Genomic DNA, 129,381 nt, shown 5'->3' on the forward strand with positions numbered 1-129,381 from the left:
CTGTGGCATCCTGTCATGTATCCGGTGCAAGATAGTGTGTTTAAATTGTGTTTTTATATGTCAGATACTTTTTAACACAAACAAATGTGTCCTTCTTCATGCATTTGCCACCCTAAACACACGTTTTCCATCATTTCCATCCATGAATAAAACACTTGCTGCATGTTTTTTTTTCTACTCCTCAAGTCACGAGTGAATGACACGTTAATATTTTTGGGTTTTTTCCACAAGGTATTCTTCAAGCTGCTCCGTGTCTGCTGTTAGATATCTCTGGCTCTCTGATAATTTTTTTAGAGCGCAATGGCAGTGCTGTTGGCAAAAGCGGCATCCTCCTGACCAATCACAAGCTTGCGTACTCCGTATCGTTCGACGTGTGTTTAAAAAAGTGGTCTTGACTCAGTCTGTCCTTGCAAGCCTGATTGAGAGCCCTCGCAAGGACGGCTAAGGGTGTTGCTTGTCCATGTAGAAGCATAAACTATGCTGGCGCTCGTAGGCTTTCTACACACTATCGGGGTGTACGATAGCCTGTGAGCTTGGATTTTGTTGTGAAGGGATGACTCACCCCTATTTCACACCGGAGGCATCAGTGGCGTGGGACAGTTTAGTTGCGAGCTTTGCTGCGTGTCAGTACACACCGGGAGAATCTCAGGCATGAAGCGGCTTCTCTGCCGTGCTACTCACTGGACTTGCAAGATCATAAAATCCCCTGAGACTTCAAAGGTCACAGTTTGGTTATGCCATCAGCCATTAAACCAAAAAGAAGGAGATCATGTTTGATATCCCTGTTTGATGTCATATGTGATGTTGTTCCTCTCCATTGCCAAGATATGAGCCATGAAAACACACTGGTGTACATCTCGAATGACGCTAGGAGTAAATAAGCCAATAGGTCACAGGGTTTGACGTAATCTGCATAGATATTAAATCGCATTGCTGCAGTAGTGTTTTATTTTGAAAATCGCCAAAGGTTTTAGACTGAAAATGTGTGTGATTTCTGTGGAAATTGACGCGTCCCAGAAGCGCCTCGTAGCAAAAATAGAACCTGATGCTATCTTCGTGGCACAGCTGAAGAGCTTTTGTTGGGAAACTTCTGGAAATGTCTGCATCGTGGCTGGTTTGAAACGCCCCCTTAGACTATAATGGATTCTAGTTGAGGCAGAGGCGCTCTGCTGCCGCCCCGCGCTGCTGATGCTTCCAGTGTGAAGTTAGGGCTAGGCAGCAATAAGCCTCCAGAGCATCCAGCCTGCCCGTATAAAGATGCCTACAGTGAATCAGTGACATAAACTGACTTTTGCACCAAAATCTTATTTTTCCCGTTTCACCTGTATTATCGCTGGCAGTGACTCAACGCACCACACCATGCCTGGTAGCCATCTTGAACTGTGTTAACTCCTAAACTCATTCGTACATGAACATCCAACAATTGCCTTTTGAGACTTTCACAAAAGTCTATCCAGCTGTTGGTGAGATATTTATTTGAGACTATAGAAAACGGTCATCACGACTAAACCCCCAATGAGAGGAAGACTGTTTCATAAACTCAAATCGAACTCCTCTGATGTGATGCTCTGAATTTAATTTATATTTCAAATAGTGTATCTTCATATAAATGAGCTGAAGAAAGATCAGACAACCTATAATCGATACTGCGTGTTTCACTAAATCATCCTATTCAGGAGTTTGAGTTAGCGTGAAGCGGGTTTTGGCGCTTTTGCATCTGTGTGAGAAGAAAACTTGGCTCTACTGAAAATAGTCGTGATAGAAATAGTGCTGGTCTTGCTGCAGCTCTCTGTGTATTAATACACTTGGGAAAAAGCTGCTGTACATGTCATCAGTTTTGCTCGGGCAGCTGTGATTAAGACGGACCAGTGGAGGTGTTGGCCACAGCATGCCTGGTTTTAACAGCTCCTTGGACTGAGACTCTGAACACACGGCCCTCCCAGCTGAGCAGCAACTGCACAGCGCATAAGAAACAGATTGGCACACACCAAAGGGGAAGAGTTCAGATAATCAGTACCTGTGGGTTTGTACAGTATAAGAATATGTGCGTTAAAGGAAGAGATGACACCTCTGGCCCTTACCGACCCAAGTTACAAGATCAAGATAAAGTCTGTATTTTTTTTCAACAGCAACTAATCCAGTCAGTGCACTGCCTTATCACAAAGCTGCATTCTTCCTCTTGACCAAGCTCATCTAATAATATACATTCAGATTTGTGCTGCACAACTTTTTTATTCAGCTGTTATTTCAACGTGGCTTTTATTTTTAGCCATCCCCTCAGTGTGCTCAGAGACCTCAGCAACGAATCTAACTGTAACGTCGAACTAATAGTTCGCTATCTTTCACACCAGCGCTCTGTAAATGAAAACAAACGGTCCTCTTTTCTCTTCTGGGTCTAGTTTACCAGCAGACGTGTCGAGTTCCTCTGTGGCCCAACAGGGTCATCTCCTGCATTTATCTCAGAGTGATTACAGCACAAATACCCTACCTACATCTTATCTACCAGCTGTGTGTGTGTGTGTGTGTGTGTGTGTGTGTGTGTGTGTGTGTGTGTGTGTGTGTGTGTGTGTGTGGGTGGGTGGGTGGGTGGGGGGGGTGGGGGGGATGTGTTTAGTTGAATTTTGCTTGTAACTAATGGAAAAAAGAAACTATAATGTGTTTAATTCTTTTCTAGATATAGTTCGGAGTGTGTTTCCATTGTCCGTATTTACTTCTTGTTACCAATTAAAAACACGCGTGTTTCAGTATTTTTGCAATAAATTTCAATGATTTTTGCTCCAAAGTATTCAGGCCAGCAGTCGGAACCTGAACAGACGATTGCTTGAAATTATAACAAATGCAGCACTGTTGGATTTCACTGAAATGTCACATTTTATTAAAGTTTTAATGAAATAACACTCCATTGAAGTTTTTTTGCCATTTGTGGTACAAAATCAAACTCAAAGCTAAAGGAGAGTAATCTGCCACACTGACATATTAGATTAATCTAAATAATCTGGCTTTCAAATTAAAATAAATTTACAAACATGCGATCTTAGTCTTCAGAATTTAGCTTTCACATAGAAATTGTTTGGATTAATTGCTTACTCACTCTCATAAGTCTACTTTCAGTTATAATAAAACTGCCTCTTTAAAACCGCAATATATTATTGGATTAATTTTCTCGATGCATGCCCCATTGCGTGCAATAAACCCTTCAAGATAATCTTTGGTGTGGTACTGTGTTATGATATGATGCAAAGAGCAACAAACACGTGTAATTTATACAATTACAGTTGGGTTTTTTTACCCGTAAGATGCATGTATGAGAGGAGCAAAGTGTGGGTGATGTGAGCCCTTCTTGTGATTGGCTGCTGGAGGAGGGGGCAGCATATCAAGCCTGATAAATACGAAGTTTCATGGTCTCCTCTGACAAATCACCAATGGCCAGGAACTTGTAGCAGGCACACTCCGCTGCCCCCACCCACACAACGTTTTACAGAAGTTAAAAGTTCCTTTTTCATTTCACCATCAAACAGCAGGACCTTGATTAGCCTTTATTTTGTCTGGGAGAGCTAAAGGGCCTGTGAGCGTAGCTAAGGTCACAAGCCATACAATAAAAAAGAGAGGGGGACATTTTCTTTCTTTTTTTTTTCTTGGTTTTCGTTGAGTGAGAGGAAATTTTGAAACATTGTGCAATGGTGCCACAAAAGTTTTGAAAGGTTGTGAGAGCGTTTGGCCATCAAAGCGTCCTGAGAGTCGGCTTGTTGGTGAAGAGGTCTCCATGTTGCATCCATACAGAATGGAGAGCTACCTCATCCCTCCTGTAAGTAGATTTTATTTTTGATTATTTTCCATCTAAACTCCAAGAGACTTTTAGGAAAGCAATATTTTTTGTCCTTTCTAGAACTTTTAGCTTTTATTTAAAATAAAACTTTCATTGTGTAAAGGATACATGATAAATGTGTTTTTTTTTCAGAATTAGATGACTTAATGTGGTCTCTGTTTCAAGATGAGTGCAGTTTTTTATTCTACAGCCGACATGAAAATGAAACTTTAAAGTTTCAGAACTGTAGAAGCAAAAAAAAAAAAAAAGAAAGAAAGAAATAACCATAGTTGCAGCACAAAAACTGTCTTCATTTGAATGTAAAACATCTAGAGATGATGTGGATTTTACACAAGTTTAAATCTCAATGTGTTTACTTTACTGGTTTTTCACAAGCACAGCTGTCATGTGGCTGCACTGTAAACAGCACAGAATAAAAAAAAAGTTTTGTTTAAGAAAATGTTTTTGGAAAAATGTGTGTTTTTGCTTGATTTTGCAGCACGCAGAAGAAATGTACGAGTCTGAGATCTACAGACATCCAGAATATTATAATCCTTATGTATTAGATGCTGAAATCCAGGCAGGTGAGTGTTACCTTAATGGACATTTTAATTTGTTTCATTGCTTTTTAAATGCAACCAGTAGGCAATTTTTATTTAAAACACTGTAAACATCTGAAGCAAACCATTATCACTCTGTTGAAACACGTCAGAGTCCAGAACCATTTTTTAACAGCTCTCTGGATTTTCTGTAAACTTGTTTATAATTTTCAACACTTATTCAGTTATTTATTCGAAATCCAAAGTCAAATGTGGTAAAACAGCCTCTTTTTTATGGTTTATGGTACTCAAAAAGAAAGTGGCGTGTGCAGCTGGATCGCGCCACACTAGGGTGTATGGAACACAGGAAACAGATGCCTTTTCTTTCGGCCGCCGCGACTACAGACATAGAACAACTTTCTCCCCAAGGGGTTTTGTTAATGTGCGAGAGGTGCTTTACTTTCTCTTGAAATCTTCTGTTTTGAATATTGCACCAAAACAACTGGTTTAGAGGATGTGTGTGTGTGTGTGTGTGTGTGATAAAAATATCCAGAATCAACTTCCTGAAGCTTTAAGATCAATAAAGAAATGATAAAATTTTCTAATGAACTAATAGAATGTGCGGGTGGAGGATAAATAATGGTGTGATGTTAGGATGGTCGAGTTGCAAGAATTTAGGTTTTGGTATGATGAGTTTTTTGGAGGACGTGGTGCTTTTTTTTTCATATCGTGTTCAGTTTTTAGAATTGAAACTTTCTGAGTTGTCTCGTAAAATTTTCTTTGTATATTTTTTGTCATATAATTTTATCTGGATAGAAAAGTTTTCAAAGGTGAGTTCTGCAGTAACAGGTTTGATTCTCAGATAACATGGCTGCTGTGACATATTTCAAACTGAGTGGAGGTGCGTCTGAACTAGCATCAGGAGCTGACAGATGTAAGAATAAACCTGCTTGTGTAGAGATGGCGTGAAGCAGCAAAAGACCCCATGCATCAGCATGTTTCTCCCCTTTGTTCAGATCACTGGGACTACCATGCACACCCTCACATGCACCCGGTAGAGTTTGAAAGCCTCCAGGAGTCCAGCTTCACGGAGCTGCAGAGCGTGCAGGCTCTCCACCCGCCTGGCCTCATACGATGCGACACAGAAAGCCTGTTCGAGCCGAATCTTGGTGCTCATACACACGTGTTGCAGCAACCGGTAAGTCCTTGCACCATCTGACTGATTACCAACACGTGAGCTACAACTCACACGTTCCAAAAACATCCTCCAGTACTTTCAAACTCTTAACTTTTATCTCAAAGTTGGGAATTACATCATAAAGAAGAGTCAAGGAGCCAGAGGCCTTTCAAGGACTTTTATACAAAAATCAGGAAGTGAATCTTTGTGTTACAAGAAACTGCAATTTTAGGGTTTTTACATTTTTTTTTTATTTTCTGTTTAAAAACAGCATTTTCTTTGACTAGGCTCTGTCGACTCAGCTAAGCTCAGTCTAAGTCACATCTGTATGTTTCAACCTCCATTTCTGAACCAGTGAACTAGAACAGACTCTCTGGTTTGGGTGGAAGACTTAAGTTCAGCGTCCGTGTCAACGTTTTCGGTCTGAAACCTTCTCCCTCCCACGTTGTGTGGGTTCAGCATCACAAACTCATGTGATGCAGATAAACAGAAGCTACACACACGTTTAACACTTATACTGTGGATTCAGTTAGAGACAAAAGCACAATGACACCATCTGAGCCCCTAAAACATGACTTCTGTGCTTATTTTCTAGTTATTTTCAAACTCATGATTTTGGGTCGTGTGTTCAATTTCACTCTTAACCCAACTTTTTTCTCTATATTTTCTGAGTGTTAGTTTCCATACATGCTGACCCAGTCAGACATAAAAGAGCGAAAATGAGATTAGGTGTTAAAATAAAATATGAAGGTCTGATGAAAAATAATTGTGAAAACAAGCTGTCCACCGCTGATTGCTACTTTAAAAGCGTGTTAACAATAGAAAAAGGAGTTCAGTATATCCACACATCACTGTTCATGCAAATACTGTGTGCCACCATCTCACACTCACAGCAAGAACTGTTTAATAGAAACCAACACACTGTATCGTCTGTGCCAACAGCATTTTAAGCATTTCTAAAGCTTGAAACACTCAGTCTTTAAATAGATCACAGATGGTGGAAAATGAAATATAAACATTACGTAAAGTAAAATCAAAAGAATCTCATTGGAAAAGCAAAGCAGGGAAAATTAATGCAGGACAGTAGAATAATAAATAAATAAAGGGATCTTCAGCTGCTTTTTCAAAGTGTCCAGACTGTCAATACTATGCAAGGATAAAGGAAGCTCATTCCAAAGTCAGGGTGCAATAGTATGGAAGCAGCAATCCCCTCAACTTTTGTATCTGGTCTTTGGAACTTCTAGAAGGTTCTGGTTTGAGGACCTGAGGGCTCGGGTTGGAGCTTAAGGCTTTAACAATTCAATAACATAGGGAGGAGCTTGACCATGTAGAGCATTGAAAGTTATAGTCAGGATTCTAAAATGAACTCTAAAGTTAACAGGTAACCAGTGCAGAGACATTAGAACAGGAGTGATGTGTGCTCTTCTGTTTGCTCCAGTTAGGAGCCTCGCTGCAGAGTTCTGGACCATCTGAAGCCAGTCAAGGGCTTTTTGTTGAAACATGTGAAAAGTGTGTTACAGTAATCTAGACGGGAGGAGATAAAAGCATGGATAACCATTTCAAGTTTATGTTTTAACACCAACCTTCACAGTTTCGAGATCTTTCTTCAGTGATAAAAACAGTTTCAGACCAGCATTTTTGAATGGTCATCAAAAAACATTGACTGGTCAAAAACAACACCCTAATTCCTCACGCTTGACTTGATGGCAGAAGATAAATGACCAAGTTGTTGACTGATCAGCGGAACCATGCTCTCAGGGCCAATGACTGGTCATTCAGTTTTTTCAGAGTTTAACTGAAGGAAGTCATCTTCTAGCCAGCTGGTGAAAGCAGATAGATTAGTAGTTCAGACAGTTTATAGAACTCAGAACACTTCAAGAGGGTGTAAAAATAGTAGAAACAAGAGTGGACCTAAGACAGAGACTTGGGGTACCTCACAGAACAGGTTGTTAGAGTGACATGATTTGGTTTGTACAGATACTGTAACTTCTGTCAGAAAAATTACCATCTAAACCAGTCTAGAACAGTTCCAGAGATCCTCACCAAGTCATGAAGTCTGTTAATTGAGATTCTGTGAACAACAGGAGGCAGATGCCCGAGCCACCTGAACTGGCTCCTCTGGATGTGAAGGAGCAGCCGGTCTCCTTCAAGCCCCTCCCAGATGATTCTGCTTCTCACCCGAACTCACCTTAAACCCACTGAATTCCCTCTTTCCTATTCATTTTCTTTCTCCCTTTCCTTACATTTTCTTCTTTTCTCCTTTTAAACATATTTGAATCGTTTTTGAAATCTTGAAGTTAAAACGTTTAAGTCCCATTAGTTGTCACCAGAGGTGTGATCAAGTCACTGCTTTGCAAGTCACAAGTAAGTCACAAGTCTTTCCAATCAAGTCTCGAGTCAAGTCCAAGTCAAAGACCATCAATTCCAAGTCGAGTCCAAAGTCAGTGATATGGAAGTCTAAGTCCTTAACTTTGAATTTGTACCCTGATCTCCCAGTCTCAGCGTGGACACTCTACCGCTAGGCCACTGAGCTGGTCTAGTTTTTTGTTTTTGTGAAGCGCCTTGTGTTTTTTATCTTGAGAGGTGTTATATAAAAGATTATTTTCTTTCTTTCTTTCTTTCTTTCTTTCTTTCTTTCTTTCTTTCTTTCTTTCTTTCTTTTTCTCCACTCTGTGGAGAAAACTCATTTTGGCTGCTTGTATCCATGATCTCATTCGTTTGGACACAAATCAAAAATTGGGACCATGAGCGAGGTTAGAATTGTAGATCGACCTGTAAATCGAGAGCTTCACCTTCTGGTTCAGCTCTCTCTTCACCATGATAGATCGGTACAACGCCCGCATCACTGTAGATGCAGCATCAATCCGCTTTATGCGGATGATGTGGTCCTCCTAGATTCATCAGGCTCTGACCTACAGCTGTTGCTGGGGAGGTTCACAGACAAGTGTGAAGCGGCTGGGATGAGGATCAGCGCCTCCAAGTTTGTGGCCATGGTTCTCGACTGGAAAAGGGTGGCTTGCCAACTCCAGGTCGGGAGAGAGGTCCTGCCTCAAGTGGAGAAGTTCAAGTATCTCAGAATCTTGTTCACAAGTGAGAGAAGGAGGAAGTGGGAGATCGACAGGCGGATTGGGGCAGCATGTGCAGTGATGTGGACGCTGAACCGGTCTGTTGGGGTGAAGAAGGAGCTGAGCTGGAAAGCAAGGCTCTTGATTTACTAGTCCATCTATCGCCCAGTCCTCACCTATGGTCATGAGCTTTTGGTAATGACTGAAAGAACAAGATTGCGGATACAAGCGGCTGAAATGAGTTTTTTCCACAGGGTGGCTGGGCTCAGCCTTAGGGATAGGGTGAGGAGCTCGGACATTTGGGGAAGACTCCTAAATTCCTAAAGAGGTAGTTGGGAGAATATCAACAGGGCATTAAGTTGGTTACATGTTTTCCTAAATGAGACAAATGTCCTGGAAATTTACAGGAGTAAAGAAAGACCGCGATTGGAAGGATGCTGGTTGGATGGGATAAAAGGATGGGCGTGAAAAACATCCCCGTTATTTCTGATTTTATTCTGAAAGAATGCAAGAAAGTTGTTGGTCAGACCTTGAGAATACAGGCATGTGAGGGATATGAGGTGAAACAATCTGGTTTATGGTGTCAAACAAAACTTTAGTGTATAAAAACATGACTAGGACGTTTTTAAGCCTTTGAGTAATCAGAATTATTGAGGCCGTTGGGTAGTTTATACACTGTTTATTGTTACAGGAATAATAAGGGAGAGAGCGTGATGTTTGTGTAAAAATTTGATATAAAGATAGCTGAGGAGCAGATTATGTTCCTGGGATAGGAGATATTATAACAGCAAAGATGTTGAATGAATGAATATGCTTCCATTATTGTCCAAAATTCAGAACTAGAATGCCAAATGTATAGTATACAAAAAGTGTACAGTGAATTTGTTTATAGTAATTCCATCGAGTCGACTGATTCTCCCATATTCGTTTACAGCAGGTGTTCTTCTCCCGAAGCATGTTCCAACCTCACGCATCTCAGCCCAGTTCTGATGATGAAGAACACAGAGGGCGAAGTCCCCCGTTGGAGGTATCCGATGAAGAGAGCGCGAGAGACCGAGTTCCTTACGTCACATCAGGAGATCTGAGTAAGAATCCAGATATTGTACTCTATTTGGGCTCGTTAACTCATCCAATCTCTTTTAGCAAAAATGCCAAGTCGCTGCTTTTTCTTCAGGTTTTTGAAAATAATGAAAATCAGTACGAGTAACATGTCAGCTGCTTTGATACTGATCTATAGATTTGTGGTTTGATTGACAACTTAAAGCTGCTATCACAAATGTACAAACAAGCTAGGTTTTTATGCAAACACGGTCATGGAACGCTCGCCCCTCCTCTCAGGAATTTTCCCTGGTTCTGCATCCACCGGAACAGGAAACCCAGATTACCAAATGAAACGAGATAGTGCTAAACATCAGTCACTGCTTACTAGATCTAAAAGTCTTTTGTTGTCCGTGACTTTAAATGGTGTTCTTCTTTGACTCTGGTAATTTGTCTTCAATTTGAAGTGGCAGCAGTTGGCTGTTTCTCCTTCTCTGATATTACTGAGTGGAGAACCTCTCACACCAGTGGTGTTTTGTTGCTAAGTACACAGGTGCGTAATGAAGGACCCAGGGTAGTGTGGCAATTCGGGCAGACTGACAACCAGATGGTCCAATAGCTGCTTTCCAAGCTGGGTTATTGGTGGAGGTTTTTAGACACTGGGAGAGAACCACTTCATTAAATCTTCTTAGGTTTTTTATCTCAACAATATATTTATAGCTATACTATGTTAGAAGGTTGTTAAAAGGCCGGGGGAAAAAAGTTAGCTAATTTGTTTTCCAAATTTGCTATAGCAGCTTTAAGGAAAAGTTTCAGCATGATCTGGTCAAAAGAAACATTTCTGAGTTTGCATCATTGATTAAAAAAAGGGTCATTTACAGCAGATTAACCATAAATTAACTCAAAGACCCCTAAAGTTGTTTCGTACTGTGCCATAGAACCAGTCTGGTGCATTTTAGAAGTGTTCTCAATGCACAATTCTGTGGAGTGAATTTTTTCTCTGCCATATAAATGCAATAGTCATCAGCGTATGTGAGATGAACAGTGATAAACTCACAGCACTTAATTTTATATTATATTATATTATATTATATTATATTATATTATATTATAATTTATTACATTATAGTATATTACATATGTCATATGTTCAGGTTCAGCACTTCACTGAACTATTTGACTCTAAGAGATGCCATTTTCTCTTAGATAACAGTAGATTTATTCAAGCATATTCATCAGGGAGGGGCCTTTTTTGGTTCAGCCAGCTGAGCCCATGCCTTGTTTGTTTCGTTCATTTGATCTCTTAAGGAGGTGTTTTTGTATTTTGATTAGCAAACATATTGATGTAAAAAGATACAACCATTTTATTATTTTGGATTCTAAAAAGCAACAAAACTTTTTAAGTTCTTGCAAATAACTGAGTTATGAAATTATTTGGTTGAAACAAATGAGATGAACTAGATTTGTTCTAATTGCACTATTATGTTTCCCAAGGTAACAAAAAGAAAATTCGTCTGTACCAGTTTCTGTTGGACCTCTTAAGAAATGGGGATATGAAGGACAGTATCTGGTGGGTGGACAGAGACAAGGGGACATTCCAGTTTTCGTCCAAACACAAAGAGGCCCTTGCTCATCGCTGGGGAATCCAGAAGGGAAACCGCAAAAAAATGACCTACCAAAAGATGGCCCGTGCCTTGCGCAACTACGGCAAAACTGGAGAGGTCAAAAAGATCAAGAAGAAGCTGACGTACCAGTTCAGCGATGAAGTTCTGGGAAAGAATCATCTGGAAAGAAAATCGTACATTTAGGCCAGAGTTCTCATTTCTGGTGTGACTGTAAATATTAAGCCTGCTGATCTGGTAAATAGCATTATACATAGATACTGCCTTACTGTGGGACTAATTGACTCATGAAAATAAGTGCATGGTACTTTTTTTCAGCCTTCCAAAGACGTTCTCAAGCAGGACATTAGAGCAATAATCTAGTTCTTCACTCATAGCTGTATGGTAATGAGATGGGCACTGGTTTAGAACTGTCAAAAATGTGTGAAATAAGTCAAGTTATTGTCCTAATGGGAATTTTTACCCTTATGAAAGCAATTTTTATGTAAATGTAAAGAAACGGTTAGAAAACCTGTCAATTATTTAAGGATTTAACCATTTTAATGCAAATAGTTAAATGTGTAAGTGTAAGTTTGTTAGCTACACTAGGCTACTGCTAATGGCTTGTTACACTGGTGCCATCAGAATAAATAACATCTATATTTATAATATAAACTCATTTTAGTCCTTTTTTTTAAGTATAAAGTTGTTATAAACCTCAGAAAGTCAACAATGTTTTGTTTTGAAGCAAATAGAGGATATTTTTTGAGAATATTTCTTACTGGTTTTTAACAAACTCAGAGAATGAAACCAGGTTAATGATCCTAAGTAGTCCAGCTGTTTAGGTAACAGTAGCTCATTTTATTCTAATAGAAATTTGTTCTAACTTACCTGTCTAAATGTGTAAGGTCATGCATTAAAATGCACACAGATTGTTAAATCATTTATCTAATCGACGTGCAACGTGTCCTTGGGCTCTTTCTCGCACTGCTTGACTTATTTTGATGCTTCTTGTGTTGAACAAGAGTGAGTTCTCTCCATTTGCTGTGTTTGTACTTTTTAGCATTTCATCTTTTTATTTAAAAGACACCAAAGACACAAGTAGGTCACTGATGACACAGACCAACCTTGCTGTGATTGGTCAGGAGTACACAGTTCTATGTACAACCGGTATTTACATTATAGAAAATAAAATACACAAATGAAATCAAATCCGTTTGAATGAGAATTTGTTTGTACTAAAATGAATAAACTGCTTCTATGTAAGCATGTTTACAAACATTATTGACAGGTCCTTTCAGCTAGCAGAAAAAATGCAGAAAGAAGAAGTAACCCGCAGAGCTAAAAGGTGTCAAAGTTAACAGATGAAGTTTGCTGTATTTTGTTACGTCTCAAAGATAACAGCTAATTACTGAGGAACTTTGAGGTTACTAGATGGCCGAGGAGGTGAAGAAACCTAAAGCTCGTATCTGCAGGCTTCAGCTCCCTGCTACTGGGTGTGAGGAGGCCACAATGACACATCTGGTATTTTCACATTAAATCGCACACACACACACATTCACACACACACAAACATGCATGCATAGATGCACACACACACACACACACACACACACACACACACACACACACACACACACACACACACACAATTACACACACTCATACATGCACACACAAACACAATTACACACACTCATACATGCACACACAAACACACACACATACATGTTTATGTATTTAGCAGTCACTTTTGTCCAAAGCGACTTACAAGTCGCATAAATACAAATACATACGAACACACAGATAGACAGGCAAACACACACACATACATACACACACCCACAAGCGCACACACACATATAGACAGAGGCACACACCCGCACACAAACACACACACATACACGCACACACACACACACACACACACACACACACACTCACACACACGCACACACATAGATACACACACATATACATGCAAACACACAGACGGATAGACATACAAACACACACACAAACACACACACTCACACATACACGCACACACACACATACATACACGCACACTCATACACACACACATACACACACACGCACACACACACACACTCACACATACACGCACACACACACATACATACACGCACACATAAAACACACAAACAGACAGACACACACACACACATACATATACACACATAAAACAGACAGACACACACACACACACACACACACAGTGTGTGTTTTTTGTTTTGTTTTGTTCCTTAATTATGAGTTAAAGTGTATTCAAGACACAGACGGTTTTTGTTCTACTGTTTATTTAATGACACACTTGTCTAGTGTCATGTAACAGAAAAATAGGAAGTTACAACTTCACATTTTGCCCAGAGGTAAACAGGTTCATGGAACCAAAACTACAGAAAACAAAGACAAGATAAACATCGACACACAATACGATAAATAAACAGTTCAGCAAAGTCCACAGACAATGAAATTATTTTATTTAAAAACAGATTTCTTGGAATTTTATTTAAATACAACTCATGAAACTAAGTGGCTCTGTAACACAGAGCAGTCTGCTTTCAGACCCTGCCCTTGTTCTTAAGGGCCAACAGCTCCCCACAATGGTCAAGCTGTGACTGATATTTATAACAAACACTCGGTTTACACTGACCCCAAATAACCCAGAGACTCGATCAAGTCCTTTAATCCACTTCAGTATCATTGAAATGACTTTAAAGAATCATCTTTAAATGCGTATAATCAAAAACAGTAGGTAAGGTTTCCAACTGTCCCTTAAACATATAATCATCCCACGTGTTTTTGCAGCCCGTAACCCGTCCATCCACCATCTGTACCGCTTCATCCTCAGCAGGGTCACAAGAAGTTGGTGCCAACTCCAGCAGCCAACTGCCGAGAGGTAGGGGACACCCTGGACAAGTCAATCACAGGGACAAAGACAAACAACCTTTCACAAAAACTCACCCACACCTAGGGGCAATTTAGAGACACCAGTTAGCTTAAAATGCATATTTCTGGTTTGTGGTAAGAAACAGAAGAACATGCTAACAGCACACTGAAAGGCCAGAGCTTAATTAGCATTAAGAGAAAGAAATGTGTAGTTACATATTTGGCAATTTTATTTAGTACTCATTAGTTTTGCTATCTACACACTAGACATTGTAGCCAGCCATTAAATAGTAGGGGAAAGGGTCAGAGACATAAAGTACATCATGTCTAAATTAGAAAATACTGTTGTATGTAGTGTCTTGTCTTGTTTTAATTTTTATTTTTGCATTCTTGGTCAATTTTGTACTCTTTTGCTATCTGTCCTGAGCTGTGGTAACACATGCTTTTCCCCCCTTGGGATCAATAAAGTCTTGTCTTGTCTTGTCTTGTCTTGTCTTGTCTTGTCTTGGTATATGGGAGCTATGTCAAAAAATCCCAATCATATTTCATTTTGTAAAATAACTCTTGTTTTATTGGCAAGTGTTTTATGATTTCTGTTTAAAGGTGTGGATCACAGAAAAAAAACATTTTTTATTATTATTTCTGATTGTTTTCGGTCACTCAGAGTTTTTCATGCAGGCTTAACATGAAAATGGTCTCCTACGCCTATGTCCTGCATTAGCTTCTGTAGAAAACATACGGTGAAACTCTAGGATTTAAAAGGCTGGACAGATCTACGTCACACTGTCACATAACATTCATGGACTCACCCATCTTAGCACACAAGTCACGGCAAAGAAGGCTGCTGTTGGTTTAGCGTCCTGGAAACAGTAGAGAACATCTTGGCTAGGATAAGCTAACCATTAGCATTAGCAACTCCACCACAGCTGAACTCCTTCAGGCTTGTGTTATTTGTGGAGGTAAAACATCAAAATTGCAGAGCAAACAGAGTGAATGGTAGAGTTGTGTTGCTGTTAGCCAGTCAGAGGTAAGATGTTCAAATATCAGGAAATAAGACTCCAAATTTGTCATCTGAAGCTATTTTCTACTTTCTTAGAAAACATCTAAGGAGATTACAGAAACGACCAAAACTGGGTTAAGAACGGTCCAACGCACTATTAAAAACTGGTCTGATGAGTCCAGATGGACCCTGTTCCATAGTGATGGTGCATCAGGGTAAGAAGAGAGGCAGAGGAAGTGATGCACCCATCATGCCTAATGCCTACTGTAAAAGCCTGTGGGGGCAGTGCTATGATCTGGGCTTGCTGCAGTTGGTGAGGTCTAGGTTCAGCAACAGGATGTGCTCCAAGAATGAGGTCAGCTGACTACCTGAATATACTGAATGACCAGGTTATTCCATCTTCCCTGATGGCACGGGCGTATTCCAGGATGGCAATGTCAGGATTCATCGTGCTCAAATAGTGAAAGAGTGGTTCAGGAAGCATGAGACATCATTTTCACACGTGAATTGGCCACCACAGAGTCCAGACCTTAAACCCATTGAGAATCTCTGGGATGTGCTGAAGAAGGCTTTGTGCAGTGGTCAGACTCTACCATCATCAGTGCAAGATCTTGGTAAAACATTAATGCAACACTGGATGGAAATAAATCTCGTGACGCGGCAGAAGCCTTTCGAAACAACGCCACAGCAAATGTGAGCCATAATCAAAGCTAAATGTGGTCCAATTAAATATTAGAGTGTGACCTTTTATTTGGGCCAGGCTGTGTACATGAAGTAGTATAGCCTATGGTTGTCCACATCAAAGTAAGTTACGTCTGTCTGAAAAGCTATCAGGTTCCCAGAATGCACTGCTAGCTCGCTGATGCTGCATCAGTTGGCCTTATCGCCAACAGAGGGACAGACAGACCCTATAAAAGAGAGGAAAACACTTATCCTTCTCTCATTGTAAGGCTGCGTTGGTTTAATTTTAGACATAACACCACAGAAGGAGAGCACAAAAGTTTTTCCCAAATTCTAAATTTAACCGCTGCCCCACATCTCTCCCCTACCCTCTCGAGGCCTTTCATTCAGCCGAGGTGGCGAGGAAAGGATGGTTGAAATATAGCTCAAGGTCGGCCATGACTCTGTGTGGGGTGGGGAGGGGGGTCCAGGTCACTGCTGGGATGGGCGAGAAAAAGTGGGTGTTGTTTCTTTTTTTATGTGCTTTATGGCAGGTCTGAAAAAGTGGGAGAAGAGGCGGGTTGGGTGAAGTAAAGAGGGAAGGCTGTTTGAAACAGGAGCGTTATTACAGACGGGAACAGCAGACTGTTTAGACACAGCTGAAGAACGATTCTTCAGGATGCCAGAACCTCTCAAAAAGCCCGGTGAGCGTCTCCGTTCGTGTAACAACTGTTTTATTACAACAGGCACCTGTATCCCTTAAATGATGCTTTTCTCCTGGTAGGCCTTCATGTTGGTTTGCAGCAAATTCCTCTATTAAAGTCATTTACGCAGCATTTATTACTAATAATATGCTTCCGCTTGTAAATGTTTACCTTGTGTAGTTTCACAATAATGACTATGATCAAGGGTCAGAAGACCTGACTAAAAAGTGATAAATACCACATAGTTTGAGAGAAGTGTTTGTTTATATTTAAACAAAATGTGCATCAAATTTTAGTCTGTGGCCATTTTATTAGTTATAATTAAAAATAGAATTTTTTTTGATGAATTCAGTAAAAATTTTCACTAATTACAATAAAAAAAAACGAGTTGAACTTTGGTAAATCAGGTAAAGTACATTTTGGAAGATGGAAGTGAAGTGTTTTACACACGTTTGTGTCCTGATCAGTAACTACACTAGTTCCTCTCCAGTAAATCGAGTTCTTGCTTCATTTAGAAGCCCCAAGCTGCTTGGTGATGCACCAAAGAGCCAGAATACCGTCTGTAATTGGGTGTCCTCAGTTCAAAGCGTTTCCAGTAGTTTAATCGCGTCAGGAACTCGTGTCAGCCCGGCCCAGGTGGAAAGCGTGGAAACTCGACACCGACACATTTCCAGCATCTCTGCGCTGATAAAACCATCCAGAAATTCCATCCTGGCAAATGACTTTCCGAGGTTTTCCTTTGTCCTGAGTGAACGTGTGTGTGTAAGCCATTTCCCTTTGTTAAATTGGTCCAGCTTAAATAAGTTTTATATTTGTTTATTTTAGGTTTGCATGTTCTGAGTTTGAATGATGAAAGAAACAAGTCTTTATTTTTACTCGTGTGTTCTGTTATAAGGTGATAAAGTAGGAATGACTGACACGATGACACGAAGGGCAAATTATTCTTATTGGTCCACTTTGAAAATCATCAAAATAGCATCAAGGTAATCCTTCCCCATTCATCCTTCCACCTTATATCCTACATAGAAATCCTTGGACCATCTCCATCTGGGCCTCCGTTTCTGTCATGGTCTGCGTCTCCCTCATGTGTCTCCTTGTGTGCTCCATTCCCCTCTAAGAATTCCCCTTGTCTCTTTAGCCCCCTTCAGACAGGCCATGAAAAACGGAAATGTTCCGGTCTCTGTCCGAAAGACCTTTGTGTCTGAATACAAACATCCGGATAACGTTTTCCGTAATTTAACCGGACGACGCCCCTAGTAACAGGTCCGGACTTGTTACAGACAAGGTGGCTGCTTCAGACTGGTGAGGTCGAGTTCCAGACAGGGAGGAGGGGGAGGAAGAGGGGACCGGGGGACGCTGTGCGCACCTAGATAGCCCGCTGCTGTAGCATGCGGCAAACCATGGCAGCTCGCCTCCTACGGTACCGCCTAGACGCGCGACGGAGCGCTTCACACCGCTTCAGTGATTCCTTTAACCATTGAGCTTCATCATCCAGGTCTCTTATGCATCTTCGTGCGCGCAGAATTAGGTTAAAAACCGGATTGAATTGTCCCCACATATTCCAGAATGTCTATCTGAAAAGGGCTTTTGTGTTCCTCGTGTGTCCTCTAGGTTTCCCTCCTCAGATATCCCCCTCCCAGTTCCTGTGCTCCCGTGGCCCCCTTTAGTCACGCCCCTGTAGTTTTTCTTTCTGTAGTGTTTTTCCTTTAGTGTCAGCTCCCCCATTAGAATATTAGTTATGTTTTCTGCCCTTCTGGTCTTTAGGTTTTTCTCTTAGGTCATTTTCCTTTAGCTACAGCTGTTCACATTATTAGTCTCTCTAGTGTGTTTTTCCCATTGGTGTTTGAGGTTTTTCTCCCCCCTTGGATTATTAAGTTATGTTTCCTGCTCTTCTTGTCTTTAGGTTTTATTCTTAGGTCATGTTAGTTTCCTCCCTGATTAGTAACTCAGTTCACCTGGTCTCTCTCCCCACACACCTTGAGGCCATCTCCCTCTCATCCTCCCAAGTGTATAAAACCCTGTCTGTGTCTTAGTATTTTGTCGGTCCATTGTTTGGTGTCAGCGTTGTTTTGTTCCTCATCTCTAGATTTTGTGCTCTAAGTGAGCTTTCGTTCTCCAGGGTTTCAGGACATTGGTTTTTGGCTTCCTGTCCTTTTGGACTTTTTTTGTTCTACTTCCTAATAAAGGAATGTTTTCATTTACATCCACTCCTGCCTCATGTCGTTCTGGGTGTCTGCGTTTTGGGTCCAAACCTCCTCCAAGCTCTCAACGTGAGAGTGTCCTCAAATAGAAACCGAATAACATCGTAAATCAATCAAGAGGTTTTATTGTTTTGTAACAAAGTAAATAAAAACAGGCTTTTCATTGGTTTCTAACGTTGTTTTTAAATAAAATGTTTTTGACAAAGTATAACTGGAGGATGTGAATGAATGAAAGCCGTAAACTCCTGAAAAGTTTCCTCCAGTTGGATTTATTTGAATCAAAAGCTTCTTGCAGATTATTCATTTATTGTTTTACGTTGCACCGCCGTGTTCAACTGTTCGGGAGCTGGCCAGGATCTAAGATGCACCTCAGGATTCCTGGCGCATGGTGAGCGTGTTAAACACGTCCACTATTAGAGCGCTGGGGTAACTATTTTTAGGACTGCATTTTGGGAACAACTGTTTGGGAGCAGCGACGCTGAGCTCGTCTCGGAAACGTTCCCACCAGGAACAAAGCAGGAAGCCCAACAGGTGTTGCGCCACATGAGCACGTGTGAAGAGTTTCACACCAAAACGGCGGCATTTTCTCCGTAGGTCGCTCCACGAGAATCCTTTTCTTACTGACATTCCGGATTTGAGTGCTTTAGCTTTGACAACCGACAGAGTTTTAGTCACTTCATTTCTACATGTGACTCAAAATCCCAAATAAAAATCTGCCTAGAAAAAGGTTTTCTTTTTAACTTTTAAATTTCTTCCAAACTTTTCTTAATCTATGATTGTTTTGTGTGCTTTTTTTACATAATGACAGAGGTGTAAGTGGCCTTAAGGGTGCTGATAAGATCCCCACCGTGACCCTGAGGTCTGGAATTGTTGCTGATAACAGTTTGGACAGTCCTTTTTGTCTTTGCTTGAAAGAACACGGCTTACATTCCTTTAAATACAAAGGTTAAACCATATTTTGGACAAAATCTCATAATTATTTCAACATTTATCAGGTCTAATACCCTGTTTATGAATGCTGCCATGTTGCCGCTTTGGAATCTCCTTCTGGAGCAGAAAGGTTATTGTGCTTAATCAATATAATTGCAGTGGTCTCTAGTAGGAATGAATGCTTGGTAAGTCGTACTCTGGGGAAACAAAGCTCCAGTGCACCAGTTTCGGGAAGTGAAAGTGAGCTAAATCACAGCTGAGCTTCTGCAGGTTTTGGAGTCTTGGACATCTCGCCTCTGATTGGACAACAGCAACAAGACTCTACTGCTGATTTGAAACATTGATGCTTTATCTCTACAAATAACACAAGCCTGGAGGAGCCGTGTGGTGGAGTTGCTAATGCTAACAGTTAGCTTCTACTTCTACTTCTGAATGTTAAGTGACAGTGTGACGTAGAGCTGTCAAATCCTAAAGGTATACAGATAGGTGCAGGAAACTACTTCCATGCCAAGCCTGCATGAAAAACTCAGAGTGACCGATTACAATCAGAAATAAGATGTTTTTCAGTGTTTAATAGAACGTTTAATCTAATAACATTTTATAATATGTACACTAATACATAGGTCGGATCTTCAAGTGTAACTTACCACAATCAACCTGCCACCCTAGGGTTGTTTCCCTGGATGGTTCTGAACTACAACGTGCCAGTTCTTATCTTAAGAATCTGGCTATCAGGCGTGACAGCACACTTTCATTTGACATTCACATTAATCCATTACTTTCTAAAGCCAAGTCAAGAATCGGGGGTTCTATATCGCAGCAGGTCATCCTTTACTCATTCTCCAAACATTGGTCAAAATGACAATCCGTCCCATCTTAGATTACGGTGACATCATTTATAAGACTGCTTCCAAAACACTTCTTCATAAACTTGATGTCATCCCTTGTTTGCTTTAATACTGAATGTTCTCCTGTGACGGGAAAACTTTACGTAAAAAATTTCAAACACAAAGATGCAGAATGAGCAAATTCCCAGGTTTTCTGTCAGCTCGGTCCATGAGCAGCAGACTTTACAGCACAAACATTTTCCCTAATTTCACCAGATGAAACAGCAGAGAACGTCAGCTCTGCGTCAACTAGTAGAAGCTAACCATTAGTATTAGCAACTACACCCCTCGGCAGAACTCCCCCAGGCTTGTGTTATTTGTGGGAATTAAAACACCCACGTTGCAAGTCAGCGGTATAGTCGCGTTTCTGTTACCTAATACGGGGCAAGCTGTCCACATATCAGGAAACAAGACTCCAAAATCCTGCTGTCTGAAGCTATCCTCTCACTTTTACTTCCTGAACACGATGCACTGGAGCTTTGTTTCCCCAGACTTACAAGGCATTAATACCTACTAGAGACCACTGAAAATGTATTAAATAAACAAATGTTTCAAACCTTTAAGATAGCTGTAAGTTTTGAAGCCAAATTTGACGTGGAAACCATGTCGGCGACATCTGCTCTTCCATTTGTGTGAGAATCTACAATTCAGTGGTAATCGCTCGTCAGTGAAGGCTCACGACTATGACAGCGTTCAGCCAAAAAGGACTTTACCAACCCCCCAAAATAAACAAATATTCAAAACGTTTCCAATTATTTTCAACCCACCCTCTTTAGTTTCAGCTTTTGCAAAGAAACCGAAGACCCAGGAGGCCGAAGAAGGGTCCTCCGTGGTTTTTGAAGCGGAGACCGAGAAGCCTGACTGTAAAGTGAAATGGCAGCGCAGCTCGAAGGACATTGCCACTGGCGACAAATATGTGATCACAGCGGATGGAAGAAAGCACTCCCTCACTGTGAGAGGAATCGCCATGGAAGATGCCGACGTCTACGCTGTGATTGCTGGTGGTTCAAAGGTCAAGTTTGAGCTGCGGGTGGTAGTGAAGCCAGGTGGGAGGCTTTGATGCTACGGCTGCATCTGAGGGCTCTGCTAACTCACCTGGAGTCTGTGCACTCATCACCGAGCACGAAGCACATCAAAGCTTCAGAAAACCACCACGGCGGCCGATGCTCAATGCACTGCATGTTTCTAACATTATCTCACGAGTCACGGCATTTCTGATTGTGAAGGTTTCTGACAATTCCCCCAAACTCCAAATGTTCTTTTGAACTGTGAACAGCAAATTTTGACTATTTGTGTGCCACTGGACAACATTTGTGCCATTGGGTTACCACGCCTTGAACATTAGATTTATTAAGCGACGAACAAATCTTGACGATAGCGCTCAGCTCAGTGTGCCGGGAGCTCTGGGAGCTCCCGCCTGCAGCTGTCTCTAAACCTGTGCCGTCTGCTCGGTGACCTTGACCCTCACACTGGCACATTATTTCCCCATGAGTAACCACCACTTGACTATGGGACAGGCATGAGGGGCAGCTGATAGCGCATGGAAAGTTAGCTGGCTGTTTAAAAATGATAAGAAAACTGGGATATTTGAGTGATAAAAGATCACCAAAAGGATTTTAAAACTTCTAATGGAATTAAAAATCACTGAAATGTAGAAAATCTTTTTTCTATAACATCATAGAAACTCCACCTGAGGCCCGTACTGACGGACCTGAAGAGTCCAGCGTGAAACCAGAGCCGGTTGCAGCTCCCCCACAGGAACAAAACTCTGCTCCGACTCAGGACGCTCCTCCGGCTGAGGGTGTGTCAAACGATGTCAACATTCATTCACACTTTATTGCATTCATTCAGTTTGGTTTGAAACTGTGCTAAAATGTAAAAAATAAACTATTTTTAAATGTTTTCCTTTTCGTCTGTTAACTACACACGGCCATTTTCTCCTGGGTTTTTAGACAGGCACCCTGCAGACACCAGACAGGACCTGACAGGACTCTTCACAGAGAAACCTCAGTGTGGAGAAGTCACCGTGGGTGAGTGACTCTAATCTAACGAACACGTGCTTCATCAGGCACAGTTCTTTACCCGGTACAATCATTTCATTAGAGCACAAATGGATGTCGGATTCTGGGAGAAATTTAGACGTGGTTGAACACAAAAGCCTAAAACTGCAGCTATTTTTGACTTTATGTTGGATTGAATGCCTTAGTGATGAAACCGTATAACAACGCGTTCTTTTCAGGCGAAAACATCACATTTGTTGCTAAAGTCAACGCTGAATCGCTGCTGAAGAAACCGAGCATCAAATGGTTCAAAGGAAAGTGGATGGACCTCTCCAGCAAGTGTGGGAAACATCTGCAGCTAAAAGAGACTTTTGATCGCAACACAAAGGTACGCCAACACCAAACAGCTAAATACGGGCAAAAGGCTCAATGCTATCCATCTGCTTGGACTTTACTAAAGTGAGGGCCAAAGTATTATAAATGACAACCATATTTTCGAAGTCTTGAGAGTCTCTCCTACTCACCTGCACACAATCATGGTTCATCATAAGTCGTGTTCCACATAAATATTTTAATGAGTACTTGGACAGGATGCAGCACGGTAAGAGCCACATAGATCAACAACGGTCATCATCGGGCCAAAAAACTGAGTTTGTTTTTTATTTGGGCTGCATGTTGGTGCAGTTGGTAGCACTATTGCCTTGCAGTGAGAAGGTTGCAGGTTCAAAACTGGAGCCTTTCTTTATGTTCTCCTAACGCATGTGTGGGTTTTCTCTGGGTGCCAAAGACATGCATGCTATTGGAAACTCTAAATTGTCCCTCAGTGTACTTGTGATGGACTGGAGACCTGTCCAGAATGTCCCCTGGCTCTCAGCCGAGGACTGCTGCACCAGCTTCCCAAGATCTGAGCAAGGAAAACCAGTTCAGAAATGAAGTTATGAGGTTTTTTTTTTTTTGGTAAGTGGTATGAAAGCCTCAAAACATGTACTGAAACCAGCCACTTGGGGGCTTTTTTTTTGCTTAAACTTCCACAATACCTATCTGTCTCCTGAGTGGAGAGTGCCTCTTTGTCTTTTGTGGCTGCAGGTGTACACCTTTGAGATGCAGATCATTTCTGCTCAAGCCAACTTTGCCGGAGGTTACAGATGTGAGGTTTCGTCCAAGGACAAGTTTGACAGCTGCAATTTTGATTTGACTGTCCACGGTGGGTGTTAGCTATGATGCTAGTGGACCTGTCACCTTGCTGATTGTGTTGCACAAAGACTCACTTGCTGTCTGCTGTGCCTTTCAGAGGCCCGCGCTCCTGAAGGTTTGGACATAAGAGCAGCTTTTAGGCGCACGTAAGTATTTAAAGGGAAATGAAGTTAAATTAATCTACAACTGTTATTGTTATCTTGAAAATACTTGATGGTTAAAACTTTGATTTGAGTATTTTTTTATTGCAAATGTAGCTTTTCTGACTTAATGCATGAAGCAGTTTAGTTATTTTGGGTTAGTCTACTTTTTAATGAGCAATGTCATACAGTACACAGTAACCAAAACACGAACAAACTGTCATGTTATTTGTGTCTAAAATTCCATCCATCCATCCATTTTCATCCGCTTATCCGGAGTCGGGTCGTGGGGGCAGTAGACTAAGGCGAGAGGCCCAGACTTGCCTCTCCCCAGCCACTTGGGCCAGCTCCTCCGGGGAAATCCCAAGGCGTTCCCTGGCCAGGTGAGAGACATAGTCCCTCCACCGTGTCCTGGGTCTACCTTTAGGTCTCCTGCCGGTTGGACGTGCCCGGAAAGCCTCACCACGGAGGCGTCCAGGAGGCATCCTGACCAGATGCCCGAGCCACCTCAACTGGCTTCTCTCGATGTGGAGGAGCAGCGGGTCTACTCAGAGCCCCTCCCGGATGGCTGAGCTTCTCACCTTATCTCTAAGGGAGAGCCCAGCCACTCCTCGGAGAAAACTCATTTCGGCGGCTTGTATCCGCGATCTCGTTCTTTTGGTCACTACCCAAAGCTCATGACCATAAGTGAAGGTGGGAACATAGATCGACCGGTAAATCGAGAGCTTCGCCTTCTGACTCAGCTCTCTTCACCACGACAGACCGGTATAACGCCCGCATCACTGCAGATGCAGCACCAATCCGCCTATCAATCTCACGCTCCAGCTTTCCCTCACTCGTGAACAAGACCCCAAGATACTTAAACTCTTCCACTTGGGGCAGGACCTCATCCCTGACCCGGAGAAGGCATTCTACCCTTTTCTGAATCAAGACCATGGTCTCAGATTTAGAGGAGCTGATTCTCATACCAGCTGCTTCACACTCGGCTGCGAACCGCTCCAGCGAAAGCTGAAGATCACGTTCTGATGAAGCCAACAGGACCACGTCATGTGCAAAAAGCAGAGAGCTAATCCTCAGGCCACCAAAACGGATGCCCTCCACACCTTGGCTGCACCTAGAAATCCTGTCCATAAAGGTCATGAACAGAATCGGTGACAAAGGGCAGCCTTGACGGATTCCAACTCTCACTGGGAATGAGCCCGACATACTGCCAGCAATGTGGACCAAGCTCTGACACCGGTCATACAGGGACCTAACAGCCCATATCAGAGGGCCTGGTACCCCATACTCCCGGAGTACCCCCCACAGGGCCTCCCGATGGACGCGTCAAACGCCTTCTCCAAATCCACAAAACACATGTAGACTGGTTGGGCAAATTCCTACGCACCATCCAGGATCCCCCTAAGGGTACAGAGCTGGTCCAGTGCTCCACGGCCAGGACGAAAACCACATTGCTCTTCCTGAATCTGAGGTTCAACAATCCGATGGACCCTCCTCTCCAGAACCCTTGAATAGCCCTTACCAGGAAGGCTCAGGAGTGTGATCCCCCTTTATTTGGAACACACCCTGCAGTCCCCCTTTTTAAATAAGGGAACCACCACCCCGGTCTGCCAGTCCAGTGGGACTGCCCCCGATGTCCACGATATTGCAGAGCAGCGTCAGCCAACACAGCCCCACAACATCCAGAGCCTTAAGGAACTCCGGTCGGATATCATCCACCCCAGGAGCCTTGCCACAGAGGAGCTTTTTAACCACCTCAGTGACCTCAGTACCATAGATTTGAGAGGCCAATCCAAAGTTCCCAGACTCTGCTTCCTCACTGGAAGATGTGTTGGTGGGATTGAGGAGGTCTTTGAAGTATTCTGCCCACCGATCCACAACATTCTGAGTAGAGGTCAGCAGCACACCGTCCCCACTATAGATAGTCTTGGTAGCGCACTGCTTTCCCCCCCGAAGCGCCGGATGGTGGACCAGAATCTCCTCGAAGCCGTACAGGAGCCTTGCTCCATGGTCTCACCGAACTCCTCCCATGCCCGGGTTTTTGCCTTGGCGACCTTCCGAGCCGCGCTCCGCTTGGACTGCCGGTACCACATTTCTGTGTTTATTCCTTGTATTTGACTCTCAAACCTTTGCTGTTGTTTGTAAAGGTCATCACATGATGCCAAATCACACTAAGTTCACGTTTGCTCGTGATGTGAAGCGAAGCGGCGGCATGTGAAACAATCAGAAAATAACTACCTTCATTCCAGAGGGGAGATCCTTTCAAACCAAGGTGGTTCAATACAGGTCCTTTAAATTGAATTTTAGAGTGGGAACAGAAGCAACGTAGAATGAGATCTACACTTTCACAGGAACGGTTTTAGGTGCAAAATATTATTAAATATTTCACTTTGCTGATAGTTGATAAAAAAAAGTTTGTTTGGAGAAATCTGATATTTAGTAGAGTAAAACGTGCTTATTTATGATTAGTAGTAGTAATAGGTTGTAGTCCTTTTATTATAATTATTATTCTCTCGTGGCCCTTTTTCGTCCCCCTGCACTTGAGCCAAAACAAATCCGGTGTTTTGGGTTTTGCAGCCGAGTCTGGAGACGGATCACATGAGGAGAACTCAAGAAATCTAAACACAATCATTGAAATAGCTGGAACTGTGTTGATCTTTGACTATCTACATGCTAATTAGCACACGCTGGCATGCATTGGCTCTTTCTAATCTCCTGCTGCTTCACAATCAAAACACCAGAGCCAGCTGCACAAACAGGGCCGGTTTGATGGTTTGATCACAATGAAAGTGCAGGATGTGTTAAGACACCCGGGCTTTTCAGTAGTCGCGCTCTTCCAGGAGGGGTGGGGGGTGTTTCCAAACACAGGAAGTGTTACTTCACCACACAGACCAGAGGCTCATCCGTGTGATCAGAGGCACGCGACATCCTCGTCCTTATCGTCCATCCCACTGATAAAAGACGAGCAGTTTAGTGACTGTTTGTCTGAGCTGAGTGTTTTGTGTTGCTTCTGCCTGAATTACAGCTGATGCTTTGTGACTTTGGAGGGATCGTTTTGTAGTTTTCAGGATTTTTTTTATGATTTTCTTTCTTCCTCAGTCCTGAATACAGAAACAGCAAGACTAATGGTGCCGTCAACCACAGAAGAAAACAAAAAAAAGAATTCATAAGAAAATATCAGTCAATACATTTTCTATGTTTAAAGAATTTAAAATAACACGTTTTAATTCATAAAGATTTTTAAACAATGTTCTACATTTTACATTAATTAAAAAACACATAAAAATTCAAAGACACAAAACTTTGGTCAACAAAGATCAACAACATTAAAAGATATTTCCCAAAATAAAAACTTTGGACACATCAGCTTCTGTTTCCATGTTTCTTTTGAGTTTTACAGAATGATCCACTCAGATCTCTTCATTTATTGAATTCACATCTATGGTTTCACCACATGTCCCCATTTCTTTCAGCTCACTCAGACTTATTAACCCGTTTCAAATTTTGGTTAAGACTTTTTTATTTATGTATGAGGGTATATTTGATCAGTCACATCAACATGTACTTTTCTTTTGGACATGGAAGTAACCGGATGAGCTTTATGATTTCTGCAGAAGTATAGATGGAGATTCAGGAGAGCTGGACTTCAGCGGTTTACTGAAGAAGAGGTGAGTCAATTACCAGTAATCTATATAAATGAAGAGTTGATTCAGAATTTTGTAATCCAGATCTTTCTCTCTTTCTTTCTGCACCATCATTTTTATTCAGAGGGTAAGCCATTTTGCTTTTGCACGCTAAATATAATTGTTTATAAACTGACCGTGTCCATCAACTCTGAGCCCGTCTACACTCAAAAACATTAATTCTAAGAAAGTTAAAAAAAAGCCTAATATTTAAAAATAATTTATCCTATTTTTATTTTAAAATGAAAGTTACTTGACGAGAATTCTTAAAACTAGCAAAATAATCTAAATTTGATTTATTTGCTAGTTTTAAGAATTCTAGCCAAGCAACATCTGCTTGACTCGTTGGTAATGTTTTTACTCAAAATAAGAATATTTGGATCCGTTTTTAAGGATGCTTACCTTTTTGTAAGTAATTTTATGTTTCTAGAGAATAATTTATTTTCTGGGCTGCACAGTGGCGCAGTGGTTAGCCCTGTTGCCTTGCAGCAAGAAGGTCCTGGGTTCACATCCCAGCCTGGGGTCTTTCTGCAGGGAGTTTGCATGTTCTCCCTGTGCATGCATTGGTTCCCTCCAGGTACCCCGCCTTCCTCCCACAGTCCACAAACATGACTGTCAGTATAATTGGTCTCTCTAAACTATCATTAGGTGTGGGTGTTTGTGCATGGTTGTTTGTCCTGTGTGTCTGTGTGTTGCCCTGATGGACTGGCAATTTGTCCAGGGTGTACCCTGCCTGTATGCCACTGCTGTAGATAGCCCTCCATGAACTTGCATGGACAAGTGGATACAGAATAATGGATGGATAATAGATTTTCTTTTACACTTAAAATAAGATAAAATATCTAAAAATAATTGTTTTGGGCTTTTTCACTTTCTTACAAATATTTTTTTGCAGTGTAGAGCACGTGGCGTTTGTATGTTTACCATCTTTAAATTCACAATTTCACCGCATTATTCTTTTTTTTTTGTTTTTGTTTTTTACAATTTTGTGTTTCATGTATAAAACTTTTTGTTTCATCTCACTTTTTCTATAACCTCAGGTTTCCTCTCTGCAGCCGTTTTTACAAGACAATGCCGTGGTGGCATCAAAGGGCCTTGTCCTTTATGAGTGGTCAGATCGTGGTGATATTGTGGCGCAATTGTGCCCTTTTTATAAAAGATCAGGCGATGGCGGTATAAAGGGGGATATGAGCGGTCCCTGTCCTGCTGCAGACTTCCATTTTACTTAGACATAACTTGCTTTTCATTGCGATCGAAGCCGCGCTCGTTCAGTTTTTTTGACAAGCTGCTCCTAAACGTATCTGTCCTCCACAGTCCCTGTGCAGTCTTTGGTGATCTGACCTCCAGCTCTAATGGAGAGAAGCTCCTGGAGCTCTGCATAGCTCCAGTTTGTCAACCCAGCCGGTTCTGTTTACAAAAGCAAAACTTACAGCTCATTTGATACTTTCATTTTCAATGTAGTTGCCCGCCGGACCACGGCGGTAACTCCCAACGCCATCATGACAGCTCCCTCTGTTGCACAAAGGCGCAATTGTCATGTATAAGACAGACAATTACCACAATATTACTACCTAATGAGGCCAAACGAATGCTGCAAAATTCATGCATCACAATGCCAGCAAGGCGCGTTTAAAGGACACACCGTTGCGGTAATATTACTTTGATTTGCCAGTGTCTTGTAAAAAGTGTTGCATGAGCAGCATTTGTATATAATCAGAAAAAAACTTTGCATGTTCATGTTAAATTAAAAAGCACTCATAATAGTTTTGAAGTTTTTAGCTATTTGCATTAAAACCTTTACCTGTAGAAAGAACAATGTACACAGAATTTATCAATGTTTGTAAATGAAGTACAGGAATGTTAACGTCCCTTTGTATCTTCTATAGGAGCACATCAGGAAGGTAAGATGTTTTTTTTTCTTTCTTTATAAAATAATAAGCATAACTGTGTCTACCACTGGGGGGCAGTACAGGAGAGGAGAACGTAGGTGTGGGAGAGAAGGAGAAAGAATTAAGATGGATGCCTGATATAGCTCCATGTGACGCAGGTTCAAATAAAGTTTGGAAAAAGAAATCTCGCCTAATCGTGCCACTTTCTGGTGTACAGACGACCATAACAATAACTGGATCTTAGGCCTATTTGGACAATATTCTACTGAAAATGATAAAACTATTTCCCACTTAAGTATTGAATTATTTTAAAATCAATTACGCCTCTCTTAATATAAAAGTATTTTCATCAATAATGAAATCAGTGATAAACAAGTTCTCATCTGGTGAGACAGCCTGTGTGACGGTGGTATTCCACACGGCGCCGGGCCTGGTTTTAATCATCTTCTGGTTTCCATTTGCTTAGCAAACCTGCGCACGTGAACTCTGACCCCGACATCGACGTGTGGAACATTCTCAGCCATGCTCGTCCTTCAGAATATGAGAAGATTGCATTCCAGTACGGCATCACTGACCTGAGAGGGATGCTCAAGAGGCTGAAGAAGATGAAGAAGGAGGAGAAGAAAAGTGAAGGTCGGCACGTCGAACCTGCGACATGCATCACTTCAATCATTTTTCACGTATTTAAGGATTCTTGTGGTATTTTTTATGTTTTCAAACAGCTTTCCTCAAAAAGTTGGACCCTGCCTACCAGGTATCAAAGGGACACAAGATCAAGCTTGCCGTTGAGGTTGCTGACGAAAACATGGAGGTGAAGTGGCTAAAGAACGGACAAGAAATCCAAAAATCTGGAAGGTTTGAACGGTTTCCTAGAGAGGTTTTTATGCTGAATCTGGCTTTTTATGACTTCTCATTTTTCTTTCCTTCTCCTTCTGGTCTTTCTCCAGCAAGTAAGTGCCACAACCTAAAGAGAGAAATAAGGAATATTCAAAGTTTTTCCTAAAATGAAAAAGTGTTTTCCTGATGTGAAAATCACATTTTTAAAGGTACATATTTGAGAGTGTTGGCAACATGCGCTACCTCACAATCAACCATTGCTCCCTAGCGGATGACGCGGCGTACGCGTGCGTGGTGGGAGACGACAAATGCACCACTGAGCTTTTTGTTAAAGGTAAGAGAGATGTTAGAGTAGCTTGCAGAAGATTTTGTTTAATCTTTAATTTTCATCTGTTTCCTGTAGAGCCTCCGGTCATGATAGTGAAAAGTCTGGAGGATCAGATGGTTATGAAAGGCGAACGGGTGGAGTTGATGTGTGAGGTCTCAGAAGAAGGAGCAAATGTTAAATGGTGAGATATTTCAGCGTTTTTGTGAATAAGAGATGCAAAAAATGCATAAATCATAAAAGATTAGAACATATAATTGTATTGCTCTCGTTCAGTAAACAGCTTCTTTTTTTTCAATACAGGGAGAAAGATGGTGTTGAACTGACCAGAGATGAGTCTTTGAAATATCGCTTCAAGAAAGATGGCTGCAAACACTTTCTGATCATTAACGAGGCTACAAAAGAGGACTGTGGTCACTATAAGGTCAAAACGAATGGCGGAGAGTCGATGGCTGAGCTCCTGGTGCAGGGTGAGTGTGCGACATGCTGGGGGTGGCGCTTGTGTAGGCGAGAAATTCTCCAACACATTCTCATAACTTGGCAGTCTCCCTGTTCTTGGCATCCCGTCTATCTTGGTGCTGCTCTCATAATTCTGCCACATTCCAGCAGCAAGGACAGGCAGCTGAAGTTAGAGGATGTAAATTTTACCTGAAGGACACACTGGGTTGTATTAGTGTCCATGGAAGCACGGTGGTGGTTTGTGAATCAGGCCTAGTCCACACGTAGCCGGGGTTTTTTAAAAACGAATATCCGCCCCTCCAAAAACTTGCATCCACACCACCTCGTTTTAAAACAAAACTCTGTCCACACGTACCCGGATAAATACGTTGTTAAGGACATGCCAGACCTGTAGGCGGCAGTACTTCCCCCGTTCTTAACCTCGTCCTTCGTCTGTGGTCTTCCGCAAGGAGCAGTAATTCCGCTTGCAAAAACAAACAAGCAGAAAGCGCTTGGACAATTGATAAAGCGAGCGCAGCTCTGAGGGCATCCATGCTGTCGGCTAGTGTAAACACAGGTCGCACACGTGATGTCAGCATTTTTTTGTCGCGGAAAGTGACGTTGCAGACCTTAAAACTCCGGTTTTGTCTGTCCACACGCAGACACCCAAAACGGAGAAAACGCAGATCTTCACTTTGGCCGGAGTTTTTAAAAAGATCCGTTTTCGTGTGAAAAAACTCCGTTTTCGTGTGGATGACAGGCCAAAACGTAGAAAAATATCTACGTTTTGGCAGATCCCCGGCTACGTGTGGACAGGGCCTCAGGCCTGTGGTAAATTAGAGGATGAAATTAGCTAATCTGAAAACGAGTGGATCCTCCAGCATCTCAACCAGCAGATACTGGAATAGGCACCAGCTCGCTGTGGTCCTGATCAGGGTTCAGTGGACTGGGAGAAGAGGAAAGGGTTTTAGGGGTAACTTGTGATGGTTTTGCACAGAGGACCCAGAAATTCAGCCACGAAGCATGAGTGGGTTTAACTAACAAGAATCAGCGTTGTAGTTCAGGACACGGGGAACCTCGGACCTCTTCAACTGGCTTCAGTTTCTCCCAGACTCAAAAATTTTATCGACAATCCGAAAATGTGCTCCATAAAAAGGCCGCGTTTGTGAGAACGTGTGTGTGAAGCGTTCATCCGGTTACTGAAACCCAAAAAGATCGAGCCATTCAAGAGATTTGATTCGTTACTGATGTCACATCACCACTAGAGATCCACTGTGCAAAAGGCGAAGCAGGAATAATCCAGCAGCATGAACCTGGAGGCAAAAACCGGAGCATGGAAAGAGCACGAGGTGGATCATCTGCCAGGGAGAGTGGCATGACTCAGGCGGGACGTCTCAGGCTGATCAGGGAAAAGGGAGTGCAGAGTGAATGCCTATGAAGAGGAAAACTAAACTGAATGAACTAAAAAATAAACTGGTTGTAGCCGTTAAAGAGGCGCTAATAAACCAGCAAATAGTTATGGAGCGCAGCCACTGCTGCAGCTCACCCCTCCCCACGGGGATGGGTCCAGTGTGGAGATGTCATTTCCCCAGTGTGATGATGACTAACGGGACTTTACAGAAAATAAAAACAAGAACTATTTCAATTACAAACTCCTTGAACATGGACACCAAGAACGGCTGAGCCACCTGTTCTTCACGTGGTTCTGGTTTTCCTGAAATGTTCTCATGATAGGTTGTCTCGCCAGGGTTGGGGTGGGGGCAGCGTGTTTGGGGTTTCATTTAACACCTTTTCCAAGTGTCTTCAATCTTAGGAATGAAATCAGCAATAACACATAAAAAATACTTCTCTGTTGTCATTTTCTAAATGATTTAATTAAAAAAAGGTTTTAAAGAAATTCTGTATTTTTACTTGTAATCATGAGAAAACAAGCTACATTATCTCCAGATTAAAGACTCTCTCTTGGTTCCTGCCTTTGAATATCAAGTTATAATTGAATATTTTTATAAACTCTCATGATTTAAATACTTTAGGTCTCCCTCTGTGTGTGTTTCGTGAGTTTAGTAAAGATTTAAACCTGGATTTTGTGTTCTTTGTCCTGTTAAGTTTTTCTGGTTGGGTAATTGAACTTCAGCCCTGCCGAGAATGATCAGCTGCTTTCATGCAGCAGGGATCAACACTTCAGCCAGCAGCAGAGCTCCCAATTACAATTCCATTCCCACCATTCCCACCTCTCCTCCACTGGTGGTGAAAAACACCAGAAACTCTTCCCCTCCTTCTTTATCCTCCACTATTCGATGAATTCACTTTTCCCCTTGCTTCTGTTGCTAAGCTTCATCCCACCACCGAAAACCTCACACGTCAGCTTTATCTGTTTGATGACGGTGCAGAGAAAGAACTAGAAGTCTACCAGAGCATCGCAGACCTGACGGTGAAGGCGAAGGACCAGGCTGTCTTTAAGTGCGAGGTGTCGGATGAGAACGTGAGGGGAACCTGGTACAAGAATGGTGTGGAAGTCAAAGCTGATGCTAGGATAAATATCTCACATATTGGCAGGTGAGTTTTAAAAATAAAAGCAAATATGTTTAGATTCTCCACTGTGCAGAGACCTAGTTTGGACGTCCTACAGACGTGGTCTGGACCGACAGACTCGATACAGACACGATCTGCACGTCCATACGACGTGACTGTTTGCAGGGGACGACATCTTAAACTAAATCCTTGAACCTATAGGATCCACAAACTGACCATTGATGAGGTGAAACCCGAGGATGAGGGAGACTACACTTTTGTACCGGATGGCTACGCTTTCAGCCTTTCTGCTAAACTCAACTTCTTGGGTAACAATTGTTATTTAGCTTTTAAACTTCAAATATTTCATTTGAGCTCCTCAAAATGTGCTTCTTTGTCTCTTCTCAGAGGTGAAGATTGATTACGTGCCACGCCAAGGTAAATGACAACAGATTTACTCTGTGACTGGCAAGCCAGCCTCGTTTTAAGACCATGGTTGGTTTTACTTCCTAAGATCCTCCCAAGATCCACCTTGACTGCATGGGTCGCACCGCTGAGTCAACCATCGTGGTGGTGGCTGGAAACAAACTGCGTCTGGATGTCCCGATCACGGGGGATCCTGCTCCCACAGTGATCTGGACCAAAGGAGAGAAGGTAAGGATGGCATAAAACCTGTTGTAACCAATCAGCTGACAGGAGGCGTCTGTCTGGAGAGCTTTAGGTAAGGTCTGACATCTGAAGCTTGCTGAGGAAGCAGAACATCACTCATTAACTAATACAAACATCCCTAGCAGATTCAAAAAGGCATGCAACCTTCATCCTAAAACAATGATCTTGGCTGCATGAGAGGTCACATAAGCTCTCTGTTATCACTGGCTTTTACTGCTTTGCTGTAGGGTAGTTCTGTAAAAGAAGGAGGAGAGAAAGAAGGGCAGTCGGCCTCTTGGATCTTAAACGATGGAGAGGTAAGGGACTGTTTGTTTTCTTGCGCATAACTCAGCATGTATTGTCCTTTTGTGCTTCAGTCTTACCTGTTTTTACCTGTCTGACGCTCTAAGCTCAGCACATGCAATTCTAATTATGCCAAACAAGTATGAATATGATATTTATTTGAACACTTATTGTATGTTTTTAATGTAATCCTATTTAAAATGATACCAGAAGAATATCCTTTAAAAATGATACTGCCCCTTACCGTTCCACACTTTGTTTGTTCGAAGTAGGAGAGGCACCTGATCATGCTCATGCTGTTTTGGTTTTCTCTTGAAAACATTCACAGAAATGTGTCCAGCTGTTGGTGAGCATGCACATTTGTTTTTGCACTAAAAGTCCAACAGACTAAAAATTGCACGTAGTATCCTTCTATGTCATTAAGGTAAGAGCATGCAACAGAACATCTTGCATTTGCAGATCTCTGGAGGTCTCGCCAGGAAGTAAATATTCATGATCTTTTGTTTAGATTTTAAAGTACACTCCCACCCTGCACGTTCTGTGTGCTTTTCTTCTATCTGAGAAGGTGATGAAGGACTGAAAAGCAGTATGACTTCAATATGATGCAAGAGATCCTAGTGGCTCCTGGGTGGAGCATACTGTATGTGCTGGACATGTCTAGGATACCACCCCATCACACAGCTGTGATCTTCCAGTGCATTCCAACACCATCTGAGAAATTAATCCCAGCTCAAGGCCCGCAGTGTAGTCCAGGAAACAGCAGAGTACATTTCGACTAGGAGAGGAAGAAGAAGAAGAAGAAAATATATTTTCTGTAACACCTCTCAAGATAAAAGTCATGAGGTGCTTCACAAAAACAAAAAATGTAAAAATAAAAAAAAGAATTTAGAAAATGGTTAAAAATATATTTAAAATAAGAAAAAATATATAGACAATTATGATAAAAAAAATGTTAAAGGGACTTTACGGAGTTTTGAACTTTTATGCTCGCAATTGCCCCCTCTGGCCAAAAGCGTAACGACAGCTTCAATAGGAGGCTCATGCACGAGGCGCGCATGCTGTACGTGCACACTCCTTAATGAAAATAACAGCTGAGACGAAGCTCTGTGGAGCTGACGGGGGTCAGCTCCACAGAGCTCTGAGAGCTGACAGTCCCTTGTGTGTGTGTGTGTGTGTGGGGGGGGGGGGGGGGGGGAGGACAGAGGACAGGAGAACGTGCAGCTAATTAATTAAATAATTTGGTTCTGTACCTTTCTCTTCAGCACAGCCGACAAAGATTTAAGATGGGTCAGTCCTCCTGCATGCTCAGATCATTCCCTTCCCTTGCTTGAAAAATTGTTTCAAAATGAAAGTTGAACCCACATCTTTTTTATCTGTGAATTCAATGCCGTTCGGCGAGTCTCAAATAAAAATTTGGGCATCTTACTGTAAAAAAATATACCATTAATGTAAAAAAGAAACTCTAAAACAATCATGTTCACATCCAGAATCGCACCCGGGTCTTCTGCACGAAAGCCCATAATCTTACAAGGCCAGCTAAACCATCAGTAGCATCTTCTGTATCTGTAACATTTGTATCCTTGATCACTAAATATACCATTAATGTAAAAATGAAACTCTAAAAAAAACTTTTCTCACCCAGAATCAAACACAGGTCTCTTGCATGAGAGTCCGACGTCTAACTAGATGAGCTAAACCACCACTGACATATTTGGTATCTTTAATATTTATATCCTTGTTTACAGCGAAAACAATGCTCAAAGAACGGTTCGGAGCGAAAATGGCTATTTTGCTGCTAATTTGCAGGAAATATCTAGAAGAAAGTTCTATAGAAAGCAGCTAAGGGTCCTCAGAAATGTAGCTAGCTTTGTCACTAGGCGTTAGGAACAGCGACAAAGTGGAACTGCCTCTCTCTCTGCTGCTAAAGCTACGGATAGCAAATGCTACGGGCTATGCCTGAGCGTGAACGCGCATGAAGCAGCCTGCTCGACCCGAGCAGCTCAGCTCAACTCTCTTTTTTCTGTGATTTTACAGAAAAACAGGCAATCACAGTGAAAATGCCAGGGCTCATTCTACAGGACCAGGGCATTGCAGGAGAATGCATGAAGAAGAAATGTATTATTTCTATACATGTTTTGGCTGTCAAACTTCCATAATGCCCCTTTAAGAAAGAGAAAGTGAATAGGAAAGAGGGGAATCAGTGGATCCTGAGGAAGGTGGAATAGGTGGGGAGAGCAGAATAAAGAGAGAGTGGTGAGTCTTCAGCTGCTTTTTAAAGGAGACCACTGAGTCCACTGATCTCAGGCTAGGGGGAGATAGTTCCAGAGTCTGGGGGTCACAGCCAGTGGCGGCTTCAGAATTTTTTTTCTGCAGGTGCTATGAAAGAGCTAGTCTTTTTATTGAGGGTGCTATGAAAGAAGTGGTCATGCGTACCTATTGTTCTCTAAAACACCTTCAACACTAGCAGATTCATATGCGTGCACAAAACATCAACAACACCTGAAACAATCATTAATATACATCATAAACATGTGAACAATCGCTGACTTTTCCATGAAATCATAAACGCATACAGCCACACAGAAAACCATCTATAGTGTTGCAAGGTTAGCTAACGTTAGTGTTAGCATTTCCAGCGGCAAAACCCTCGACTGCTGCAGCGGTTGAGGGTTGACTCTCTTCATCCAGATCCGTAGGTTTTTGTGGGTCTGAGATCACTTCCAAAGACTCATTAGTTTCTGACAGAACTCGTGGACATTTTGGCAACAAAACTGATCCATTTTACGACTAACTACCTTTCACTCGTTCGCAGGTGGAAAATGAGGTCAAAGGTTAACATCAATTTCCTGTTTTGATTAAAGCTTTTACTATCTATATGATAATTTACTGATTATTTTTGTTTATATGTTAAACATTATCACATCCACATGTTAAATTAAAAGTAAATTGTAAAAAAATAAAATCCAATATTTACTTGGGGGTGCTATGGGGTGCAATGACTAATCCAGGGGTAGCTATAGCGCCCCCCTGGCACCACCACTGGCCACAGTAGCAAATGATCTGTCACCTTTGGTCTTTAGCCTGGTGCTGCACAACCAGTAGGCTTTGATCACTGGACCTCAGGGACCTGCTGGGGGTGTAGGGACTGAGAAGATCACCAATGTAAGATGGTGCTTGTCCATGTAAGGCCCTGTAGACCAGAACCAGGATCTTGAAATTAATCCTGAAGTTGACTGGCAGCCAGTGAAGCTGGAGGAGAAGCGGGGTGATGTGGGTGTATTTGGAGGACTTGGTCAGAAGCCGAGTACAGGCGTTCTGAACCACCTGTAGACGGTTCAGGGAGGTTCTGCTCAGACACGTGAAAAGAGAGTTGCAGTAGTCTAAGCGTGAGGAGATGAAGGTGTGGAGAACAGTCTCAAGTTCAGAGCGGGACAGAATGGGACTCAGCTTAGCAATGTTCTTGAGATGGAAGAACGAAGAGCGAACAAGAGAACTGACATGAGAATCCAGGGTGAGGGCTGGGTCAAAGGTCACACCAAGATTCCTGACAGAAGGTTTGGTGTGAGAAGCAAGCTGACCAAGAGAGTCTCTGACTTTGGGAACCAGCTTGTCTTGGGCACAGATGAGGATTTCAGTCTTATCTTCATTCAGCTGTAGAAAGTTCCCAGCCATCCAGGCTTTGATAGAGTCTAAGCAGGTGTGTAGCAGCTGCAGCTTAGACATCTCATGGGGCTTAAAGGAGATGTACAGTTGGATGTCATCTGCAAAAAGATGGTAGGAGATTCCTTTGAAGGAGCTCAGGATGTGCTGAAGAGGAAGCAGATAGAGGAGGAAGAGAAGAGGCCCCAGCACAGAACCTTGTGGTACACCATGGGTAAGAGAGGTGGCGGAGGACCTAAACTTGGAGACGGCCACAGAAAAGGAGCGCTCAGAGAGATAAGAGGAGAACCACTCCAGAGCAGTTCCTGATCGGCCTACCCAGTCTCTCAGCCTCTCCAGTATCAGGTGATGGTCAACAGTGTCAAAGGCTGCAGTCAAGTCCAGCAGGACCAGAACAGAACAGTCCCCTGCATCACTGTGATTCAGAAGGTCATTAGAGACCCTAAGAAGAGCTGTTTCAGTAGAATGAGCTCTACGAAAACCTGACTGGAAGCTATCATAGATGTTATGTTCATCAAGAGCAGCTGTGAGATGTTTAGCCACAACCTTTTCCAAGGTCTTGGAGATGAACAGAAGTTTGGAGATGGGTCTGAAGCTGCTATGGAGAGAGGGACCAAGACTCGGTTTTTTAAGAAGCGGGTGGATTACAGCGTTCTTAAAGTAAGCAGGGACCTGATCAGAAACCAGAGAAGCATTAATTATAGAGAGCACGCTGGGACCGATGGACTGAAAAGCACTTTTAAACAAAGATGAGGGTAAGATGTCGAGGGGGCATGCAGAGGTCTTCATTGAGTTAACTAGTTTGGTTAACTCAGGCAAAGAAACAGGAGCAGAAGCTAACTGTTAGCATTAGCTACTCCACCACACAGCAGTACTCCTTCAGGCTTGTGTTATTTGTGGAGATAAAACATCAAGGTCGCAGAGCAAGCAGTCATTAGTAAAGTTGTGTTGCTGTTAGCCAATCAGAGGCGAGATGTCCAAATATCAGGAAATGAGACTCCAAATCCTGTCGTGTTCTCCCACTTTCTCCTCTAGCGTACGTCTCTGTACTCAAACAGGCACACTGTAGTTTTTTTTTCCCAAAGTACGACTTTTAAGATGTTCATTCCTACTAGAGATCATAGCAGATGTATTAAAATAGGACTAAAGTTGACCTTTAGAAGGTTGGAGGATTAAAAAACCAGGAAATTTTTGATCAAGGATGCCTTTTTGAAATTGTACACAACTAAAACATCCTAGACATGACAAACGTTTTCATCACAAGTGGGAGTGGCAGGACCTGAAAGTCTGACATCACTGTTGCCCTCAGAGAGAGTTAAGCCTGATTTATACTGCTCCGTCTGCACCATCCTGCAAGTCTTTGGGTCGAGGAAACCATAACAGAGTCTTAACCCAGTGTGGGGACCACGCGTGTTCATTGTGTTAACCGATGTTATCATCCTAACTGAGTCTCATTGGATAGGTCATCACAGAGGGAGATGGTAGACTCCACGTGGAATCCACAAAGGGACACTGCATCTTCACCATTGAGGGAGCTGAGAGGCAGGACGAAGGGGCTTACTCTGTTGTGGTGCGAAACCCAGCTGGAGAAGACACGGCTGACATCAGTGTAAAAGTTGTTGGTAAGACAGATCTACTTCACTTGTATTTTTTGTAGACTATCCACATTTTTTTTAATTATAAGACTGTTTTCCCTCCAGATGTTCCAGATCCTCCTCAGGCTCCAAAGATCCTCAGCGTGGGAGAAGATTCCTGCATTGTTCAGTGGGAAGCCCCTGAGTTTGATGGCGGCGAGCCAATTATTGGTAAAGCACGGTAGAAGACATTTGTATTGAACATTTGGATGGTGGGAGCATAATGTGCAGCTGTTTAAACTCTCAGGTTATGTGCTGGAGAGGAAGAAGCTGAAGAGCTACAGGTGGATGAGACTGAACTTTGACCCCTACCCTGAAACTACGTATGAGGCCAAGCGCATGATTGAAGGCATGCCGTATGAGATGAGAGTCTACGCCGTCAACGGGATTGGCATGTCTCGCCACAGTCCCGCCTCGCAGCCATTCATACCAGTCGGTAAGTTCTTACCCACCAGAGTTTACTGGCTGGTCGTCACCTTGTTGCAGTCGTAGAGGGTGTTGCCAGGATGGAGTTATGTCTGTTTGCTGTGTGTTTGTTCTAGCTTAAAGGTGCAACTTGTAAGACAGATATCCTGTGGTTACTGCAGTCCTTTTTTTAGGCTAAAATATCCCTCTCTCACTCTCCTACTGCGAGTTTCATGGCTGTTACGGCTCAGCACCAGGAGACTCTAGATGACATGCAAAGACGAGTCAAGTAGATAAATACATTGTTATATCTGGTGTTAGCACTCTTTGGCGTTTTACGTTAGGGAGCTCCTACGATATTTATTACGGTAGTTTGTCTCCGGCTTTACAAGAAGGGTTATTTGCTCTCTTGCTGTTGTAGTTCTGAACGACTCATTGAAGGAAGTAAAATGCCACGATTGAATCTTTACTCACTTCACACATTTCCCTGTGATGCTGAGTTTTTGGCGATTAAAAAAGTCGCTTGGGATATTTTAAAATCCAACTATTTGCTCCTTCCAGGCTGCTGCACCTCTACTTTCCTTTAGCCTTAGGTAGTTCTGACAGCCTGGTCACTTTTAAAAAAACAGCAGAAGAATTTACTTAAAGATGCTTTTACCAAAATATTTTGTTTTCTTATTTTTATACTCAAATTTGTAATCATCCTTCATTTGTTTTATATTTCATTTATAGTAATTTTTCTGATTTTAGTTTATTTTTTTGAGATCATTATGATTTGATGACTTTATGATTTGTTTGGTTTTCTTTTGATCTATGTGAAGCACTTCGTGATTTTCTGTCTGTGATGAGTGCTATATAAATACAATTTACTTACTTAATTTTAATTCATCGTTAGCATTGTTAGCTCGACGTTAGCCTTTAGCCTGCTTTAGCCGATATTAGAGTAAAACAAAAAGACGTCGTGGCTTTTTGGAGGTACAAGAGATAACTTCTGGTTTGCTGACTTTTGTTTCTTTAAACAACTCCGCAGCATTTAGCCTGCTGGTGTCGCTACAATTCTTGGCAACCTCACAAACTTTGAGTGTAAGCTGTAACTAGGTTCTACTTTTGCTTTTTTTTGTTTTGTTTGTTTGTTTTGTTTTTGAAAGGAGAAAGACAACCCCCAGTCGGCTGAGAATTAAAGAGCAAGTCACCCCCTACCAGAGTCTAACTTCACTCCCACTTCATGTTTGAAAAATGCAACAAATGCTGTTGCCTGGCAGACCGAGAGGGCAGAGCTGCTAACAAATACACACACACAGCATTGTGACATCATAATGTACCAGTTTACATCATAGCATACCTCTTAACCAATAGCGATGGCAGATTTAAATTCAAATACAGTGCAGAGTTTATACCTGACAACGGCACAACACTGCCAGTTTTAGGCAGAATATTTAAATGTTAACTAAGATGCACTGAAGTGCCAAATTATTGACGACACGTGTCTGCAGCACGATTAGACACTCGTTTATTTAGTTTATCAGCAAAAAAAAGTTTATTTGGGGGTGACTTGCTCTTTAAATATTTTTCTGTGTAATCTGCCTTCCAACATTATTGTGACATTTAACTATTTTGTAATTATTTATAAGCAGAATTTTTACAATTTGCACCTTTAAGAATAAGTAAACATGCGATAGTAACATCAGCTAACACTTAGTAATGCAAGGATCATTTCCCACGTGATAATAAAACAGAAAGTTTGAACCTTTTGCTAATGAATCCAAAACATCTGCAAAGGGTTTGTGAGTCTTTAGATCAGGGGTCACCAACCATTGCGAAGCTGAAAGCAACTTCATGGGTACTGAGCCAAACGAGGACCTAACAGGTTAATACAATACTGATCTCTGAACTAGAATAGATCCGAGTAAAACTAAACTTCTTTCTTTTATTTTTTTGTAGACTCGTGCTTGTCACGATACGAGCCAGGAGGAGGTTAGGACCCAAAATGCAGAACCCAGGATGACAGGAGGCAGGAGTGGAGATAAAGTAAAATCCTTTTATTTAGGATGAACAAAACAAAAATAAATCCAAAGGGCTGGAAGCCAAAACCCAAAAATGTCCAAAAACTGAACTGGAGATCCAAGAAAAACACTAGAGACTCAAGAAGCACAGGAAACACTAGAGATCCAAAGCGAGGCGAGACAAGACTGACAGAAAAAACAATGGACCGACTAACATACAGAGACACAGACAGGGTTATATACACTGGGGAGGATGAGAGGGAGATGAACTGCAGGTTTGTGGGGAGAGAGAGAACAGGTGAACTCAATTATTGATCAGGGAGAGGGCAGTGAGTTGAGGAGGAAGAAAAATAACATGATCTAAGACAGAACCTAAAAACAAGAAGAGCAAAATAACTAACAATCTGGGGAAGGAAAGACGCTAAAAGCAAAATAACTAATTAATAAGCTGGGGAAAGAAACACACCAAAAGAGACTAGATGAACAGCTGAAACTAAAGGAAAACACTACAGAAAGAGACACTACAGGGGCGTGACTAAGGAGGACCATGGGGAGCACAGGACCTGGATGGAGATACCTGGGGGGGGGGGGGGGGGGGGACCTACAGGGGCTGCAGCTCTGGGAACACATGAGGAAGACACAGACAAGGACACATGAGGGCGCTAGGAGACACAAAAGGAGAATCTAGAGATGGATGGAGAACACAGAGGAGACACATGAGGGAAGGGGCAGACGCAGATCATGACAGTGCTATTAAGAGAGAAGGTCAGTGGGCACCTTATATAGTTCTTGGTGACCCCTGCTTTAGATGGTCTCTCAGTCTGAGCTGGATTTCTGACATAAATGGACTTTTGCACCATATTCAAAATACAAGGCTCATTCTTCCCTCATTAACATAAACCACACCCTTTTTTTTTGCAGAAGTTGTGACGTTTCTTTTTCTAGAATCAGTTTAAATTTTCACACAGGACATACTGTAGCTTTTGCCACTACAGATATGTACGAAAGCTTAGAGCTACCACCCACACAGTTAAATTAGAACAGTATCACATTTTAATGTAATAATTTTATTGTACTTCCAAAAACATTTTCCCTTTTGCAGATATAAGTTCATATTCTTACTATATAATTAAATTAGTATATTGTCAGGCCAATGAAATTATCACGTGATATCACTTTTTTTTTTATATATTTATTTTTGCGTGAGTGGCATTTCTACGCTTCCGTAGGGCCGAGTGAATCGTGTAGTTTGAATCTAAACCCTCCATACCAGTATTTTAGACAAACTCCTTATATTGAACCGAAACTTCTTCACAGTAAAATCCATGAAGGTTTAACTTCTGACTATGAGAACTGGATTTGTTACAAAACCTAAACCTAAATCTGACCTTTCCTGTTTTAGCTTCATAGAATTAATGTTCTTATCTGGTCATTTAGAGCTAGACAGTGGAAATAAAAAATTACACATTTAAAACACATTTAATTGCAACGGGGCATTAAATAATTCTAGATATTGCATTTTTGTATTATTGATATACTAAATTATATTGTTTTTGTAATTTTTATATTTCACATTTTTTATTAGTGGAGGCTTAAGATATGCCTTACTGGCTTTTTCCTCCTCCTTCACTTTATTTTTAATCCTATTTACTCTGTAGAATTGTATTTTTTTAATGTGCAAAACAAAAGAGCATCTCTGGCATGAAAGATGGTGGATGGCTGTCTTCCAAAGAAAGTCTTTAGTTGTTGGTTTATCTTGTTGCTTTTTTCATTTGTTTGTTCATTTGTTGTGTTTTCAAAGTTATATTTGACCTCTCAAAAAAAAGCTGTTGTTGCAGCATTCCCTCCTGTTCTTGGAAGTGCCCTGAGCTACTTTTGAGCAAATCCCCACAGCAGTAAAATTCTTCACACTTGAGCTTTGACATGCACTCCTGTCATTTGTTTGCACTTCGTTCTTAGCCCGTCTTTGCAGAAGCAGCATGGTGAGGCTACAAAGGGCAGTAAAGCACCTTCACAATATACAAGGGGCTAAAATAATACCTAAATGAAACAATGAGATCACCGTAGGGCTTTTCAATTCTATTCAGTTTATTTAAATGGTACCAGATAACAACAAGGGTCGTCTCAAGGCACGTCACAAAGTAAACATCCCAATTGAACCTATTTATCAGTGAACTGAGTTCAGTTCACTGTGCCAGTTAGTTAGAAAATCTTGTTTTATAATCATAACTGCAACATACAGAAAAAGAAGAGTACATGATTAACTAGTACACACATCTTAGCGTTCCTCTAAGGGAGAATGAGAGTCAGCTCCTGTTGGAGACATAAATTGTAGTATAGCATAGAAAATGTTTAAAATTTAAAAATGATAGGAGGTATGTGATGTTATTAACCTCAAATGTTTTAGTTATTATTTTTTATGAGAGGGAGACAGTATATATTAGTATTGGATATTAGGAATCAGACAATATTGGATATAGTAAAAAAAAAGCCAATATCAAGCATCCATACAATTTATTAATCGTAGATTAATTTTGTAGTAGTATTTGAGGTGAGTTTAACCAGAATACTTTTTTTTGTCTAAAGCATCAAATAGCCCTCTGAATCCATTCTATTCTGTCTTAGTAATACTTTAGCGACCTTCCATTTTGCCAGAAACAAGGCTGTTTTAGTCTGGACTGTTGGAAAATCTGTTCATAACTTTTATGGACAGGATTTCTAGGCAGGATTTATTTTATTTATTATTTTATTCGGGACATTAATGAGCAATCAATTACTTACGCGGCTCTGCAATATCGCGTGGACATCGGTGGCAGTCCCACTGGACTGGCAGACCGGGGTGGTGGTTCCCTTATTTAAAAAGGGGGACCGCAGGGTGTGTTCCAACTACAGGGGGATCACACTCCTGAGCCTTCCTGGTAAGGTCTAATCAGAGGTTCTGGAGAGGAGGGTCTGTCGGATTGTTGAACCTCAGATTCAGGAGGAGCAATGTGGTTTTAGTCCTGGCCTTGGAGCACTGGACCAGTTCTATACCCTTAGGGGGATCCTGGACGGTGCATGGGAATTTGCCCAACCAGTCTACATGTGTTTTGTGGATTTGGAGAAGGCGTTTGACCGCGTCCCTCGGGGGCCCTGTGGGGGGTACTCCGGGAGTATGGGGTACTGTTAGGTCCCTGTGTGACCGGTATCAGAGCTTGGTCCGCAATGGCGACAGTAAGTCGGGCTTGTTCCCAGTGAGAGTTGGACTCCGCCAAGGCTGCCCTTTGTCACCGATTCTGTTCATAACCTTTATGGACAGGATTTCTAGGTGCATCCAAGGTGTGGAGGGCATCCGTTTTGGTGGCCTGAGGATCAGCTCTCTGCTTTTGCAGATGATGTGGTTCTGTTGGCTTCCTCAGAACGTGATCTTCAGCTTTCGCTGGAGTGGTTCGCAGCAGAGTGTGAAGCAGCTGGGATGAGAATTAGCTCCTCTAAATCTGAGACCATGGTCTTGATTCGGAAAAGAGTAGAATGCCTTCTCCGGGTCAGGGATGAGGTCCTGCCCCAAGTGGAGGACTTTAAGTATCTCAGGGTCTTGTTCACCATTGAGGGAAAGATGGAGCGTGAGATCGATAGGCGGATTGGTGCTGCATCTGCAGTGATGCGGGTGTTGTACCGGTCTGTCGTGGTGAAGAGAGAGCTGAATCAGAAGGCAAAGCTCTTGATTTACCAGTCGATCTAAGTTCCTACCCTCACCTATGGTCATGAGCTTTGGGTAGTGACCAAAAGAACAAGATCACGGATACAAGCGACCGAAATTACTTTTCTCCACAGGGTGGCTGGGTTCTCCCTTAGAGATAGGGTGAGAAGCTCCTCCACGTTGAAAGGAGCCAGTTGAGGTGTCTCGGGCATCTAGTTAGGATGTCACCTGGACGCCTCCCTGGTGAGGTTTTCTGGGCACGTCGAACCGGGAGGAGACCTAAAGGAAGACCCAGGACACTCTGGAGGGACAATGTCTCTCAGCTGGTCAGGGAACACTTTAGGATTCCCCAGGAGGAGCTGGCCCAAGTGGCCAAGGAGAGGGAAGTCTGGGCCTGTATGCTTAAGCTTAAAACAAGGCACAAGCTCAGAGGTGACAGGGCTTTCTCTGCAGCAGGCCCTAGGCTCTGGAATGTTCTGCCTTTGATCATTAGATCGGCCTCTTCACTGTCTGGTTTTAAATCTCTTTTGATAAGCTATTTTTATGTTGTGTATTGTTTTTATGTTTTTCATGTCTGTGAAGCACTTTGGTCGGTTCTATACCTTTGTAAGGTGCTCTACAAATAAAGTTGTCTTGCCTTGTCTGCCCAGACAAGTGGCCAAAAATGGATGGATGGATGTTTGAAGATCCTGTATCACTGGTTTTCTTTTGGCACCTCGGTAGTGAGAGCATTACATGGGAGGTAGCCATTGAACCAGAGTTGTTTAGTCCCCATGGGGGCACTCGGCTCAGCCTGGCTGTGAACTCAGGTCAGCTCAGTCACTGTCAGATTTCAATGTCTGAAGGGCAGACGGGCCACAGAGGCTTAGAGACTGATAACCGCTAATCATCCTCCAGCTTAAAACACAAGCTGAGGCTGACTGCCACTCCTTATCAAAGACGAATATTGCTCGTGCCACTGAATGTGTTTGTAATGATCTCGTCACGAACACCAAACTTCACCGTTTTTGTTTTAGACCTAAAGCAGTCGTCTCTGATGCAGTCATTTAACTAAGTTGCATCATTTGTCTAATGAGATCAAAGCTTCCTGGTAGAGGTAAGCATCATACTGACAGTTAACGTACAAAAGGAAGGTGCCTGAACAAAACAGAGTTCAAACACATAAATATAAATGTGTTGTGACACTATTTAATAGTTTTTTTACAGCTTTCTGCTGTAAAAACAAAAGGCAGCACCATTAGTAATATCACAATCACGTTACTTGAGTTATTTCCACTCATGCTCATCCTCTTGTGTAATTCATTCTGAATGGATCATATTATTGCTATAACTGACTGCAACAGTAATTTTCCTGCCTTCTCCCTCTACCTCAGCTCCTACAAGCGAGCCCGTTGGACTGCACGTCGACGACGTCAGCGACACTTCAGTCACGTTGAAGTGGCGAGCTCCAGAGAGGATCGGCGCCGCGGAGCTCGAGGGTTACGGGGTCGAGTATTGCAAGGAGGGCAGTAAGTGCTGGAGCCAGGCTGCCTGCAGGCTTTTGATAAGGAAGGCTTAATATAGCACGCATCATCAAAACCAGTTAATTACAGCAGAACACCGAGTCTGATCTCTACAAATGAATGCCCAGCTTGCACCCAGAAATGTGCATGGATAATTTGTCAGAATGTGTTATGTTTATTTCATTAAATACAACAGATGCAGATATAGTTTGGGCTTTAGCCAGAAAGCTGTCGTTTTAATTTGCTGTGCTTTCTGGTGGCAGCTGATGAATGGATCCCAGCCATCCAGGGTCTGACAGACAGAACATCGTTGACTATTAAAAATCTCACCACTGGAGACAAACTGCTGTTCCGCGTGCGGGCCTACAACATGGCAGGACCCAGTCCTCCAGCCTCTCTGGCTCAGCCAATCACCATCCGAGAAATTATGCGTGAGTAAAATGACATTTGATCCTTTTTCTCAAGTTTTGTTTGTTTGTTTGTTTTAAAACTCAACTAGAAACAAATATTAAAGGTGTGAGACACTGAAAATCCATTTTTGAAATGTTTTTTTTTCTGATTATAATCGGTCACGGTGAGTTTTTTATGCAGGCTGATCATGAAAACAGTCTCCTACACCTGTCTCCCGGAATAGCTTCTGATAGAAAAGAAACAGTGAAACTCTGGGATTTGAAAAGCCTGACAGATCCACGTCACACTGTCATTTAACATTCATGGACTCACTCATCTTGACTTATGTTGGGGAAGGCTGTTGTTTTAGCATCAGGGAAACCGCAGACAACATCTTGACTAGTAGTTGCTAACCATTAACCTTAGCAACTTCACCACACAGCAGAACTCCTCCAGACTTGTTATTTGTGGAGATGAATGATGATCAACGTTGCAAAGCAAACAGAGTCAGTGGTAAAGTTGCGTTGCTCTAATCCAATCAGAGGTGAGATGTCTAAACATCAAGAAAAAGACTCCAAAACCTGCCGTCTGAAGCTCGGCTGTGATGTGGCCCCCAACTGGAGGCTCCCCCTAATGGTAGCTGGCCAATCAGGCAGCAGTCGGCGTGGTGGACCAGTTCGTCTCTAGGTAAGAGATGAAGAGGGCTGAAAAGATGTCCGGTTCCACGAGGAAAAATCCAAGGCTGCCTAAATGAGAACACTCCAAACCCAGTCCAGACGAAGTGGAGCCCATACTAGTGTGTAAATCCACAAGATGGCTTGCCAGGCTAGGTTCTCTTGCATTTGTCTAAAAACTCCGACAATGACACGGCACAGACCAAAAGCAACCACTGGACCATTCGGGTGTCAGCCTTGCCAAACCGCCGTACTTCCCTGGGTCCCCCATTCATTACACACTCACACATTGAGCAACAGAGCACCACCGGTGTGAGAGGATCTCTGCTCATTTATATAAAACACCATTTGACGTCACCATTTGATGTCACGTTCCACAAATGTGGAATGACCTTCCAAGCACTACCAGAACTGCGGCTTCCTTTTCAATTTTCAAGAAGCTCCTGAAGACCCTGCTCTTCAGAGAGCATCTTCTAAACTAGCACCCTCCCTGCACCCATCCCCTCTCTACTGTCCACTCCTTGCTCCCTCCTCTCCATGATTGATGTCAAGTTGTTGTTGTTATTGTTGTTGTTGGCCTCAAAGGCAACATGCAGATTATCACTCGTAAGTCGCTTTGGACAAAAGCGTCTGCTAAATACATAAACATAAAAGATGTTTGGACCTAGAAAACAAAGACTGGTGTTTAGCGCTATCTTGTTTCCTTTGGCAAGGCGGGTGTCCGGTTCTGCCGGACCAGGAACCAGTGAAGAAAGGCGAGAGGAGCGGCAAGCGTTTTGTGACCATCATTGTGTTCAAAGCTTAGCTTGTTTGCAAATTTGCTATAGGAGACTTAAATCATCCAGATAAGTTTTAGGATTAGTACCTTCACATAAACTTGCCATATCCAGTCCTATACATGTCTACTTCTCTATAGAGCATTGGTAGGCAATCCTGGTCCTGGTCGCTATCCAGCATGTTTTAGGCCCTGTCCACACGTAGCCGGGGATCTGCCAAAACGTAGATATTTTTCTACGTTTTGGCCTGTCATCCACACGAAAACGGAGTTTTTTCCACACGAAAATGGATTTTTTTAAAAACTCCGGCCAAAGTGAAGATCTGCGTTTTCTCCGTTTTGGGTGTCTGCGTGTGGACAGACAAAACCGGAGTTTTAAGGTCCGCAACGTCACTTTCCGCGACAAAAAATGCTGACATCACGTGTGCGACCTGTGTTTATACTAGCCGGCATCATGGAAGCCTTCAGAGCTGCGCTCTGTCACTACCCGATCCATCAATTGTCCAAGCGCTTTTTGCTTGTTTGTTTTTGCAAGCGGAATTACTGCTCCTTGCGGAAGACCACAGACGAAGGACGAGGTTAAGAACGGGGGAAGTACTGCCGCCTACAGGTCTGGCATGTCCTTAACAACGTATTTATCTGGGTACGTGTGGACAGAGTTTGTTTTTTAAACGAGGTGGTGTGGATGCAAGTTTTTGGAAGGGCGGATATTTGTTTTCAAAAAACCCCGGCTACGTGTGGACTAGGCCTTAGTGCTATCCCTCTTCCAACTCACCTGATTTAAATCAGTAGATGATTAACAGGCTTCTAGAGCTTACAAAATTGCTGAACAGGTGAATCAACAATTCAATTAGGTGCGTTGGAGCTAAAATATGCTGGCTAGCGGCATTCCAGGACCAGGATTGCCTACCCCTGCTCGAGAGTATCTTCTTTTTACAATCAGTTTGTTCTTTAACAGAACGCCCTAAAATATGGCTTCCAAGATATCTCCGCCAAACTCTCATCAAGAAAGTCGGAGAGACTGTCAACATTGTGATCCCATTCCAGGTGAGGTACATTTCGTTCATCTGGCAGCATTACTAAGTATTTTTTTTTCATCCAAAATTTCAACATGTTCTTCACCTGACACATCTCAGAGCATCAGGAGGCATTTACACGTGGGGTTGTAGAACACATAGACGTAATTTTGGGGGGCGGGGGGGTGGGGGGGGGCATGATGTCCCCTCCCACTTTTCCCAAAGTCAATTTTTTACCCCTACACTTTTTACTGTCCAAAAACAATATTACGCTATATATAAAAGACACTGATTGAGCACTAGGAAAAAGCACAAAAAAAAAATAAAAAATAAATAAAAACTGTGCTGAAGCCTGTTTCTCATTAGAACATTCTTTAAAGTCCCCCCCCCCCCCCCCCAAACCCCCACCCCCGCCTACCCGATCCCCATCCGGTTGTATCCCCCCACTTCTAAAGTCAAAACTACATCCGTGGTGTTGTGTTACTGCACACATGTTTACTCCAGACCAACAAATTGCCATAACTCCAGCATTTATAGAGGATTTGTACCAGACCCCATAGTAGATTGTCCAAAAGGTTTTGGGAGATTTTTGTACTCGGCACTTAAAGGGACTTTACGGAGTTTTGAATTTTTATGCTCGCAATTGCCCCCTCAGGCCAAAAGCGTAACGGCAGCTTCAATAGGAGGCTCGTGCACGAGGCGCGCATGCTGTATGTGCACACTCCTTAACAAAAAAAAACAGCTGAGACTCTGTGAAGCTGACGCGGGTCAGTCCTCCTGCATGCTCAGATCATTCCCTTCCCTTGTTTGAAAAATTGTTCCAAAATGAAAGTTGAACCCACATCTTTTTTATCTGTGAATTCAATGCCGTTCGGCGAGTCTCAAATAAAAATGTGGGCATCTTACTGTAAAAAAATATACCATTAATGTAAAAATTAAACTCCAAATAAACCGTGTTCTCATCCAGAATTGCACCCGGGTCTTCTGCATGAAAGCCCATAATCTTACAAGGCGAGCTAAACCGTCAGTAGCATCCTCTGTATCTGTAACATTTATATCCTTGATGACAGCTGAAACAACTTCAACGAATGGTTCGGAGGGCTATGCCTGAGCGTGAACGCGCATGAAGCAGCCTGCTCGACCCGAGCAGCTCTCTTTTTCTGTGATTTTACAGAAAAACAGGCAATCACAGTAAAAATGCCAGGGCTCATTCTACAGGACCAGGGCATTGCAGGAGAATGTATGAAGAAGAAATTTATTATTTCTATACATGTTTTGGCTGTCTAACTTCCATAATGCCCCTTTAAATTCAGTAACCAGTTAACAAAATAGTAATTCGGTATAATGAATATTAATCAGTTGAATGTTTAAAAGTTACTTTTGTTTAATCTAAAATTCAACATCTTTTCTGCTGAATTTGGTCTTCTCTTGGTGTGCAGGGTAAGCCCAGACCAAAAGTTATCTGGACTAAAGATGGAACACCTCTGGACTCTTCTTTTGCGAGTTTGAGGAACAGCGAGACAGATACGATCCTCTTCATTCGTAAAACGGAGAGAAAACACTCGGGGCAGTATGATCTGCAGGTGCAGATTGAGAACGTGGAAGATACAGCCAGAGTCCTGATTCAGATTGTTGGTAAGTACTGAACACACATCCTCACAATCACTATGGTAACGCCTCAACACCATTTCCTCTCTGTAGATCTCCCAGGGCCCCCTGAGGCTCTGAAGATTGTGGACATTTGGGGTTTTAATGTGGCTCTTGAGTGGAAACCACCAGTTGACGATGGAAACTGTGAGATCAGTGGCTACACCGTTCAGAAAGCTGACAAAAAAACCATGGTGAGTCTGTGCATGTTAGTTCTGCTGCTTTTAAAACAAGTACACTTTTTTATGCAGCAATGTTTTGTTTTGTCTGAAAGCAAATATGTACAAATACAAATAAACAAGGCAACCTTTAAAAATGTCCTAAATAACAAAAATGGCATTTTTTATTCAGATTAAACAGCAGGAGTCCCTTTTTTAATTTTCTAATCAGGCACATTACAGACAAACCGTTGTTCTTGACAACCATCGACATATAAATATTGGACAATGGGTTTATAGGCTCCAATAACATGTTTTTGAAGAAAAATGGGAGGTGGCCACCACCGCCATATTGACCGTGTCACAGGTTTCGTCAAGCCCAGACAATTCCACAAAAGGGAAGAGAGGTGGAGCTGAGGGTGGGGCTGTAAGGCTGGGATCAACTGACGACACCCGGTCGAACTAGCTACAAGCTAAACTGAAGCTAACCCAAAGCTAACGTGGAGGTGGGAGCAAAGCTAACAGAGTTAGCAACCTAGCTACAACCGGAGTTTGTGCACAACACCAGAGCTTCTGAGTCAGAGATGCGCCGGGCTGACTGCTGGTTAAAACCGGGTGGAACACAGAGGTCTCCCGAGACCTCCACAAGCCGGCAGCCGCACAGCAGACAAGCGCCGCTGCGATCTGAGATGTGCAGAGCTGCCGCTGTGGAGAACCGGGTGGAAAGGTTTCCATCGCAGAGCTCTGCAAGCCGGCAGCCCGCGCCGCAGACAGGAGCCGCGATCAGACAGAGATGCACCGAGCTGCGGGGAGGTGAGAACGGGTGGAAAACATCGGTCTCCCGAGAGCTCCACAAGCTGATAGTCGGAACCCAGCTCCACCAACATGTTATATTTAAACCCATTTTCTAAAGTGCAGCATCATGTTAAATGCACTGGGTTTTACCCTATTACATTTAAATTTCATGGTTAAACAGTACATGTTAAAATCTAAGCTCAGCTCGGCAGTGACCTAAAATACATGAATATAATTTTACTTACCGAAAAAAAATGAAGTGGAGACTCCTTGGGCGCTCTATTAGTGCAATTAATGCCACAGCAAGTCATTTTGTCCAACAATTGCACAAATAATATCCAAAATAAAACGCACAAACGCTACAACTAATGGTCTAAGTTGAGAGACTGAAAATGACCGAACAGTTTTCAGGCGAGGCCGAGGCTCTACTGAGGCCTTTCCCCGGAGCGAGCTCTGTGGTCACGTGGGTCTGATGCTCATTAATTATACAGAATTTTAGGCTTTTAATACACTTAAACAGAAGAGTGAGAAAAAAATTCACCCCCCTCAGAGTTGTCATGAGTGTAAACTAGATCATTTAAAGAAAAACATGTTTTGGTACCAGGCTGTAAACATGTTTATTTCTGCTGTGAAATTGGTATTTTTAACATGGGGGTCAATGAGGATTGTCTCGATTCTGACACCGGCCCCCAGTGGATGAGGGTGGAACTGCAATTTATTTCACTTCCGGGATTTCCTCCATTTTTCACCCGCATTGTGGGGGCTTGTTGACAACTAGTATTTATCTCATTTCCTGTAGACTGTGTTGTTTTCAAAAATCTGTGTGTGTGTGTGTGTGTGTGTGTGTGTGTGTGTGTGTGTGTGTGTGTGTGTGTGTGTGATGGCTGCTTATACTGAGCCAGGATCCTCTGGAGGTTTCTTCCTGTTAATAGGAAGTTTTCCTTTCCACTGTCGCTAAATGCTTGCTTGATGCAACCTCCAGGAGTTGTATTTAAACCAAACTCAATAAAAAACTAATATTTTAAATAAGTCAATATAAAACTTAAAGAAAAAAGAACTAGGAAACATTTTATTTTCATCCAAACATGAGAATCTTTTCAGTTTTTGAAGCACTTCAGTTCATTTGGTTTTGGGGACAAAATAAAATCATTTTCTAGATTAGGACGTTTTTCATTGATTTCAGTTTAAATTCTGGTTTCTACTGAGCCTGTGTGAGGTCAAAAGCTGCCATGATATTTTAGTCTGACCTTTGACATGTATTCAGTAAATTACCAGATGCAGAACATGCAGTCTGCTCCTGATGTCAGAGTAGTGATGCATCATGAAGTTGTTGAGCCCTAAAACTGTCACCGTCCTCCACCTCGAGCTGCCAAGAACAACGCCTGCAGAGGAATGTCCCAATGTCCTCTCTGCAGCCGTGACCTGGTCTGGACCGTCTGTGCAGTAATGCATTGTTCCCCAGCCAGCGTGGCTCACAGTTCAGGTTTCACTGGAGTCATTATTACCTCAAATTAATTTGACTTAGTAGTAGGCATTGAGATGCTGATTATCATGTTACCAATAACAGCCTGCCTGTTACGTGTCAGAGATAAAGGTTCTGAGGGTAAACGTACTTTAGCTCTGCATGGATCCTGTTTCGTTCCTGTTCCAGAGATTTGAACTGGGAGCAGAAACAACTCCTTTAGTTTCTTGTTATGAAGGAGGGGAGATGTTGACACGATTTAATTAAAGCTCACAAACAATGGGTTCTATTTAGTCTTGTTTAGGAGGTCATTGTTGGTTTCAAAGCTAGCCTGAGCGAGAGTTAGCAGCCTTGCTAATGCTAGCCTAAGCTGCTAACGTCCTTGTTGGATGAGAGGAATCCAGCAAAGATTATTGTTGGAGTACCACTCACGTTCCAGGATGTTTGAATGTCAAGACTGAATAAATGCTTAACTTTTGGCTCTTTCACAAGTATCTTTTCTTTATAGCACCATTTGTTGTTTCAAAAACCTAAATAAATTTGTCAAAAGTAAGATGTTCAAGCACTTTGGCCCTTTATGACTCTGTTTCTTCATGAAAAGTACCAAACATAACAGTTTGACACATAAAGTAGCACGTCAACACAAACAAGGACATGGATCAGCTGATCAAATTCTGTTTTGGATTTCCTATGGACACATGACCTAATATGGTCATGGTCAGCAAATCAACAGCAAATGCCTGAAAAAGACCAAAGAAAAAGCTTTCAGAAAGCCTACAGATACTTTCTGCCTCGTTGGAAGCGAAAGTACTAAGAAGTAAAAGGAAGAAACTGTTAAACATTCAAGTATTTTCTTTGATGATTTCCAAGGAGTGGTACACGGTCCACGATCACTACCGACGAACACACTGTGTGGTGTCCGACCTCATCATGGGGAATGAGTACATCTTCCGGGTTTTTTCCATCAACCTGGTGGGCCTCAGTCCAGATCCCATCACCACAAAGGACAGTGTGTTCATACAAAAAACAGGTGGGCTCCATCCTGCACATAAAAATATACAAAAGAGTTTCAGAATAAAAATAACTTCTTTAATCAATGATCCTAATCAGGTATCTCCTACAAGTCCCCCACCTACAAGAAGCACAACTTCTCAGAGGCTCCGAAGTTCACTCAGTCTTTGGTGGATCGGTCCATAATAGCAGGGTACAACGCCACCCTCAGCTGTGCCGTGAGAGGAATCCCAAAGGTACCCCCACCCTCCAGCAAACATAATCAAATCTTTCACATCACTAATACTTAGCCCTGCCCTGTTAGCCCAAAGTGACCTGGTACAAGAACAAAATGGACATCTCCAATGAAGCCAAGTACCGGATGCTGAGTAAGCAGGGCGTTCTGACGCTGGAGATCCGTAAGCCCTGTCCGTTCGACGGGGGGGTGTACACATGCAAAGCTGTGAACGACATGGGGGAGGACATGGTGGAGTGTAAACTGGAAGTTCGTCGTAAGTCTCCCTCCCTGTCCCCTCTCCAACTCCATCACACACTGTAGAAAACACCATCATTTGTTTCTGTCACTTCCATTTTTACATTTGCTTTTTGTTTAAACCCAGTGGGGGAAAACACTCACTTTCCTCCAATACTCTAGTCCATTTTTTTCATATTGTATTACTTTGGTGTCTTTTCTTTTCAGCTCAGATTGCAAAGGAAGAAAAGAAAGATGCCCAGAAATAAGAAGTTCTTTGTGTAAACGAAAAGGAAATGGATTGGACTCCGGTTCTTTTGTGGCGTGGGACTCTTTTCAGCTGCATCGCAGACATTAATAAACGATCCTTTCAGAAACTGTCTGAATGTACTGTCCTTTATTGATAAAAACTAACATTTTTTTTAGGTAAGCTTTTTTGTTGTTGCTCTTTTAAATGACGAAATGCATATTAGTGTTTGCTGTTCTGATTCTCAGGTGTGTGCATTAGTTTGTGTGTTAAAACAAGAATAAACCTGCTGGATTTACTGGTGGACTTTATTTTATGCATAACGCTTGAATCCAGACGAGTGAGCAGAAGTGGCTGAAGGCTTATTTTAATGTGTCTAAGCCTCGGTAATGCCTGATGTGTGAGGCATGTTTGTAATCTGCAGGATGCAGCAGGCTGTGTGTGTATGTGTGTGGGGGTGGGGTGGGGGGATGGTGTAGCAACACTCAGGTATTCCTTTGATGCTGCAACAGTAAATGTCTCCAGTCTTCTCTGCGTGCAGCTATCGGTTGTCTTGACAACACAGGTTTATTACTAAACCTTTAGCCTGTGATAAAGTAACAGGGTAACCCTTCACAGTAAGGGCCCCTTTATTAACACTATTTAGCTTATAATTAAGCATTAATAAACTTTTTCATAAATTATTATCAACTGCTTAACCATATTATATAATGCACTAAGCACCCCCCCCCCCCCCCCCCTTACTTTAAGGACACTTAAGTTAAAGAGACAGTGTGTTTGTACCTTTAATCTCTGGAAATATCCAGCGAAACACTGTTGAACATGAATGCAATGATGTCCAGTTATTGAAAAATACTAGCGGCTTCGACCATATAACCATAAAAATCGGGTCTTAAGTACAAAAGGCATGGGTCTGACGTCTTTGGGGGGACGCCATTTAGGCGCCATGTTTTCTTCTGGCTGGATCGGGGTCCTGCGCCTGTCGATGTTGTCACACTAAATGGCTGGATATGACTTTACCACATTCAAAAACATTTAATAACAAAACTGTTGAACTTTTTCCAAAACATATGTGAAAGAACCGAATTGAAAACGAGATGCAATATATTTTGGCCAAGTGGTATTGCCGTATAGTATGACGTCATCGGCAGAAGCATGGTCCCTGAGCAGATCCAGAAATTACAACCAGCATTGTATTGTCTTGCTGGAATTCACCGAAGGACCATAAAGTCTGAGGCTGCATGCTTTCTGCTCCACAGGTAACATTTACTGTAAAGTTTTTTAAACTAGCAGCAGTCACGGCTACCCTGAGACGTACATACTGCCCCCTAGCGCCAGAAAACTACACCCTGCCATTTTAACAATACCAGCAATGTTAATAAAAGGACCATTTGTTTATTAATGCTTAATAATGCACCAAGTAACATTAATAGAGCGTCCATTAAGCTGTACCAAGATCAGCACAATGTTTACATTCTTTCAATTTTATTCATTCACAAATAAAAAGAATAGATTTTCTACTTGAACAGAAAACGATGACATATTTGACACAAAAACTACACAAGACTGAATTCAAACTGAAATTTTCTTTGAAATATTTTATATAATACATATTCTGCAATTCTGTATTTATAAAAGTTACAACAAAAAAAATTCATAGTTTAGGGCTTGGTTAAAAAAATAAATCACAGTATACAGTACATAGATTCCTCCCAGAATTTGAACAGAACCAAAATGATGTCCGGCCTCATATTTCAACATAAAGCCAAGGACCAACAAACAGAAATGCTCTTCTAAAGCACTGCTGGCAGCCGCTACACTCCAGGAGGTAGCTTCCTAAGTTAGCATCCCACTCTCCAGTCCTTGTTTTCTTTTCAAATAATTTACATAAAAAAGAATACTCAATCAAAGCTGTTTGTACATTTTTCACCGATTTGGACACCAGACATTTAGGTTGTACCAAGACACCTTTCAAATGAAGTCAACCTAAAAAGAGAACCTGTCTGTTAAAACGTTTCCTACGTCATCTGAATTCCTGAAGACGTGCACATACATGCTCCGAGGGCAGAACCGCCTCAAAGTGTGCAGTCATGCTCCAGCGCTCCGAACATCCGTCAGTCTGACCCAGGGTCGGCTCTCAGGATGAAAACACAGCTAGCTTTATTTACGTCGCAGATCTAGAATGCTCCTTCACCAAACCAACGTTAGAAAGAAAAATGTACTAAACGGAAAACATTTAGCAAGAGTTGAAAGGAAACGTAGATACTTAGCTAATTAAGTTTGTCTCAGGCCTTTTTCTCCTATTTTGTTACCATCATGCATATAGAACTGCACACAGAAACATGACGAGTCATAAATAAAGAGAGACACGCTCTCTGTGAAAACTTGCGCTGTGATTTGTGGATGTATCATTCAGACACCACCTCTTTCACCTGAAATCATCTCCAACCGAACAATAAATAACAGTTTCCGTTAAACAGTGATGCCAGCTACTTGTATCACATTCTTAGTCTCAGGAACTCTAAATCACAAACATGTTTACTACAGACCACGTCAGCAGCGATTATCACATGTAGGAGAAACGCTGACGTCGGATTATTTTACCCACTGGGTGAAGTCCACCTTAAACTTACATTCATACAAAGTCTAGAGTGACCATTACATTTGCTACATTTATAGATGTAAAAATAAAAATAAATCAAAGTATAAAATCAAGCTTCTGTGATGAAGCTTTCAAATTTGACAGGTAATGCATTTAAAAGGCTTATGAGTACAGACGACAGACTCAAAGAGACGGGTGAGCAGGCGGCACCGATGGCCGGGTTTTCCTTTTCTGGAGCGGTTTCAACCTCTAGTTCATTCCATTTAAATATGATTACTCAGCTCTACAAGCCCACTTCCCTTTAAGTGATCAGCTATTGTGTTTGTTAACAGTAATTAACACGTAAGTGCTTGATGAATTGCAGGACAGTTGGCACATTTTTGACTTGATATATAAAAATATAGTTAATCTTGGAGAATCTAAATTCACATGACGGAGCGGTCTGGCCTCCTTAGTCCTTGGCTTGAGGTAAGTTGTATGAGTAGTGGACCAGAGGAAGTCCTCTGCTCTGGCAGAAGCAGGCTCTGCCGCAGGCTTGGACCTGATCCGAACTGTCCGACACAAAGGAGTCTCCCTCATCGGCGCACTCCGACTGGGCTGAGGGTGTGCCGCTGTCTGCCCAGAACCCCTCGGTGCGCTGGCAAACGGCCGCTCCCGCCAGGAGGGTGGGACAGCTGTGAGACTTAATCAAATGTCTGCAGACTGTGGAAGATGAGGGGGAAGAGCAGGTCTGGGCTCGCAGCGCCGCCTCGCACTGTTCACACACTGTCTCTCCACACAGCTGCGAGTACACGCCACAGTCATAGGTCAGGTAGGCGGAGGAGCCTTCGTCTGTGAGCTCTGAACCGCCGCCGCCATCATCACGATGACTTTCTGCTCCTGGCTTCATCTGCCGGCTTAAACCTCCACGGCCGCGTAGCCTCAACCAGTCCTCTCTAAAAGCCGGGCTGAAAAACACGTACAGCACCGGGTTGAGGCACGCAGGCAGCGGAAAGAAGATCAACGTGACAGACTTAGCGATCTCTGGGCCGCCGGCCGAAGAGCCAGTTAGGAGAGGCGTGAAGGAGAAAGCCGCCACCGGACAGAAGAAGATGCAGTTGGTGAAGATGAGCCAGGCTACATGACGCAGGGCGCCTGTTTGTCCCGGATCTGCCAGCTCCACCCTGCCGAGGCGGCAGTACAGCTGGGTATAGACTGCAGCTGTGAACAGGTAGACCAGAGCGTTGAGCAGAACCAGAATGACAGTGACACTCAAAGCTGGACTCTCCCCTCCGGCAAACGGCAGGCACAAAGGGGACGAGGACTGATCGCTGAAGGACAGCAAAGGAAGGCAGGCTCCAGCAGCAGCCAGCAGCCCCAGCAGCACCGCTGCCAGGCTGAAGCGTCGGTTTCCTCTCAAACATCTGCGATGGTTGCTGCCGCTCCTCCTGGAAGAAATCACCGCTTTACCCAGAATCATCCGCACGGCGATGCTTCGCTCCACGGCCGCCAGCGACAGCAACAAGACTGACCACTCTGAGGAAAACACAGCGAGCGCTCCTGTGATCCGACAGCCGGGGCCCGTCTCCCACCACACCCCGAACTCTGCGAAGGAGCCCCACGTAGCAGCGTCGAGCACGGTCAGCACGCCCACGTATAAGCCTGTGAGCAGGTTGGCCAGGGCTAGAAGGCCCATCAGGAGCCGGGCTGGGGAGAGAGACGGAGACAGGTAGTGCGAACGACCCGCTGCCCGGTGAACAGGAGAGAAGGTGGCCACCAGAACCAGGCTGTTAAAGACCAGCGACACCAGGCAGATGAACCAAACCGTCAGGCGAATCATCCAGTTACCCAGGAGGTGCTCACAAGGCTTAAAAGCTCCTGGGGAGAGAAACAGCAGCTTTAAAATTAGGCGGAAATTCAAATCTCCTGAGACACAGAAACGTGATCAGACCTGTAAATAGCTGTTTACCTGGTGAAGGAGAACAATGCAAAATCATAGAGATTTGTTCCCCATCGTCTCCACCTAAAGGGATGATGCAATAAGCACAAACGTAAGAAGAGCAATCTTTGCTAACTGTCCCAAATAAATAAATAAATACTGTAATCAACAAAAACAAGGTCATGTTCTACACTTTCTCAAATCTTGTTTGCTTTTTTCAAATATAAATAACAGCTAAATATGAATGTTATGAGCTAAACTAGCCAAGAAAGTAAACAGGTAGCTTTACTTTTTTTTTTTTTTTTTTTTTTACTTAAACTGTTGGGATTTCTCAGAAAACAAACTCACTAAGAGGAAATCTAAACAAATGTAAATTTCTTTTCTCCTTTGGATTGCAATTTCCTGGATGAATGATAATCTACATCAACATCTTCTGGGAAAGAAGACCACTCAGTTCCAAGAAAAGAGAGGTCAGCAGAGCCTTTGCACCTGTGTATTTCTTCATGTGAGTTTCCTCAGATCCAACGAAAGCACAACACTGGTAGGCGTAAGGGACAGAGAGGGACCTGCGAAACAAACAGCATTTATTTAAAGAGCCTGTGAAGAGTCCAGCTGTTGATCACCACGCAGGATTTTTTTCCCACTCCAGAGAAGTAGATAAATGTGTGTTTCTGCACATATTTGGCCTTTCTGACTGTTTTAATAACACGTGGATGTTTCCATAGATAGCAGATTTGTCCGTCTGTAGCATTAGACACAGAACACACAGAGTCTTATTCTGTCTTTCTACACCATGTGTGTTTCCAGAGTTGTGAGTTTACATTTTCTGCATCATTTTGGGAGTTTTTGGTACTTATGAGATCAAAGTGGTCTGCCTCCCCATAACACACCATCACTGTAACCGTTTGAAAAATGAATGCCATTATATCCTGTAAACATGTTGACTGTTACCTGTGGGTTATTAGTATTTTTCATGTGTCCTTTGTGTTGTTGTTACTATGCAGTTGTTAGTAAAACACCCAAAAGTTATTTGTCCGCCTTTTTTAAAGTGTTTCTGTGTAAAAGCTAAATAAGCACTACCTTACCGCTTCCTGGATGGCCCGTATTTGTACCCCATAATACCGATGAGCTAGGCTTGGTGGAGGCAAGATCAGAACATAATGATGCTGCCCTGAACTTGACCCATGGATAAACTACAAGAGCTTCATTTTGCTTCTGCTCATGAGATTTATGCTTGTAAATAACCATGTAGTACAAGATTGAAGGCCATGTTAATGTTTCTGAAATGCTGTAAGAGATTGGATCGAGAGACTGCAGCTGTCAGCTAGAATACACTCCGCTCTTGGCTGTGGTCAGACTAGCTGTTAGCTTGTCAGTCCTGTAGGATCTTAACTTTGTTTTCACAAACTGGAATAGGCAGTTATCTAGGACATTTACAGCATCTGATGGTTGCAGAAAATAGTTTAACACTGGCACGCGACACACAGCTCTGCTGAGCTCTTTAGGTCCGAATCATCTCCAAACGGAACCTCCCCCCACTTGCTTCGTGTGCCGAAGCAATTTAAAAAAAAAGTTAAATATGATTTTAACATGCAGGCTGAATGTAAAAGTTGTCTTCTACCCCTATTTCCTGCATTATCTGCGTCAGCCACACAGATCTTCGTCACGCTGTAAACTCCTTCATGGACTCTGGATCTGCAGCTTTGTGTGGTCTTCATGTGATCCGCACATCTCTTTATTTTAACACTATACTCATCATTGTTTTCTATATATGAGCTATATTTCTGTTAATATGTTAAATGAACATCACAGGAAATGTGCATTTTGAGTTTTACCTCATGTTATAAAAACTGAACAGAGTTGAGGCCATGCAACAAAGAAACAAGATCAAACCAGAGATGCTTTTGTTCATGATCAGCAAAAAACTAACATTTGAATAACCTCCAACAAGCTAAGGCCAACATCAGCTTCTTCCTCACCTGAGTTTTGGCAGGCTTTTTGCACTGAGCACATTTTTCATCCGAGGATTCCCTGAAAGTTTTAGCTGACTGACGGCGCTCAGCCCAGCTGTTGGAATCCCAGTCAGTGAGTTCATACTCAGATCTCTGAAAAAACACCAAAGCTGTTACGTTTCAACAGAAGTGACCTGCAGCAGGAACTTTACTCTCGTTTAGATGACATCTTCTACTCACACGTTGGCGAGTGAAGTTAGGGTGAGGAAAGCATCTTTGTGGATCGTTTGGATTTCATTCCTGCTCACGTCTCTGTTAAACAACACAAAACCAACTCCAGGAATAAGACATTTGAGTTGATCGTATCCGGTTTGTGTTCATGAGCTTCTGTCGCTTACAGCAATCGGAGAGCAAAGAGACCTCGGAAAGTGTCCCTGTCGATCTGTTGAATTTTGTTGTGCTGAATGCTTCTGCAGATTTAAATGGTAGATTTAAGAAAATCACATATTTACCTGCTTTCATAAATGTTTATTCCACTCATTTTTAACCAGCCAAAAATCTCTTTGAAGCTACTAAACACTCACATCTCCTGCAGGAGGCTGCAGCCCTGGAAGGACGGCAGCTCTTTTATCTCATTGTAGGACAGATCACTGAGGGGAAAAAGATAAACAGGACTACTTCAATAGCAGGCAAAACCGTGTATATGGTTAGCATAGGTGCTACATCCAAAGTCTCTGTTGTCCTCTTGTTTTCCTTTTCATCAACTTGATCAATTAGATATAAATATAAATGCAGATCAAGTTTAATGCACGGGAAGATGTCCATTCTAGAGAATACATAAATGTCAATTAGACTAGAACACTCAGAAATATGTAAGTATAAATAATAAAACTAACTCAAACAATAATGTTAAAGGAATACCAGGCAGCTTTGCTTGCTTTTAGCACCCCCTAGTGCCCGTTATTAATTATGTGTGATTAAACCAAAATTGAAACGTATGTCTTTGCTGTGCGTTCGTCTTTTTAACACCTTAATCTAGGGTGAACATATTTCCATTTCCAAAAAAGAGGACAGGAGATCTGTGCCTACTGATGACGTCACACTGAGGCAACACCACACAAACCATGTTGGGATCCATTTTTTTCCAGGTGTGAGAGCTAAAATTAACATAAGATTCTGCCAATAACAGGGCTCTAGAACAATTCATGGGTAAATATTTTGCATATTTATTGCAAAATCTAAATTTTCTTCTGCTTTAGTGCTGCAACAACGTTTTTTTTAATAAGAAATTATTATGCCTTTTGTTTTACTACAGCATCAGTAAAGCTTCCTGTGCACAGATTATTAAGGATGCTTGTTTTCAGCTATGAGATTAGACAATAAGGTCAATGAAAAAACTGTTTGTCATGGACTCCATGGAAACTTTCAGAGAATCTGCAAATAGTGGCTTTCAAATGGTTTTGTTACTGACAGATTTGTGTGAGTTTAGAAAAGAAGCAGATGAGATGGCGTGTCCGACAATTTTGTTTTTCGTCGGACAATATTAGAACATGCCAGTGATGTCTGAGGTGTTTTTACAAACACTGTATAATTAACACTTCTGGGCAGGGTAGGAATTACACAGAGGATGACTAAAGTCATCATTTGCATTTTTTTACTGTGTGGGCATCGGAACGAGCCGTGAGAACAAACATCTCAGCTCTAAAGCCGGTCTTCATCTGCATACGTCACACGTCACGTAATCAGGAAGCAAAAACTCTATGTGTTAGGAGATCGTTTTGGGCTGCTGCTGTAAAAAAAGTGAGGTGCGAACCGGAAAAGCTTCTGCCGATCACAATTCGACAACGGATTATGAAAGAACGGATAAAGCTCGAAACGCGCGGATTCTTCCTGATGTAAGAGGTGAGTCTCTGCTTTGTTTTGGTTGTTTTGGCGTCGACATCATCCTAGCGCGCAACGTTCTGTGAGTCTTAAAAACAGTAAAAACGCTGGCAGCGAAGGGCTTTACCGATCAGGAAACGGCTGGCAGCGAATGAGTTAATAATGCTTTGTTGCACCACTGTGAGAATGTACCATGCGCCGGACGCAGCAGGCGCACCAATGATCAGCACTCTGCTTCCTCTCTGCTCAACAGAATCCCGCTACGCTGAGTCCATAAATATTGTAATATAGACAGAAACTGGATCTTTCTCTGAAATATATCTAGCCCTAATCCTAACTTGATCCCTGCTCCTGGATGAAAAACCGGACATTTTGATCAATGTAGGGAACCCCCCCCCCGGACAGAGTGAAAAGTGGACATGTCCGGGGGAAAGAGGACGTATGGTCACCCTACCTTAATCTAACAGCTGAAATGTCTCCCCAGCCTTCATTAGTGTCTGCAGGAGTGATTCATGACCAAATTAAGCAAATCAGCTGCGTTCATGATCTAAAACATGCAGGAAATGTGCTGGAAGCAGACTGTAGCGCCAGGTATGTCAGCTCCCCCCACCAGCAGGGACTGGACCAGCCACTCTGAAGTTGCAAGTCCGATATCCTGGCCATAGGGGGCAGTGGGGTCTAAATGACATTTTAATAAACCAATAAAGGGTCATTTGAGCACATGCTGGCTCAGGATATTGATTCAAAAATATTAAAGATGCATAGTACCCCTTTAAAAGAGATTTAATCAAATAAATATGGTATTATTAAATGGTCACTTCTTCAATTTTCTTTAAAAATAAAAAGCAGTCCCTTTTTCTTGCAAGTTAAGAAAATATACGTAAATCTGATATATCTGTAAACTCTAAAAGAAAGCTTTTCCAGTAAAAGTCTAAATGATCTGATGTTCATACAAACGTAAGTATTCATCATTTCTTTTTACCTTCAAAAACAATCTGAGGGTATTATGACCTAAAATGTTGCTATTAAATCATAATTTTTCACACACATGGCGCCTACGAATAATATTGTTTCAAACTGTTTCAATTTGAACTTTAGACACGGATGAAGAGATTTGTCTAGATCAACACAGCACATGTTGGATCTGTTTTACTTTATTGAACCAGGCAGAACCCATTGAGACCAAAGTCTCTTCTAGAAGGGTGACCTGAACCTGCTCTGAGCCAATGAGCTAATATTATGTCTACCATCTAAACACGTCTCTTACAGCGTCCGGAGCAACTTGAGATCTTCACACAAGTCTGAAGGTATGGATGATATCTTGGTTCCCGAGAGGGTTCTGCAGATTAAAGAAAATAATCTTAACTTCTCACAAAAGTAGAAGCACAAGCAGAAAAAAACAATAGAATCCAGATCTACTCACAGACTCTCCAGATTATTAGTCCACGTAAGGATGGGGAAGTCCTGCATCATACTGGCTCCACGCAACATCCTAAAACGCACACGCAACAAGAAGAAAACATCACTAGTAAACAACAAAGCACGAGTTGGAAGAATGTTGTGATTTAAAACACATATACTTTGTTTTTATTTATCACTGCTAGCCAAAGAGGTCCAAACGGAACCTGAGCTGGTCCTCATAGTGAGACTTACAGAGAGTGCAGGTCTGAAAGGTTCTGGAAAGCCGAGGCACCCACAAACGATAGGGGGTTGTCATAGAGATGTCTGAGAGGGCAGAAACAGAGAAACTGAGCATGAGTCATTGTGCATCTATGACGCCATCCTCTGGACATTTATTTTGTGAAGCCTCAAACTTTTGTCCTTCAGAATCTAATCGAATATGTCGACTTATTGAGAGCGTGACCTTACATGGTCCGTAGCAGAGGGTTGTTGTGGAAGGCCCCTTCAGGTATGGAAGCAATATTGTTGCTGTGGAACCCGCTGCAGGAGGAATATCCCAAAAGTTAGAAAGATGAAGGCTAGCCGAATAAATAAAATTATATAATTTATCAAGCAAACGTGCTAAGAATAAATATATGATTTATAGCTCAAGTAAATCTGTATACATTAATACATTTGTCCTATTTCACACATATTTGATGTTCGAAGCGGTATACGTACAGCTCCTTTAGTTTGGACAAAGCCTGTATCGCTTTGGGAAACTCCATCAGGTTGTTGAAGTTAAGATCTCTAAGACAGAGGAAACAGGAAGTGAATGAGGTTTTCTTACATTCTGAGACAATAAAATGTGTATCCTTCACCAAAGGTAATTTGCTTGTGTGTTTATGAGTAAAATTGGTCATCAGTCACAAAGCTAATCTGCATCTGACTAGGAGAGAAGGTGAAATGTGGGGGAAACCTCATTACATTTTGGTGCAGGTTTAGACTGCTCTTGATGAAGGCCAATGCCATCTTGGTCAACGGCACATTCAAACATCTATTTAATCTTCTAAACACTGGTAACACGAACGCTTTGGCGGTGATGCCAGCTTCTATCTGGTCCATTGCCAAGTTACAAGAGTGCAGACTTTTTACATTATAAAAACAATTATTTACAAGCATTATGCAAAAGTAGCCAAAAAATGAATCCACTAGGACCTTAAAAATGTACATGTAAGCTTCTTCCTACTCCTTTGACATGAAGGAAGAATGACAATCATATATGATGCTTTAGCATGTGGTTTGATAGTTAAACTTTTGTGTATTTTTATTTTTTTCATAATTTTATTACTATCTTTTTGCTGGAATTTAGTGAACCCATTATTTATTAAATTTTAAATATTAAAATTATATGACCTAGTGGACTATATCTTAAAATGTATATACAATGCAAACAAATAAATACCTTCCTGCAAGTTTAAATAAAAGATTTATAAAAAGACAAAGTAAACATAAAGTAAAAGGACACAAACTTTTTATAATACCTAGGCACAGGTTCATTGTAAAGAAGCATTGTATCGCAACATATGGAGTAAAAATATTGAATCAATTGAGTACAAAAATCAAAGATGCAAAAACAATATTTTCTTTTAAAAAACTGAATCAAAATTTAAATGCTGAAATCATATAGATCTGTTACATAAACAAGTGAGGGAAGAGGGGAGGGGGAGGGAAAGAAAAGGGGGAAAAGGTGTATGCATGCATGCATATGTCTATCTATCTATCTGTATATATATATATATATATATATATATATATATATATATATATATATATATATACATATATATATATATATATATCAGTTTGTATGTATATATATTAGGGATGGGTACCTTTGACATTTGAATCGATTCGGTACTAATTACCGGTACCTAGGAATCGATACCGGTACTTAACGGTACCAGTTTTCGATACTTTTGAGTGTTTATTATTTAAATTCTCTTTTATAATTAAATATATATTTTTCTCAATATATAACCATATTTGATAAATATCATGATAAATAACATACAACTGTTTGTATTTTAACATCATCCTTGTAGTTTTATAAGCTGATAATTAAACTGAAGCAAACATCTTTACTGTGAACTAAATTTACTGTGTATCTTCATTCCTTTTTCATTTGATTTTTCCTACTGGGAAGTTAGAATTTCCCAGGAGAAAGCGAACGCACCATTAGCTGATAACAACGGTGGCAATGGAGGCTAACATATCAAGCTAACGTTATCTTAAACAGTTTATTTAACTGCTGGAGCAGATTAAAACGATGATGCCTCACACTTAGATCATTGTCACTGGTTTCATCTTCACCCGTCGCATTTAGTAAAGTGAAGCCAAACTTTAGAGCGCGTTCATGTTCTTCTAGTCAGAAATTCGGAGTTCCGAGGAGAAAGCGAACGCACCATTAGCGAAACGGAAGCTAACAAATCAAGCTAACGTTATCTTAAACATTTTATTTACCTACCAGAGCAGATTAAGATGAGGATGTCTCACTTAGATCGTTGTCGCTGGTTTCATCATCACCCAGTTACCCATCACATTTAGTGAAGTGGACCCAAGCTTTAGCGTGTGTTCTTTCTACCATGCTGCTCTGTTTACAACTCGCTCGCAGCGAGCGAAGACATAACGCTCTTGCGCATGCACAGCAGTCTTGGCAAGTTCTCGTTATGAAGGACGGGTACCGAAACGAGGCACCGTTTGAAATGACGTGAATCGGTGCTCGGTCGGTACCATGGAATTCGGTCGGTACCTTAAAAAGTACCGAATTCGGTACCCATCCCTAATATATATACATATATATCACACCAACATATAAAATCTCTATAGACTTCCCTGACTGTCACACCTTGTTCGCTATATATATATATATATATATATATATATATATATATATATATATATATATATATATATATATATATATATATATATAAGTTTGTATGTATGTATGTGTATGTAGGTATGTAAGTATTCTTCTCCTTTTGTGTTAATTTTTTTCCTCCTCCTTTCCAGCTTTACTTTATGAATTGAAATTTTGTTAACCAACCAGTCCAACAATCACTATGTTTAACATTCATTGACAATTATACTGTTATTTCATTTGTATTAGCATTATTAGAGTTAGAAGGGGCAGACAACATACGCTTTTCTTCTTTCTGTCTGCTTTTTATTTCGGTTTTACTTTTGTTTATTTTTCTTTTTATGTGAATAAATGAAAATAAAGTTAAAAGAAAATAAAAATACCTTTTTGATATGTTTCATGACTGAAATAAAGAGAAACAAGCAAATTATAAATAAATAAACTGAGTTACTCCTTTTATAATCATCAAACCAAAATATAAAATCTCTATTGACTTCCCGGACTGTCACACCTTGTTTGCTATTGAGTCATAAGCTCTACATGACTCAGCATAAATACGTCTTTTCTCACAGTAGTGTTTTACTAATTCAAATCAGTGATTTCAACCAAAAATTTGCACTTTTTAAGGCATTTTCTGTACTGTTACTATAATTGTTAAGTAATTTGACCAAGTATATAAAAGACATTTTATTAGGGCCTCAGGAAATCTTGTCAAGTTGGGAAAATTAGTTCTGTCTTCTTTGAGGGATCTGAATATTGGAGGAATAAAACGGAGTCTCAGAAAACAAACTGTGAAGGTTTACCATTGGGTGGAGCTGCTAAAGGATTATTCATGGCTGTGTGGCAGTAGGAAGAGAGCAAAGGGAGGGTAGATTTGATAAGCATCGTGTACTTCACTCTATTTATCCTACAGCAATTAAAGGAGGAAGTGGACACAATGATGTCTGGAGGACTGGAGCGGCACTGGGTGGAGGAGCTGTTCGTCCATACGAACAAAAATCCAAAAACTCAAACTGACTCAGCCTGATACACAAACACATGCAGACACGAAAACAAACTGTGGAATGAATGTAGACTTACAGGGTCTCCAGGTTCACCAGTCCAGCAAAACAGTTGTCTCCTATCTCCTTAATTCTGTTGTTATGAAGATGCCTTGAAAAATACAAGAAAGACCTTTGAGATGTTCAAACATTGAATATTGGCTTCAAACCTTTATTTGATCGTTGGTTATATCTTCTTTCACTAAAAGCTTCTGAATGCAGAGCAGGCTTCATGAATGAGGGGTCTGTGTGTTACGTATTTGTGCAGCAGGACTGTGCTGACGAATACATTCAGCTCGTTTTTTTCCTTTTCTGACATGTTTATACTAACCAAGCATCCAGTCCTACTTGATGCGCATGTGAGTGTGTGTGGGCGAGTGTGTATGTGCAAATTAATAACAGCAGAGACAAGTTTGAAACAATTACTCAGACTCTCATCCAAGTTTGCTATGTTGAAGATTTAAGCTTTTCTCTCGTTACATAAAACAATACAGACTTAATTTGACATCACTGCTCAGAGGTCATTAAAATTCAGATTGAAAACCCGTTGCCATCTTTCTCTTCTAAAGTGCCTGCTTGAAAAACCCAACAAGGTTTGAGTAGCAACATGTTTTGTTGACTTATTAACGACAAGCTGTGAAAATAAATATTACATGATGTTTGTGTTGGGAGGCTGGGTTGTTGAGGCTTTGAACATGAATTCTGAGGAGAATCAGAGCAAAGCAGAAACTCTGAATTTGTTTCAATTGATGGATCATGTATGAAAAACCAAAGCTGAATTACAGCTTACTTGTGCTAAAAGTCTACTACATTATTGTTAAATTTAAAGATAGATGTTTACCAACTGGAATGTTTAAAACCATTTGAGAGAATAAACTAGGCCTGGGCAATACAAAAACTTCTATCATGGAATACTTTCATATCAGTCGATACTGACATACATCACAATATAAAACAAACTACTATTTTGCCAGTCTTTAGTGTTCTCTGGGACTTTGAACTGAGATTTGAAGATATCAAAGTATTGTTCAAACGCTGAACATGTCAAATATTATATAACTGTTTGGGATTAATAAAATAAGTTTATTTTAAACTAAAATCTTCAAGCATTAGAGGAGAAGAGAAAGGTGGTTTAAAATATAGTTGGGAATGTTACTTTTAAAAAGCATTTATAATTATTGATTACCTTGCCAAAAAGGTAACTCGGTTACTTACAGAGTTACAAGATTATAAAAGTAACTAATTACCAAGAAACATTACTTTTTTACATCAAAAAATGCAAGAAAAACAGGTTCCCCTCTTAATTAAATGTACTTAATTTACTATAAATGATGACAATATTGAAATATAAATGACTAATGACATATTAAAATGTATGTCCAAATGTTTTTTTAGAAAACTGAATAATTGAAATAAATGCACACTTAACAAGAGGAACTAATCACTAACCTAGACTATTAAAAGGTCACTGTGTGACATTTAATAAGACCCCAATCAGCTAAAATTTATAATTGCAAATAGAAACACCTTCAAAGCTTCCTGAGCCTTTAAATGGTCTCTCAGTCTAGTTAAAGTACTGAAATAAATGTAATTTTGCACAGTTTTCTAATTTTTCCAGCTTCACATATTTGTGTGTTTTTTAGCAGCATTTCTGTTGATGGTAATCTAGTAACGGATAAATAAATAAATAAATAACTAAATGAATGAATGAATAAATAAATAAATAAAAATCCTTTAAAATGACACTAGAAGAGGCACAAATCTGATGGATAACTTAAATTTGCTGACTTGGGTCAGATCCAAACACAGAAGAGCTGAAGCTGGGTGGTAAAGACACGCAGGTACTTCTAATAACACCTGAGCTCCATGACGTCTGAGACTGATACAACCAGTGTTACAGCGGGACTGAAGAGATGATCAGAAACAGATTACAGTTGGGTGATCTAGGAAGGTAGAAGATCGTGACACCTGAGCGGTGAACAGGTGAGCGGACCTTCGGAATTCCCACCTGCAGCAGTGAATCTGCGGGTCTGCAGGCGGAGACTATTCTTCACAGGCTGTGATGCTCTTGGATGAAAACATCCGCCTCTTTAACTCCCAATCAGCTGATGACGGCTTCAACACACCTCGCTGCTGAATTAGTGACGCACGCATTTTCTTATCAGTAACGGAAACAGCATTATGATGAAAGAGGACGGTAATTAATTAGATTACTCGTTACTGAAAAAACAATTTTTTTTAGTTACGCCGTTCATTTAACGCCGTTATGCCCATCACTGGTCTGGTCACATAGATGAAGCTTGGTTGTGGGGTGAAATCTACAGTTGTCTTTCAAACTGTCTCACATTCTATTGGACAACAAACAACGTGACATGCTCACCGCTGCAGATGTTAGTGACGGGGCAGTCCGCCATACACTGTCGAAGGCTAAATCTACATAAACATTAGCTGCTAGCAACTCGTCTGCTACTGTGTGGCTTTATTCCAATCACATGATTGGTCCAATGCAGAGCAACACTTAATATGATTTGCTGGTCACCTGTTCTTCATATCGAAGTTCTATCGATCCATTCTCATATCTCCATAGAGGAAATGTTATTTCATTGTTTAAATCTGTGGCTCCTAACTTTGGGATTAAGACCCTAATCTAGGTCAAGAAAATAGGTTTGAGGTCTTGAAGTGCTCATTAAAAAAATAATAAATCAAAGAAATATGAAAAACAATTCCTATTACCACATTTTCTTATGATTAGCACAAAAGCTAATGCAATACATGTATGCTATTTATATAATAGTGTGTATTTTATGAATAAAATAACTTTATGTGGATGACAAACTATTGGTTTATATTTTGCCTTAAAACTTGCGTAAATCAATAAAGATGAATTGGAGATCATCTTTCTTGAAATCCTCAAATTCTTTCAATCCATATTTTGACAATGTATACAACTATATTAAATCAACTGCTAAGATTCTAGTAGCAATACACATTTCTTTTGTCTCTGTTGAGACATTTAAAACAGATAACATTCCTAACCTGCAGGTCCATCACAGGTTAATGCCATATTTTTCCATTAATGTGTTTCTGTGCTTTATAAATATTATTTTGTGTAGAACTTTGGTCAACACACGTTTTGTAAATGTGCTATGCTCTAAATAAAGCTGGACTGAGCCTAGTTTTAGCTGCTATCCTCCCAACTAGTCTTAGTATAAGTCAAAAGGGAAATCAACTCATTCAACTAAAACAGCTCTTCTTAGTCTCTAGTGACCTTTTGACTCACAGTGATGCAGGGGACTGTTCTGTTCTGGTTCTGCTGGACCTGACTGCAGCCTTTGACACTGTAGACCATCACCTGCTACTGGATAGGCACTGGGATAGAGACTGGGTAGGCCTATCAGGAACTGCTCTGGAGTGGTTTTCCTTTTATCTGTCTGAGCGTTCCTTCACTGTGGCCGTCTCCTAGTTTCAGTCCTCCACCTCCCTCACACCATGGTGTTCCTCAAGGTTCTGTGCTGGGGCTCTACTGTTCCTCCTTTATCTGCTCTCTGCCCAGCATATCCTGAGCTCTTTTAAAGGAAACTCTTACCACCTTTACGAAGTTGACATCCATCTGTACATCTCCTTTAAGCCCCATGAGATGTCTCAAGCTGCAGCTGCTTAGACTTTACTAAAATCCAGATAGCTGGGAACTTTCTACAGCTGAATGATGACAAGATCAAGATCCTCATCTGTGCCCAAGACAAGCTGGTTCCCTTTTGATCAGCTTGCTTCTCACACCAAACCCTCTGTCAGGAATCTTGGGTGTGACCTTTGACCCAGCTCTCCCCCTGAATTCTCATGTCAGTTCTCTTGTTGGCTCTTCCTTCTTCCATCTCAGGAACATTGCTAAGCTGAGACCCATTCTGTCCCGCTCTGAACTTGAGTCAGTTATCCACACCTTCATCTCCTCACGCTCAGACTACGGCAACTCTCTTTTCACTTGTCTGAGCAATACCTCCCTGAACCATTAACAGGTGGTGCGAATGCTTGGCTTTTGACCAAATCGCCAAAGCATGTTGTTATCCTGAGAGGCGCTATGTAAAAAAACTTTTTCTTATTTTTCTTCTTAAATAAAAAGCTCAATTTTATGGAACTCATTTTCCCCACATACATCCAGCATTAGCCAAGAATCTACACCATCATTTGCCAAAACAAAATAAGCTTGCTTTGCATTACAGTCTAGCAGTTCTCCAACTTCTGCAGCACTGGCCAATCTAGTGACTGGCCAATCACACCGCATTTATTAAGAAAAATCTATGTATTTTGGTCTTTCTCACTGCTTCTTCCAGGATGCATGGCAGACTGCCATACAACCACAGCAGTCCAATCACAGCGCTCTGTTTTAGGGCGGAATTTTACTGAACAAACATAAATGGCAACTATGTTTGAAACAGCTTTGGCATTAGGGTTAGAGTGACTATTTCGAGCAGATAGCAATATAAAAATCATGTATTTGCATAATCTTGGTGTATGGTGGACTGCCTCATTGACTGACATCCGTAGAGGCGAGGACGTCACTTTTTTTTATTGTCCAATAGCATGCCTAGAAAGACAGCCGACAACTGAGAGCCATCAATGGACCATGGCAAGACTATATATTCTCATACATAGGCTGGCTTGCCAGGCAAATCCAGCCTAGCTCAAGCTGGCTTTTGAGTGACCTTCATCACCACCCTCTCCTTGTTCTGTTCCTTCTACCTATTTCGCGTTTAACGAGATCCACCGATTTCCCTTTTTCCTATTAATGTTCTCTTTCCCTTTTTTACATTTTTTAATCACAATTTATTTATTTCGTTTTGGTCATTTTAAACATATTTGTTAATAATTAACAATTTTTTAAAATATTTTAAATGTTATGTTTTTGTGAAGAGCCTCGTGATTTTTATCTTGAGAGGCTCTACATAAACGATAATTTTCTTTCTTGCTTGCTTTCTATAAAACATTTCTAAAAAATACTTTTTGCAACAGCATTGCAAATTATCTAAAATTTAATAAAGACAATCTTTGAATGCTTAATTTTACTCAACTCTCCATCCTTCCCAAAAATCACTTTGTCACTCTGATAAATAAGTTAAAATAGTATGTATTTTAATTTTAAAATAACTAAAATGTGTTTTATCATTATTAAGCTTTAAATCAAACCCTCAACATTGTGAAGGAATTTTTATGAATTATCAGGAATCATGTTGTGATTCATGATGAAGGTTCTGAAAATATATATTTGAATTTTGTTGCATGGTAATCAGCAAATCAAATTCTATTTAATTCAAGTTTACACATACTAATGACAGCCATCTTTTTTGACAGCTTGACGTGAGAAGATCAGCGTTTACAGCACCACTTGGTTTTGTGTCGACAATGCTCTGTATCAGCCTTCAACTTTAACACAGGTTGAACTATTCAGAAATATGACTGAAACATTCAACGCTACTAAACCACAATTAGAATGAAGCTTAAGATGACTTACAGCACAACCAGACTTGTGAGGTTTGCAAAGGCGTTGTCTGGTATGAACAGGATGCGGTTGAGTGCCAGTGTCAGAGCCTGAAGGTTTTCCTGGTGTCTCAAAGAACCAACAGGGACTTCAGTCAGGTGGTTATCATCCAGCCAAAGGTGGCGCAGTTGCTGAAGCCCTTCAAAACTGTCTTCTGGAACTGCTGAAATGTGGTTTGCATCCAAGCGACTACAAAAGAGAGAGAGAGAAAAAAGGAATGGATTTAACATATGCATACGAATCTGATATGAAATGGCTTGAGAACCACAAGTTGTGTGCCATTGAACCCAGTCTGACGTTGTTGAACATTACTATACATTTTTTACCTTTTGTAAGTGACAGCTTCGTAGACTAGGATGGGTAAGGAGACTCACTCACTCACTCACTCACTCACTCAGCCTTTATTTATAAAGCACCTTACAGGCATGAGCATGCCACCAAGGTGCTGTACAACAAAAGAATAAAACAATAAAACATATAGAACCACAGACATAATTAAAACCACAAATAAGAATTACAAAATAAAAAACATTAACAATTGCTAACCCACAGAATTAAAAGCCAGATCATAAAAGTAGGTTTTCAGCCTCATTTTAAAAACTGCTACTGATGGAGAGCCCCTAATAGTTAGGGGCAGTGCGTTCCACAGTTTCGGACCCGCAACAGAGAACGCCCTGTCCCCTCTCAACTTCAACCTAGTCTTAGGAGCCACAAGCAGCAGCTGGTTCTCAGAGCGGAGTGACCGAGCTGGAACATATGGCTGCAGCAACTCCGTCAAATAGGTTGGAGCCACACCACTCAGCACCTTAAACACCATTAAAAGAAGTTTAAAACAAATTCTAAAATCAACAGGCAACCAGTGGAGAGCAGCCAAAATTGGTGTCACGTGTTCATGCTTCCTTTTGTTGTCCAAGAATCTTGCTGCAGCCGGTTTACCGTACCCTTACTTACACCAAATAAAATGGAATTACAATTGTTGAGTCGTGAGGTAATAAAAGCATGAACAACAGTCTCAAGGTCACGTCTGGATAAAAACGGCTTTACTTTAGCCAAACGTCTTAAATGATAAAATGAAAAGGATACTACAGTACCCACATAAGCATTCATGCAGAATGCACTGTCCATCTTCACGCCAAGGTTGACTGCTAAAACACCCAAATAGGAGTTCAGTTCACCGCAGTCTACGTTTGAAAAATCATTGTGTCCGCTCAGACCAAACAACAGTGCCTCTGTTTTTTCCTATTGAGACACAGGCATATTTCTGCCAACCATATCTTCATTTCTGCCAGACAATCCAAAAAAAAATTTTTTATCGTGTGATCACCGGCACCATCTAGAGGCAAGTACAATTGGCGGTCGTCGGCATAGAGATGGAATCCAATTCCAAACTTTTGTAAAATGTCACCCAATGGGAGAATATAAATTGAAAAACAGCAAGGGTCCCAGTATTGAACCCTGCGGTATCCCCCATGGCAGATGTGAGAAGCCCGGTAAGAAGCCACCCATCCTCACACAAACCATCTTGTCACGTAAATATGATCTAAACCAGTTTAGGGCTTGCCCAGAAATTCCCACATAATGTTCAAGGCGATGGAGCAACACTTCGTGGTCTACGCTATCGAAAGCTGCTGTAAGATCCAATAGGACCAGCAGCACTGGATTGCCACCGTCTGTTGCTAAAAGAATGCCATTAAAGACCTTGATAAGGGCAGTCTCGGTACTATGCAACATTTTAAAACCTGATTGGAGGGTCTCTAAAATATCAAAATCCTTAAAGAAGTCCATGAGTTGAGTATAGACACATTTTTCAAGCATCTTACCCGAAAAAGGGAGCTTGGAGATTGGCCTATAATTCACTGGTAAGGAAGCATCCAACCCAGGTTTTTTTTTAAAAAGTGGGTGAATAACTTTTCTTTAAAAATCTGTCGGTACAAAACCAGAAGCCAAACTGTTATTGATGATGAGCAAAATCAGTGGTGCAACTGTTTGAAAAACTTCCCTAAGTAAACGCGGGGGCAATGTGGTGCTGGTTATTAAGCAACCTGTACCCACCCAGCCGAAAAGAAGCTCATCTTTCAGGGCCTCATTTTGTTGATGATTAAGTGGCTGAACTACTGATTTAAAAGATTTATCTTGGTGTACCAACTGGAATGTTTCAAAAAGAACAAGCATCTAAGCCTAAATGATCTCTTTAAGCATAATCTGTACCTGCTTGTGAAAGCCTCATTATATTCTGTGATGTTTCACCAGATGAGTGTTCAGATCTGTTCTGTTACTGTTGGCTTAGAACAGGCCTTTTCAATTAATTTCAAAATCGTGGATCAGATTTGGGCCAGATACCCAAATCTTTATTATGTGTTTTACTGACAACATTTAAATATTATATTTTAATATTCTGACTGATATTACCTACACAATTACTACAAATAAAACAAAAAATAACAGCAATGCAGAGAAAAACTACCTCACTTGAAGTAGAACCTCTGCCTCAACCAAGAATTGGAAAGCCACCCTTTTCTGGTCAAGGACCATGACAAAGAATTCATAGATGCTGATCTTCGTCCCAGCAGCTTCATACTCAAGGTGACAGCTTGATGGAGCCAAGAGTACTGAATCATCTGAAAATTGCAGAGATGAGATCCTCCTGCTATCAAACAAGAAACTGTCCACCTCATGGTTGTGTAGAGTCCAACCCTCACAGGGAACAGGTCCGGCTTACTGCTAGCAACACTGACCAGGCTCACACTCTGAGTGACTCTTAACAAAGGGCCATCTACCCCATACCCACTGAGTGCCCCCCACAGGGTACCCCTGGGAACACAGTCATAAGCCTTCTCCAGATCCACAAAACACATGTAGACTGGAAGAGTTGTTCCATGGTTCCACAGCTCGGACGAAACCCACATTGCTCCTCCTCAATATGAGATTTACCTCAACTGGAGCCTCCTCTCGAGTAATTTGAAGAAAACCTTTTCAGCTGGCATTTACATGTAAATCTCACAATGACCCTGAATAATGTAAGGTAAAACAAATGGACCATGATCATAAAATTTTAGAGTGACATTTGTTGTGCATGTTTTAAATGAATGTGCCAGTGTTTACTGATTCAGAATATAATAGTTTATCTTTAAGTGTTTGATTATTTTTCATTCTATAATTTGTTTTGAATGTGGTTAAAGATAATTCATAAGTATGTTTTAGCACCTAAGTTAGGAGACAACAAAAGTTACTAATGTTTAACTCTGCTACTAGATTGTAAACTAACTTTAAATATTAGCAACATTTGGTGATGGCAAGTAAGAGATTAACAAAAGATTAAACAGAGAAGAAAAATCAAGAAGTGACTGTGGCTGTTTGCATCCATTGTCAAATACAGAAACTACTAAATTGTTTGTGCTAAATCCCTTTTTCTGATACACAACTACTTCAAATATGTCCACATTATACTATAAATAAACTTTTAATGCTCAGATTCAATAACTTCAAATATTTTAAATCATGTTAAATCACTCATAATCTTTTTTCTCCAGACAGATAAAATACACCAAGAAAATGTGAAAAGTCTTAAGAGATTTGGTGAAAGATGAGCAATTTTTACAAAGGGTGATGAATGCATTTGCACTCATTCCACTTTTACCATGCCGTTTTTGTCCCATTATCCTCCCTAACTTTGTGTCTCACCCTCCCTCAAAATTCCTCAAGTGTCTGTGCTGGAAGAAAAACAATCTTGATTGACATTTAGCTCTCTAAGGTTTAATACAAACCAAGTCCTTGTAAGCTGTAGCAGATTTCTTCTGCTACTAATCTTAAAATCCTCACAGACAAAAGACATCGATTAAATGGATAAAATAAAGACTCAAAAACAAGAAAATAAGGAGCAAACGGTCTACATGGCAGTGATAGCTCAAAAGTTAGTCTTCAGAACATTTATGCAGCTGGATCTATTTCTCCAGACATTTTTGTCAAACTCTGGGAGGAAGGTTGCAGAAATCAAACCAAGAAGGTCCTACCATCACAGAAAACAAATACCGTATTTTCACGACCATAAGGCACACCTAAAAGTCTTAAATTTTCTCCAAAATGTACGCCGCGCCCTATGGTGCGGTGCGCCTATTGTGTTGTTGTGAGATGCGAACGTAGTAGAAGGGGCATGGCGTGAACGTGCGGACGTGAGCGAAGACAGACCTGTGGATTTGCCACATCGTCATCAACATCCTCGCTGTTTGCCTCAGACTCCGGCTGTGAGTCTTCGTCCACTTCCTCTGCTTCCAGTTCAAAAAACAGCCGTACTATCTGAACTGCCTGGTGGACATTTATCCTTCTCATCATCCTTTATTAAAGCCTAATAAAAGCCTACTAAACTGCAGAGACAATATATCTGTCCAGATCGCTCCACAATATGAAGTTTACCGTCAATATCTGTCTAATTATTTGTTGTTACTCCGTTCGCGCCACTCCTTTCCCCGCGAAGCGGCTCCTTTTTGCGCACATCTCGTTACTCGTGCGGCCTTCCTCTCTCTCTCAGCTACATAATGATACTTTTTATCAATTGAATATTTGAGACTTCCACCAACAGCAAAAGGATCTCATGTTTTTGTGGGGGGGGGTTTATGTTCACAAGCACATTCCCTCTCACGGCTTACTAAACTGCTGTTTTAACAAGTTGTCAGATTGTCTAAAAATAGGTTTGTTTTTTTAGTTTAGTATAATGGGCTCAACACACGGGAGGTAACGTCGCCTCTCCTCCATTCATTTTCAATGAGACATGCGCGCTGCCGCGGATCGCCTCCCGTGTGTCAGGTAATAAAAGCGACAGCGACAAATTTCGCTGATTGCGGTCGTTTGTCGCCTCCCGTGTGTAGAGCCCACAACTCCGCGTTTACGTTGCCTATTAACAAAATTTAAAAACTGGGGTGTAGTTTATAATCTCCTTTTTAAAGCTGAATTGAAACCGAAACTCAGGGAGGCGGAGTCTTGCTGCTACAGCGTCCCAAATCAGACCTGTTCAAGAGACGCGGATACGCGTCCATGGACCCAAGAGGGTTAATAAAACACAATTCAAATCACACTATTTTCTTGGGCCTATTAATAACACACATATGATTTTGTTCATGTAGAAAGTTTATGTGGTTAAATCCAACAACTACCGGTAAACACATTCTGAACTTCAACACAGCGCATCAGCGCTTAAAGCGGCGCTGCGAGCAGCTGCCACCCTAAAAGTACCAGAACCGCTCTCGGCGCATGCGCAACCATGCATCAACACTGCTCTCCCGCTATTTCCCTGATAACACACGCTGTTTGTTTTTATTCCTACACGTTTTTTTCACTCACAAAGATTGTCAAGAAAGCGTGCTTGTCGTGTTCATGTCAAATTAAACTGATCACAATACACAGATTTACTTTCTTTATTTCGTTTTCCTCATCCAACCCCCATAAATCCCTGTGTCCTCCTGCAGCACTCCCGGTGTATGCCCGGCTTTAGTAGGAGGGAGACCCGCGATTATTGCTTTGTCGTGCATGTCTCATTGAAAATGAATGGAGGAGAGGCGAAGTTGCCTCCCGTGTGTCGAGCCCATTAGAAGAGCACGAGCCGTCAGCGCACGCAATGAGGAAGTGCACGTGCGCTCTAAACCAGGTCTGAACCAGGACTAGACCAGTAAAGTGAAGCATACTTTTGGGTGTTTATAATATTCACAATGTCTGGTTTGCACTGATATGTTCCGAGTCCCGAGCCCGCACAGATGTTTTACCGGTACGTTTTACCGTGCCCCCGCCAGCGCCCTATAACCCGGTGCGCCTTTTGTATGTGTTAAATACCAAAAAGACACCAGTAACTGAAAATGCGCCCCATAACACAGTGCGCCCTATGGTCGTGAAAATATGGTACCAAATATGTGGGCAACTGGGAGTGGAAAATTGTAACATTTACAAGTAAAACATACGATTTCCTGGAAACCAAACAAATGTAAGGATGAAAGTTAATAACAGGGCCCACCAACATATTTGCCAATCCACGATACACCTGTAGGGTTAAAGCAAACAACTAAGATTAGTTTTTCCAAGATGGTTGCCATTTAGACGCGTTGCTAAGGGTGTTTCTCAATGTCAAGGCACCTTGCCTTGCGAGGCGATGTCTTACGAGGCCAGGCGCCTTGCTTGCAAGGACACTGTCCTTCCTTGGTCAAAGAAAATGGTTAAATGGAACAGACTCGCATCATGTGACTGCGGCTTCCACAGCGGTTACGTAACATCAAGTGACATGGGAGATAACGTTATATTTTATATTTATTAGTTTCAATATAAATATAAAACGAGACTTTTACTTTTTAAATTGTGCATATATTTGTTAAATTAAAAAATATAAGCGAGTTACTACCCGCTAGCCACTGAAGCTGCAACTACTAAGCAACTAACCAACAATAGATAACTTCTTTGGATCTAAAAAAAAAAAACATTTTAAATTAGCTGACTTACTTTTAAACTTGAAAATTGTCCCAGAAGAAGCTGCTGGCTTCTGATCCGCCGTCTTTTTGAAAGTACTGGGGTGTATTTTGGGTAATTTTTGACCAAGGATAGGCTACAAGACACCTCCCATGTATCCTTGCTCAGCTAGCTAAACGGCTAACAAACGGAGAACACACGCCTCGGTAGAACATGAACATTGGAACCGATTGGAACACGTCTTGTCGTGTTCATGTCAAATTAAACTGATCACAATACACAGATGACGATGACGTATCTCCTAGGCAACCGGGGTGGGGCCAAGACATCAAGGCAAGGTTCCTTGGCATTGAGAAACACCCCAAGTCTGAGCTCCTACAATCTTGAAGATATCAAAGAACTAATATGACATCCACCCCATTTAAACCTGTTTTCCTGTGATTTCTCACAGTAAAACTTTTGGTTTAAAGTTATTTTTGAGCTGGAGAACCATAGGACTGTTTTTCCAGCTTTTCTCTCGAGCACGTCTCACAGCAATATGCCACAGAAGAGAGTACCAACAATGGAGGAATTTGAGGAGATTAATGGCTTCCCTCAACTTTTTATGTGGAGACATGACAGCTGTAAAATCACATCTGGAGCAGCTCCTGAGCCTAATGGACGAGGGGAAGCAGCTGCGCATCATGATCGCTGGAAAAAATATGCATTTTATGGCTCAAGATCAGGAAATTATGGACCTGAAGCAAAGGGTAGAAGATCTGGAACAACACTCCCGCATAAATGAGGTGGTCATCACCGGAATTACAATTCAACCACACTCATATGTACGAGCGGTCGCAGCCCCGAACACCGTGGAACCCAGAGATGAGAAGGAGGCAAGCTCAGTGGAACAACAGGTCGCATCTTACCTCCAGAGTGACAGGTTGGAGTTTAGCCGGGAGCACACTGAAGCCTGCCATCCGCCTCCAACAAGGAATGGCAGACCACCGGTGACAATCCTGAGATTTATCAAAAAAATAAAATACAATACAGCTGCTGAAACACTGAAAGGCACGAATGTTTACAACAACGAGCATCTGACGAAACGGAACGCGAACATCGCGGCCAAGATCCAGTAAACGTGGGTAAAAAACTGCAAGATCTTTATCAAGCTGAATGGGTCTCCTGAAGCTGCTAGAGTCCTGGCGGTAAAGAAAATGGAGGACCTTGAAAAATATTAAAGGTAACCTGAGAATCACATCATGGCCATTATGGAAGATAAAACACTACCTCAGATGTCACAAGAAAAAGACCTGGACACGTTAGTTTTCTTCAATTGCTAAAACGCGTTTTTCAAAACTGTACGTTTCTTTCAAAACTGCACACACAAAACCCCAAACATAACACACAAATTCCTAAACCGTGGCTTCCCTTTGCAACAAAACCCTGCCACCACATATCGTAATTCTTTACACTTTCTATTGTACGAGTATGTATAGGAACTGTGACTATCAGAGAGTACTTACAACTCTTTTCACAACCCTTTAGTATTATAGCGATTACAGAAACTTGGTTCGATATGGGTAAAAATATAGACTCCCATCTACAAGACTATGATTGAAAGTACACGGATAGAGAAAAAATGAGATGGAGGGGCGGGAGTGCTTTGTATATTCACAAATCTATAAAATGTAACATTTTAACAAATGTGACCCTTGCAGTTGTTGGTATTATGGAATGTCTGAGTGTGGAATTTTTTTTATGAAATAACTAAAAACGTTATTATAAGCTGTGTATATCAAGCATTGATATTTTTTATGAATGGATGGACAAACTGTTTGCCCACTGAATAAAAAAACCTTATTCATCTGTGGGGATTTCAAGATAGATTTACTAAATCAAACAAAACAAAAAACAATTGATGACTTTATTGATTTAATGTATGTCTGTATCCAACTATAACAAAACCAAGTAAAATAACATAATAAAACAATTATCAATAACATCTTTACTAACATTGTTGAGAATCAAATCCCTAGTGGCCTGTTCGTAAATGATGTAACTGATAATTTACCTGTTTTCACTCTGTTTGACTAGGAGATTAAGTAAATGAAAAATCATACTGGGATCATCTCAAAACGTATATTAAGTGATAATAATCTGAATAACAGTTTGGTAAATCAAAATTGGAGAACAGTTTACAAAGAAACAAATGTTGACACAGCTTACAATAAGTTTTTGGATAGAGTCACATCTCTGTTTAACACTCACTGTCATGTGGAGGAATGCTGCATAAGACAAAATATCAAGAGAAGTCCTTGGCTAACAAAGGGAATGATTAATGGATGTAGAAAGATAAATACTCTATAAATTATTCTTAAATGAAAAAACTAAAGAAGTGGAACAAAAATATAAAACATATAAAAACAAATGTACTTCCATCATAAGAAGCAGCAAACAGCTATATTATAAACAAAAATGTATAAATATAGGAACAACATGATGGAAAGATGTAACACATTGAATAATTTAATTAAGCAAACAAGATCATCAAAGCCTCTATATCCAGATTTCTTTAACAACGAAGAAGGTGAAGTTTATAATATGAACACTGTATTAATTTAATACATTTTTAGTAAACGTCGGCCCTGAGTTGGCTGCTGGAATCCCAGACTATGGGATTGATAAAATTCACTCAGCTATTGAACAAAACCCATCATCACTTTTCCTCTCAGCTACAAATGAGCAGGAAGTGGCGAATATTATTCTTAAATCTAAAAGTAAATCATCTACCGATTGTCATGATATCAGTTCAATGTGGTGAAAAAGGTTGTGTTTAACACCGTGAAGCCCTTAACTTACATATGTAATTTATCATTTCAATATGGTAGTTTTCCACAAAAGATGAAAACTGCCAAAATCGTACCAATTAACAAAAATAACGATGTGCAGTTTTACAAATTATAGACCGATTTCTTTGTTACCCCAGTTCTCAAACATCCTTGAAAAACATTACAATTGACGACTAGAAAAGTTCCTTGAAAAGCATTACATAATAAACGAAGGCCAGTATGGTTTCAGAGCCAAAAGATGTACATCAATGGCAATAATCGAAGCAACTGAAGAAATCACAAATGCAATATATCATTTAAAACTTGCTGTCGGATCTTTCTTGACCTGAAAAAAGCTGTTAATACAATTGACCAAACAGTTTTACTCAGCAAGATAGAAATATATGGAATCTGTGGGGTGGCAGGGGATTGGATAAAAAGTTATCCAACTGGAAGGAGTCAGTATGAAAATGGGGCAGCATACATCTGATAAACTTGAAGTTACTGGTGTGGTTCCCCAAGGGTCTGTACTGGGGCCAACATTGTTTAATATTTATATAAAAGATATATTTAATGTAACAAAAGTGCTAAAATTTATTCTCTTTGCAGATGACACCAACATATTTTCCTGTAGTGATAATTATATCTCCTGCACTCACAGAGCACAGTCGCTTCTGCTTTGCTCCCTTATCTTTTTCCCAAGGCTCTTTTTGTCCCGTCTCCTACAGAGCGCTTCTGTGCATTTCCTCTGGAAATCACTATTTTTCATAAATGGATTTAATTAATTGGTCATTCAACGCGATTGATAAGATTTTTTCTACGATGAGAACGGAGGAGGGGGCTCGCGCTTGCCCTCACAGGACACACGCAGCGGGATATATGCTCGATTCCTGGAAGAAGTGGAATGTCATCTGTCTCTCTCAGCTGTCCATTGAGGACGTTGAAGATGTGTGGATATTTGGCCTGATGATCACTGGATTTCTTCTGATTGGAGTGGGAGGATATCTGGTTTTCCGAAAAATTGGGATGACGGGAGCGATTGGAGGGCGACCCGCAACCATGGACGGCACCGTCCGGGCGGAGACCTCACAGACTGGGACGTTACTCGAGGTGAATCGCAAGCTGGACAATGTCTTAGCTGCGTTACCGTGTTAGTGCGCAAAATGGATGTCATCTCGGAGAGGGTCATCAGACGGTGTGGAAATGTTTAATCACCAAATTGGCTTCACTGGAGGATTTGAATGATCAATACAGACTTTAAGGCAGAGAGGAAAATTACCTCTGCCTGACCCAAACAAAGTCCTGTTATCCAATCTGACGCCATAAGCAGCCTTGGAGTTGCGTGCAAAAACCCCCACAATGGAAGGAATGCAGACAAATGCTGTGAAAACCCTACCCCCCCCCCCCCCCCCCCGCCTTCAGATTGTGGTCTCCGCATCGAGGTCATCAAGATGGAGGCACTCACTGTGCTCTGTGCTTTCCCAAGACCTCCCACCCACCTGTGGATTCAGTTGGCCGAGCACCACACAGGCTGCTCCCGCTGAGGAAACAGGGTCCCAGCCCACCCCCCCACCCCCTACCTACCGGGTCTCATGTTGTACACCCTGCCGGTGTAGCTCTGTTAATGCCTTTTTCTCCCTCCCCGAACTCTCCTCATGTAATCCCCTCTTCATCTACTGAAATGAGCGCCGTTATGGCTGCTCTCGTGGTCTGCCTGTATCTGTCCTGTCTATATGTGTGTGTGTAATCTTGGTCAGGCTGTTCTGTGGAGTCAAGTTCCTATGCTCTGGTTTGCTGGAGCGCTGGCAATAAAATTCTCTCAGATTCTCTGATATTGAGCTTGTGAATACTTTGAACAGTGAACTAAATCTTGATTAAGCAACGTGAAATAAGGATCATTCATAAAGTTGTTTTTTTAAATCATTCCCATAATTTGTTCATCCAGTTCAAGTTGCTAAAATTTTGAGATCTTGTCGAATATAATATAATCATTTTCCTATATAAAGCATTCCATAAACCACTACCAGAAATTTTACAACAACTCTTTACACCTTGAGAATTAGCACATAATTGCAGAGGATATAGACATTTTATAATCCCAACAGTCAGAATCACTCGTGAAAGTTTTGTGTGTCCTTACATGGCGTGAAACTGTGGAACAGCCTGGATACTCACCGCAAGCAATGCCAAAATATTCATCTATTAAAAAAGTTATATAAATATAGGATATGGTCCAAATATACAGAGCAAGGGTCTTAAATGTACACCAATAGTATGTTGCTTGAGCTTGATGTGGTCACTCTACATATGTGTTACTCAGATTAATTATCCATTGCCTTTATAGATTAGTGTAGATTAGTATAAAATAGATTAGAAAAGCATTTTTTGTGCCTCTATGAGGAAATGTACTTAGACCAAATGGGTACTAAAGTTGTTGAAAATACCATGTTGGTATTCAATATTTTAAATGTAATTATTAAGATTTAATTGGGTAAATTGTAAACGTTATATTGTTACTTTGATGTACGATGTGTTACTTTGCTCATTTAAAGAGTAGAGTGGTGAGATGGGTTTACATTCTGTTATAAATCTTAGTGCTTCATGATAAACAACACTCAACATTCTTAGACAACATTCATAAGATTGCTTATTGCTTGTTTAAAGTTCACTTTGAGTCCAAGGAAAGTTCAGCGGGTGCCAACTAAACCACAGAGAACATGATAAGCCATCATACCAGATTTTATAATCTTTTATTTATTAAGATCTGCAAAACTGACCCCTCTGTAGTTTTTTACCAAGGTTTAACTGGAAAAAAATTCTCCATATTTGGTTGTTAGATTCTAAAATATTACTTTGTAACAGGAAGATAAAACTTCATGCATATATTTTCTGCTCTATGAGATGTTCCCTGTTGCAGCAATAAATGATACAAAGTTGGCGCATGTACAAAAAACCACCGTGTGGGTAACAAGTGCACATTTCTAAGACTGTACATTTGTGCATGCTGTTAGCAAAGCTACATCAGTTATATTGTGTGAAGAGAAAAATTGAAAACATTGTTTCAGTCGCTGCTGTCACTGTGAGGTTTGGGAGGTACAATATTTATCATCGCTACTGCCTGTAATTTCACTTTGCTATTTTAGTGTATGGTGACAATGAAACAGAAACCTGAACCAGACATTATGAAAGCATTTCTGCAACAGTTGCTGTTACATTTCACTAGCGAGCCACACAGTTGTAGCAGAAGACAAGTCTTGGATTCTGAATTTAAGTAAAAGTTTTTCAAGGAACCCGGAATAATTTCCAACTAGCCAGCATAATTAGCAACAAGAAATCCATCTGCTGCTACAGTTAACACACTTTTTTGACCACCAAAGCTAAAGTACTGAGATGCCAGCACACCCTCAGCAAGCCTGACCTTCACAACCTCACACTGTTGGCTCATCACACTACTGAGCCATTTTTGCTAGCATTTGGTAGGCTAATTTTTTTGCACCCAGCATTACAAATGTTTACATGCATGTATGGACTGTTTTGTTTTATTACTATTGGTGTTGCCATTTTTATTGTCTCTTAGCTCCAGACAAGGATGGGTTTATTGGTGTAGGAATATAAACGCCACTTTGGATTGTGGGTTATAAAAAGAAAACACAGACAGTCTGTTCTCTCCTGCCGGCTCTGGTTAGTGGGGATTTGAAGAAAAAAAAATCTTTGTTTTTTCTGTTGGAATTCAGAAAAGATTCATATTTATAAAGATTCTGAATCAATCCTGTCCAAAAGCCTTTGCCGTATTTCCGAGTGTCCCTGAGTGCACCATCGCTCGAGACGGCGCTAGCTGAGCTGCTCTGTGTGCTCCTATGCTGCAATCTGCAGAAATACAACAGAGGCCTGCCTTTTTAATTATGCTGTGTGCATTTTATGAGTCAAAAGGTCATATGGGTTATTTATAACGTTTAAATGTTGTTTTCCTGTTTAGTTTGTGTGTTGTTTCATGCCGACCGCACTGTGCATAAATGATGCTTGCTAAGAGTAATTAGTCCTTCTTAGTCTTCCTGTTCAATGATAAATGTTACTGGTTTATTTGACTGCATGCTCCTGGATGTTATAAAAACAGTTTATTAGTTGAAGATGTTTCACATACACTGACTCATCTCTCTCTCACACACACACACACACACACACGCACGCGCGCACACACACACACACACACACACACACAGTTGATGAATTGACTTAATTGAGAGTCAATTCTGAATCGAATGGTCAGCCCAAGAATCGGGATCGAATTGTGAGTTGTAGGAGTCCCACCCCTAATGTCTTGTAAGCTGAGGTTCTTTCCAGTGAAAACATAGTTGCGTGTTTACAGTAGGGCTGGGGGTAAACGATTATTTTTAAAACGATTATTCTGACGATTATTTTATCGAATAGTCGACTATTCTAATCACTATTTAGAAAATTAATCTAATGATTATTTTTCTATTGCACAATTAACAAAAACCAGAAAATCTCAAATTCCTCAAAAAAATTGATAAATTCTTACTGTAAGAGAATAAACACTACAGGCCTTCCATTTTGTATAACACTGCTTTTATTGTGTTGCGGTTGGTTATGTTCTGGTGACGTGTAGAACTTGGGAGTGCAGGCTGCTGCCTGAGAGGTGGTAGAAGATGGAGTGTCTCCATGCTGCTTTGTTTTGGTCACTTATGTGCGTGAGGCGAGTGGTGTTACGGGTTAAACCAAACTCAGGTGATATTTTACACTAAACCGAAAACCCACAGCACTCTAAATGTAATAAAAGGGAGATCTACACCACAAAAAAGATTAACTCTAAACCAAAACGTAACAGCTTATCCCAACGCAAGAAGCTGTTAGCGAAGATGCTAACAGTAGCTTTACCAACATTAAGTTCAAGTTACCAAGTTTAAATAAACCAAAAACACCCAGCAGCAAACAGACCAGCACGGAGGAGAGACTGCTACCACCAAAACAGCTCTCCTCATGTCTGAAAGAAGCTCCTTAATGAAGGGAGAAGCACTCCCGGTGATTTTCTACATCTGCGATAGACACGAAGCAGCGCATCTGACCCCGGAAGTTGTTGTCCGTTGCCGGGAGACGAAGGGGCAAAACAGGAAAATAATCTAGTAGTGGACGGACGTTGTTCCGGGTCTTCGGTATTTGGCGGAGATGTTAGTGAAGGCGGAGAAGAGGGCGAACTAGAGGAAAAACAGGCAGATTCCTCCTCTATTTATAAACTCCTGGGGATGCAACAAGTGGGCGCGGTGCGTCGACTTCAGGATCTGACGTCGACAAGTTTTTAGAATCGAGCCGTCGACTTCGTCGAGGCTTCGCTACAGCCCTAGTTTACAGGTACGTGACCTGTTTGGTGATGTTAACAAAGATCACTGCAGCATCTGTTTGGCTAATGGATGTGATGTAGCACAGGAAGGTTCATTTGGCTTTTTTAAAGAAAGTTCCTCATAAACAAATATTTGTGAGATCATTAGTGTGAGTTTATGTGTGTTTGCACATGACTTACAGAGACTGGAGTGACTGAAGGTTTTTGAGTGCTGCACTGGGAACAGATTTCAGCTGATTATTCTGGAGCATTCTGTAGAGGAAATGAGAAAAATAATCAGATTTCACTTCAAGACATAAAAACATTCCAACAAGATTAATCTGAACAATGTAATCAGAGATGCATTAAATGTTAGCAATGGTGACAAACTTCTTACAATAATAAACATCTTGTTTTTTCCCCCTTGTAGAGCAACCTAATTACGATACAGATAAAGGGATCATGATATTTAAACCTACTGGATAATAAGAGCTGAAGTCTTCTGTGCCTATCTGTGTGGGCAAGATTGTGCAACTACTTGCCTGACAAGCAATCCCATATAGGTAAATGTATAGACTGGCCACAATCCATAAACGGAGCTCAGTCATTGGGCGGAATCTACAGTTGTCTTTCAAACTGTCTCTGCTTGCTATTGGATAGCACTCGGACCAACCAGTGCAACAAACACCATGAAGTATACATTACTACAGAAATCAGTCAACGGGGAAGTTTGTCCGCCATTTACCATAGAAGAAAAATAAGGAAATGCATCTTTTTTTCTAAACGAATGACCTCTATCTGCTCATGTCTCAAAGAAATGCCTGAGTCTTAACTGTCCAAAGTTGATGACAAAATTGTTTCAAAAAAGCATTGTTCCTGAGCAGATGCCAACTTTGCAGTTTTTCTTCATCTCTGCTCTGGTGCTAAGCCCACCCAAAAACTTTCTATAAACATACATCACTGTGAATGGCTGGACCTAAAATGGTTTGGGCCAATGGTCGACCTGCTGAGGCTACATTGGAGCGTGGTTAAACCAACCTAACATTTTGCTACTGCTACAGTTTGTCTAATATAGTTGCATAGGCAAGACATCTAAAGTGTACTGCTTAGGTTTCGTTGTGTTTTAATGTTTTATCCACACAGTATGAACAAGGTTGTATATATTCAAAATAAACACCACAAACATCACTATTTACTCTAATGCATGCAAAACTTCACAATATCACAGCAGCAACTATGTGTGTACATGAGTGAGCTGACATTGGCAGGGAGAGTGTGTGCTTACAGGACTTTGAGTTGATGCAGTCCAGACAGGGCGTCAGAGTGGATGAATGTCAGGTCATTCCCAGCAAGTCGTCTGGGTGAGACAAAGAGGAAACACCCTGTTTACTTACAAACTTAAGACACTTCTCAGATGAATTAGGTGATGTTTTAATAAAACTCAAGTATTTGTTTCAAACCTGCACGTTTGTTTAAATTAAAGAAGCACATTGGGTTGGGAGCTTGGTATCAAGCATCTCAGTAGCTTAGGTTCCATCTCTAAAACTGAATGTGGGGCACGGGGTGTCAGAGACATGTGTCTTTGCCATGGCCTGTCGTCACTTCGTCTGTCACCCATAACAGATTAGAGCTGGATATCCCCTCCTTAGATCCCTCTTCGAGCGACCTCAACATCAGTGTTCGGCGCTCCTTTTAGAATGAGTAAAAAATAATTCACCTTTTAAGCTGACACAACCTCTTTCTTCTCCCCTATACAGTCCTGCCTAACATTTATCATCAGACAGCTGCTGCAGTCTGTGTTGAAATTATTTATGACTGCAAGGACACCTCCCTTTCCTGCTGGGAACAGGAAGTAAATAGGAAACATGGGTGCAAATAAGCATGGGACACGCTGACTGGGACATAGAGCTCACGTCCACTATCTTTCCTAAGAGATTAGAAGCTAATTTATTGCTGTGCAACATGAGTCAGAGAAGGCTGAGTTCCCAGCAACAAGAGCTGCTATGTGTAGCGCTGAAAATCAGGACGGACTCTGTCAGAGGTCCACTTCTTTGTCTTGTGATCTTAAAAGTGGTTGTTTGGTGGTAGACCAATAACTTCACAGATTTAGTGCCTACAACATGAGCCAGTTATGTAGCAAACGTTTAGCCGTCAGTGAAACTCTAGTATTCCTGAACTGTGACCGGGACCATTTCCATAATACTAAGAGCAGTGTTGCCACAGTTACCTTAAAATTGTAATCTGATTAGTGAATACTTTTTACTCATTCCAAAACTATCTTGGTTACTTTATTTTAAAAGTAACATTTAGATTATGAGTTACTTTATTAGGTACTTTCAGCAACTGCCAATAACACTCCTCACTGCCTCAACATAAAAACAACAACCAGTGTTGCCAGTGTTCTCTTTATTGGAAGTGCACATTAACAGTAATGTCAACAATGCATCTCCTGACATTTTAAGTTGAACTTAGAACTTTTTCCCCCCACAGAAAACCTGTGAGTGCAGGTTCCATTCCAAGGAGCGGGACCGCGTTCGGGGGGCACAAAGGACCACCATCTATTGAGGACCACTGATCTAGAATATTTACAACAGAAAATAAATTTGTCATTTGATTCCAGGTTTTTGGCATATTTCTAAAAATAATGGTTCAGCATATATGAGTCACCCCTCTGAGTGATTATGAGCAGAAGGGCAACTGCTCTGAAAACACACAATACTGGAGTTATCTATGTATAACAGTCAACCTTTGATTTGAAGCTTTCACCATGAACGCTCACAAACTTCACAGACTTGATTTAGACAAGAACGCAAAAGTTAAATCTGATTAATTTCTCCCCAAAAGCTCATGCTATTTCACACAGATGTGAGAAGGTACCCATTTTCTTAGATAATTTATCAATATTGCCTCTTGCAAAAGCCAGATGAAAGTATATTCAAAGCAGACAATAAAGAATTAACAATATCTAATAAAGTCAAACCCATGGAAGGATTTATAAATAAAGCTAAGTGCTCATCCTGTGGCTTTGTGTCATTTGTTTATTTCTAGCAAACTGCACCACAACTTTTTGCTAAGTTTACGTGACTAACTCCTTGAGACCGCACACGCGATCCAGAACTTGTAGTGATGATCATAAAATACAAATTGCCACATACAAACAGGGTTTGACAAATCTTTCAGTTATCCTTCAGGTTTCACAACATAAAGAGCTTCTCCTCTTACACCTTAAAGCAAATTCATCCTGTCCTGCCCTGGGGCTTTGCTGACTTTCAGCAGAGAAAAGCTAAAACCCTCTCCTTGTGCAACACCACTCCTGCACGTCTACCACTCTCAACAAAACGTTCTGAACACAAAACATTGGGTAAGTCAATAAAAAAAATCTATAGTTTCTTCTACAAGCTGCAGACTAAGCATGTGCAATAGCCATTTACAACTTTGATTTAGTAATATAGATTCAACATTAACATGGAAACCCATCACTAGGACCCCCCCCCCCCCCAAAACGACATGATTCAACATGGTGAAAGCACACTTTTTTGTATCACTGTCAGTGCAGAGAGCTATGACGATAAGCCTTTAACTTTGTTTGCTGTGTGCACCCAATCCATGTTTCAGAAATGACCTTTTAACATAATCAGACAGTCGTAAACATCATTCAAACGACAAGAAAATGAAAGGCCCTGATAAAACACTATAAGCTATTTGGACAGCAGTGTCTATCCCGTCTCCCGGTAGAGCAGGGGTGGGCAACCCTGGTCCTTGAGGGCTGCTATCCTGCATGTTTTAGTTATTTGCCTGCTTCAACACACCTGATTCCTGGATATAATATATAAGGATGGATCGAAAATTTGGCCAACGAAATTTTTGGCCAGAAAATGACCAAAAATGGTTTTCCACTTTTCGGCAGAAAGAATTTACTAAACCGAAATATTGTGTGATAAAGAATGTCATGTCAACCAGGAAGTGAGTCACGAGAGTGAACTTTGAACAAAGAGGTTGGAACGAGATGAAACGAAGACGGGGTTCACGTGACTTCACGTATGGGCCGGCTGTGCAGACGGTCACGTGAACCGGGCAGGTGAGCACGTGAGAAACTAGAGAACAGCCAACATGTCTGCAGTGTGGACATGTTGGGCATCTCGGAACAACCAATGAATAGCAGTTTGCAAAAATTGCAATGCTAAAATTTCAAGATGGGGGGGGGGTTCTACTAATACTTTTGCCACATGAGGTTTAATTTACCATCTCAAATCCAAACACCTGGATCACCATAGTGAATATGAGAGGCATGCAACAAGGAAAATGAAACCAACACCGAGCGTGCCCCCTTTGTCTGTGGTGGGGTTATTTGAAAAGGCAAGAAAGCTTTTTACTGATTCTGCAAAGTCAAAGGTAATCCTTCTTTTCTGCGTTTCGGTTTTCGGCCTGGGTTTCCTCGTTTTCAGTTTTCGGCTTCGGCCAACATTTTTAATATTGGTGCATCCCTAAAAATATATATATTATATAATATAAGTCATACAATAAAAAGATGTAAAGCTAATAATTTTTTCCCATTATTTTTTATGCGCTGGTGAAGCTAATTCTTTTTTTTTATCTAGAGAGGTGTTTTATAGAAAACATGTTCTTGTTCTACTCAAAGTAAGACGGAAAACCGAAGATAAAAATAGCTTTCAAATGTAAATAACAAATTCATACAGAGTTTTCCTGCATTATTTACCAAGGCATGCTGCCTGGACATTTTTGTGTGCCATCTGAACTCACTAAAAAAACACTCTAACTCTGACGCCTTTTACATGCTTGTTTGAATTACTGTGTACCATCAGAAACATTCTAACTGTTTGCGCTTTCAAGTTCACTTAAGTGCGCACTCGAGCTGACGTTGAAGTAAAATCAGCGTTGTTATGCAGAACTCCATTCTGCTGCTGGAGACATCTCTCTCTCTTCCCCTCACTCACCCATGGTGTTGAGAGACGGCAACAGGCATTATTATCGGCTCTAGCAGTGCTATGTACTGAAAAATAAAACGGGAAAACTAGTAACTAAAATTAGCAACTCTGTCAGCCGAACAATTAGGTTAGGCCTCGATACATCCCGTCCCCACACTGGCTGCTGCTGCGGTAACACTGGAAAACCCAGGATGTCTAAAAATATTTGACTAGCAGATCCTGGATCAGTCATGAGCACTATTAAAAAATTGCAGCTTTGACGATCACCTGATTGCGTTATTTAAAATCGCAATTTCAGTCCAAGAACGCAGGGTTTCCCCCAGCGTTTTATAAGCCTGACGGCCCACCACACTTTGCGTAGCCACCCGCCAGGCTAAGCGCCATGCCCCGCCCCCTCCCTGACCCTACCGTGTATGCTGACACGAACGGCGCAACGAAACTAGAGCCCTCCATCAGCAGCGGAATGTGTGCGCACCCCCCCCCCCCCCCCCCCCCCCCGGAGGAGCGCTGTGGGACGTCGCGTGCGAACCCCACCAGACACACACACACACACTCTCTGATGGCTGAATCCGCCAAGCTTAACTCATTTTCTGGGGGAAACCCAGAAAACGATATAGATTGTTCAGCCCTAGTCAGAGGGACCCGTGGCGCCAGTGTTCAGCAGGCCTTGCCTCTGTCAGTGCGCCCCAGGGCAGCTGTAGCCACGTCGCAGCTAATCACCATCAACATGTGAATGGATGAATGATGCACTGTAGTGTAAAGCACTTTGGAGTCCTCCGACTCAAGTGCGGGTCATTTATCATCAATTTAATTGCTTGAAAATGTAGCTTGTGTTTAGGTAAAAGGCAGAAACAGTTTGTGCATCAAATGCTTCTCATGACAACCAGCTGTTTTTTTTTTTACAATATTTCCTAGAACATCAGCCTCTAATATAGATAAAAAAACAATATTTTACATGAGGAGCATTCGTCATGCAACACAGAAAATTCAAAGCTCAGAAGACGTTTAAATATTTAAACCAATGTTATTTCCTCTTCAATTTTAACTAAACGCTTCAAAAATTGATGCAGACGAACTGCCATTCTATATCCTGAACTGAGTGTCTCAACTGCAGGTTACTGTCAAGAATATAAACAAGATACAAAATGAAACAGATAATATCTCTGTCATCACATGTGTTGAGCTTTTGGGCCTTTAGAAAAAAAAAGAAAACATTGGAGGAGGTTGCGTGACTAAGAATGAAGAATACTCTTTCCTTGTCTCTTCATCGTATGATGGCCTCTCTCTCTTTTTTTTATATTCCTGATCTATTTCTCCGTCAGCTCTCCTTGTTTTCACCCTGGGGGCCCATGCTTTGGTTCGTTGACACTGCTGCAGCCCTAAAGCGAAAGAGTCTTCCAACGAGGTTCAACGCAACAAGCCTTCGGATTCGTCTCCACACAAAAAGGTTAAACAAACATGCAAATGAGCTAAGGGTTTATGTCAATCAAAATACCTTTGTGCAGAAAAACACACTTCTCAACAACAGCCCATCAGTTTCACAGGACAAGAAAAGACAGAAGTCATGATGAGACTGGTTGAGTTTTTTTACCTTGTTGCCATGGAAACTATTGTTTTGCTTTCTTCCTTCCTGCCTTGCATTCCTCCGCACAATGCGATGAAAACTAAATTGCCTTTCAACAAAGCAGATTGAAGTGGTGTAAAGAAAAGGAGACGGTGAAGACTCGGCCGGCTGACAGATGCAACGAGGGCTGAAAAAACAAGCTTATGAATGCCGAGCGGAGCAGGCACCGCTCTTGAGATTTTAACTCATTTTGCACTCACGAGCTGCATGTTACCTGATATCAGGTAGACTGATCTTTATCTTTGACTCACAGCAGAACCAAGCCAGATGGGGCATTTAAAGAAATAACATCCACTGAGATTAGATGAAACCCCATTCAATGAAGACCAGGCGCACAGATTTGTGTTTTCTACCCTCATAATCCCTTAAAAGCTAAAATCCACATCGTATGTCATCCGATTGTTGCTTCAATGCATTCCCTCCTTTTTAATTAGCTGTGTGGTGTCTTTTATAGCCGCTGTTGCTCAACTGAAAAATGCTGAGTGATTTGTTACCTCGTGTTCATTTTCCACACCTGAGAAGGAGGGCTGGTTGAACAGCTATACCGTGTGTTTTACTGCACTAACTCAACCACCCAGGTGCACTGCATAAAGAGCGGCCATCGTGTCAACTCATGCACAAAGTAAATACATCCTTAACATGAGAAAGGGGGCATGTACTCACAGTTCTTCCAGATAAGGAAAGTTCTTGAACACAGACGCTGGTAGCTCAGTGATGTTGTTCATACTCAGGTCACTGTGGGAACAATGAATAAATAAACACTGTTAAAACATCTGAGGTCATTATCACATAATTTGTAGTAATTTTTTTCATTTGTTAAATAATTTGTATAATTTAAATCACATTTCTTTCACCACTTTAATCTTTTTAAATGATGAAAACAGGCATCTGAAGCCTAATTTTATTAAATAGTTCATTGTAAATATTATTTAAATGACATTTAAAAAGACTTTTTTTTAATTATAAACTTTTTTATAAAGTTTAGAAAAACATTTGAACCTATTTTATCAGTAAATGTCTGTTTTATGCATGGCTCTACACTCCAGGAAAGGAATACCATGAAGAAAATCAGTTCCATTTAGCCCAAGGGATCTTCCTTTTTCAAATCAACAAGTTAAAATAAGACGTGTAGCAGCTTGAAAAATATGCACACAGAACCCAATTTGCTTCCCTACCAAGCCTAATGTGAGAATTAGTGTTTTTTTTTATTAAATGAAATACATTTATTTTTGCAGTGTATTCAACTGTAAACAATACAAGAGAGAAACTATGGTCAATAAGTGAAGCTGAGCGCAAACTCACATCTTAGTCTGTAATCTGGATTAGGAATTTGCTAACCTGTCTCAAAGAAAAGACCCCTAGATCCCACATCCAAAAGATATGTAAAAATCAAGACAAAAAAGGTGAGTTGCACATTTGAAAATGATCCCGGCACCATTTTCAATTCCTTTTTGTTTTAATTCCAGTTATTCTATTTCTGAATTCAACATTTCCATTGCAACCATATTGTTTAACCTTGTGTGAGGTTTTATAGCATATGAGAATAACTGAAAAAACCAGAATTCAAAATGTAACTTTTACTTTCACCAATATGTGAAAAAGTGCTGTGGTTCTGCAGAACATTGCGTGCTCTTGCCAGATCTTTAATAGATTTTATCGTCGATTAACCTTTTTAATAAAAACGCATTTCATGACTGTTTATGTGCAGAATTTGGTGTTGCTGTGTTTTTTATTCGATGTTTAAGAATTAAAAAAGCATTTGGGCACAGTTTTAAAGTAAAAAAAATACAGACGGGTGGACTTGACAGCCTACGGTTGCAACAACTGCTGCAATATTGAAAACAGATCACGTGGGATTAATATTGATTTGTCTAGTCTACCCATTGGGAATTAAATTTTGTATTTATTTTATGTACTAATATTTATATTTTAATTATCATACAATGCCATGTGTCTGATTTTTTGATAAGCATAATTAAAAGTGTTTATTTAGTTGGGTAAACACCTTCCTCAGTAGAAATAAATGCATTGGGGATGAGCTGAGACCTATCCAAGATGGCAGCCAGCCACTACGGCAGCTCCAATTGGCAGCGTCAGTCCATCGGGCGTCTACATATACATGTCTGTGGCTGTACGTCTCTCTTTTCTGTTTGTGTAGACAGACGGGACTGACTGAGACTGTCCTCATGACCAGGTGGCAGGTATAGGGGTCTGCAGCTGCCAAAAAAAAAACACAGCTACCATGAATCTTTCTATACTCATATGAGCAAACACTCTGAGATTCCAGTCATGTGCGCCTTCATAACTTTAATAATTCTGCTTGACCCATTTGAGTGCAAAGACGTGCTGATGTCAACTAATTTTTTTTTAACTGGGCAAGAAAAAAACACCGTTACTATCGTGAAACGTATGATATGGCCCACCAATACCCAGCACCCTCCTTCCCTTTTTACTCTCCAACAAGACAGCTTGAATTTCACAGCCAGATCTTTCTCAGACCTTATGTGTGGGCCCCTGAAACCTACAAGGATCACATTGCACTTCCTCTGCAGACACACACACACACACACACACACAAACACCCCTTTTAAAAGATGCACACTGACAGAACCCTCATCATCCCAGTGACCTGTGTCCCATCTCCACCTACCTGCTTATCTAATTACCATAAATGCTATTCAGCTATAGCACTTCCATCAACATCGACCCCCTCACCATGATTTTTCTACCCTGATAGCATCTCTTGTAGTGTTCTGTAACCTCTGATGCCATTCTACTGCCGCTGGTCAGATTAATACATCTGTAACTACATATTTAACCAAACTCTCCCCAAACTGTTGACTGGAATAAACCGCATGCTGAGCTGGGGAGTAACTAGGGGCCTGAATGACCATCACACTTCCTCCCGCCCTCGGTGTCTGGCTGCTTTACTCATCAAGGTCCTGGCCTGTCCCTGCTAAGACGGATTCAAGAGGACACTAAAAATGCAGCTGTGATAAATGGTGACAGGCTTGAAAGCTTCTACAAAACAGGTATCTGTAAATTCCTATTCCATGTGCCCTTTAGCTTTATTCTAGCAGAGAGGAAGCAGATGATCCAAGTGAGGTATGAGGAAAAAGAAAATGCAGCACAGAAAAGAATAAAGTTCTGTTTAAATTGTTAATGTAGAAATATTAAGTTGTGTGTTGGCACAGAAAACATAAAATTTGTTTTTCTCGGTCAAAAACAATCTACCAACAATCTCCTTTTGACCTTTTAGTGAAAACAAATGTATTGGTCTAACAAGTAATGAACATGGGGCAACCACAAACTATGTCTAACAGATAATTTTGTTGTTTTAGCACATACACTAATCTGCCATTAAGTTATGACCATCCACCTCATACTGAGTAGCCACCATAAGTTATCTCATGGGCATAAACCATTTGGATCTGTAATGAAGTGACTGGAACTTGGACATAAGCAGCAGACTCTCTCAGCCCTAAAGATAGTAGAGTACCACCTCTGAAGGCCAGAGGAACACCTTGTTCAGTCTATTAAATTATTCGGCTTTTGTGAATCCCACTGCAGTCTAAGCAAAGGAAGTAATTCACTGAAAAAATTTGAAGAGCCAAATTTACATGAAAAAACCTAGGTAACCATACTGACATTCTTGGTAACATTCACTTGATAAATCCTTGAGTTAATTTTACTTACTTTTAAAATTTATTTGTAATCAAACACTACAAAATTATATTTTACTTACAATTTTTTTCTGATACAAAATGTGCTCATTATTTGTTAGTAATTTCCACAAAAAGCGTAATATTAGTTACATTTTTGTTTTAAACTCATCAAAAAGGACATCTTATGTTTACTGGACAAACATTTGAATACATTGTTGTAATTTATATACTGAATACTGCCATTTTTATGTTTAGGTTTTATTCAAAATCGTCCAAGTTGGTGGCAAATTTCAAAGAAACATGACGTAAATACCAGGATGCAGGTTTTTCCCAGCAGTGCATGGTGTTGTGACAAGATGAGCTGTGTTACTCACTTTATCTGTCAGTGATCATAAAGTTATAACGAACTTGAGTACTCACACCTAGTAATTATAAAGATAAACTGGTAAAGCCACCTTATAATATATCTTGACTTGTTGAGGGACTCTTACAGTAACTAAAGAAAACAAGAACCATAAGCAAGGTAGAAACACGAGTTACGACTCTTCTGATTCTTCCTAAAGCCAATTTTTCTAACAAAATATGTAGTTTTGTATTATTTATGAGGAATAAGCATGAGAACTCTTTGATTAAATTCCCTAAAACCTTAAGTTCACAGCTTTCTGTGGACATTTTTACCAATAAGAAAGTTAACAAAAGGCTTTGCAAATCAAGCTAAAAGATTCCTGGAAAAGCTTCTCCAGTTTATTTATTTATTTATTTTTTATCCAACATTTCTATTTCTACAGCTAGGTGAAATGCTAGAATGCAATCATGACTAAAAGTATTGGATAAACTTTCTGCTGCTAACTTAGTGACAGATAACACAAATACATTGCTGCTATAACTTGAGGTTTTAATGAAAATAATAAAAAAGTTGGCATTTTTTATTAAATGTCTCACAAACTAACTAAAAACGATTCAAACATCAGAAGTTAAGCTAACTGAAGAAATGTACTGAAGCATTATGGGAAAATATTATTACCAATAAGCAAAAGTGGACAAGTGAAATAAATTCTGACAAAGGTAAAAAAATTAAAAATAAACTAGGGATGCTCTGATCCGATCACATGATCGGAAATTGGGCCCGATCACGCGTTTTTGAAAGGATCGGAATCGAGAAATAAATCGATTAAATCGAAAACAACAAACACGACTTTTTTTATTCATCCTGAGATGGAGGTTTTCAAATTAAATATAAAACTTGATTAGTTTTTATTTCAATAAGTCCCTCTACATCATCAGTATTTGTTGCTTGTATGAAAACAACACAGTAACGTCACACAATTTGTGACAGGCAAGAACTTAAGACTCTTTATGGACAGAATTTCTAGGCGCAACCGTGCTGTGGAGTGTGTTGAGTTTGGTGGCAGGAGAATCTCGTCTCTGCTTTTTGCGGATGATGTGGTCCTCCTAGCTTCATCCAGCTCTGACCTTCAGCTCTTGCTGGGTAGGTTCGCGGCCGAGTGTAAAGCGGCTGGGATGAGGATCAGCACCTCCAAATCTGAGACCATGGTTCTCGACCGGAAAAGGGTGGCTTGCCAACTCCGGGTCGGGGGAGAGGTCCTACCTAAAGTGGAGGAGTTTAAGTATCTCGGGGTCTTGTTCACAAGTGAGGGTAGAAGGGATCGGGAGATAAACAGGCGGATTGGTTCAGCATCTGCGGTGATGCGGACGCTGAGCCGATCTGTCGTGGTGAAGAGGGAGCTGAGCCAGAAAGCCAGGCCCTCGATTTACCGGTCGATCTACGTCCCAATCCTCACCTATGGTCATGAGCTTTGGGTAACGACCGAAAGAACGAGATCGCGGATACAAGCGGCCAAAATGACTTTCCTCCGTAGGGTGGCCGGGCTCAGCCTTAGAGATAGGGTGAGGAGCTCGGACATTCGGGAGGGACTCGGAATAGAACCGCTGCTCCTCCGGATCGAAAGGAGCCAGTTGAGGTGGTTTGGGCTTCTGGTCAGGATGACTCCTGGACGCCTCCCTGGGGAGGTTTTTCGGGCATGTCCTGCCGGCAGGAGGCCCCCGGGTTGACCCAGGACACATTAGAGAGGTTACATCTCCAATCTGGTCCGGGAACGCCTTGGGGTCCTGCCGGAGGAGTTGGTGGAGAAGGCCGGAGAGAGGACGGTCTGGAGCTCAATAGTTGCGATGCTGCTCCCGCGACCCGGACCCGGATAAGCGGAGGAAGACGACGACAACGTAAACACTGAAGTCAGACAGCCCAATACCAATTAGTGAAATCTGTGATGTTGAAGACTTTTCTTTGGGTGGCTGTAATCAAGCATTTTGCGTGCTTTTCTAATGAGGGTGTGTATCTTAGTGCTAGATGAGTGAAGTGCTTTAAAATGCCCTAGTATATATCTGCTTTGAACTTGGATCAGCACCAGCTGATGAGATGACATGCCAGATTATCACTGACTGAAGAAACTTCACAATTGAAGGAACATGGATTCAGTGCCTCTCCACTCAGTCTTGATCTTGAATTCTGTGAAATCAGAGTGGGTACCTTGCTTCTCACCATTCATTGACTTTTAATTGGGAAATTGAGATAAGTCATTGATGGGAGTAACTGTAATTAATTTCCTATTTACAAATTGCACAACCAGAAGAATGCAAAACAAAAATTTCCTCTTTTTTTAAACCAGCACTTTAAAACTCATTATGAATGTTGTAGGCGCTTTGTTGAATACAGATGATAATTTAATGACTGACTGTGTTGTAAAGTGCCTTGGGGGTTCCAGGACTCTAGAAGGTGCTATATCAAAAACAGAGGCAATAGTAAACAATGACAGAATGTAGAGAACCAAGGCCGACGGGACTCTGCAGAGAGCTTATCCTACATTTGCTTTATTCAGTGTGCTACAAAATAAATTTTCAGATCCATCTTTAACTGAGGTTTGCAGGTTACTGTCACCAACAGAGACCTGAAGAAACTATGTTAGTAAATGGCCTGTATTTGTATATGTAATAAAAATGAACTTGTCATCTGTTGTATAATTGCTTTATACAAGTTATTGATCACTACTGTTTGTCAATCACACTTATCATGAGGATAATCATGGTAGAGCCGAACATAATGTGATCATGAGGATGTAATCAAGGTAATCCTGGTGGAGGTGTGCAGCTTTGCACGCACATCAGGGAATGTATAAGGAGCAGAGCAGAGCTCAGAGCTGTTAGAGCTGCTTGTTGGATTCTACCTGACGAGGTTCATGGATTACATGTGTTCAGTTCTTCACCTATCATGGATTACGTTTTCTAACTGGGGTGTTCAGCTCTCCACCCATAAGCAACGGTAAGAGAAATGTTTCGTTCATGATTGATAACTTGTATGAATGCCGGTTGAATAAAGCCTTGTTGTTCATCTGATATTCAAGTTGTGTTTCATTGTTTCTGGCGTCGACTTGACAACGATCCTGATTAAATAAATATAAAGTGTAAAAAGAGACTTTGAGTCTTTTAAGGTAATTAAAATAAAATAAAACATTTTATTTTAGAACATTTTTGGCGTCACGAACAGGATCAGTCAAGCTATTCCAGCAACAATGAAGTGTTTTTGGAGAAGCAAAAAGGAGCCGAGTGCTTCTGGGGAGGGAACGCCGATTCCCGTGCCGATTCCCGGCTGGGAAACGGAGGAGTTCCGAACCATTGGTGATATGTTAAGGCAGCGCGGTGGACGCCCTGGGCCGTGGGGAGAGTTAAATGGAGTGGTCAGCCCTGCCGTGGTGCTGGACCGTTTGACGCGGATAGAAGTTAAAGAAAGACTTCCGGTATGGCGACAGAGTGAAACAGACGCAAGTGACAAGAGCTCCGTATAACCAACATAAACACGAACTAGAAAACGCCTGAACTGTAAAGGGAAAAATAAGGAAAAGGAAAAGCAACAATGAGCGGAGGTACAACGAATAAAGGGAAGAGCAAAAAGCAGCCAGAAGATCCAAGTAAGGACACAAAGCAGATGCTAACAGTGGGGGCTACAGGAGAGCTAACACGAGTAGCTAGTTTGGATAGCATTAGCCTCCAGATACGAACACTAACTGCCGAAATGAAGACCGAACTCCAGGCGAACAAAGAGGAGATTACAACAGAAATGAGAAAGGAGTTGACCGACTTCAAGAGAGATATTAATAAGCTACTTGATAATATGGACAAAGAAATTAAAGAACAAACGAAAAGGATACAAGACGGAGAAACACGAACGGAAGAGCTCGAACAATGGAGCTGTGAAGCTAACGAGGCCATACAGCACATGTTACAACAACAGAAATACATCGGAGACAAACTAGAGGACATCGAAGCAAGAGCAAGGAGGAACAACTTAAGGGTGTATGGAATCAAAGAAAGTAAGGAAGTTAAACCATCCGAATTGAAGGAGACAATAGAAGAATGGCTCAAGAAAGAACTAGGATTAGAAGAAGATCTGCAAATACAAAGCGCACACAGAGCGCAGGCGCCCAAGCCGAAGGAAGGGCAGGCACCCAGATCCATAATAATACAATTCCAGCAAAGTAAAACGAAAGACATGATTCTGAACAAAGCTTGGGAGAAGGGGAAAAAAATTATGTTTGAGGGAGAGGGAGTGTATTTCGATCATGATTACACTGCAAAAGTACTGCAACAGAGAAAGGCGTATCTCCCAATAAAGAAGAAATTAAAAAGCATGAAAATTCGATTCCAAACGCCCTACACTAAAATGCGCATCTTCTGGGAAGACGGAATGAAGAGCTACAACAGCGCGGAGGAGGCGGTGAGGGACCTGAAGTCACGAGGATGCGCAGTGGAAGGACTCCAGATGGCAGAGGAAGAAATGCAAAAGAATAAAGAGGCTAATGCGAAGGGGCCGGCGAGCTGGAAAAAGGTGGGGGATAACGGAATGCTGAAGAACAGAGTCAGAGAACGTCTGCAAGAATACGAACTTAGGAGAAAAAAGACAGAGGGAGGGGAATAAATAAGGGGAAGTATCGCTCTAGGAAAATGAGGCGAACATGTATAAAGGTAAAAAGTTTAAAAATGTTGGTTAACGAGTGTCACTAGGCACGGTTTAGAGTGGAATGACTGAGACAGAAAGGGAGGTAGGGGGGCCCTTCTGGAAAGGAAGGCATTCCCCCCAGAGGAGGGGTAGAGAGTCACAAGAGGGCATCTCAACATGGAAGTTCAAAGGCAGTTACCTTGTAGCAACAGGTTCTAAGTTTGGTTGTTACAAGGAGGGGGTTCTTAAAGGGGGGCGGGGGTACTTTATTTACTTATTCTGTATCAGTATTTTTTTTATTTTTTTCTTTCTTTTTATGTATCTCAAGACTAGAAAGGCCATCTGCAAGGACAAAAGGGAGAACTTACTGAGAGAAAGGGCAAGACACAAGAAGAATAAGAAATGATGTATGATAAAAACCAGGAAATCAAAATAATGTCACTGAATGTAAATGGGCTGGGCAATCCAATAAAAAGAGCGAAAATAATAAATAAAATCAAAAAAGAAAAAATACAAATTAGTTTTCTACAAGAAACCCACCTATCACAGAAAGAACACGAAAAACTTAAAAAACTTGGGTTTAAAAATACATATTATAGTTCATGTCCCAATAGCCGGAAAAGAGGGGTGGCAATCTTAATATCTAATTCACAGAACTATGAAAATGTAAAAGAGGTCCGAGATAAAGAAGGCCGATTTATCATAATCAAAGGAAAGATAGAAAATGAGATGGTAACACTAGCCAATGTATACGCACCACCAGAAAGTAATAAACAATTTTATGAATATATACTAAATATGTTAGCAATGGAAATGGAGGGGGTTTGTATATGTGGGGGAGACTTTAATTTAATAATGAATTCCCAACTCGATACAACAAGTACTGCAACATATAAAAAAACACTAACCAAATTAATAAATACAATAACTAAAGAAATGGGACTTATAGATATATGGAGAGAAATTAATCCAGCGCAAAAGAACTATACCCACTACTCTGCTCATTATAAAACCTACTCGAGAATTGACTATTTTTTAATACAAAAAGAACATAGATATAAAATAAAGGAATGCGAAATAGGCGGGTCGGATCTATCAGATCATAATGCAATATATCTCAAAATTCAACTAAACAACAAAATTAAAAGGAAAACTTTATGGAAAATGAATACAGGAATACTTAATAATACAATAATGACAACACAGATCAGTAAAAATATTAAGGAATATTTGAGAGAAAATGATAATGGAGAAGTACAGCCAGATATACTGTGGGATGCGATGAAAGCAGTGATCAGAGGGAAATTAATTGCGATTACAAGCAAAATGAAAAGGGATAAGACTAAACAATATGAAAAACTTACAAAGGAACTAGAAGAAATGGAAAAGAAAGACAAACAGAAAACAGAAACAAAGACACGGGAACAAATAAAAAACATCAGGAACAAAATAAATGAAATGCACCAAAATGAAATAGAAATTAAGGCAAAATATTTAAAACAAAACTACTATGAAGCAGGGCCGAAAGCAATGAGGCTACTAGCAAGAAGAATAAGAAAACAACAAGAACAAAATAACATAAGTAAAATATGCAACCCGAAGACAAAAAAAATAACACACGAACCTAAAGAGATTGAAGAAATATTTAGGGAATATTATAAGGAACTATATACGCAACCGCTAGGAAGCAACAATAACAAAATAGAAGAATTCTTACAAAATTTAGATTTACCATCAATAGGGACAGAACAGAATAAGAATATTACAAAGACAATAACGGAAAAAGAAATAATAGAAGCAATAAATAAACTTAAAACAAATAAGGCACCAGGAAGCGATGGATACCCAGCAGAATGGTATAAAAAATTAAAGCAGGAACTTGTACCAATAATGCATAAAACATACAACTGGATTATGACCAACAATAAAATACCACCAACATGGCAAGAAGCTATTATCTCTGTAATACCTAAGCCACAGAAAAACAAAGAAGAAGCAACAAACTATAGACCGATTTCAATTCTTAATATAGACTACAAAATATATACAACAATAATAACTAATAGAATTAAAGGATTTCTTCCAGATATAATCAATGAGGATCAATGTGGCTTTGTTGTAGAGAGAAAAACACAAGATAACATACGACGAACACTGCACATAATACAAGAAATTAATTCCAAAAGAATACCGGCAACTATAATAAGCTTTGATGCAGAAAAGGCATTTGATAGGGTAAACTGGGAATTCCTATATGCAACATTAAAAAAATTTGGATTTAATGAACAGACAGTAAACTGTATTAAGGCCCTGTATACAGAACCAAGAGCACGAATTAAAATAAATGGATCAATAACAGATGAGATACAGATAACAAGAGGAACAAGACAGGGCTGTTGTCTCAGCCCTACTCTGTTCGCGCTATATATTGAACCTTTAGCACAGGCAATTAGACAGGAGGATGAAATAAAAGGAATAGAAATTAATAATAAGGAACATACCATAAGCCTCTTTGCAGACGATATATTAATATACATAAACAGTCCGACTAATAACCTAAGGAACCTATTGGGACTAATGAGAGCCTATGGGGAACACTCAGGATATAAGATTAACATACATAAAACACAGGCATTGTTATATGATCACACACTAAAAACAGAATTGATCAAATATAAGATTAAATGGGATAATACCCACATTAAGTACTTAGGAGTCAACATAACTAAAGACCTGAAGAATCTATTTCAACAAAATTATGAGGAATTAAATCAAACGATTAACGCAGACCTAAACAGATGGACATCCTATCCATTACAACTATACGACAGAATAAACATTATCAAAATGAATATCTTGCCACGACTCTTATATATGTTTCAATCCCTCCCAATACAAATACCAACAATACAATTCAATAAATGGAATAAACAATTATCAAGATTTATTTGGAAAAGCAAAAAACCAAGAATTAGAAGGTCTACCCTACAACTAGCAAAAGAACAGGGAGGGAGGGCTGTGCCAAATATATACCATTACTATCAGGCAGCACAAATAGCACCACTCATTGATTGGTGTGACCCGCAAAACTTGAACCACTGGAAAATAATAGAGACAAAGAGAAAGGAAATACCAATCCAAACATTACTGGGGGAAAATACCAGAAAAGAATACTGGACGAAAAATATTGAAAAACTGGACCCGATAACTAAGTTTAGTTTAGAAACCTGGTGGAACATAAGCAAGAAACTAAAAATAGAGGGAGAGCTAAGATTGCTAAGATGGATAGGGTGGGACTCGGACTTTGAACCTGGAAAAAGGGATAATAGATTCAAAAAATGGAATGAGACAGGAATGACAGCATTAGGAATAATTCAGAAAGAAGGGATGATAAACAGTTTCCAAGAATTGAAAGAAAAATTTGACGTGGAAAATAAGGATATGTTTAGATATTTACAACTAAGAGATTACTACACTAACAGAATTCAAAGGAAAATTCGAGGGAATAATCAAATAATAACAATGATGATCCAAACATATACAAATCCAGCACCTAAACGGAAATTATCCATAATATATAAAACATTATTGACGATAGAAAACCACTCAACACAGTATATCAAAGAAAAATGGGCAAAAGAAATTAGGGAAGAAATACTGGATGGGGAATGGGAGGAGATGTGGAAAACACAAAATAGGACAACACAATCACAAAAATGGAGGGAATTTGCCTGGCAGAACCAAATACGATACTTCAGCACACCGAAAATCATAAGTAAACAAATACAAAAACAAACGAGATGTTGGAGGAATTGTGGAAATATAGAATCCAATCACGCCCACATATTTTGGGAATGCAAGAACATAAAACCTTTTTGGAATCAAATATATGAGAACACCAAAATAATATTAGGATATTATTTTCCACAGACATTTAAATTAATGTACCTAGGATCCATACGGGAAGAAATAGCGGGGGGAGACCAATATCTGATGAGGATACTCATGATAGCAGCCAAGAAAGCCATCACTAGAAAATGGTCCAGACCAGAGACCCCAACAATAGAAGAATGGAAGACAATTGTTGGAGAAATACAGGAAATGGAGAAGCTGACATTTAGACTAAGACTGAAAGGGGAACAAATGCATAAACGATGGGCTAAATGGAGACATACAGATATATAGAACTGGAGAGAAAGAAGAAATCTGCAGATGAGCCGACCTTTTGATTTATTTATATATGGGTTTTTTTTTTTTTTTTTTTTAAATCTTTTTATTATTATTATTTTTTCTTTTTTATTTATTTTGTTTTTCTGTCGTCTTTTTTTCTTCTTTTCGTTTTGTATGCATTGTAAGTACTCAAAAGAAGGAGAAGAAAAATGAATGATTAGAAAGAGAAAACAAGCCAAGAAGATAGAAATAGAAAAACAGGTTAATCGGGGAAGGAAGAACAACGGACACGGAAGGGAATGAGAAGACAAGAAGACAAAGGTAAAGAATGGACAGAATAACGGCGGAAGAGCACAAACAAAGAAAGACTTCTAGAAAACGAACGAGGGGAAATGAACAGAACTCAATGTTAAAAAATATGATGAATGCTGAGTACGAAGGGGAATGTGTTTGTAAAGTAAAAGTTGATAAATAAAAAGTAAAAAAAAAAAGAAGTTAAAGAAAAAGCGCCGCTGGCAGGAGTGAGAGATATGATGTGGCTTTTTGCAGAAGCATGGAAAAAACAGGAGTTAGAATTGAGCAGTTGTAGAGAGCGAGCGGCGCAGGAGAAAATCCATGCTGAAGAAGTTGGAAAATCATGCTCAGAGTTTGAGCAGAGAGTGTGTGTGATGGGGAAAGAGCTAAAGCATGCTCAGAATGTTTTGGATAAAACGCTGACTTTTGTGTCTCGAGCGCAAAGGAAGGAAAAGAAGCGACCTCGTAGAACAGGTCCTGCTCAGATCCGGGCGTTTGTAAAGAATGTTGGTGAAGATTGGGACCCTGAGAAATGGAACGGGGATCTTTGGGGGGATGATGAGGAGGAGGAGTGGGCGATTAAACCTGACCCACCACCTCAGCCCTTGTATCCATCATTACAGGGGATAAAGATGTCAGAACAAAGACCTATTACTAGGCGTCGGCGAGAACAGCAAATTATTCCACCAATACTGGTAGATATGGTGGATGATCAGGGACGGCCGGAACTCGATGAGGCGGGTAATATAAGAAGGATGTTACAACAGCAGCCACAACCCGCCCCTAGGCTGCTAACAACGCTAGAGGATTATTCACAAGATGAGTTAAATCACATGAATGGGAAGCTGAAACAGCGCCCAGGCGAACCAACTGACTCCTGGCTTAATCGCCTTATGGAGGATGGCGCGTGTGATATAGCCATAGATGCCGGTGATGCCATGAGATTTTCAGGATTAAGTACTGATGCACAGATAAATGCTGAATACCGGGCTACAGTCCGGGCATTGCCAGCTGATGAAGATTTCAATGTGGGGGATGCATATGCTCTGGCATGTCATGTAATCTATCCTACCACGGCGGACTGGTCTGAGATTAAAGGGCAATGGCAGACAGTGAGAGATGCCATTCAGCGGCTCACCAGACTCACTATTAGAGAGCAAGTGGCTCGAAACGGGGGAGCTGGAGTGGTGGACTGTAACATCTCTAAGGCAACTAGAGATCACCTCATCAGACATGCCCCACCACATTATAAACCCATGGTGACCAGCTTGTTGTTTGGCGCGGCAGACCAGACTTTTGCCGCGATAAAAGATCGTCTTGGCGAACTCACCACGCTGGGTGATTGGTCTGAGACGAGGAGAGAGGGAGCTAGAACTGAAAATAAACCCAGGATTGATCCACGTTCAAGGGGTCGTAAAGGGGGGGCAATGGGCCCCTCTAGAACAGATTTGTGGAGGGCACTGCGACAAGCGGGAGTGCCGTTTGAGGAGATTGATGGATTGCCCACTAATGCATTGATGGAGAAATGCAGACAAATGGGACTGAAGGTCCATTGTCAGTTCAGACATTGTCCTGAAAAGGACGACAGGATGTCTGTGTCAGAATTGGTTGGAATGTTGCAGAATGTGATCAGGGAGGTGGCGTCGAAGCCTGCTGAACCTTCCGCCCCTCCCAAGGAATCTTCAGAGGAGGAGAGTTCAGATGAGTGTTATCAGGTGGCGGCAGTGAAGCGTAGAAAGAAAAAACAGCACCGAAGGGAACATGATGATGAATAGGATGAAGGTCAAGCTCAGGTTGTTGCCAGTGCCTCAGGATGGTCAATAAATGATATCAGACCACATGTGGAATTACAGATGTATTGGAAAAAATCAGTACAGACAGTAATGGCATTGGTTGACACTGGGGCGGAGGCCTCGGTAATTCATGGCAATCCTGATAAAATAAAGGGAAACATTGTAGAAAAAGGAGTATCAATGCTCCACGAGCAAGTGGCAGACGTTCCAGAAATGGATGAAGTGCCTTTTGAGGTAAAACCAATCCAGGATTCTCCTGTGAAACTGGGGGTAAGATGGAGCGAACTCACCCCAGAGCAGCAGGAGCGAGCCTGGTTCACTGATGGTTCCTGTCAATATGTGGCAGGAACCAGGAAATGGAAGGCTGGGGCATTTAACCCTGGTACACAACAAGTTATGGAACTCACAGGGACAGGAAAGAGTAGTCAATGGGCGGAGTTGAAAGCAGTACACATGGTAATAATGGCGGCTGGGGTGCAGGGAGTAAGTATTTATACTGACTCCTGGTCAGTAGCCCAAGGAATGTTAACTTGGATGCCAACTTGGCATGCTACACAATGGAAGATACATTCAAAAGAGGTTTGGGGAGCTGACCTATGGAAGGACATTTGGGAGAAATGCCAAAATATTCCTGTGTCAGTATTACATGTGGATGCTCATACTAATAACAATGATCCTGAATCCCTGCATAATCAGACTGTAGTTAAGATAGTGAAAATTCAGGCTGTAAGACAATCAAGTCCTGGATTAGCCAAATGGGCTCACGTTACTGCTGGACATTGGGGTGTGCAGGGAACATTGAAATGGGCGAGGGACAGAGGAATAGATCTCATCATTGATGATATTAAAACTGCCATAGAAGATTGTGAACCTTGTCAACATCAGAAAAAGAGAATCCCTCGACATATACAGGGACAGATACATCGAGGTAAACAAGCGGGACAGTGTTGGCAGATTGATTTCATTGGACCATTGCCAAAAAGTAAAAACTGTAAGTATGCATGCACAGCCGTGGATACGGTGTCAGGGGTACTGGTGGTGCATCCGTGTCATAACGCCAATCAGGAGGCTACATTGAAATGTCTGTCATTAATAGAGACCTATTATGGACTACCTTTGCAGGTTCAGACTGATAATGGTACCCATTTCACTGGAAATAAGATCAAAGAATGGGCAGAGAACAACGCGGTAGAATGGATCTATCATGTAGCATATCACCCGAAAGCTAGTGGACTCATTGAGAGAATGAATGGGTTACTGAAAGAGAAACTAAGGAAACTATCGGTTACTAATTCTTTGGACAAATGGAGAGAAAATCTGACTAGGGCAGTACATCAGTTAAATAACAGACCCGTGGGGGATGGAGTTACTCCACTGATGCTAATGGTTGCCAGGGCAGGAAGGGAAACAACTTCTACTGACCCTCCTATACGAATGTGGAAACTAACTTCTGAGGCAGAACTCCCTGTTAGAGCAACTGCGGGCTCTGTGGGATTAGATCTTAAAATCTTGGAAAGCATCACTTTAGTAACCAATAAAGTGACAGTGGTAAAAACAGGATTGGGAATTCAATGTCCACCAGGAACTTATGCTCATGTGTGTCCAAGAAGTGGTTTAGCTTTGAGGGGTCTAACCATTTTAGCTGGGGTAATAGACTCAGACTATCAAGGGGAAATAGGTGTGGTGTGTCAGCATACAGGTAAAGAACCGTTGGTACTGGAAAAAGGAGACAAGATAGCTCAGTTAGTAATCAAACGGTGTGTAATGTCCAAAGTTGAAGAGATTACTAAACCTACCACTATCACTCAGAGGGGTGAAACTGGGTTTGGATCATCAGACTTTACTGCGGGGGCAAAAGTGTGGGTGGAGCAGCTCAATGGTCCTCCCAGAGCTGGAGAGATTATTGCACAGGGAAAAGATGCTGTGGTAAGTGTATTGTTCCCCGGAGAGGAAAAATGGATTAATATTCCGATAAACAAATGTTACAGGAGAGAAAATTAATGCTTGTCATTCTATCTGCAGTTTTGTATGTATCCCATAGGCGGGTGTCTGAGTGACGGTGGTTGACTGGGTCCCCTTCCCCTACAAAAGGATTGAACCCTTGTCGAGGCGATGGATGGGCTCCGCGGACCTGGTGGTGTCGGATGTTTGGTCATCGTCCTCCATGTCCTCGCTGTCATCGCACTGAGGGCACATTTCTGTTGGGGGCTCACGGAAGGACAAGTGTTGGAAGAAGGGGTCATGGGCCATCTGGAATTGGTTAGCAGTATGTCCAACCGCACTCAAGGCACATTCACATGCAGAGCAAATGACGCTTGCTACTTGGGAAACCTAACGTCTACCGGTAAGATGTACCGGTGCAGAGGATGTCTTAAAATCCGAGGAAGGGAGATCAGCCCGGGGGTGTTGGTTCAAGGATCAACAGTAACCTTTAATTCTGCAGCGCGCATCTGTGCATACCATCAGGGGAATGGTACTTGCATACAAAATGGCACAAATTGGAGTATGAAGGTTGATCGCGATTTCCGGATCAGGAATGGAACTGTAATCACAGGAGGATACGCCTATTTGTACATATTCTGGGTGCTGCCCGACACAGCTAGAGCTACGCAGACAGCTGTAGCTCCCCTGGTTCACACTTGTCAACAAATGGGACAAATAAGGGTAGCCGAATATGTGCGATGGACTGTGAAATTCCCTCCTATTCCGCCTTGTAACAGGAGGAGGCGAGCATGGTATGACACCGTGCTAGGAGGAACTGGAACTTTGTATGGTCTGGCTAACACAGCAGACCATGAGGTGACACGAACTATGCTGTCCAACACTGGAGAATACACCGCACAAGCTGTCACCAAGACTGCAAGATGGATGCCTTCGACTGTATCTAGTCAGTTAGAAGGAAGTGATGTGTGGAAAAGTGTATTTAAATGGAATCTAAAGCTTTGGAATGAAACTTATGATGCATTGCATAATTTGTCACACATAGGTAATTGGACAGTCTGTTCCTTGCAGACTATTCATGCTGAGACACAGAGAAATAGGTTTCAAATACAGGTAATGAGTAATAACTATCATGCATGGCGAACATTATGGAACATCAGTAGTTCATTATGGCTACAGCTACATGCAGAAATGACGATTTGTAATAAATCTATGTGTACTGGATACTGGGATCAGTATAATATGACATCAGTAATGACTGTGTGTAGATATCAGATACTGCCGGTGATAACCACTAAAGGGTTTTGGTATCTCCATGTTAGTGGAGAGTGGTGGGATGTTAAAACAAATCGAACATATGAAGTAAAACACTGTGATGAGACTGATAAGGGTTTAGCCTGCCCATTGGTAAAAGGACATAGCAATCCATGTTTCACTGATTCAAGGGTCGTACTCTGTGATTGGACGGTCACACCCCCAGAGGAACAGTTTTGGCAGGTGGGTCCTAACACCTTATGCGTGGCTACAATGACCAATTCCCCACAGGTACCTTCAGTTCCCTTTTCAGGTTGTCTCAAGGGTATACATATGTGGGAATGGAATAACGTGACCTATTGGTTGAGTAATTACACTGTATCTAGTCGGCTGACTAAGATACAATGGGAGGTTTTACACTCCCCTTGGACACTCTCACTGGAACAATTCAAATGCGCATTGGATGGTTCCACTGAAGTGGCAAAATTGATTGACTCTCATAGGTCCAACCTTTCCAGGCTCATGGTGTCTACTCTTGTGGCACAAGGGGAAATAAAACATGTTGCTACATTGATTGAACAGGCTTCCGCTCATCATTGGTGGGATATATTTACAGGCATGTCGAGTACCGCTAATAAAGTGCTAATTCCACCTATGATTGCAGCATTAATTATAATCAGCATTCTAACATTGTGTAATCTTATTATTTGTTGGTATGTTATTCGATTAAGAAGAGAAATAAATTGGGTAATAATGCAAAGACTACGATGAAAATTAAAGTGGAACTACAAGGTATGTTATAAATGACGTTGGTTTTGATGGGGAAATGGTGATGGATCCATGATGTTACATAAATTAGATGAAAAGTTCAAGAGTGGAATGTAATAAAAATGAACTTGTCATCTGTTGTATAATTGCTTTATACAAGTTATTGATCACTACTGTTTGTCAATCACACTTATCATGAGGATAATCATGGTAGAGCCGAACATAATGTGATCATGAGGATGTAATCAAGGTAATCCTGGTGGAGGTGTGCAGCTTTGCACGCACATCAGGGAATGTATAAGGAGCAGAGCAGAGCTCAGAGCTGTTAGAGCTGCTTGTTGGATTCTACCTGACGAGGTTCATGGATTACATGTGTTCAGTTCTTCACCTATCATGGATTACGTTTTCTAACTGGGGTGTTCAGCTCTCCACCCATAAGCAACGGTAAGAGAAATGTTTCGTTCATGATTGATAACTTGTATGAATGCCGGTTGAATAAAGCCTTGTTGTTCATCTGATATTCAAGTTGTGTTTCATTGTTTCTGGCGTCGACTTGACAACGATCCTGATTAAATAAATATAAAGTGTAAAAAGAGACTTTGAGTCTTTTAAGGTAATTAAAATAAAATAAAACATTTTATTTTAGAACAGTATAGCTCCTTCTTATGGTAAACTATTTCTAGAAAAGTGAGGTAATAATGCCTTAGACTGCATGCAGTAATAAGATCATAAGTCTTTGTGACAAAAATTACCATATTGAAATAGAAATGAAATGATTTTACACATTTACATTCTGTAGTTTGCACAATAACATATTGGGTGGCAGCATATTGTAAAGAAGGTTGTATCAATAATCATGCTGTCATCATGCTTAAACACTTGTAAGAAGTAGAAGCTGAAAAGGTTTCCGTACTTGCATTGATATTTTTTTTAATATAAAAGAAATAACAGTAACATTATAACAAATGTTGAGGCTATTTATCCTTAGCCGTTACATCACATGATCATGTTGAAGATGTTAAGAGTATTTGAAATTTAAAAGTTACAAATTAAAAATTTGAAATAATCAAGTAACAACTGTGGTTGGGGAATTGAACTACTGGTAATAAATGAGAGAAAATGCAAAAAGGAGTGGTGGTGAGGGGGTAAATGTTAATATTCTCCCGTCCACAGCTCATCCTGTTTTGCGGTGGGAACTACTGAGTGGCTCCTTTCACCTCTACTGACCAAGAACAAAAGTATCATTCAGTTAAAGTGGATCAAGGGCTCCAATGGTGAAGCAGGCAAGTTCCACCAGTTGGGACCAAGAACCCTGACGCCACCCCTCAGTTTTCCCCCAGAAGGCTTAGCGTCATTCATGCTATGAAAGAACTTAACATAGCTGAGATATAAGCTGTAATAACATATAAGTTGTAATAACACCCTCAAGCTCCCTCACGGTGCACAAAAGTGTTTTCAGGAAATATAACAAAAAATAAACTTTTTCAGAAAGTCAGAAACACATAAACTACGTACCCTCAAAAGGACTGTTTGCTTTAATGCTGGCTGGGAGACCTCTTGTCCCTCATCTGCTTTACAGTGACAAGGCTGTAGCTGCAGAAGCCATAACTCAAACCCCAACAGGCTGCAGGTAGAGGTCTATGCCAACACAGTCATGTGGTTTATTGTAAAATGTGTAAATTTCCAGAACTATTTTTCCTACAAGCCCACAGTAGCTACATAACAAAACTATGTCTAATTCCCATCAACATAATAAGGCATTTGTACCATTGGAGCACAAAATACAATTTTAAAGGAGCTTGAATCTTGTTCTGTTGCTCAAATTGACTTGATTTTCTACTTTTTCCAGCCACTATTCCACCATGTTAATTGGAAACACATGGAAACTGCAAACAGTCCATGTAAAGACAAAACACTTCTACGTGAGCTATTTCTTTAAGACATCAGCATAAGGTTGTGGGTGCATTAGTCCGGAGAGGGAGCCTTTGCAGCTGCAATGTGTCACACTAATCCATCATGATCCCTAACCCCACTGCTCCACACACAAAAGATGGAGGGAGTGGGAGAGGACAAATAGAGTTCAAGAGACCAGGAGAGCAAAAGAGTGTAGGACAGAGAGAGACGGAAAGACTTTCACATACTTATAAAACTCTAAGGTGAACCCATTAGGCAGTTTAGTGTTTAAACCTGTCACTGAGCATTTAGATCTCAATGTGCAATGCAGAATATGAAAACACAACACAGCATGAATCCTTAAAATACACACTTCTTGTCCATCTTGGCATAAAATAGATGGTTACGAGGCTCTGACTGCTTTAATATTTTTTGTTAAAGCAGGTTTCGGGCTGATTAAAGATGTTGAACATCCGTTTAATCAATACATTTGAGGTGGTTTCTTGGAATGAATGCCTTGTAATTCATACTCTACACCAGTTTCAGGAACTAGCAGCGAGCCAGATAAGAGTTGAGCTGAACAAGACAGGATTTGGAGTCTTATTTCCTGATATTTGGACAACGTCAACACGACTCTACCACTGACTCCGTTTCATCTCCACAAATAACACAACCCTGAAAGATTTCTGCCATGTGGTGGAGTTGCAAATGCTAACAATTAGCTTCTACTAGTTAAGACATTCTCTGCTGTTTTCTGGACGTTAAACCAACAACAGCCATGAGTCCATGAATGTTAAGTGAAGGTGTGATGTAGATCTGTCGTGGGTTTTAAATCCTAGATTTTTACCATCTATTTTCTATCAGAAGCTAAAGCAGGAGATAGGTGTAGGAATAATAATAATAATAATAATAATAATAATAATAATAATAATAATAATAATAGATTTTATCTGTAACACACTTTACATTTCAATGAAATCTCAAAGTGCTACAGTAGGAAATCAGAAACAATGTAAGGAATAATTAAAAACATTGAATAAAAACTAATAAAAAAAATACATAAAACCATACAATGCTAAGTTAATGCATGGTAAAACAACAGCAAAACCAAGCAGTTTGGAAAAGCTTGTGTAAATAAAAATGTCTTCAGATGTTTTTTAAAACATTCAACACTCTGAGGTGCTCTCAATGTTTCAGGGAGTGTGTTCCACAAGTGTGGGGCTGCTGCTGGAAAAGCTCGATCTCCCATGGTATGAAGTTTTGTTCTGGGCTGTTGCAGGAATTGAGAATTTCTAGAGCGAAGATTTCTCTCTTTAAGATAAATAGGAGCATTTCTGTGGATACACTGATAGGTAGGGAGACCTAGTTTGTATTTGTATTCTATAGGGGATTGGTAACCAATGAAGAGACTTCAGGACAGGTGTCATGTGGTCATATTTGTGACCTCTTGTCACAATTCTGGCAGTACAGTTCTGGATGTGCTGAAGTTTCTGTAGGCATCCACTAGAAATTCCAGTAAGTAAAGAATTGCAGTAGTCTAGCCTAGATGAAACAAAGGCATGGATCAACTTCTCAGCATCTGATTGGGTAAGAAACGGGTGAACTCTTGCTATGTTTTTTTTGATGGAAAAATGATACTTTAGAAAGGTGACGGACATGATTTTCAAGTGATAAATGTTGGTCCAGTTTGATTCCGAGATTAGTGGTAGATGTAGAAAATATATGTAGGAGACTATTTTCACGTTCAGCCTGCATGAAAAACCCAACGAGTGATAGATTATAATTTAAAAATAGTTTTTATCAGTGTTCCACACCTTTTAAAAAGTCAAACCACCATTACAAACTGGAAAGATTACAGCCGTTCATGGCGATGTGGAGAATAACAACTATAAGCACAAGGCTTTGCGTGACACCTTCCACCTTCACTGTTTAGTTTACTTCACACATGCTTGACAATTTTCACTTCAAGTGGCATACGATAGGTCCTGGTGCAATGAAGTTTGGGCCAAGATGTTTAAATTGTTGCCAAACAACACAAACATTCCCACACACAAGACCATAAGTACAAGCTTTGTGGGGGTCAACATTTTTATCTTATTGTCTGAACTAAGTCCAGCATTTGACATGAACTTGTACCCAAGTAAAGTCAGAATTTCTCTTATTTGTTTTTTGAGTAAGAGCGGTCAGGGGTGATTGCTTTGGTTTGTGATTAACCCAGAGGTTGTGAAACCAACAGTTACCTTCACGAGGCAATCATCAACTGTTTCTGCAACACTTTAGGTCTACCCGTTTTTTATGAGACTGGGTGTCCAGCCTTGAAACCGTACTTTAACAGAAAATAAAATAACAAAACTATCCAACCTCTAAATTTTGTACATAAAGCAAAGTACCAGGAACAGGGCACTGAAGACTACTCCACCACAGCTATCGCAACGTGACCTCGACACTTGTTACATTACTCAGGGATTCAATCCAATCATTTCCAGAACCTGCACAGACCACTGCATCTACTTGCACAGAGGAATAATCATATCTTTGAATACAGTGCAGTGTAAATGTAGGATCTGCATGAAAATACGGGTTTGTTTCTTTGTTGCCTTCTTTGTGCATGAGGCAAAAGTGGGCATCTGACAAAAACACCTGAAATGGCACTCCATGCTTACAGAGCTATAAATTGTGGTAATAAATATGTGGATTGTTAAAGCTATAAATGCTGCTTATTTAGTCATTTGGATGCAAAAGAAACAAGTCCAAGTCTGCAAAGGTTATCCAATAAAGAATATCTTAAATCAACCTAACTAAAGCTTTAAAACTTGTATCTTACTCAGGCTAAATTTTTATATCGCATCAAATGGCCCGTATTTGATATAGCGCATTCCAGAGTCCTGGAACTCCCAAGGCACTTTACAACACAGTAATTAAATTATCATCTGTATTTAACCAAACACCCTTAATATTCATACAGAATTTTAAAGTGTTGGTTAAAAAAGGACCTTTGTTTATCATTTCTCTAGTTGCGCAATTTCTAAATTGGAAATTGTTTACAGTTACTCCCATCAATGATTTATCTCAATCTCCCAAATTAAAAGTCAATCAATTGTGAGAAGCAGGTACCCACTCTGATTTCACATAATTCAATATCAAAAGTGAAACCGTCCATTGATCCAGGCAAGACATTTTAAGAAACAGCTTAAAATAATAGACCGTGGTAATCAGGTCTTCAAATTCCTCTTTGAAACCAGGAATATTTACCACCAATAGTCTCCAGAAAATCTCTAATTTTGCAACCATTCATCTACTACAATGAACCCAACAAAATTACTTTATAAATATAATATAAAACAAAGCAGAAAACTATTTTACAAGGGTATCTTATATTGGTTAAACTGGCAAAAATACGAATTATTGACTATTTGCACTTTAGGTATGAAGCCTTTATCCCAACATCTTAGTGGAGCCAATTTTAAGGACCTTTACCTAGTGATGCCTGACGCCCATTATGGCGTTTCTGGTGGGTATTTTTGAGAACACAGTGGTGGTTTAGGTTGATTTATTTCACTGTGGGTGCTGGTTACACTTACAGGTAGTAGGTGAAAGTCCCGAGCCCGGTCGGGACGGTGGTTAGTCCTCTCCCGGAGCAGTCTGCTCCCCCATCTTCATCGCAGCTGCATGAGGGCGAGCATACGGCCGTTGACTGCCCTTGACCGGAGACACTGTGGCGAATTAAACACCACAAACACATCCAAAACAAATCCACACGCATTTTCTCGTCGTTTCTTCAGGTGGGAGCGGTGGGGAATAAAAACGGGTGCCTTTGTTTGTGGTTTGAGTCTACTCCGCACGTCGACTTCTCATGTGGTCGGTCGGCTAAGGCACGAACAGATGAAGCCCAGCCGTATCTAACGTTCATTCACGAGCTCGACGAAAAAAGATGCACGCGAGCTCCGGAACCAGCTTAAAACCCAAACGAAGACGAGCGAGTTACCTCAGAGCGAAGCATTTCTCAGCCCCGCTTTTATCGCATTTGTCCTTAAAGTAGCAGGAGCGGCAGGGTACCTTGCGTTTTTTTGCGTTTTCGTTGTCCCATTAAATAGCAAAAACATTAATAGTAACTAGCAACGCGCCGTCGTGCGTCGCTGGAAGAGAGGTTGAGTCTGTAGCGGTGGAAAACGTTCGGCTAAACTCACACCGGACAATGTTTTGCGTCCTGGTTTGTTTCCTTGCAGGAGGGTACCGTCAGTTTGCAGCCATTCCTCGCGTTTCCCCGCTCTGCTCCTGACATCAACAGCATGTTTGTAGCTCGACAGGCACCCTACCGGACAACCTGCAGCAGCAGCACTGGGCCCCCGGCCTGCTCAGCCCTCAAAACCTGCGTTGCAACGTCAGAGTCTGCCAAGCAGCGCACACTCCCAGACCACAAGTTACAACACAGTCAGGTAAAACATTTCTGCAGGGCCTTTACGACTGCAGATGTTTGTCTCTGCATGTGAAGATAGGTATTCTAGCAGCTCGACAACCTGGCTTTTCTTGTCTTTTATTTGCAGATGTGACAATTCAGACATTTTTCTTTTCTTTGTAATAAAGGGTCACTTAAAACTCACCCATGCAACCACGTTGTATCCAGTGGCGGATTTAGCTATTTGGGGGTCCAAGGCGAACACAGACATGCGGCCCCCTTGCACAAAATTTTTGACAATCTTACCTTTAACTGGATTTGCAAAACTCTCCCTTCTTCTGCCATGAGTTTATTTCCCTTTTTATTAGTCCTCTTTTTTCTGTCTTTCCTTCTCTTTAAGTGCTTTCAATATTTGCTCTACTTTCTTCTTCATGCCAGTGCTCCTGTGCTTTTGCTTTTGCCTTTGTTTAACTTTTTTTTCTATTTTCCATTTTGGTCTGTTTTCTTGCCTTAAAAATTTTTCCATTGTCTTTCCTTTCTGCTTCCTTTTGACGTTTAAATAGAAAACCAATGTCACTTTCGGAAGTGAAGATAAAATCTTTTTTAAAGCAAGCTGCTTCTTTTTCTTATTGGAGCCACTAGGATAACTCCATTACATGCTTAATGTTTTGACTACCGCTTCGAGTTTGTTACGAATGCTCCCACCTCTCTTCTTCTTCTTATTTGTGGACTTATGATTACTGCCACCAACTGGATTGTAGTGGAATGACTACCAATCACTTCCTGTTTGTGCATCGAGTCTTAAAGGAATAGTCCAATGGGGCATTAACAGAGGGGTGCCAGCAGTCTAGGGGGCCCATCAACATAAGGGGGCCCCAGGTGGCCGCTGACCTATGCCTAATGGTAAAACCGCTACTGGTTATAGCACAGGTATTAATGCCAAGTAAAAGTTAGTTTAGAAAAAAGTGGCATGCAAATGCATGTTTAAACCACACCAGTCACACACTTTGAGATTGCTTGTAAAAGTTTGTAATATGCATGACTACAAATCAGACATTGGTACATCACATGATGTCCCCACATAATCTCCTCTCCCCTAGCATAGCTGCTACTTACCAAATGGCAGAGGTGTGACCAAGTCACTGCTTTGTCACAAGTCTTTCCAGTCATGTCGCGAGTCAAGTCAAAGACAACCAAGTCCAAGTTAAGTCCAAAGTCTATGATGTCGAAGTCCAAGTCAAGTCCAAGTCCTTAACTTTGAATTTTCAAGTCATAAACAAGTCATCTGTGAAACTTCAATTTAATGACAATGATAAGGAATAAATTCCAGAAATTAAGTTTCTTTAAGCTTCATTTATTTGCTCAAACAAGCAGAAAGTGCAACTGAAACGGATTATAAACAATGTGCTGCTGCATTTAGCAGAAAAAAATCAAACCCAGAACGAAGAATGATTTATGATTTTTGTCCATGTCGTGCCACTTTTGTGCTAAAATATCAAATATGCTCAAGTCATCATCAAGTCGACAGATGCAAGTCGATTCAAGTCGCAAGTCACTGGCGTTCAAGTCCGAGTTGAATTGTAAGTCTTTATAGATTTTATCAAGTCAAGTCAGAAGTCATTAAAATGACACAAGTCTGACTCAAGTCCAAGTCATGTGACTCGAGTCCATGCCTCTGCCAAATGGCCAGATTTATGGTGGTTCTTTCCTCCTGATAGAAGGGTTTGAAGTTTGCTGAACTTACGGCCATTTTACTTCTGCTTTTCTCTGTGTACGGTTCTATTATATCAATTTGGTGATGTAGTTGTAGTTTTCTACATATTTTCACACAAAATCTAAAATAACGTTTCCCCCCATAAGCACTTTCTTTGCATGAAAATGTGTCTTTAAAATGCATGGACACCATATGTGAAATCCATGGCACATAAACAAAATTAGAAAAAAGCGTTTTTTGCCCCATTGATTTTCATTCTTCCGGGAACCCATGGTCCGAAGGTAGATGGGCATGACTTAGGCTCCTTATATACTGTACATGAATAAGTAGACACCCCATTAAGCACTGGAGATCATCACAGCGTCACCTCCATATTGGGTGGGTTCCTCACTCTCTCTAAATCCAACTGGAGTCAACACAGGGTGGGAAACTAAGCCCATTTTTTTTTTGTCCAGCCTAGGTTGCAACAATGGGCGCATTATTGAAAACACATCACCTGGGTTTACCGTTGGCTTTTCTAGCCTACCTGTTGGGATGTAATCTAGGTAGTATTTATATTTTAACTATCATGCCATATCATATGTCTGATTTTTGAGAAATAGCATAATAAAATGGGTGTTTTAGTTGGGAAAACACGATCATCACTAGAAATAAATGCACTGGGGGCGAATGGGAACTGTAGCGGAAATCCACATTATTCTCAGATTAATTTTCGTCGGGTTCTCTCAAAAGTTATGGTAAAACTCAGGGGCAACTCCGTTGTTTTGTTTTGATCTTCTACGTGAAACCGGAAGTCGGCTTGGTCCGGTCGAGTTTTCACACTAAGTGTTAAAACTAATTTGGAGCAATTTTTCTGATTCAACTTCGTTTTGGATAATTTGGACCTGCGATCTGGATTGCACATTTTGGGGCAGGCGAAGTGAAGGAACTTAAAGTCAAGCCACTGTAGAGGAGCACATTATCCTCACCTACACAGACGACCGTTGACCGACTCGGGGCCAGAAGCCTCTTCACATGAGCGAGGACTTGAAGGCTGCCCCAGCCCTTTGGCCACCCTTGGCGACAAGGAGAAAGGTCTGTGAATCATTTTCATCTGGCTGACTTTTCTGCTAAGCCGATTCGTGAATTCAGATTATCCCATTTTCATGGTGTGTTTTGTTTCGATCCAAATTCACGTTTAGCTCTCAAGATTTACCCTTCTTTATCTGCCGCAATGAATCCTTATTTGCTTAAACACTCACACACACACACCAACTCTCATTTACATTCACACACACATACACACACACTCCCCATAAACTCACATGAAAATTCATGTGTTCCCCCTTTAGAAATTATTCCCCATTTTACTATAATCTTTTGTGTCACCAAATTTCCACTTTATTACAGATCAGTTATTTCATGTCACTGCTATAAAGCTTTGGATTTAACCATTTTCTTAATTCCATGCATGAAACTATAAGATGTGTTTCATCCATTTTCAATGTATTAACAGATGTTTGTAATAAATTCACCAAAAAGTAAATAACGCCTGATCATTCCTAGCGATCTCGAGAATAGTAGGCTCATTCTGGCAAGAATTCATCCTTTAGATTAAGTTGTGGTGTTAAATTTGAGACTTATTACACTGAACAAATCTGAATATCAGTGTAAGTGTTCCAAGTTCACACGAAGAAAGACTTGGTGGTGCCCCGAGTAATTAATATAAGATTATAAACGACTAAACAAGCTAAATCTACACCATATTTGATACATATAGATATAAATCTTTAGTTTTTGCTATAGAACCCATCCAAGATGGCAGCCCGCTGCTGTGCCAGCTCCAATAGGCAGCATCACTCGATGGGGTGTCTTGGTACAGTACAAGCCAAAAGTTTGGACACACCTTCTCATTCAATGTGTTTTGTTCATTTTCATGACCATGACCATTTACAAAGGGGGCAACAAGTGCTAAACTCTTCTGGGAACTCCTTCAAGACTGTTGGAAAACCATTTCAGGTGACTACCTCTTGAAGCTCATCAAGAAAATGCTAAGTTAATCAATTTTTCTCTGGGATTAATAAAGTACTTTTGAATTGAATTTAAATTGAATTGAATTGAAGAGTGTGCAAAGCAGTAATCAGAGCAAAGGGTGGCTTTTTGATTTTGGAGGAAAATAGATTATAAAACATGTTTTCAGTTATTTCACCTTTTTGGGTTAAGTACATAACTTCACATGTGTTCATTCATAGCTGTGACGCCTTCAGTGAGAATCTCCCAATGCAAATGGTCGTGAAAATAAAGAAAACGCATTGAATGTGTCACGCGCGTGCCTGGCGAGTGGAGCGGAGGTAGGATCCAAATGCGGGGAGGAAGAAGGCGAACAGGTAAGAACGTTTGACATGAGTTTATAGGAGACACGCTGGACACTGAAACAATGACTCGACACAGGACACAAAACAGACGGGGTTTAAATACAGGAGGACCGGGAGCTAAGGTGATTGGGAAACAAGAAGCAGGTGGGAGTAATTAACGAGACACAGAGCTGAACTAGACAGGGAGACAGGACAGGGTGTGACAGTACCCCCCCCCCCCCCCCCCTCAACGGGCGGATCCCAGACGCCCACAGGACCAAGGAACAGGGCGAGAGGAGGGGGACCCGGAGGGAGGGCCCAGAAGAACCGAGGGACCGCCGGAGAGGCTGCAGGGATCAGCAGAGTCTGGGGGCCTGCGCCTGCAGCAGATGAGGAGGCGACGGACCCTTGGAGGCCGGCGCCTGTGGCAGATGAAGCGGCGACGGACCCTTGGAGGCCGGCGCCTGCGGCAGAAGAGGAGGCGATGGGCCCTTGGAGGCCGGCGCCTGCGGCCGAATAGGAGACGAGGACGGACCCTTGGGGGCCTGCGTCTGCGGCAGAGGAGGAGACGAGGACGGACCCTTGGGGGCCTGCGTCTGCGGCATAGGAGGAGGCAAGGACGGACGCTTGGGGGCCTGCGTCTACGATAGAGGAGCCCTGCAGGCTGGGCCGGTGACAAAGTCTCTGCAGGCTGGGCCGGTGACAGTCTCTGCAGGCTGGGCCGGTGACAAAGTCTCTGCAGGCTGGGCCGGTGACAAAGTCTCTGCAGGCTGGGCCGGTGACAAAGTCTCTGCAGGCTGGGCCGGTGACAAAGTCTCTGCAGGCTGGGCCGGTGACAAAGTCTCTGCAGGCTGGGCCAGTGACAAAGTCTCTGCAAGCTGGGCCAGTGATAGTCTCTGCAGGCTGGGCCGGAGCGACCTTCAGAACCACCATCGGAACCAGAGACGGTGGAGACGTTGGACTGGAAGGAGCGTCGACACCTGGAGTGAAGAGAGCATCCTCAGACAAGGTGATGTCATCAGACGAGCCAACGACTTCAGAGGAGGCGACGTCATCAGATGAGCCGACGACTTCAGGGGAGGCGAAGTCATCAGACGAACCGACGACTTCAGGGGAGGCGACGTCATCAGACGAGCCGACGACTTCAGAGGAGGCGACGTCGTCAGATGAGCCAACGACTTCAGAGGAGGCGACGTCATCAGATGAGCCGACGACTTCAGGGGAGGCGACGTCATCAGACGAACCGACGACTTCAGGGGAGGCGACGTCATCAGACGAGCCGACGACTTCAGAGGAGGTGACGTCGTCAGACGAGCCGACAACTTCAGAGGAGGCGACGTCAGACGAGCCGACTTCAGAGGAGGCGTCGTCAGACGAGCCGACGTCAGAGGAGGTGACGTCAGACGAGCCGACGTCAGTGGAGGCGACGTCAGACGAGCTGACTTCAGAGGAGGCGACGTCAGACGAGGCGACGTCAGACGAGACGACGTCAGACGAGCCGACTTCAGACGAGGCAACGTCAGACGAGCCGACTTCAGACGAGCCGACTTCAGACGAAGCGACGTCAGATGAGGCAACTTCAGACGAGGCGACGTCAGATGAGGCGACTTCAGACGAGCCGACTTGGGGGGGCGACTTCAGACGAGCCGACTTGGGGGGTGACTTCAGACGAGCCGACTTGGGGGGCGACTTCAGACGAGCCGACTTGGGGGGCGACTTAAGATGAGCCGACTTGGGGGGCGACTTAAGATGAGCTGACTTGGGGGGCGACTTCAGACGAGCCGACTTGGGGGGGCGACTTCAGCCGAGCTGACTTGGGAGGTGACTTCAGCCGAGCCGACTTGGGAGGCGACTTCAGACACGTCGACTTGAGCGAGACGACTTCAGACACGTCGACTTGGGAGACGACTTCAGACACGTCGACTTGGGAGACTACTTCAGACACGTCGACTTGGGAGACTACTTCAGACACGTCGACTTGGGAGACGACTTCAGACACGTCGACTTGGGTGACGACTTCAGACACTTCGACTTGGGTGATGACTTCAGACACGTCGACTTGGGTGACGCCTTCAGACACGTCGACTTGGGTGACGACTTCAGACACGTTGACTTGGGTGACGACTTCAGATACGTCGACTTCAGGCCCGGGAGCGTCGACTTCAGAACAGGAAGGGGCGTCGACTTCAGAACAGGAAGGGGCGTCGACCACAGGATAGGAAGGGGCATCGACTTCAGAACAGGAAGGGGCGTCGACCACAGGACCGGACCAGGCGTCGACCACCATCGACTTCTGGTCCTGGGGGCGTCGGCTTTGGGTCCGAGGGCGTCAACTTCTGGTCCTTCGATTTTCGGACCGTCGACCTCTGGACCGCTGGTCTCTGGACCGGAACCGGAACCGTCTACTTCTGGTCCGGGGGCGTCTGCTTCTGGCCCGGGGGAGTCGGCTTCTGGTCCCTCGTCTTCTGGACCGCCAACTTTTGGACCGGATCTGGTACCATCTGCTTCCGGGCCGGTACCCTCTGCCTCTGGGCCCGCTCCGTCGGCCTCTGGGCCCGATCCGTCAGCTTCTGAGCCGGTGGCAGAGCCGCTGCTGGGAGAGCTGGGAACGATGAGGAGAGGAGGGAGGTCAGATCGTCCAGCTGTAGCTCCCTGAGGCTGAGCGTCTGATGGAGCTGGACCAGCTCAGCCCGCTGACCGGCGAGCTCCGCTAGGTGAACCCCGGGCTCGCTCCTCTGGCCCTGAGACGAGGAGGATAGAGCGTCCAAGTGAGACTCCTGGAGGCTGATGAGCTGGCGGAACCGGCCGAGCTCCGCCTGGAGCTCTATCAGCCGGGCTGCGATCGCTGCTCCTCCCCCTGCAGACGATGGAGGCGCCGGTTCGGCAGGAGACGGGACTGGTGGTCTGGCCGGGGGCGTGTCCGAACCGCCGCGCCAGGCACGGCCAGCGGCGGGCTCGCAGCTCCATCCTGAAGCGCGGGGCTGCAGTGGCTTCCGGTGTCTTTCCCCACGCCGTGGACCGACTCCGGGGGAGCAGATCACCAGCCTCGTGCCCTCATAGCTGGAGCGATCCAGGAGCGTCTCCCCATCCCAACTCCCGTCCGGTTCCGGAAGGGTGGTGAGGAACGCCGAGGCTGACGGTCGGGGACGCCGGTGGCGGCGAGGCGGAGCTGGGGCTGGAGAGGGAGAAGCCGGCTGGTGGGTCGGGGTGAGCCACTGGAGCAGGTTCTCCCACGGAAGAATCTCCCCGCTGGATCCTGTAACTGGTCGAGTCATTCTGTCATGCGCGTGCCTGGCGAGTGGAGCGGAGGTAGGATCCAAACACGGGGAGGAAGAAGGCGAACAGGTAAGTCCGTTTGACATGAGTTTATTGGAGACACGCTGGACACTGAAACAATGACTCGACACAGGACACAAAACAGACGGGGATTAAATACAGGAGGACCGGGAGCTAAGGTGATTGGGAAACAAGAGGCAGGTGGGAGTAATTAACGAGACACAGAGCTGAACTAGACAGGGAGACAGGACAGGGTGTGACAGAATGAGAAGGTGTGTCCAAACTTTGGCCTGTACTGTATTTGATGTCTGTGGTCCCAACAACTATGTTTGTGCTAACAGTGTACTAAGATTATTTGTATAAAAAAATTACATTTATAAAATTCCAATAACACCAAAAACCAAAACTATAATCTAAACTCTATAAGAGTTATGATTCTTTTTGCCTGTATAAAGTTTGTAATAAATCACTTTCCATGTGTGTGTGCA

General features: G+C 41.6%; 4 protein-coding genes across 7 annotated transcripts; 3 read left to right on the top strand and 1 right to left on the bottom strand.

Moving 5' to 3' along the window:
- The first annotated feature begins 2,916 nt into the window (after positions 1-2,916).
- spi1b (Spi-1 proto-oncogene b) lies at positions 2,917-12,437 on the top strand. 3 transcript variants are annotated; one of them, XM_015953161.3, is made up of 6 exons: positions 2,917-3,805; positions 4,305-4,389; positions 5,207-5,278; positions 5,361-5,542; positions 9,521-9,671; positions 11,119-12,437. In XM_015953161.3, the coding sequence occupies exons 1-6, from the start codon at positions 3,764-3,766 to the stop codon at positions 11,430-11,432; spliced, it is 846 nt and encodes a 281-aa protein (XP_015808647.1). In that variant the 5' UTR covers positions 2,917-3,763; the 3' UTR covers positions 11,433-12,437. The 3 variants fall into 3 exon arrangements, with proteins under 3 accessions (XP_015808647.1, XP_070411140.1, XP_015808648.1); XM_070555039.1 differs by having other exon boundaries at positions 9,524-9,671; XM_015953162.3 differs by lacking the exon at positions 5,207-5,278.
- A 3,916-nt stretch (positions 12,438-16,353) lies between these two features.
- Positions 16,354-56,130, top strand: mybpc3 (myosin binding protein C3). Of its 2 annotated transcripts, none has more exons than XM_054732010.2 (29): positions 16,354-16,502; positions 21,297-21,566; positions 22,202-22,321; positions 22,473-22,550; positions 22,760-22,908; positions 23,607-23,724; positions 23,812-23,860; positions 27,469-27,522; positions 29,893-30,059; positions 30,149-30,281; positions 30,473-30,597; positions 30,667-30,772; positions 30,892-31,058; positions 33,417-33,582; positions 33,760-33,866; positions 33,946-33,975; positions 34,052-34,191; positions 39,611-39,770; positions 39,849-39,953; positions 40,030-40,218; positions 47,243-47,377; positions 47,635-47,802; positions 50,169-50,257; positions 51,666-51,861; positions 51,928-52,067; positions 55,159-55,318; positions 55,399-55,535; positions 55,604-55,790; positions 55,979-56,130. In XM_054732010.2, exons 1-29 carry the CDS (start codon positions 16,478-16,480, stop codon positions 56,017-56,019), a joined length of 3,711 nt encoding a protein of 1,236 aa, XP_054587985.1. In that variant the 5' UTR covers positions 16,354-16,477; the 3' UTR covers positions 56,020-56,130. The 2 variants fall into 2 exon arrangements, with proteins under 2 accessions (XP_054587985.1, XP_070411142.1); XM_070555041.1 differs by lacking the exon at positions 27,469-27,522 and adding an exon at positions 34,434-34,502 and having other exon boundaries at positions 30,149-30,380.
- A 2,700-nt stretch (positions 56,131-58,830) lies between these two features.
- lgr4 (leucine-rich repeat containing G protein-coupled receptor 4) lies at positions 58,831-121,161 on the bottom strand. Its single transcript, XM_015953164.3, has 18 exons — positions 120,756-121,161; positions 97,049-97,120; positions 91,101-91,172; positions 90,017-90,088; positions 75,200-75,415; positions 69,734-69,805; positions 66,472-66,540; positions 66,220-66,291; positions 66,004-66,075; positions 65,774-65,842; positions 65,618-65,689; positions 63,054-63,119; positions 62,868-62,939; positions 62,710-62,781; positions 62,497-62,622; positions 61,007-61,083; positions 60,548-60,601; positions 58,831-60,456 (listed from the first exon to the last, which is right to left on the bottom strand). The coding sequence occupies exons 1-18, from the start codon at positions 120,935-120,937 to the stop codon at positions 59,051-59,053; spliced, it is 2,913 nt and encodes a 970-aa protein (XP_015808650.3). The 5' UTR covers positions 120,938-121,161; the 3' UTR covers positions 58,831-59,050.
- On the top strand, positions 111,376-113,609 carry LOC139071830 (uncharacterized). Its single transcript, XM_070555040.1, has 2 exons — positions 111,376-113,244; positions 113,341-113,609. The coding sequence occupies exons 1-2, from the start codon at positions 111,379-111,381 to the stop codon at positions 113,383-113,385; spliced, it is 1,911 nt and encodes a 636-aa protein (XP_070411141.1). The 5' UTR covers positions 111,376-111,378; the 3' UTR covers positions 113,386-113,609.
- Positions 121,162-129,381: the final 8,220 nt, after the last annotated feature.

Source organism: Nothobranchius furzeri, chromosome 9 (genome assembly GCF_043380555.1).
Source record: "Nothobranchius furzeri strain GRZ-AD chromosome 9, NfurGRZ-RIMD1, whole genome shotgun sequence".
NCBI classification, from domain to species: Eukaryota; Metazoa; Chordata; class Actinopteri; order Cyprinodontiformes; family Nothobranchiidae; genus Nothobranchius; species Nothobranchius furzeri.

What these genes read in the sequence shown, in the direction of transcription:
- spi1b (XM_015953161.3), top strand. Translation starts at nt 3,764, where the DNA reads ATGTTGCATCCATACAGAATGGAGAGCTACCTCATCCCTCCT. An exon ending in AGATGCTGAAATCCAGGCAG is followed by an intron (nt 4,390 to 5,206) that starts GTGAGTGTTACC and finishes TTTGATTCTCAG; the next exon opens with ATAACATGGCTGCTGTGACA. An exon ending in CGTCACATCAGGAGATCTGA is followed by an intron (nt 9,672 to 11,118) that starts GTAAGAATCCAG and finishes ATGTTTCCCAAG; the next exon opens with GTAACAAAAAGAAAATTCGT.
- mybpc3 (XM_070555041.1), top strand. Translation starts at nt 16,478, where the DNA reads ATGCCAGAACCTCTCAAAAAGCCCG. An exon ending in GGCTGAGCTCCTGGTGCAGG is followed by an intron (nt 31,059 to 33,416) that starts GTGAGTGTGCGA and finishes ATGACGGTGCAG; the next exon opens with AGAAAGAACTAGAAGTCTAC. An exon ending in CATCAGTGTAAAAGTTGTTG is followed by an intron (nt 39,771 to 39,848) that starts GTAAGACAGATC and finishes TTTTCCCTCCAG; the next exon opens with ATGTTCCAGATCCTCCTCAG.
- LOC139071830 (XM_070555040.1), top strand. Translation starts at nt 111,379, where the DNA reads ATGTATTGGAAAAAATCAGTACAGACAGTAATGGCATTGGTTGACACT. An exon ending in CACAGGGAAAAGATGCTGTG is followed by an intron (nt 113,245 to 113,340) that starts GTAAGTGTATTG and finishes TTCTATCTGCAG; the next exon opens with TTTTGTATGTATCCCATAGG.
- lgr4 (XM_015953164.3), bottom strand. Translation starts at nt 120,937, where the DNA reads ATGCGTGTGGATTTGTTTTGGATGTGTTTGTGGTGTTTAATTCGCCAC. An exon ending in CTTCAGTCACTCCAGTCTCT is followed by an intron (nt 75,416 to 90,016) that starts GTAAGTCATGTG and finishes TCTCTTTTGTAG; the next exon opens with TCGCTTGGATGCAAACCACA. An exon ending in TCACATGAAGAAATACACAG is followed by an intron (nt 60,602 to 61,006) that starts GTGCAAAGGCTC and finishes TCATCCCTTTAG; the next exon opens with GTGGAGACGATGGGGAACAA.